Below are 121,032 nucleotides of genomic sequence, written 5' to 3'. Positions count from 1 at the left end.
GCTGAACATACCAACAACTATTCTCTCCCTCCACTGTTGTTGTTTTAAAAAAAGATTATGTAAATGCAGCCCATCTTCTAAGGCTCCAGCACCTCCCCTGCGCTTCTTGGGGCATTCTGCTGAACCATGTAAACTCTTCAAATTGAGATGGAAAATAACTCTTTTGATGCTCCCGAGAAGCAATACCCGGTCCCGGGCTTTGTAATGCAAAGTTTCTCCCATTGTTTTCTCTTTGTGGCGAGGAGGAGGAGGGGAGTGGCTTTCCGATGGAGCACAATTCTCCAGAGGTAAATGTGTGCTGCAAAGATTAACTATACTGAATTTAAAAAAAAAAAAAGATGGGAGGCACATTGACATTGAAATGAAAGAGAATAGCAGGGCATTCAGTGGGATGGGATTATGAATAAGGACAAGCCTGAGCACACAATTTATTTGCAACAGGGATGGCCCATGCATAAAACATGGCTCTTTGGAGCATCATCCCTTAAAATAGTTTTGAGCTTCTCTGTGTGTCCTAAAGCAGGATCAGGGGGGACTTTTTGGGAGCCCAGGGGCTGCATTCCCTCTGCCAATTCTGTTCTTGCAGCTACACCTGGAAGCCAGCTCTTGCACATAACACTAAACTATCGCCCGGGGATTTTGGGGCCCGTTTCAGACTGACTGCACAATTTCAATTCAACTTGTGGGTGCCCAAAAACATTGAATGTTGGAAGAATGGGAATAGATAAAATGCAGTACTTCACACAATCCATAGTTAAACTGGGGAACTCTCTGCCACAGGAATCAGTGGTGGCCACCAACTTGGGTGTTTTAAAAGAGGATTGGGCATTCATGTAGGAGAGGGCTATTGATGGCTACCTTGCTTTGCCTTCGCAGCTGGAGGCAGCACTGCTTCTGAATACCCCTCGCTAGAAACCACAGGAAGGGAGTGGGTTCTTGTCCTTGGGTCCTGCTTGCTGGCTTCCCAGAGGCATCTGGGTGGCCACTGGAGGATCAGGTTGCTGCACTAGACGGTCTGATCCAGCAGGTTTTCCTGAGGTTCTTTTGTTCTCAGAGTGATCCTGTGCAGCAAAGCTGACCCTGTGAGGCTGATATGAAGCAGCTGCCTCCAGCAACAGATTTCGGATGTCATTGAAAGGTGGCAAAATGATCCATTATTTCCATGTCAAATGTGTGCGGGTGGGCTTGCATAAGCTGCTAAAGAGGGAAAGGGAGGAGTCAGAGGTGGATTAAAAATTATGCTAAATGCTTATTTATCATTTTTGGGAGGAGATTTGCAGCCAAATGGCAGGGATGCTTGTAAATCTGCAACAAGGGCACAACCTGCCATTGAAAGCTCTGAATTTTCGAGTCTGCAGACACAGCAAAGGATAAAAGGATAAGATTGGTCTGCTGGCTGCTGATGTCACTATGGGATGCAATTCTGCATTAGAGAGCTGCTTCCCGGCTGCTGTCCTTAGAGAGTTGGGGTTGGGGTGTGGGAAATTTCTAAGGCAAAAGGTCATAGGTTCCCCCAAATGCAGCCAATTGCCTTCCCCTCCTTCTCAGCCTTTTCTGCCTGGACTGTTGAAGCGGTTTGGGAATAACAGGTGGGCTCACTTGCTCAGGGAAATCTGGAATACTATTAGGAACATAAACAGCTGTCTTATACCAAGTCAGACCTCTGGTCCATGTAGCTCAGTACTGTCTACACTGACTGGCAGCAGCTCTCCAGGGTTTCAGGAAAGGAGTCTCTGCCAGCCGTGCCTGGTTATGCACTGTGGACTGAACCTGTGACCTTCTGCATGCCAAGCAGATACTCTACCACTGAGCTACAGCCATTATAATCCGTTGCATATTTAAATGCTTCTTTTTCTTTTATCCCGGTCCCTCTTTCTTCACCTCCTTTATGTTGCCTTATTTTGAGATAGGGTAGCCAGAAATGCACATTCTCTACTTCAGATATGGGTTGCAGGCCTGGCCCTATCATTAGGTAGAGGAAGGCGATGGCCTCAGGCTCTGGATGCTGCTGCGAGGTGGGGAAGGCAGGGCCAGCAGCCATGCTGGATATTCTTCCTGAGCTCCCCTATTGTAGGGGGACAGAGCTGTGTGTATCATACAGCCTGCCCTACACCTGCTAAGCAAGTCTGCTGCCTTCAAGTGCAGATAGGGTTGCCAGGTCAGGAGCATCCCAGACCCTGAAATTTCAGAGCCTGAACCCAAGATCTAGTAGGGACCCCTGGTGATGGAATGGGAGCATCCCTCAGTGATGTCACAGACCTGGAGATGGAGGTTAATTGGGAGAGAGGAATGAAAGAAGGCAGACTCCCCACCCCCAAGTGTCTATGCTATAATTTGCAGCCAGCTTCTGCCAGACTGAAAGATTGCAAGCTGCATATCCAATCTTTTTAATGGCTAATAATAATAGATAACTCTCGGCAACCTGGAGATTCAAGCCCTCCAGCTGTCACCTGGAAGGGGCCAGGCAAACCTGGAGACTTCAGGTGAGAACTGGAGGTCTAGTTGCAGAGGATGAGGAAGATGCTCTGCTGCCATTGATGAAGTAAGATTCAAGTACCACCTCCTGTATGAGGCATGGGGAAGGTGCCAACTTGGCTAGTCTTGTGAGTACCCCTCAAATTTACCCAATGGCATTGCAATTTGTCATTTTAGTTTTGATCCCCATCTTAACTTCCTAAGTATCGGAGCTGATATAGCCCCACGACTGCCTCTTATGACCCCGATATCTCTTTCCAAAGTTGCTCACAGTCACTTTTTCTGTGTGGAGTTAAGGATTGTGGTGTTCCTTCTTTTTCACCCCAACGTTCACAATTCCCCCCCCCCCACACACACACATGGCACAAAAGTCCCCCCTCGAACAATGGCTTGATTCTAATTTACCTCATTCCTTGATGTAACATCTAATTAGGACATCTGTTAAATGCCTATCATATTAATTTAATAGGGGGAGGCTAATAGAACTTTATTGGCACAGTCCAGTTAATTAACATTATGGGCCTTTAATGGATGTCTTAAATCGACATCGTTAGCAAAGATGCTACACAAATTAAAGTGAGCCCTAACTGTGTTTCATTGGACTGTGAAGGACACACAAGCTGTTGTGTGTGTGCACACAACTCAATTCATTACCAACAGTCACTCTTCTTTAAATATATATCCCTTTCAAATGAGTCACCCGGGTTGCTAAATTTCTGTCACTTTATACCCTGCCAAGAGTCCCAATTTTCCAACGGCAGCCTCTCCATGGCCTCTGCTAAATCTACCAAAGAACAAAATGATATAAAATCAGGATTAAGGGGTTTTCTCAGGGTTGTGGAGGGTGTGTGCGCTGTGCCCCATTGGTGAAATGATGGTGGCATTTGCCCTTCTGATATGAAATGATCTGTGCTGTGTTTATTGAAAATATGGGGGGAAATTGTGTTCGCTTGAAAACGTTGGCAGCATTAAGATAAATTCAACTGTGTAAATAAGTTTTGATGGATGTAATAATGGAATACCGAATGGTTTAGTTTATGTAAAATATGCAGGGATTTTTGATATGCAAAATGAACCATGGAAAGAGAAGGAGGGAAGTCATTGATATTTTAAGGTTGTTTAAATGAGTATTCTAAATTGTAAAATAGAAAATGTAATAAAAATTATATATATATACATGTATCTAAAATGGAATGTTCTGTGTGGAGGGTCTAGGAGGGTCAGCTGGGGAGAGTGAGAAATGTCCCTATTTTCATCTGAGGAATGTTTAAGGGTATGTGACCTGTATATTTGGCCTGCATCCTCTAGATTGAGACAAAACCTGTCTTATTGGTGCTGGCGCTGGGTGGAAAAGGAAGACATATTTCATGAACATTTTCTCCCTCAGTGACGTGTTCAGTTGGCGATTCTCCACACTCTTTTTCGAAGGGTAAAATGGCCGCTTACGAATCTCCTAAATTTGAGGAATGTAAGAATGTAAGATGAGACTGTCAGAATGTAAGATGAGAGAGCAATCAGCAGAGTTGACTCCAAGCAAAAGCATTGGCCCTCCTGCATCATTCACAAAAGTTCAACAGCTGATGCTGTTCGTATTTAAGTCCATTTACAGTACCACTAATAACATATCTGCTGATTCCCCCGTGTGTGTGTGTGTGTGTGTGTGTGTGTGTGTGTGTATGCATAATTATTCAAAATACAGCTGTAGGGATTTTGATTAAATGTATTTGCTCTGCAGGCCATTAGAAATTCAGCATTCAAAAGCCTGCTGTAACGGAAGTGTTTTCCTCAGCCTGGAATCGGCAAGAGCATAACTGGGATTTGATGGCAACTTCTGCTCCATGACAGTTAACAAAGAGATACCTTTCGTGATTCTAATTCCACCTCCCATTCATGCTTCAATCCAGGAAAGTCCTCGCACTTAGATCCTGGAAGCTGCACTTTTGAGAAATGCTTGCATCCAGTGATTTATTTTAATAGGAAAATAAGGTGCCGTTCTTACCATGAAGTTGTTACAGTACATGCCACACTTTTAACCTTTGAAGGGGGGGAAGGTGTTGTTCCTGTGTACCCTCGAGTATCCCCACTAAAAAAAAGCATTGGTTGTATCTGATTATTTGGACTCCGGTCCATGAAACCTCTGATAATTGTTTGTCTTTAAAATGCCCACCGACAGACCCTCTGTTATTGTTTTCCTGGAGGAAACTAGCAATGCATAAGTGCATCCCATCCTACAAACTCAACACATGGAATCATAGACTTGTAGAATTGGAAGGGACCCCAAGGTTCATCTAGTCCAATCCCTGGCAATGCATAATGGACACATAACCAAGTGTCCACTGGCCTGGGCACAGGGCATCTTTGGAAACACCTTTGCTCGTATGAATTCAGCTATGATTCTATGATTCTAACAAGCAAGGGTCATGTGGCTCTGTGTCCCATCTTTCGCATGATAGACTGACAGATGGCACGTGTGACCCGGAGCATTTTCTGTTGTTGTTTCGATCGATTTCCTGCCTTCTCTTTTTCAGGAGAAAAACACAAGAAATGTGTCAAAACAGGCCTCCCACTTCTCAAGGAGAATGTCTGGTTGCAGTTTTAAGTTAGTTTCTTGGCTCTTTATTAATAAACAACTTTCATTCTTTGCTGTTTTTTGGGAATTGTGGTTCCTTGCTTTGTGGCTACCTTCTGCTATGTTTTTGACTTTTATTGTGCTTTGCCTTGGGCAGTGATGTCGCTAGAAAGGCAGCTGATAAGCTTTAAAGACAGATTTTTAATTCTCTACCTGTCTGCGGGGGTGAAAATAGGAGAACAGGATCCTGAACTTGATGGCCCTTGGCCTGATCCAGAAGACTCTTCTTGTGTTCTTCCTTTTCTTCCTGCTTTGGGGAAGAAAACCTTTCGGCTTTGTGTGGCAGGCTCGAGATATAGACGATTCCCCTTGTAAAGTGGTCAGAAATGAGACTTCCCTTTGGCTAGCTTGCAGCCCCCACCACCAGGCACACCGGCAGCCTAAAGGATTATTTCAAAATTATGGGTTTGGAACGGTTCAGCTGGGTGGCTGGGGCTGCTCACGAAAGAATTCCAGTGATGTAGCAGCTCTTGAACACCCCATTAGGTGGCTGCCTAATTAATGTAAATGATCGTTATGTCTCACTCACCAAGGATTATTTTACTCCAAGGGAAATCTACTTGCTGCCACAGTGGCCATTTGAGGGGGTTTTATAGGAACTCTTGCATTATGGCTACCCATTCAGTAAAAGGTAAGTAGCCATCCTAAATAATGGAGATGGAAGGCTTAATTGGCTGAATAACAGATTCTGCTGTATTTTATTCCAGGAATTAGAGCTTTATTGCAACCCTATGATAATGAGGGGGGAAGAGCCATTGGCAAATGGAAGGCTTCCGAGATCCAAGCCCGTGAGGAAGGCAAGAGCAAGATTTCAGCGTTTCGCCGCAAAAGTCGCTTCAGTCTGACTCCTTCTCCCCTTTCATAAGAACTTGTATGGAAGTGGCCTCCCAATTTTTCTCACAGGCTCATAAAAGTTCAGCACAAACAGTTGGGCCTGGTGAGCATTTAAGGTCCCCAACCCTAATCTGTGGGTTGCCATCTGCTTGGATTTTATTCCGATCCTGATTTGATTTTAGGATGTATTTTAATTGATTGTCTGATTTTATGTTAATGTGTTATACATTTTATGTTAGCTGCTCTGAGCCCGGTTTTGGCCCGGGAGGGCGAGGTATAAATAAAAATTATTTATCATCATCATCATCATCATGAAAGATAAGGTGAGGGGGGGATGTCGCACACCTGAAAATTAAGAGCACCTCCTAAAAAGCCAGTTTTTCGAACAGCCACCAGAGGAAGACTACATGACGATATGACAGCCATCTTCAAAAATCTGAAGTGATGTCACATGGAAGATGGATCAAGCTTGTTTTCTGCTGCTCCAGAGGGGAGGAGCCAAACCAATAAATTCAAATTACGAGAAAGGAGATTGCAACTAAACCTTAGGAAGAATTTTCTGCCAGTAAGACTGCTTGATAGTGGAAAGGATTCCTTCAAAACGCGGTGGACTTCCGTTGGAAGTTTTTAAACATAGGGTGTTTTTTCTCTCATTATTAATATTTTTACAACAATTTCAGTTATAGAAAAGAAAATGACGAAAGGAAAAAGAAAAAAGAAAAAAGAAAAAGAGAGGGAGGAAAGTACAAAAAATACAATAGGAAAGAAACATATAATACAATGACTATAATAAGTTATATATTATTATAGAGATATACAGTTGTAGCTTGGATCCCAAACGCCTTGCAAGTCGAACGTTTTGGCTCCCGAACGCCTCAAACCTGGAAGTGGGTGTTCCAGTTTGCAACGTTCTTTGGAACCTGAATATCCAATGAGGCTTCCGCAGCTCCCGATTGGCTGCAGGAGCTTCCTGCAGCCAATCGGAAGCCGCGCTTTGGTTTCCAAACATTTTGGAAGTAGAACGGACTTCCGGAACGGATTCCATTCGACTTCCAAGGTACAACTGTATAATTAATATTATTGTCCTAATACATATATGATTATTAGTAACCTACTATATTCTGTTTGAACTCATTCCAAATGTCAATATATTTATCCAAACCAGATCCACGTCTATAAGCAATACGTTCGTATGTTGCAAGTGTTGTCATGTCATCAATCCATTGATTAAAGGGGATCTTTACTCTTTCAATTCATCATAGTCAGGACTCGTAGAATCCATTCTCGTCATCCAGTTGTCAACTTCAGTACAGTAAATATATAATTCAAAAGAATATTTTCCTCTAAATTTTTTTAGCTTTTCCTGCACTGTCATATTTATATAATCCAGCACTTTCCCCAAAAAAACTTGGTGAGTATAGGGCACTGTAAGAACACGTGTTTCAACAAGGCATTGTCCTTATTACATCTCCAGCAGTTTTTGAGCATAGGATGTAAACCAATCTATCAGGGATTTTTCAACTGCATTTCCTGCATTGTGGCGGGGGGGGGCAGGATTTGAACTAAATAACCGTTGGGGGGTCTCTTCCAACTGTATGATTCTATGACTTGCTTAGTGGCTATAGGACTGGCTTGCACGGAGGAAAGCAAATTAAAAAGTGCCAAATGGATTGTGGCAGCACACAGTTGTATTCCTACCACAAGGTGGCACAACTTACCCGCAAAGTCATGCTTTCCTTCCAATAATAATAATAATAATCCAGTAATTCTGGAGCAATATTACAAAGCAATTTTACGTGCCATTGAACAAGTCAGCCAAATATGTCTAGGAGAAACTATGACAATAAAGAGGGGGGGAGACACACACACAGTATATCCATCTGCTAAAAACACACCTCTTTACCATGTCCTTTGACACCTGAGATGTTTTAGGACCCATCTTATTTTTGTGATTTTCGGTTGTTTTGAACTGTTTTTTAAAATTGTGGTTGAATGATTGTAACTGCCTTTGGGAGCTTAGAGTGAAGGGCATGTTAATATTAATTATTATTATTATTATTATTATTATTATTATTATTATTTACACTTGACACTTCTGAGTATTATCTGCCACCCATGCCAGAATCCCTAAAAGACACTGAATCATATCTCCATCCATTTACTGGGGAGAAATCTGTGAATACCACCTCAGGTCTTCCCAGTTATAACCATTACAGTGGTACCTCTGGATGCGAACGGGATCCGTTCTGGAGCCCAGTTCGCATCCTGAAGCAAACGCAACCTGCGTCCACGCATCTGCGCGTGTGCGGGTCGCAATTCATCGCTTCCGCGCATGCATGTTACGTCATTTTGACTGTGCATGCACAAGCAGCAAAACCCGGAAGTAACGCGCTCCCTCAAAGAGTTCTGGGCAGTGTAGTTTACCCTTCACAAAGTTACAGTTTCTGGCAACCCTGAACAAACTACAGTACCCAGGATTCTTTGAGAGGGGAAATGTGTTCTGAATGTACTTTTAAAAGGTGTATCCACAGTTTATGTCACATCAGCTTTTATCAGAAGTAGTGGGCCCCCTGCCAACTTTTAACGTCCTTCTCAAACCTGCTTAACCCTGCCTAAAAGTAGGGAAGGTTTAGCTGAGTTTACCACCTTTTTCTCCATGGGGCTCAAGGAAGCTGACATGGTTCTCCCCCTCCTGATTTAATCCCCACAACAACCTTGTGAGGTAGGTTAGGCTGAGAGACAGTGACTGGCCCCCAGTGAGCTTCATGGCTGAGCGGGGGATTTGAACCCGGGTCTCCCAGGTCCTAGTGCGACACTCTAACCCCTGCACTACCACGGGCTCACAGTTACTCTGCACCCATGTTCCACCCCTACAGTTCCATGGTTCTATAACAAGGAGCCACATTGCTCTGTCTCTTCCCTCTGCTAACTCCATTCCTTTCGAACACAAAAGCTACTTAGCTTCTGTGCTGTGAATCCTTTTTAGTTATAAGCTATAAGACAACTCTTGGGAGGGCCATCTAATCTTAACTCCAGGGAGTCATCATCCGATCGCAATCTGGGGGTGATTTGAAGCAGCTCATCTGAAGCAAATGCCTTCCTACCCTTCTCTGGGAGTGGTTTTTATTGCATGACGGGAGTAGCCCATTGAGCCTTATTGCTTAATTAAAAACAAATTCCCAGGCAATTCCCCCCTCCCTCCCTGCGTTTCTATACAACGCCAGCAGTGTGGAGCTCGCCTAAGCCCATCCATTAACGGATGGTAAGTGCAAATTTACTAGGAGAGCTGCAAACCCATTTCTTTACCACTTGGGGTTAAATGGAAAACTGTTTCCTATAATCTGCCCGCTGCTGTGCACCAAGAGGAATAAATATGGGAAAGAGAGATTCATTGTTTAGCGATTGGGCTCGGCTCGCTTGCAGAGAGTCTATGCAATACGGTCGCATCTTGTGCCGGGGTTACGTTCCAGGGCTGTCGCATATACACAAAACCGTGTTTACGTGAACCTCCCCATCGGAACTGCTCCTGCATGAGCAATCTTGCCCTCTGGAGCCAGCACACCAAATGGGTCTTTCCCCACAAGGAAGGCAGAGCGCTTTTCAACTCTCCAGGCTCTGGGAGGCCACCTGAGATCTTGTGAGCCTGGTAAGCAAAACAGAAAGCTTGAAATCTCTTTCTGCACCAGGAAAACCTGGTGCTTTCAAGCTCTCTGCCTTGCATACAATTAATTTGTGGGATTTCAAACTGGCTGCCTTTGAACTGTATGCAAGTTAAGGTCAGGGAGTCAGCCAGCAATAAATCACATGGAGTACATGAAGTTAATTCTTTATTAGACGAAACAAGGCCTGCTCAGGGGAGCCAGGCCTAATAAGCACAGCAGTTCTTCTCACTAGGTCTTGTCCCAATAAGGCAGTTGTGGAGGCTGCCCCCACCTTCCCGCAGCTGCCTAAATCTCCCCCTCCTCTGGGCCCTCTCAAAGAAACCTGAGACTCTGCTGACACACCTTTCTCTGCTCTTCCCTCTTCACACCTCTTCTGGTCCTTGGAGACCAGGGGGAGGGTAGTTTGTTGCAGCAGGAGTGGGAGGGCAGTCTAACTTCTTCAGCAGCTTGACTCATCTCTGCCTCTTGGCCACCCTCCTCTCCTGCTTCTGCACTTCTCTCTGCCAGAGGCTCCCCCGGCTCACTAAACCCTGGACTCAACTACATTGGCAAAGAAAAAGCATTTTATATGCGTTGTATGTGCAGTGAGAGATTTTACTTTCTTGGGCTCCGTGATCACTGCAGATGGTGACAGCAGCCACGAAATTAAAAGACGCCTGCTTCTTGGGAGAAAAGCAATGACAAACCTAGACAGCATCTTAAAAAGCAGAGACATCACCTTGCCAACAAAGGTCCGTATAGTTAAAGCCATGGTTTTCCCAGTAGTGATGTATGGAAGTGAGAGCTGGACCATAAAGAAGACTGATCGCCGAAGAATTGATGCTTTTGAATTATCGTGCTGGAGGAGACTCTTGAGAGTCCCATGGACTGCAAGAAGATCAAACCTATCCATTCTAAAGGAAATCAGCCCTGAGTGCTCACTGGAAGGACAGATTGTGAAGCTGAGGCTCCAATACTTTGGCCTCCTCATGAGAAGAGAAGACTCCCTGGGAAAGATCCTGATATTGGGACAGATTGAGGGCACAAGGAGAAGCAGACGACAGAGGATGAGGTGGTTGGATAGTGTTCTCGAAGCTACCAGCATGAGTTTGACCAAACTGTGGGAGGCAGTGGAAGACAGGAGTGCCTGGCGTGCTCTGGTCCATGGGGTCACGAAGAGTCGGACACGACTAAACAACAACAACATGTGCATTATAACACTGACACAAGATGGTGCTGTGGAGTTCCGTTTTTGCCAACCCGATTGCCCATACAAAGTTTACAGCACGTTTAACTGAAACACTTCTTTGATGTGTCTAGATCCAGTCCCTGTTACCTCTTCAGCTTCCGACACCTCTTCCTCCCTAGTTTCTTCCTCTTCTCTTTCTGACCTCTCATTGTCCCCTGCCTGGGACCTTGGAGAGCCATTACTGATCAGAGCAGACAAGATTGGGGTTGATGAACCAATAGCTGACTTGGTAGAAGACAGCTTCCTATGCCCCATCATCTTTCATGGCAGCCTCTCCTTCGCAGGCCTAAAACTGCTGTATTTTTTATTCCATCTAGCTCTTTTATGTACCTCTGTGAGGAATCTGTCTATCATGGTGCACACATTTACAACTTTTTAAATTAACTGATTATTATCATGCACTTGTCCTCTGGAATATTTTTTCACTTCTAATATTTGAAGTAGCTAATCTACCTAAGTTTTAGTGTTTGAAATACCTAATCATTCATCACGATTTCCCGTGTTATAATAAAAGAACACACAGTGAATACAAGATTGCTGTTTAAATAAAAAGGGAGCTAGGGAAGAATGAGAATTGAAAAGAGGAGCATGCACAGATTTTTCTTCTCCAGTAAAGTCAGAAAACACAGAAGAACTTCAGCTTCCAGGCATGGGAAAATAAACAGATCAAAAAGAACATTGTCAGAAGCGAAACAATGTTGAATATTGCTTCCAAACTTGCAAATTACTGAGATAATGTCAAGTGTTCAAATTCAAAAGATGAATCGTAAAAAAAAAAAAAATTCAGCACTAACATAAAAAGGTAATATGATACTGCTGTCTTTGATTGGCAGGGAAGACGGCCAGCTGTCATGTGACAAAGGTATTTTAGACTCTGCCTACCAAAGAGTTATGTATTACTTTATACTTTAAAGCCCTTTCCTTGTCATAAGATAGTACTTTAAAACGCTGCATTTCATTCTGAGAAGGTATAGAAAAATGAAATTTAGCATTATAACACTCTAACAGTCATGGCTTCCATCAAATATTCCTGGAGATTGCAGTTTAGCAAGACTGCTGAGAATCATCATTCTCTTATATTATTTCTATTGTAGACACCCATGTTTATATTAATACAAAAGTAGTATACGAATGTTTTACATTAGGGATTGGGAACATGTGGCAGTACTGAAATTATTTGACTCCAGTTTCCTATAGCTCCAGACAGCTAGCAGGGCCAACAAAGAAGGAGATTTGAGAATAACCCACACCAGACAAACCCACACCAGATTGCCCATTGCACAAATTCAGAGGCCACAAAACCAGAAGACTGTGCCAAGAATTATAGACACACGCCAGCAGTCAGGATAACTGCTTCAAAACACAAGGAGAGCTACCATGTTATTAGTTCCAAAGAACACGAAAGCTTAGAAAAAGAAACAGTTCAATTTAAAAGGCAGCCCCCATCAGTTGCCATGAAGCATTTAACACAGGAACTATTGTGGTCCAAAAGAGCGGGTGGAGACAAACGTCCTTTAATAAAAAGACTTGCCATGAGTCTTTTCTCCCAAAGGGCAAATCTGGTTCTTCCCGCCTTTCTAATAAATTTAATAGGCTTATTTGCCAGCAAATCAAACAGTGCTTCAGTAGCTGGTCTTGCAACTTCTTCCCCATGCTTGGGAATATTGTTTTGAAGAAGAAGAAGAAGAAGAAGAAGAAGAAGAAGAAGAAGAAGAAGAAGAAGAAGAAGCCACTTTATTGAATTTATTGAGTTTATTAAATTGAAAGTTTGCCCACTGCCTACTTTTTAAAGAGGATTGAAAGATAGATAGCTAGATGATAGATTAGATGATAGATAGATAGATAGATAGATAGATAGATAGATAGATACCCAGATGACTGCTGGGTGGGGGAGTAGGTTTGTGCCTTCATAAGCACCAGCCAGTCATAGGAATACAGAAAGTTTCCTCATGCCAAGTCAGACTCTGGGGTCAATCTAGCTCAGTATTGTCTGCATGGGCTGGCAGAAGCTCTCTAGCTTTCAGATAGGGGACACCCCAGCCCTACCTGGAGATGCTGACGATTGTACCTGGGACCTTCTGAATGCAAAGGAAATGCTCTATTGCTGAGCCACGGCCCTTCCCCACCAGCGTCTGCACTGTTTGCTTCTGCCACACAAAAAATGCAGAATTGGTCTCCTCTTGTTCCTGGAGAGAAGCTGGTTTGTTACCACAAAATACATCCTGTTCGCAACCAGAGGTACCACTGTACTTCCTCCCACAGCAATCCGATCACTCAAAAGGTGTGTGTTTTACTGCATCCGGCTGTCTACAGCCCTCCAAATGCTATAATGCTCATCTTTGACTATTGCTGGCTAGGAGTGGATGGGCTCTGCTCCAAATACACAGCTGTTGACTGGGAAGTTGGTTTTGGCCAAAGTCTTCCCAGGCTCTGCTCTGGCTCTAAGACACCATCTGCTCCCAGGTGGCTTTCCCACTCCCTTCCTATCTATTTCCTCCCTTCCCAGGGAGGATATGTCAGCATTTGTTACTCTCCAAGTACGGTCTGACAAAGGTACTATTATTTCCCTCGAACTGGACATCAGCAGAAGTATAGTGTCCAGATCAAAGGAAGTGATAGTATCATTCTATTCTGCCTTTGTCAGACCACACCTGGAGTCATGTGCACAGTTCTGGGCACCGCAATTTAAGAAGGGCATTGGCAAGCTGGAATGTGTGCAATCGAGGGTCAACAAGATGTTCAAAGGTCTGGAAACCAAGCCTTATGAGGAAAGGTTGAGGGAGCTGGATATGTTTAGCCTGAAGAAGAGATGACTGAGGCGAGATATGATAGCCATCTTCAAACATCTAAAGGGCTGTCACGTGGAAGATGAAGCAAGTTGTTTTCTTCTGCTCCGGAGGGTAGGACCCAAACCAATGGCTTCAAGTTACAAGAAAGGAGGTTTCAACCATTAGAAAGCATTTACTGAAGGTAAGAGCTGTTTGGCAGTGGAATGGATTCCCTTGGAAGGTGCTGGAGTCTCTTTCACTGCAAGTTTTTAAACAGAGCTTAAATCTGTCATGGATGCTTTAGTTGTGACTCCTGCACTGCAGGGGGTTGGACTAGATGACCCTTGAGGTTCCTCCCAACGCTAAAATTCTATGATTCTTCGATTTTCCGTTACTAGCAGAATGCAAAGTTTCCATGCACCGCCCCGCCGCTTTAAGTCACCCTTGTTCTTTTTTCTTCCTTCCCCTCTTTTCTTCTTGTTCCCCCCCTCTCTTCTTCACCCGCCCAGCCAACCTCAGCAGGCTCCGACTGCGCCATCTGATTGGCCGCCGTTGTTTTCTGGGGCGTGGCTACGCGTGGAATGCTGAGACTGAGCGTCCCAGAACCGGACGGTCCTGCTTCGGAGGCGGCCTGTTGATTGGCTCGTGACACTTACGGAAAGAGGGGAGAATGGAATGTTGGGGACTCTGAGCGTTCCAGAGATACTTTGCTGTTGTTGTTTCATTCATTTTTTACGCAGCCGCGGATGCGAAAAAGGAAAGAAAGAAAAAAGTAGGGTGAGATTTTTCAGGCGCAAGTCGCCTACTTAGAAGTAGGCTCCATTAAATTCAATGGGACTTGCTTCCAGGGAAGGGTAGCGTTGCAGCCTCAACCTAGAGCCTTCTGCGGAGTCCCTTCTGGATTAAAAACGAGGGAAATCTTTGGAATTGCACTTTCTGCTGCGAGAGGATCCCAGGCGTCTCTTGGCGGAATCGACGGACCCGGGGACCCGGTTGGGACAGGAACCAGGAAAAGTCACGAGGAGGTACATTCATGTTTCTTGGCTCGATCGCACTCTCCGCCTTGCACGACCGTAGGCGGGAGAGAAGCGCTGCATGGGGGTGGGGTCTGTGCGAAGGGTCTGTGTACTGTAGCGTCTTTCTACGGGGCTTTGAATTCACCGATCCTTTAAAGTTCCACATACTTTGCAAAACTGTTGCGGTGCCGGCGCCGGACCTGAGAGCGAAGAGCCAGTGCGCTGTTGTAATCTGAAAGGGGCTCTTTTAAAATGCGATTTCCGCCCATGGAAGCGGCTTTCAAACTTCCATCACGCCAACTCTCTGTGTCCGCTGGCAGTCGAAATACACATAAAGTGACGCTTTTCTTCTTTCAAGAATGTACTTGAAATGGACCTAAATGATCTCTTCGGCATGCCTCATGGGAAGCGATTTATAAATGAAATTAATATTATTATCATCCATAATGATGATGATGTTGCTTACTTTGTTTTTAAATTTATTTATTTATTTATTTATTTATTTAAGTGTGATGGCAGGGACAGCTGCCAGATTATAGGAAGGGGATGAGATTCTGTAAGGTGGAGTGGTGTGTGTGTGTGTGTGGAGAACCTGTGACTTTCCAGATGTTGATGAACTCCACCTCCCCTGAGCTCCATCCAGCCTGGCCAAAGGTCATGGTTGATGGGAGTGGTAGTCCCAGCAGCAGCAGCATATGGAAGCTTCCGCAGCCCAGCTCTTAGGTTTGGGTGTGTATTTAGTGGCGATGGCAGGAATCCTTCAAAGCATGTAGCTGGTGCGTTAAGAAACAGTGAAACCAAGAAGTGCTCCTGTCAGTGTCGAAACAGCCAGGTGACTGTCAAATGTGAGTCAACAGCAGGAGGCTCTGAAAAGGAGGTGAGGCAAGTGAAACAGCTGAGGATCTTGACGCAACTCTACATTATTTGCTCTCACTGTAGCATGACGGTAAAGCCCTCTCTGTTGGTGTCATAGAGAGGATTGATAAGGAACTTCTACACAGGGCCTGCTTGACCTTGTTTCTCATTCTGTAGCACTCCTAGGTCTTGACCCGTAGGTGGCAACTCTACCTATAACCATGCATTTATAGCTGGCTGCTGACACTGTCCCCTCTGCTTCCTATATTTCATCTGTCACCCTTTCCCCCAGCCTACTAAAGCAAGAGGGACTTCACCGTCACCCACCCCACAAGTGAGATTGGAGGCAGGTAAATGACAGGGACCACAATGGCTTTAAAAGAGGATTGGGCAAAGTTGGAAAAGGTTCAGAAAAGGGCAGCCAAAATGATCAAGGGGAAGGAGCGAGTTCCCTATGAAAACAGGTTGCAGCATTTGGGGACTTTTCAGCTGAAGAGCAAAGGCTTGCAAGAGGCAGCATGATAGAATTTTATAAAATTATGCATGGCATGGAGAAAGTGGATAGAGTGAGGTTTTTCTTCCCTTTCTCATAACACTGGAACTTTTGGACATCGAATGAAGCTGCATGTTGGATGAACATGAAGTAAAGGACTTGGTCACGCAGCACGTGGTTAAATTAAGGAACTCGATCCCACAGGAGACAGTGATGGCCACCAATTTGGGTGGCTTTAAAAGAGAATTGAGACAAACTCATGGAGGAGAGGGCTATCGGTGGCTATGATCTGCCTGCACAACTGGAGGCAGCAATGCTTCTGAATACCAGTTGCTGGAAGCCACAGGAGGGGAGAGAGCTCATGTGCTCCAATCCTGCTTGCTGGTTTCCCACAGGCATCCGGTTAGCCACTGGGAGAACAGGATGCTGGACTAGATGGGCCATTGGCATGAACCAGAAGGTTCTTCTGGTGTTCTTATGGACCCCTTTTCCTCTCCCGCCCCCATCTTCTTTTCTCTAGGCTAAACCAACCCTAGCAGAGTTGAGGCGGGGTGGAGAGGAGAGGAGGATGGAGGCAGCATAATAATCAGAGCCTTCTGTTGCTGCTGAAAATGAAGATTTGTTGTGGCAGGTGTTTCTCGTGGACTTGAGAGTCCACTTTGTCAGGTGTGTTTTGCTTTCCTTGGCAAAGAGGTGGAGGAAGAATGGTACTGAACGCTGGCCAAATTGGCCAGGAAATGTAAAGCTTAGTCTGCAGAGATCAAAGGTGGGTGAAGATAAGCACAGCAATGCAACCAGTTGATGCTCTGTTCTCTGTCTCTGCTCATGTGGGAGTGAGTCAGTGCTCACTCTTTTTAAAAATAAACAATTAGCCACCAATCAGGGTTTTCGGAACAACAACAGCATTTGACACAGATGGATCTCACTAGGAAAATGGCTCCAGAGGGCTTGGGCCACAGACAGAGAAGGTTTTGTGCCACAGTCCCAGCCTCTAACATCTGTGCAATCATGAGGCAGGAGGTCTGGAGACAGCCTGCTCCCATTTGCTGTAAGCAGATGGGCACCAGTGGGGTAACTGTTTGGGGGCTTTGCAACCAGCCTGTCAGGCTCACCCTCCCAAGCACGACTCTGTTTCAGTCCTCTGCAACTTCCACAGAGTTTCTTCTGAAACCAATGGCATCCCAGGCAACAGTTTACTCTCCCCAAAGGTGGCCAACATCAGATGCTATTAGTCATTGTCTCAACTGCAGCACAAGAAATGTTTGTGTCAGGGCTTCGCTTCTTGAGTCACTAGATCTCTATAAACCAATGCCTGGCTGCCCTTTCTTTGGAAGTAGCGTCTCCACTAGTTTCTACAAGTGAGACCTGCAACAAAATGTTGCAGCACGGAGTATGCTCTGTTCAGCATACCAACCATCTCCATTCCCTGTCTTCCTCTCCATCAGCAGTCAAGGTAGCGTTTCATGGCCATTGAGCATGCCCAGTTGGAATGGTGTATCCTAAAATATAGGAAGCTACCTTATACTGAATCAAACCATTGAACCATCTATCTCAGTACTGTCTGCACTGATAGGCAGCAGTTCCCCAGGGTTTCAGGCAGGGAACTTGCACTGCCTGGATATGCCAGGGATTGAACCTGGGACCTTCTGCATTCAAAGCATATGCTCTGCCACTGAGCTACGGCCCTTCCCTAACATTACTGGGATGAACACTAGGAGACTGTGCACCTTCCCATGTCCTAAGAGTAACAGCTATCAGTGGGAAGAATGCTCCCAATTTTGCTAAAACGACCGAATATTTTGTGTTCAGTTCTTGCGACAAGAAGGTATGTTTTACTCTTCAAGCATTTCAAAAGTTTTTATTCCATGTGACAGGATAGCGGCCCATGGAAGCAAAGTTGTTTGAATCCCCGCCCCATTTAAATCCATGTAACAAGGCTGTACGCTTACTTTGGCCCCATTGAGCTCAGTAGGGTTACCTTTAAGTCAGCATGCAACGGAATTGTACTATTAAAGTGCTTAACTTTGGCAGCAGGGGGTTCAAGATGTGCTCTGCAGCAGTTAAGGCCCATGACTCCAACTAAGCCATACTACCAACTAAGTAGACCGACTGAAATTAGCCATGTCCATTGACTTCAATGGGCCTACTCTGAGTAGGTCTAGCAGTGGATACCATCCCCAGTTTTCCTGTGTGTGTGTGTGTGTGTGTGTGTGTGTGTGTGTGTGTTAACTAAGATTCTTGGAGCTTTAAATCACAGCTGCAGCCTTGAGGAAAGACTGTGCCTATCACCTAACAGCTGCAAATGATTGCTAAAAGCCAGTGTGAAGGAGCTAAACTTGCTCTCTGAACTGGTCAGCTGTCTGCTCTGAAAATTTGCTGAGTCACAATATTGTTTTGCTTCAGAGTTCAGATTCCTCTCATTCCGATCTTGTTCTTTTCTGCATCTGCATTATTTCCCAGCCTTGTTATTGAATTTGTTCCAGGTTTTTTTCTTCTTTGAAACTGGCAATGGGTTGTTTTGTGGAGGACAACAACCTCTCCACATTTTGCTGTTATCCATGAACTGATCCTGCCGCCTTTCCTGGGTGAATCACTTCAGTTCTACCTTTCACCCAGTTCTTTCCCCTAGAAATTGCACAATGTAGGACAGTCATGAATTTATTGGGTGCCTCCCAGTGGATTCCTTAACCAGGATCACTTCTGTCGCTGCAGGCTTTGAGATCAAATCACTTCTGAAGAGCTCTGCAATGGTTTCATTTTCATGTTATGTTACACCTGTGTCGCTCGTGAAACTATTACTTGTGAAACTATTTGGCTGTTGTGGCTTCTAAAGAACCCTGGGAGCTACAGATGTTATTATTATTGTCATCTACATCTATTTGCCCCTTTTTACAAAAATAAAAGCCTCCAAGTGACTTAACAATACAGCAGAATTTTTTTTAAAAAAACAACCAATGCATCATAGAAGACACCAGAAATGTTCATCTGATATAATATTAAAGAAAGCCCTTCCCATACCCACCTAAATATGAACCCTGCTGCAGGGGCCAGCTTGGTTACCAAAGGCCAAAAGTCAATGAAAAGTGCCTAGTGCCTAAACACTGATAATGACGGTGTTTTTCCTGTGGAGAGTGTTCCACAGATATAGGGGGCCACCACTGAAAAGATCCCCTCCATGGTGGATTAAGCCAGGAGAATTACAGATAACTAAATCCAGGGGCTTTTAGTGGGTGAAGTCAAAGGGATTAACTTTCCTTCCTAATCTCTTCTGGAGTGGGGGGTGGAGATGGTCACTTCCCTACCATAAAATAATTAAGAGGTGGTCAAGTGGGTGCATCACTCCTCATACATTGATACTCCAAGAAGCTCAGGGTGGCATACACAGTTCTTTCTGTTTTATCCTCACAACAACCCTGCAAGGTGGGGGGGGGGGAGAGAGAGAGAGAGAGAGAGAGAGAGAGACTGGCCCACTGTCACCCAGTGGGGCTTCATGCCCGAGTGGGGTGGGGAGTTTGATGCTCATAAAACCATAGAAATGTAGAGCTGGAAGGGACCTCAAGGATCGTCTAGTAGTCCCACCGCCTGCAATGCAGGAATCGCAATGAAAGCATCCATGGCAGATAGCTGTCCAGCTTCTGCTTAAAAGCCTCCCATGAAGTCTTCAAGTTCTTAGTCCAGAGCTGAGTCTAACCTCTACTCCACACTGGCTCCTTATAGGTGACAAAACACGTGAGAGGAGAGCTGTTGCCTGTGTAAGCTTTCCAGACACTGACTGGCTGGCTGGGGCCAGTGGATTAGGTGACCCCTTGGCCTGACCCAGCAGAGCTGCTCTTTACATTTATGGGGGAAAGGTTGGTTTTGATGGAACAGAGAAAGAGGGAGGTTTGCACCTCATTGCCACCCTGGTGTGGAGTTCCAAGTGGCTTAGTGCTTTCCTGCTAAGAACCCTTTTGCTTTTCATCCTTGGTCTCCACCAAGGGGTACAATTAATGCCGCCCTGTGCAAAGCTCGGGAACGTTTTGCATTACAAGACAGAAGTCCACAGAAGAGTCCTGTGAAACTAATCAGCCCGGCGGATTCTGTGATGAAAGGTTACTAGAGGCCTCCTGCCAAGAGCTCTCATGAAAACAACCTCTCGCTAATAGCTATGAAAGGTTGGCTCCAACGGTCCTTTTTATATATATAATTGGAGTTTGCCGATCTCTGCTGTGTGTTCCCACTTCAAATGGGCACCGAGATCAGAGGTACTGTAGTTTTTAGTTTTCTTTCCTTTTCATGCTTCTCCCTCCCCTCCTGTTCTGTAGTGTGCAAAAGTCATTATGTTCATAATAGCAGAAGCAAAGCGACTCCGTGGTGGCTTTTAGTTTTGTCTTTTAAATATAAAACGATCACGCTGGCTGATGGTGGGGCAGTCGGTCCTTCACTATTACAGACTGATCCTCAAAGCAACTCGGCAGTGCATTTGTTCCTTTTCTTTAAAAAAAATAAATGCTGAAGAAGCTTCCATGGTCCTTAAGCTGAACAGCTCTTATGCGCACTTATAAATCGCTGCTGTTTCTAATCACCTACAGTGAGCGCAAAATTGCCTCCAGGTGAAAAGGCGTTTTTTGTGTGAAATAAAAGTGGTTCTTAATCATAGAATTGTAGAGTCAGAAGGGACCCTGAGGATCACGTGGCCCAGCCCCCTGCAATTCAGGGATCTGCATCTGATGCCCCATGGCATCGCGGATTCCTTCTTGCAGGCTGTTGGGGAAATAAAACATGGCTGTAGTCGTGTGGGGGCTAGTAACTTTTGTAGGCTTAAGAAGAAGAGTTTGGATTCGATATCCCGCTTTATCACTACCCTAAGGAGTCTCAAAGCGACTAACATTCTCCTTTCCCTTCCTCCCCCACAACAAACACTCTGTGAGGTGAACGGGGCTGAGAGACTTCAGAGAAGTGTGACTGGCCCAAGGTCACCCAGCAGCTGCATGTGGAGGAGCGGGGAAGTGAACCCGGTTCACCAGATTACGAGTCTACCGCTCTTAACGACTACACCACACTGGCTGTTGGATCATCTAGTCCAGCATCTTGTTCTCACAGTGGCCAACCAGATGTGTGTGGGGAAATCCATAAGGAGGATTCAAGTGCAAGAGCACCCTCCCCTCTGGCTGTTTTCTGGGAACTGGTATTCAGAAGCAGTGCTGCTGCTTCCAGCTGTGGAGGTGGAGCATAGTCATCATGGCTGGTAGCCATCCATAGCCCTCTCCTCCTCCATGAATTTGTTGAATCCTCTATGAAAGCCATCTAAGTTGGCAGCCATCACCGCCTCCTGTGGGAGGGAGTTCCATAGTTTATGTGCTGGGCTTGTCTGGATGGGCTGCTGTTGCATAAGAGGTATGCAATAAACCTTCTTTGGAATAAATTGGCAGGTGGGTATAGGCCATATGGTTCTTGGGAAGCGAAGATTTCCACAAGTGAAATTAGATTGGGATAGACAGGGGTTGCCTTCTCCTATAGCACACAATGCGGCTCATGAGCATTGGGGAGCATTTCAGGGGGGAATTGACTTTCTCTCTCTCCCTGTAGGGGAGAGGTGGGGGACCTGTGGCTCTTCAGGTGTTGCTGAACAGCTCCCATCATCTCTGACCATTGGCCATTTGGGCTGCGGATGACGGGAGTTGAAGTCCAACAACATTCACTGTCCCTTCCTATAGCATGTTGCGGTCCATGGGGGCTGACTTCGTGGCGAGCCCCTGAGTTGGGTTAGGCTTTCTTTTTTGGCTCCTTCTCGTTTCTTGGCCCTGCTTGGCTGTTCAGTTGGACCAAAATACGATTTTAGTTAATTTTTATAGAAAGTTTAACAAAGTGAAAAGAAACAACTGCCCCACCACCAGCTCATATTAATAATACAATGACCATCAATACACCCATCTCAGTTTAAGCACGCGAGTCAAGATATGTCATATAAATGTCCTGATAGATATCCAAGCCAAATCGACATTCACAAGAAATGAGTTCAAATGTGGCAAGGGCAGTGTGGTCCTCAAGATCATTGCATAACAAATTGTGGGTGTTTCATTTTTTTCCAGGCTGGAAGAATAAGGGAGTTCTGGAACAGTCATGAAACTTTCACAAAACGTAAAACAAGCCTCCTAGCTTAATTCCTGGGAATGTTGATGCAAACACAGTTTCACTGAGTTTTGTGGGCCCTCCTTGAGAAATGTAGGGGAAATCTCTTCCCATCAATAGTGACTGGTACATTCTTGAGCAACATCTAACAGACTGCATTGTCAACATGATCATTCTAGCGGTTTTTAAAGCAATTGTCATTTCTAGCACTTTCTCCCTTGCTGTTGTTTCCTCTCTACAAAGCTCTTGTGTGGTGTAGCTGTTGCACATTTTGTGAAGGGAGGTTTCTTGGATATTGAATTTTCAGGGTTATTTTTTATGCTTATTTACAAAGTCATTGTAGAAAAGGAACCTGGCTATGGCAAGACCTTCAGTGCTTTGGAGCTGTGTGTTCCTTGGTGAATGATCTCTTAGGTTACCCATTGTGTGTACGTGCAAGAAAAAGCATGTGCTCTCTGTGAACTTCATTTTATATGATGCCTTTGGGAAATGACTCAGTTTCTTCATAAATGTGAATGTTTGGCTTGCCACTAGGGTTGCAAAATCTTATTTACCGTATTTTTCGCCCTATAAGACACACTTTTTCCCCTCCAAAAATGAAGGGGAAATGTGTGTGCGTCTTATGGGGCGAATGCAGGCATTCGCTGAAGCCTGGAGAGCGAGGGGGGTCGGTATGCACCGACCCCTCTCGCTCTCCAGGCTTCAGGAAGCTATCCGCTAGCTGTGGGAGACCCAGCTCTCCCAGGGCTAGCGGAGAGCTTGCCTGCAACCAGAAGCTTGGGGCGCGCTGAGCTCTGCACGCCCCAAGCTTCGGGATTAGCGCAGTGCTCCGCTAGCCCTGGGAGAGCCGCTCGGCTCTCCCACGGCTAGCGGAGACCTTGCCTGCACCCAGAAGCTTGGGGCGCGCTGAGCTCAGCACGCCCCAAGCTTCTGGATTAGCGCCGCGGTCCGCTAGCCCTGGGAGAGCTGCGCGGCTCTCCTAGGGCTAGCGGACTGTTTGCCGGCACCCAGAAGCTTGGGGCGCGCTGAGCGCCGCACGCCCCAAGCTTCAGGATTAGCGCAGCTGTCCGCTAGCCCTGGGAGAGGCGCCCGGCTCTCCCACGGCTAGCGGAGACCTTGCCGGCACCCAGAAGCTTGGGGCGTGCTGAGCTCTGCACGCCCCAAGCTTCGGGATTAGCGCAGCGCACCTGGGGGGAAAATAAATTTTCCCCCCTTTATTTCCCCCCAAAAAAACTAGGTGCGAAAAATGGGGCGAAAAATACGGTAGTTCGACACAAGGCAGAACAGTGTGGGTGCACCCTGCACTGCTCATGAACATTTGCAGAGATGTTGCAGAGATATTCACAAAACCATGCAGCTATGATCCTTCCTAGACTGTACCACTTCAGACTGCTGCTAGGGGGACACATTTGAATCCTTCCCCCTTTCAAAAGCATTTTTTTTTCTCCCACTAGGATAACGGGAAAACTAGAGTCTTCTTCCCTGACATGCTAGATTTCTATGTGTGTGGTGTCCTTGACATGTGGGAATGTCCAAACATGTAAGACACACACACAAACATTCTGCAGTCATATAGTCCTGAAAGGATGGTACCTTCTGATACTGATTACCATGTTTCGCTCGGTGTTTTGGTATCAGGTGTTTGTACATATGTGATCATGCAAGCATAGAATTATGATGGGGGTTGCTGTAGACAAGTAATTCTGGTTTTGTCTTATTACATGGGCAAAGGCACTTTTCAGAGTCTTGACATTTTGAATTCAGCCACTGGGATGTTAAGTGGGGGGAGCATAAGGTCATGGCACTGACGAGGGAAGATACATAAGCATAGGCAGTGGCCAAATGAACCTAGGCACAGCTACATATGAAGGCAGCCCTGTTTAGAGAAGTTTTTAATGTCTGATGTTTTAATGTATTTTTAGTATTTTGTTGGAAGCCGTCCAGAGCGGCTGGGGAATCCCAGCCAGATGAGCAGGGTATAAATAATAATAAACTATTATTATTATTATTATTATTATTATTATTATTATTATTATTATTATTGTTATTATTATTATTATTATTATTATTATTATTATTATTATTCCAGTTCTGCAGTTTCCAGCAACTGGTATTCAGAAGCATAGCTGCCTCTGCCAGTGAAGGTAGAGCATAGCTATTGGGCTTAGTAGCCAGTTATAGCCATATCCTCCTTTTGTATAATGTTTTAAAGCCATCCAGGTTGGTGGCCATCACTGCCTCTTGTGGTAGTGAATTATATAGCCTAGCTGTGCACCATGCGAAGAAGTTTCTTTTGCCTGTCCTGAATATTCCAACATTCAGCTTCATTAGATGTCCCCAAGTTCTCACATTATGAGAAGGGGAAAACAGCTTTTCTCTGTCCACTTTCTCCACACCCTGCATCATTTTATATGCCTCGATCGTGTTGTCTCTTGCTTGCCTTTTCTCCAAAACAGGGTTTCCCAAACTTGGGTCTCCAGCTGTACTTGGACTACAACTCCCATCATCCCTAGCTAGCAGGATCGGTGGTCAGGGATGATGGGAATTGTAGTCCAGCTGGAGACTCAAATGTGGGAAACTCTGCTCTAAACAAAAAAAAACCCTGATTGTCGCAACCTTTCCTCTTAGGGGAGTTACTCCCACTTCCTTGATCCTTTTGGTCTCAGATTCAGCAGTCACAGCTTCTGTTTTCCTTCCTTGCTTCCAGGTGACCTGTCAAGATGGTAGACCATCTGGCCAACACTGAGATCAACAGCCAACGCATTGCGACTGTGGAGAGCTGCTTTGGAGCATCTGGCCAGCCGTTGGCCATACCTGGAAGGGTCCTCTTGGGCGAAGGGATTTTGACCAAAGAATGCCGGAAGAAAGCCAAACCGCGGATCTTCTTCCTTTTCAACGACATCCTTGTGTATGGAAGCATTGTGATCAACAGGAGGAAGTACAGCTCCCAACACATCATACCGCTTGACGAAGTCACCCTGGAGACTTTGCCGGATACCCTGCAGATGAAGAACCGTTGGATGATCAAAACGGCCAAGAAGTCCTTCGTCGTTTCCGCCGCTTCCCTGACCGAGAGGAAAGAATGGATCAGCCACCTGGAGGAATGCATCCGCCACTTGCTGTCCAAGATGGGCCAGCAGCCCCCCACGGAACACGCCGCCCCCTGGATCCCAGACAAGGCCACCGACATCTGCATGCGCTGCACGCAAACCAAGTTCTCCACTCTCACGCGCAGGCACCACTGTCGGAAGTGTGGCTTTGTGGTGTGCGGAGACTGCTCTCGGCAAAGGTTCCTGATGCCCCGGCTGTCCCCGAAGCCTTTAAGGGTGTGCAACCTTTGCTACAAACAGCTGGTGGCAGCGAAAAAGGAGAGTGAGGAACAGTCGAAGACAGCCCATTCTCCTCTGGCTGGCTATGAGCCTTCCAGCGGAGATGACAGCGACAGGTCCGACGAGGACAGAGTGGAACAGTGGTCAGCGGAGGCAGAGTTTTACACGTCCAACACAGCTTGGTCATCTTTCCATAGCTGACCCCTGCATGGCCTTGTTAATTTTAGGGGCCACACACTTATTTCCAAGGAGTACAGGGAACACATACTTTCCAAAGTGCACTTTTCAGAGGAGTAGCTTTCATCGTGTCTTTTGGTCCCATGTGTTTTCCTCCTCTGTGGTTAAGGAAGACGATGCTGAATCAAACTAAAATATGCAAGAGCCTGCTTGTCTCCTCTAAGGCCTGGCCTGCTCTATATATTTGAAGCAGTATCATTCCGCTTCAAGTAGTCATGGCTATGGGGAAGGGCTGTAGCTCAGCGGTAGAGCATCTGCCTTGTCTGCTGAAGGTCTCAGGTTCAATCCCCAATAGCATCTCCATCTAGGGCTAGGTGAGACTCCTGTCTGAAACTCTGGGAAGCCACTGCCAATCAGTGGAGACCATTCTGAACTAGGTGGACCCAATGGTCTGATTCAGGAAGCTTCCTATGATTCCCTTCATGAATCCTGACAGCTGTCATTTGTTAAGTGTGCTGAGTGTTGGGAGGAGACCCCTTATTCTGTCCACAGAGCTACAGTTTCCAGAACAATCCGTTCCTCTTCCCAGGGAACTCTGGGAATTGTAGAGGTCTCTGCACCCTGAACAAATCACAGTTCCTAGGATTCTTTGTGGAAAGCCATGACTTTTAAAGTGGTACGATACTGCTTTAAATGTATAGTGCAGATGGGGCCTAACAGCGAGTTGTTTTTATTGGCATATGTGGCAGAGCTGAATTGGACCCCCAACACATCAGGTGTTGAGCGTTGCTGAAAGTTTTGGTCCCTTTGATAGATTTGGGGGCACCTGAAATGTTGACTTTCAGCTTGGGCATTTTGCAGGCTTGGGCATCAGAACGGCACCCACCCCATCTTGTAGTCTCTGTCTTTCTTACACCCAGGAGTCAAATTCTGGATCCATAAATCATAAGTTATGAAACCAGAGGAAGATCTCCTTCACAGTTTTTAAACTGACAGCACCATGCAGAAATTAATCAAGGCCTTATAATATGATTGTATATCAAGAATCTAGTCTTTTTTTTTTAGGCTCTTCACAGAAGGATGCAGTTTTTTGAATCTGCTTGATGCAGAAGGAGGGTAGGACCTTCTTGACTGAGTAGGGATTGAAATGAACAGAAAAAGTTTTGGAGATGCGCATTTCGAAATGAAGGTTTTTGGAGCAGCTTTATCATGTGAGCAGATGGCTTCTTAACGGTGGTATTGTATTACGAGTGCTGGCTTGTGTGTGTGTGTGTGCGCACGTGTGTGTGTGTGTACACACACACACACACACACACACACTAAGTTTAGCTTTGCTTCCTGGCCCCCATTTTTTATTACTAATGTTTTTATTTTTCAAAACAACAAGACGGACAAATGTTACAGTGCTTTGTTTGTGGGAGGCACAGGCCTTTTGCAACCAACTGTCATGTTTTCCACATGCAGTAAATCATACAAATAACTGAAAACACTATATATGTGAAACGCTAAAAATAGTTTGTAGACAAAAGGTGGTGGTGTGGCTTTTCCTGGAGGTGGGGGAAGGATCCGGTTGTTTCCGCCTGCAAAGTTTTTTGAAGACTCTGCACTTAACAGTTGCTCCCACCTGATGCAACACCAGTCATTGACAGCAGAAAAGCCTTGTTAACATTAATTTAAAAGAAAATAACTCATTCCTTACTCTAGTAGAATGTAGGTTAACTCTTTTCTCTCGGCGACCGTTAGACAGCAGCAACTTGGTTGCCACAGCAAATGTTATATTGGACCTTAATGTCAACCACAGTGTTGTTAGCTTGTTCAGTTACCTTGTTTTTTATACTCCTCTGGTTTTTTTGGAGCAAATATGTTGACTGGCATTTTTATACTTACCGTTTTCTAATCTGTGGGTTTTTATTTTCATTGGTCAATGTGTTTACATCAGAGCTGTTGGTCAACAAGCTTTTTAAGTTAATTAACCAGGCTTTTCTCTCTCCCTTTAATGGATGCACAGAGTTCTGATTTAATACTACACTGCCGTAATGCAATTTTCAGGTCTCTTCTTGAAGATTAGTGCATGCTGATGGAAAATAACACAAAAACACTAGGGCCCCGTTTGACTGCCATGGCATGCTGTATGGTGCAGTGGTTAGAGTGACGGACTAAGACCTGGGAGAGGCCAGAGTTGAAATCCTCACTCGACCGTGAAGCTCACGGCCCAGTGACCTTGGGCCCAGCACTGCCGCTCAGCCTCACAGGGTTGTTGTGGGGATTAAATGAGGAATGGGAGAAGAACCAGGTACGCCAGCTTGAGCTCCTTGCAGAAAAAGATGGGGTAAAAATGCAATGAATTAAAAATTGCCGCAGAGGGCAGATATTGCAGCCTAGTCATACTTGCTCAGATGAGATCAGTTTTGTCTACACCAGGAGAAATCTCCAGATGTTGCTGGACGACAAATAAATTCTGGTTATTGTCTACGATGACTTCGACTGATGGGAGTTGCAGTACAGCTACATCTGGAAGGCAGTGCCAGCTGGCACTGGCTTTCCAAGGTTTCAGGCAGAGGACATGCTAAGCTAACCTGAAGATGCTGGGGACTGAACCAAGAACCTTCTGTGTGCAAAGTAGATGCACTGTATCAGGACTTGAGAACCAAATCTGGCCAGTGGACCAGACTGTTACCTCCCCCACCCCTTGCACACCAGATCTGACAGGTGGATGTAGAGAATCCCTTGAGGTCACTATGACGTCAGGTGGCCCTTTTCACCAGCCCCTTCCAAAGGGCTAGGCTATGCATCGCCTTGAAGAGGGCTTCTCAAGATCTGACAGCCAGCTGATCGTTGGGTCTTCAGGTGACCCTTTCAAGGCGCCATCTTTCCCAGAGCTTTGCATAGGGCTCAGCCAATCAATGGATAGCCGGTACCTGCAAATCCCCTTTTGACTGAGGAGGGGCTTGGCTGAAACGACCTTGTGGGCCAGCTGGAGAAGTCTAGTGGGCTGAAAGAGGCCCATGAGCTAGAGGTACTCCACCCTGCTCTGTTGCTCTCCTGCCCATTCCATGGGAATTCTTGTAACATTTGTTGAGAGGGGCAGCCTACGCATAGATGGCTTTACAGTTTGGTAGCAAAGCCCGTGCTCTGCCTGCAGATGGTCGTTGGTCTGAACTGAACCGAAGGCCACCTACTGAAAGCTGTGTAGAACTAATTCAACACCCTATTTTCCGTATGTGCCTAAATCCATTACTGGATTGTGGTGGAGGCTTTTTGCCTTTATAATCTGCTTCCATTAGGATATGCACACTATTTAATGGAGCGTGTAATCTTCAAGATACGGACTAATGGCAGGAAGCCACAGTCATGGCTACTTTGTCACTTAAAAAGAAAAACCGTCCAAAATGAGTAGCTGACCATGTGATTTTTATTTTAAATGCCGTCCGGCCTGCTGTGAACTGAATGGACTCTCCGGGTGCTAGGTGGATGTTTCCAAGTTGCAAAGAAAGAGCTGGAAAAGCGAAGATTAATGAGAAGGAGCTTGGCCTGCTCCCCACCCCCTCCATGGAGTTCATTCTTTTCCGACTGACTACATTCCCCCAAGTCCTGTGTCAGCTGAAACAGTACCTCGCCTGCCCTCGCCCATGGAAAACAGTGTAGAAATTGGCCAGCAAAAGCCATAACCGAAACAGATGTTTCTGGTTTTAAGGAGCATTTAAAAAGGGAAAAAAAAAACCTTCTTTTGTCTTGTTTTCCTCCCTCATCTGACTCAAATAAATAGCAATAACAATGGCGTGTTTATGGAGTGTTGTTCCCATGATGCTTTGCAAGGCATTGTACTTAAGCTAAGTGAGGGATATAGACAGCTGGAAGCTAGTTGCTTGAATCTAGGCCCTCTTCCCAAGAACTCTCACACAAACCGGCCATGTTCTCCACAGAGGAGACACAAAAGGCACATTGGCACCATACATATAAAGTGCTTTGACGCCACACTCTTCTTTCAAAGCGTTCTGGGAGCTGTAGTTTGCTCAGGGTGTTGAGATGGTTGTTGGGACACCACTTTTCCCCTCCCAGAGCTCTCCATGAAGAGGGACTAATGGTTAAACCACTCTTGGAATTGGAGGCCTGTGAGGCGAATACGCAGCCTCAGAACAACTCTCTGCTATTCTTAACTAAATTTTATTCATAAAAATATTTGTATACCGCTGTGTCATGTGTGTGTGTGTGTGTGTGTACACACACACACATGGTGCTGCAGTATGTATATATGCAGTTTGCAGCAGTAAAACCACACAATAAAAACCATATTTTAAAAGTTAAACACAGACATCAGTGAACCATTGTGGAAGGATGTATTCCACCTGCAATAGGCCTGGTGGAACAGAAAAGTTTTCAGCAGGTGCTTAAAAGTTGGCTCAGAAGGTGCCTGCTAAATCTCTAATGGCAGAGGTTCCAGGTGACTCTTTGTCCACAGTGAACGAGGATTGTATTCACTGCACACCCTCACCCCAACTTGCTTTTTAGCTTGTGTTCTGGTGAGCTGCAAGTGAAGAACACTGGGCTGAGCTGTGTGTGTGTGTGTAGATTTCAGTGTGTCGCCGAGGGAATTTTTGCTGTTTCTGCTCCAAAAAACACAAAAACACGACACGTCTGCATTCTTGCCACCACAGTAGACGCTTCTGCATTCTAGTCCTCGACTGCCTTCCATTCTAGAAGTCTAGAAAGCCATAGAAAACAAAAAGTGTTCCTACTTGTAGTTGGTTCGACAGCTACAACCATTTCTGGACCGAGAAAGCTTGGACACAGTGGTTCCTGCACTGGTTGCTTCAAGGCTGGATTGCTGCAGTGCGCTCTGTATGGGACTCCCCTTGCACTTGGTCCAGAAGCTGTGAGGTAGGTTAGGCTGAGAGACAGATACTGGCCCAAGTCCACCCGGTCAACTTCAGGGCTGATTGGGGGGTTTGAATCCTGGTCTCCTGTGTTCTAGTCTGACACTAACCTACTACACCACATTGACAAGATTTTCCAAATAATTTTATATATTTCTATTAATGCAATTAAATGGCTTTGAAAACGCATGAGGCTGCCTATATTAGGTGCTAGGTGCTCTGCAATAACCTTTCCCTCACAGCGCTCTACTGCTTTGCTGTAAGGGCCCCACCACACAAAAATTGTGGTTGGCTTTTGCAGCATGAAGATCAGGAGGGGTGGTTTGGCAGAGACATCTCCTTATTACTCATCTCACCTGCTCACACTCACATTCAAACAAAGCCGCAGGAAAATGGCCACAGAAAAGAATGAAACAAAAGATGGTGTTGTGGTTTGTAGGGGGGGTGCAGCATTAAAAATGTTGTTGTTTAGTCGTTTAGTCATGTCCGACTCTTTGTGACCCCATGGACCAGAGCACATCAGGAACTCATATGCCTGTTGTCTTCGTCCATGGAGTTTTCGTGGCAGGGATACTGGAGTGGCTTGCCGGTTCCTCCTCCAGGTGGATCACGTTTGGTCAAAACTCTCCACTATGATCTGTCCATCTTGGGTGGCCCTGCATGGCATAGCTCATAGCTTCTCTGAGTTATTCAAGCCCCTTCGCCACGGCAAGGCAGTGATCCATGAAGGGGCATTAAAAATACTTTGTATATGCCACATACAGAGGTGAGGTTTAACAAACAGGTCAAAAGGTTAAGTGCTTCCTGTTAAATGCTGATTGAAAGTAGTTTGTTAAGGGTGCTGAGAATTGTTAGGAGGCCCCTAACCATAGCTGTCAACTTTTTCCCTTTTCTTGCAAGGAATCCTATTTGGAATAAGGGAATTTCCCTTAAAAAAAGGGAAATGTTGACAGCTATGCCCCTAACAGAGCTACAATTCCCAGAGTGGTTTAATAGTCAGTCCCTCTTCTCAGGGAATATGGTGGCCCTCAACACCCATCACAACACTACAGTTCCCATAATTCCTTGGGGGGAGCCATGGCTGTTTAAAGTGGCATCACAGCTCTTTAAATGGTGCGAATGTAGACCTCATCTCTGTTGAAAGCGTGTTTACACCAAGGGACCTGCAACCTTAAATGGTTAGATCAGTTGGTCCTCTATAACACTGCAGACAACCAATAAGATTCCTCCAAATGAGCTCAGTGAGTGAGCTGGGATATAGCGGCTCAGATGATCCTTACGGCATCCTGGACACAAGTTGTTCAGGGCTTTGTATATCAACGCAACATCAGGGGGGACAGAGAATCTGGCCTTGCAGATACTGTTGGACTTCCATCATTCATGACACTTGGCTTTCCTGGCTGGGATTGGTGTGACCAGGAGTCCTCCCAACATCTGGCAGCAGGGCCAGTCCAAACATGAGAAGGGAGTGAAGCAGCCCGCCTCGGGCAGCAGAATCCCATGGGCAATGCCCCAAAGGGTACCTCGCCCACTTCTGCTGCTGCTGCCAAGGTTGTGCAGTGGCAGCTTCCATCAAGATCTCACACAATCTTGCAGAACTCTAGTGGGATATTGCGAAGCTTTCACAAGACCTCACTGAGCTCTGCACAATCTCACGAGGTCTCACTGAAAGCTGTGTGATCCTGGTAAGCGAGGCTTGGCAAGGCGGCAGCACTTTCCTGTTTCACCTCTGGCAGTGAAATGGGATGGATTGCCCCTGCCTTGAGAGTCACCGATTCTTCATCCCTGGTAGACATGAAAGGGGGGGGAGGCCATGTTATAAACATAGAACTTCTTGACTCTGGAAACTCAACCTTAAAATGCATTTAGTTATCAAAACCAGACTGGAGTCAGCTCTGGGATATTTTCTTCTGAAGTGGTGAGGCATGACTGTTCTTCAAAGCTAGGAAAGTAACAAGGCACAGTTTTGTTTGAGAGAGAAAGAGCTGAGTGCAGTTTCAGAACTATCCTTTGTTGTATTCTTCCCAGTGACAGTGTTGGAGGCGCTCGAGCCACAAATGACAGGAAAACGAGGCTCCCTTGCCTACGGAGCGATGAAACCCAAAGCTTCGGCCTTCCAAAGTCAACAGAAAGGCATTGCAGAAGAAAAACAGCCACTGTAAGAGCAGCAGAAGCAAAAGCTCCGCAGCAGGAGATTAGATGCTTTGACAAGTGGTTATTGTAAAATCATTGTATTGCACGATTTTGCACTTTTTGCAATCTTCACACTTTTCCAAATTTGGCAACATTTGTGATTACTGCAAAATGGATTTAAAAATAAAAATGGGGGTGGGGAGCTTTTGATCTTCCTTAAACATCTGTGCCCAGATATTTCTTCCATGTATAAGTTCACATATGCAGACAATTTGCTATAGGCTCTGTTGGGTGCCACAATCAGAGCAGGGGGCCCTCTCGGTAGTTTCTCCACCTTCATCAAACTCAAGGGTGTGAGTGGTAGCTCCTTGAGCTGTGAAATTCCCTCAACACACAAGTGTGTTGGACACCTTCACTATACAAGTTTCATCATATGCTGAAGGCATTATGTCTTTACCCTGACCTTTGGCATTTGAGATTTATAGTTTTAGGACTCGCCCTATTATTGTGATCATCATTTGTTTTAAAATGTTTTTAATGCTGTAATTTATGTCATTGCAGTAAAACCTTAGGGTGGAGGATGGCTAAATAATAATGATAATAATAATTCTCTCATACACATAGTAGCCACTGCATAAAAATTGAATAAATGCAACGTTAGGCTTCATGAGTAGGACCACAGTTTCCATCCAAGTGGTGGGAAGTAATAGTTCCGCTTTGTTCTTCATTGGTCAAACCTCATCTTCGGCATCATGTCCAGTTATAGGTCCTGCTCTTTTAAGAAGGATAGAGATAAACTGGAACATGTTCAGGTAGGGCAAGAAGGATGACCAGAGGTATGGAAAACAAGCTGTGGGAGAAGAGGTTGAAAGGACTGGGTTGATTTAGCCTAGATAAAAGAAGATGGAGAAGAGCGAGAACTATGAGGTATATAAGAACATCAGAAGCACATGCTGGATCAGGCCAATGGCTCATCTAGTCCAGCATCATGTTCTCACTTGGACCAGCCAGATGCCTGTGGGAAACCAGCAAGCAGGATTCAAGCTTATGATCACTTTCCTGGGTTTTATGGCAACTGGTATTCAGGAACTATTGCTGCATCTGACTGTGGGGGCAGAGCATATCAATTGTGGCTAGTAGCCATTGATAGTCCTCTCCTCCACGAGTCTCCTAACAACCTTCAGCACGCTTAACAAACTACACTTACCAGAATCCTTTGGGGGGAATGCATGGCTGTTTAAAGCATACTACTGCTTTAAATGTATGGTATGGATGTGGGCTATGTCACATAAGCTCTTGTACCTGTGCAGAGACGGCATGTGCCTGTGTTTGTTGTGAACAAGCTGTCTCTCATCGCCACCCAAGTTTCAAATGGAAATCAGAAGTAAGGGCTATGTTTTACTGTCGGCTTCTTCCTCAGCCTATGATCTCTCTGTCTCTCTCTTTGAGCAACACATTGTTTCTTCCAACCACAGTGAAGTGAAAGAAAGCTGCTTTCTGTAGCTTGGCTGGGGTAAAATTATTTTGAGCCTCCCAGTGGCTTTGGAATCCCACAGTTCTCTCTTGCAAAGTTTAGGATGAATTAAAATTTTATCTTCCCTGAGTTTTTTTTATGCAGCTCTCATAAATCACACTTAATGGGGGGTATTAGCAGAGAGTTAACGGCAATTAAGCGATGAAATGTGTGTATTCTGGCTCGGAAATGTGGAGAAACACATTGATTTTTATGATCTCTTGAAATGCAGAGATGAAAGCTTCCTTCCTAATTATAGACAAAATAGATTCAAGCTGCCAAAGCAAAGACCACTTCCTCTCCTCCCTATCCTTTTGGATTCTTGCATTCCTGATAGCAGAAGCTTGATGAAGGCAAAAGCTTTCAGTAAGCCTAAGGAATGGAACTGCCATGGATAAAGGCACTCTACCTCAGAATACCAAGTCATGCGGACACACAGATAATGGCCATAGTATCTGCATCCTGCTTGCAAGCTTTCTAATAGCATTTGGGCTCCCTTGTAAGTTGGTGGATTCTCCATCATTGGAGGTCTTTAAGCAAAGGTTGGATGGTCATCTGTCAGGGGTCTCTTCTAGCCCAATAGCTGTATGATTCTGTGATTCATTCTTCAACAGGCTACCTTCCCGCTGCTTGATAAGCCTGAGAGCAATGTGAGAGGAGCAGAGAGAAGGGATTTCTGCTGGAACAGAAGCAAGCAGCAGCAGCAGCCACTCTATCCATCTGCCTGCTAAAGTTCGGCTTGACTCCGTCATACTCAAAGCACCAGCAGGTTAATAACTGTCACTGGAACAGATGGTTTCTCAGTAGAAATGTGCACCTCTCCACCGCCCGCGACATACGCACAGTTCTTCAGCTGTTTGCTAGAACTGCTGGCACAGCGTATCTTGGGTTTCCAAGGCAACACCTGTGTTTTTGGCACTTGGCACTGACATTATGCAGCTGATAAGAGGCACCGTCTTAAGAGCCTCAAGGCAGACTGCTGGGGTGGCAGGTGGCTGCTCTTCCACTCTTGCCTCCCAACACACACACACACACACAGCCCTAAATCCCAACAAATACTGCTGGTGGGATTATGGGGAAAGGGTAAGAAGTAAAATGCAGCTTATACAGCAATGCAACTACAAGGCCGAGACACCACAGAATGCTGCATTTGAGCTGGATCTTGGTTGGAATCCACATTTTCACACACACATTTGCAGTTGAAGTTCTTCTTCTTGTTCTCCTCCTTTATTGCAGTTTTGTCCCACCTTTTCCTCCAAGGAGCTCAAAGTGGCATGCATGGTTCTTCCCCCTCTCATTTAATCCCCACAACAACCCTGTAAGGTTGATCAAGCCAAGAGGCGGTGACTGGTCCTAGGTCAACCAGTGAGCTTCATGGCTGACCTGGTCTCCCAGGTCCTAGTCACACATTATAACCCCTCCCATCAAGGTTGCTTATACAATATTTATGTCAAGCGTACAATTTCCTGGAAACTGCAGTTTGTTCAGGGTGCTGGGAACTGCAACTTCATGAGCGGTAAACCACAGTTACCAGAATTATTTGGGGGAAACCATATGCTTTTTAAATGTATGTTGCATCCACAACCAAAATATAAGACAGGAGACACCTGACTTGCCATTAATACATGTGAAAAGGTTCTATGGGTCTTAGTAAACCACAAGCTAAACAGGAATCACAGACTCCTAGAATTGTAGAGCTGGATGGGACCCCCAGGGCCATCTGGTCCAACCTCCTGCAGTGCAGGAATATCAACATGTGGTCCCCCATCCAATCTGCAACCAGACCAGATCCTGCGTAGAAAACATGGTGGTGTAGCAGCAAAACAAAAGCTAATGCTATTCTAGGCTGCATTGGCAGAAGTGTAACGTCCAGATCAAGGGAAGTAATAGTACAACTCTTATTCTGGGTACCACAATTTAAGGAGGATATTGACAAGCTGGAACATGTGCAGAGGAGGATGACCAAGATGATAATGTGTCTGGAAACCAAGCCTGATGAGGAACAGTTGAGGGAGTTGGGCATGTTCAGCCTGGAGTAGGGGAGGCCGAGAGGAGATATGGCAGCCATTTTCAAATATCAGAAGGGCTGTCACATGGAACAAGCTTGTTTTCTCCAGCTCTGGAGGGTAGGACTCAAAGCAATGGCTTCAAGTTACAAGAAAGGAGATTCTGACTAAACATTGGGAAGAACTTTCTGACAGTAAGAGCTGTTTGATGGTGGAATGGACTCTTCAGAAAGTGGTGGACTCTCCTTCATTGTAGGTTTTAAAGCAGAGATTGGATTGTCATCTGCCATGGATGCTTTACTTGATATTCCTGCATTGTAGGGAGTTGGACTTGTTCCCACTCCCACCAGTGAGTGCTCCCTTTTGTCTTTGTCCCCACCTCGCAATTTGTTGATTTGTGTGTATTCATTTTGCACAAACTGAGCATGTGCAGGAATCAGCTGAACTGTGTGTGCGAACAGTAACACACAACCAGGCATTCCCAATTTAATACAAGCTTGCATGGGCACTCTTATGTTCAATCCTAAAATGGCACTCATTTCACATTCCAAAACAGGAAAGTGCTTTGATAAGCAGTATCTGAATGAATAGAGTACAGCCAGCCAACCGACCAATTTCCTTAAAAATGGATATGAAACATTTGCATTGTGAATAAACTGAAGCGGCTCTTCCACACGTGCAGGCTATTGCTTTTTCAATTGCAGTGGTGCCGGCCCTACCATTAGGAAGAGTATAGTAGCTGCCTCTGGCAGCAGACACTGTGGGTCAGGCAGCAGTGGTCAAACGCTTATGAAAAGAAATCCATGTGGCCTGCCATACACTGCCTAAGTGCAGGTGCATTGTCCCATCCACTGACATCTGGATGACCACATGTTCCCCATCCCTGGCCTTGAGTCAGACAAAACATCCTGTATAAAATCAATGAGTTCTGCTCTTGCAGACAGCATTTGAGAGAGACTGGTTTGTGAAAATGTCCACGGGCTGTATTCAGTGTTCTCTGACCACTAGTTCAAGGGCTCTTGCACCAATGGGCAGCTGAATTTTAATGTTGGAAACAGAAGAATCCCACCCAACAGGTTATGTAATCTATTGCACGAAAAGTTACCAGCTTTTGCATGCCCTTGCACAGGAGCATTCTGCTGGTGCAAGACATCTCGCCTACTTAGTGACTTTAACTTTACGCTACATTGGATACAAAGGCTGACAATTTGCTGCCTGGAATAAACTTTCTCTGTGTCCATTGTGCAGAAGCCAGCTACTATTAAACTAGCAACTGAATCTTCAGACTGGTGGGTTCTGGGTTGGTTTGTTTTTTGCAGGTGTGTTCTGTAACCCAACATTGCCACAGAAATACAGTGGTACCTCGGGTTAAGTACTTAATTCATTCTGGAAGTCCATTAACCTGAAACTGTTCTTAACCTGAAGCACCACTTTAGCTAATGGGGCCTCCCGCTGCCGCCACACCACCGGAGCATGATTTCTGTTCTCATCCTGAAGCAAAGTTCTTAACCTGAAGCACTATTTCTGGGTTAGCGGAGTCTGTAACCTGAAGCGTATGTAACCTGAAGCGTATGTAACCTGAAGCATATGTAACCCAAGGTAGTGCATTAGTGGTGGATTTGTACTGGTGCTGTGCAAAACTCTCTGCATCCTTAACAAATAGTTCCTAATGACTCTTAAAGTGGTATTGTGGTCCTTTAATTGTGTCATCTCTGCAAAGCCTAGGACTTGCACCGAACATCCACAGTATAGTTGACGGGATCTTCAGGCAGCATTGACTTCTCTATGTTGCTCTTCACAGATTGCTGCTCTTATGGTTTTTACTCTCCATACTTGATTGTAGCGCCAAGCTCCTTGGTGATGTAGTTTGTCACCACCATGAGCAATTTCTCTTGAACAGATGAGCTTCCCATGACCAGTGCTGTGAGCTGTGCCACATCCATCCAATCCATGTTCCTAACAATGGCCCGGACATCTTCATAAAGCCGTTTTTGCTCTCTTGGAGGCAGTTCCAGAATAATCTGAGGGACGGGCTTAAATTGTCCACTGGCCATTGAGGCTGCAATCAAGCCACCAAGTGCCCCACCTAGAAAAACAACACAGAGGTGTTTTAAGCCACCCTGCTCTCAAAGCATTACACCTCTATCTAGAAAGCCTTTTTGCAGATTCAATCCTTCTGCTGCATTCATTCACTCACTCATGCACCCACACACCCCTTGTCTTCTGTTGTGGAGATAGATTAGAGCAGGGGCCAGCAACCTTTTTCAGCCATGGGCCGGTCCACCGTCCCTCAGACCATGTGGTGGGCCAGACTATATTTTTTTGGGGGGGAGGGAAATGAACGAATTCGCATTCCCCACAAATAACCCAGAGATGCATTTTAAATAAAAGCACTCGTTCTACTTGTGTAAAAACACCAGGCAGGCCCCACAAATAACCCAGAGATGCATTTTAAATAAAAGCACTCGTTCTACTAGTGTAAAAACATGCTGATTCTCAGACCGTCTGCGGGTCGGATTGAGAAGGCGACTGGGCCGCATCCGGCCCACAGACCTTAGGTTGCCTACTCCTGGATTTGAGCTCATAAACTTGAAAACCCAGCCAGTAGGCCCACTGAATTTACTGAACATGTGTTAGCCATGTCCTTTGACTACAAATATGGTCACGCTGAGTAGGATTAGCATTTGATACAACCTAAGTAACGAACCAGCTCTTGGGGGCTGCTTTTGGAAAGGAGAAATCCCTCAGAGTAAGGAAAGTTAGGAGCAAGCTAGAGCAGGGAGATGAAAAACACATGGGGTGGCATTTGGGAGGTGTAGACATTTTGCCCATTGACAGTGTAAGGCGGAAATGGAACAGGGTGGAAGATAGAGGGGAAATAGCTCACTGGATTGAGAGGATTTCTGGTTCTGATCACATCCATCCCAAACTGCAATTTAGTGTTAGTTCAATGTGTTTGTTCACCTCTGCCACCTCAAAAAATCCACTCTAGCTGTACTTGCACATAATACTACTCCAAACCGTGGTCTGCCACAAATGTGCTGTCTCCCAAGGAGCAGATTGCAGAGTCCTTTTAGCTCTGCGCGGCACAACAAGTAAGCCAGCCAGGATCATGATTTAGTGACGCTGCCTTAGATTGACACCCTCTTTACTGCTTCCACTGACTAGCAGCGGCTCTCCAGGGTTTCAGGCAGAAGTCTCTCCTAGTCCTACCCTGGCAGGTGCTGGCAGTGGAACCTGGTACCTTCTGCTTTCCAGGCAGGTGCTCCTTCCACTGAGCCACAGCCTTTTCCCTTCCCTTCACCAGCCTGTGTTTCCGTATTCATTCACTAATGTCTTAGTTCAATGGCAAGATCATTTTGCACTGAGGTTTCCCTTTGATAAGGCAGCATGTTCTCACCGACTGCAAGTCCAACCGGTCCAGCCATCAAGCCTCCAGTGAAGGCACCCAAACCTGCCATAAGTGCTCCTCGTCCAGAATGTTTGAGGGCCGCCTTCATTCCCCGCACTTCAGGTAGTCGGCACAGAAGTTGAATCACATCATTCACATGAATCGGCATTGTTTAGACCTTGAATTTTTTTTTAAAAAAAAATGTACAGTGGTCACAACACATGCATGCACAATTCAACAACTTGTTTTAAAATTATACAGACAGAAAACACACACATAAGTGTGCTGGGCAGCTAGCTGCCTTCCACTTTGAGTCAGGCCACTGGTCCATATAGCTCAGGGTTGCCTACACTGATTGGCAGTAGCCCTTCTGGATTACAGGCAGGGAGTTTTTGTTGGGAATTCCATTCCACCTTTTGCTGTAGATATGTGGGATTTCTCAGCGGCAAGGCTGAGAAGGGAGACTCTTCAGCTGGGGCCAAGCCAGCTGGCTTTCCTTCCCACGGTTCTGACAGTTTTCTCTTCCACACCTGAAGATGCAGGAGATTGAATGTGGGACCTTCTCCTTGCAAGGCAAATGTTCTACCACTGAGCCGCTTCCCCTCCCAGCTTCCCACAATATCTTAAGCTTGACAAGCCTCATGATTCATCTGTTGGTTTTGAACTGCAATGCTTTGGGCAAACCTTTTTGGGTCTTAGTTGCTGTTCTTTTCTCATATGCAGCCAGAGACCAAAGATCTACTCCCTGTTTTGATTGGAATGCAAGAAGATACAGTGGCACCTCGGTTGTCGAATGTAATCCATTCTGGAAGACCGTTCGACTTACGAAACGTTTGACAACCAAGGTGCAATGGGCGGTCGGCAATTTCAATGGAGAAAATTGAGAAATGCGCCTCAGAAGCAATTCGACTTCCATGGTACATTCGAAAATGGAAGCAATTACCTCTGGGTTTTCGGCATTCGAAAACCAAAACATTTGGCTTCTGAGATGCTCGGAAACCAAGGTTCCACTGTACAAGGTTGCAATCAACAATCTTCTTCCACAGCTGCAAAGAAGAAGAATAGGAGGAGGAGTTTGAATTTGACATCCCGCTTTATCACTACCCAAAGGAGTCTCAAAGCAGCTAACATTCTCCTTTCCCTTCTTCCCCCACAACAAACACTCTGGTGAGTGGAGCTGACAGACTTCAGAGAAGTGTGACTAGCCCAAGATCACCCAGCAGCTGCATGTGGAGGAGCGGAGACCCGAACCCGGTTCACCAGATTACGAGTCTACCGCTCTTAACCACTACACCACACTGGCTCTCTTTGGTCTTGTTTTATGACCCATATTTTAGGCCTTCTGGCACCCCCATACTTCCATTTAATTTCTTGTTATCTTACAATACATTTCTGTGTGTGCTTAATAACCTCATTTATTATTGTTTTTGTTATTATTATTTGAACCTATTAATAGTGGGGGGGTTTTAAAAACATAAGTCAGAGTCACTTGTAATCATACATTAAAACAAATATGAAATTAAAACAGAATAAAAACAAAAGGCAAAAAACGCATTCTTTTTTTTAAAAATGTAAACAGCAAGACCAAGGCAACCCACCCACTGAAGCGGCCACAGACAATTAAAAACAAAGGTCTGGCAGAAAATAAACATTATTATTATTTTTTAGTTCACCTTTAGAATAAGGTGTAATACAAACCCTATGGGTGGTATTCGGTGTTAGCACTACTCTCGAGTTGACCCACTGAAATTACTGAGCATAAGTTAATCATGCATATTAACTTCAAAGGCTCTGCTCTGAGTAGAATTAGCATTGAATGCCATCCACAGAAAATTGAAAAAGGAATATAATGTGAAAAGTGAAATATTGCATTGCAACTAATTTTTTTAAAAAACACCCTACTCCTCTCCTTTTTCATAGCTCAATGATTTTACAATATCACTCACTCAACAGCTTCTCTCCTAGAGGAACCTCTTCAGATAGAATAAGACAGCAAAATGGACCTCTTCAAGAGATAGTTCTTCTGGTTCAGGAAGCAGGCAAATTAATAAATGAAAGTAAGCAACTTTGAATAAAACCTGACTTTCAGTTTAACAAAAACCCACTGCTCACAGTTTATTGCTAACCCAATCAAGCCTCAGACACGCCTCCTTTAATCAATTGGCTGCCTGTCTGCTCCTGTGTCTCACACAATCTTGTCAAAATAAAAAATTCCTTCCAGTAGCACCTTAAAGACCAACTAAGTTAGTTCTTGGTATGAGCTTTCGTGTGCAAGCACACTTCTTCAGATACACAGTGTGCATGCACATGAAAGCTCATACCAAGAACTAACTTAGTTGGTCTTTAAGGTGCTACTGGAAGGAATTTTTTATTTTGACTATAGCAGACCAACACGGCTACCTATCTGTAACAATCTTGTCAGTTTTAACTTCAAGGCTCTCTGTTATCTCTCAGGTTGAATGTCCACATAAGAGTCACCTTTGCTCCTTCAGTTTCACCACACCCTAGAGTACAAAGGTTCTCCCCTTCTCAAATAATGCCTGGAATTCTCTCCCAGAATACCTAAGTCACCCCCCCCCCGTGCTGTCAAATTCTTCTTGAAACCCACCTGGTCCAAGGTACCTTTTGCTTATCCTCCTAATCCTGGACTCCTGTGTCCTCTTCTGGGCACCACAAGTTAAGAAGGATATTGGCAAGCTGGAATGTGTGCTGAGAAGGTGGAGCAAGATGATAAAGGGCCTGGAAGCCAAGCCTTATGAGGAACTGTTGAGTTGCGTATGCTTAGTGTGGAGAGGAGGAGGCTGAGAGGTGATAAGATTGCATCTTCAAATATCTAAAGGGATGTCACTTAGAAGATGGAGCAAGGTTGTGGGGTGGTTTCTAGCTGGGATAGTTGAATCTGCATTTCCTCCCTTCTAACCCTGTGAGTAGACACGGGTTAAGAGAAGAAGGTGTCTGGACCAGGGATGAAGGAGGGGAAAGGACCTTCCATGCAAGCAATGGCAGGGAGTGGGAGGTCTGGAGGTGGGTGAAGGTATCCATTGGGGAGGAGGAGAGCTAGTTACATCAAAGCACTGGCTTCCTCTGTTTGCCCACCATATATCAGAATCGGTGAATGTTGACCAAGCAAATCCCTTGTCTGTCCAGAATAAAGCATCTATCATAAAATTAGAAAGTTGGACGGGGCCTTGATCATTGTCTAGGCCAACTCCCTTCATAGCAGAAATCACAGCTAAAGCATTCCTGACAGAGGACCATCCAAGCGCCAGTGAAGGAGAGTCTACCAACTTCCTAGGTAGTCTGTCGAACAACTCTTGCTGTTAGGAAGTTATTCCTAACATTTCATGGGAATCTTTTTTCTTGTCATTTGAATCCATTGGTTTGGGTCCTAGCCTCCGGAGCAAGAGAAAACAAGCTCACTCCATCTTCCATGTGACAGTCCTTTAGATATTTGAAGATGGCTATCACATCTTCTATCGGTCTCCTCCATGCTAAACATCCCCAACTCTCTCAACCATTCCTCATAAGGCTTGGTTGCCAGACCCTTGAGCATCTTGATCGCTGTCCTCTGCACGTGTTCCAGCTAGTGCCCTCATGATTTGATTGTCAGTGAGAGGGACAACCTGACATGTGTAACTGAGACCTGGGCAGATGTGCTCAGAAACGCTGTGCCATCAGCTCCATCATGGAGGAAGCTTTGGAGTTGATGCAAGGTGTCTTCCTTGGACGTACAAAAAGGTCTCACCAAGGAGCTCAGAGTGGTGTACATGGTTCTCCCCCTCCCCATTTAATCCACACAACCTGCCCCCCTGCCCTGTGAGGTAAGATTAGGTGAAGAACGGCAGTGACTGGCCCAAGGTCACCCAGTGAACTTCATGGCTGAGTGATTTGAACCCTGGTCTCTGCCAGGTCCTAGCCCAGCACTCTATTCCACTACATCACTCTTGCATATGTGCAATGCCTGCACTAAAGCCTGGAAGGCTCTGCTTTCCCTTTAGCCCATACTGGGCTTCAGAAATTGAGTCAGTAAAGTCATACCACCTTATACATAAGTTAATGGAAAAGGGGGGGGGGGCTCTCCTATCTCTCTGCCTTAACATCTTCATAAGTCTTGCCTTTGCTCCTCTAGCTTCACCCCACTCCTCAGTTCAATGGTTTCCTCTCTCCTCAACTACTTCCTAGAAGTCTCTCCTTGAAATCCCCCAACCACTGCTTTATCAAATTCTTCCTCAAAGCCACCTTGGTCCATGAAGCATTCGGCTTCACCTCCAAACCCTCATCCCGATGTCGTGAGTTTCATGGCCAAGTGGGGAATTCAGACCCTGCACTCTGTCCACTATGTCTCTCTGGCATATGTGTGATGCCAAAGGGAGCTTTGCTCCCATGCAAGCAACAGCTTCACAGGAGCCATTCTTATCATGACCACAGCAGGGAAGAAAATGGTTAAAATCCGTCCTCTGCACCACCAGCAGCAATTGTTGGCTTCATTCCCACCCCAACTCACAACCCAGTGACTGCAATTTGCATGCAACATGCAGATTTAAAAATAATAACAATGATGCCGACACTTTTATCACCATGTCTACTTTGGTTCAGAGACAAATGACCATAGCTCATCTCCTGAAGGGTTCTCTGCTCTGGTTGAAAGCAGCTTTTAGAAGTGTTTCGTAGCCTAGATAACAGGACCCTTGTACCTGGAGATGAGAGCAATCAAACACTGGAGCTACAGTCACTCCCCCAGTCTACAACCAGACCCATATTTACATCACAGGAGGCTGTCCAATGTGCCTTGCCTGCATTTGCAAGCATTTTAGTGTGGATTTCCCCTAATAAATATTTTGCTATGCAATTTTGACTTATATATGCATTTTTGCATACATTGGCTGGCTGGCTAGAGCAGTGTTTCCCAACCTTTTTTGGGCAAAGGCACACTTGTTTCATGAAAAAAATCTCGAGGCACACCACCATTACAGCCCCGTGACGTCAGCGCGCAGCGTCACGCCAGGAGGGACATGAATTGCTAGCAAATTACATAATCACCTCCTTGAGGGCTGGCTCATCTTCTCCGAAGGCAGAACCCCATTAATTAACAGCACAGACTCACACCATAGCCAAGACGAGGGGGGAAAACCTCAGTCATGCACAGTCATGCACATGTGGGGGCTAAATGAGGACGAAGACCAGGCAGAGAGCAGGGTTCAAATCACCCCACCTGGCCAGGACAATCCCTGGGTGCTCCCTTGGGCCACTCGCCTGACCCACCTCGCAGGGCTGTTGTTGCGAGGATAACACGGGGAGAACCACGCGCGCCCCCGGGAGCTCCTTGGAGGAGAAAGTGGGCGATGAATGCAATGCACGAAATATATGAGAGGCGACCAGGTTTTGCAGGTGAGGGGACAACCGCCAGCCTCCGCTTCCAACACCCGGCACAACGACGCCGAAGTTTCCCCCCGGGCTCGGCTCGGGGAGCAGCGCTGCTCCCCCCCCCGGCTCCCCTTCGCCCTCCCGGCTCTCTCTGCCGCCCACTGGGGACCCCCCTCACCTGCCAAGTCTGGAGCACCAGTGGAAGTTGCATGCATGCATGCATGCAGGGTGCCGCATTGCCATTGCACTGCACTGCACTCCATGCAACGCCTGCACACATGCATTGCCTTGCACGCCCACCAAGGGGTCTCCCCGCAGTCCGATGCGTCCCCTCCGGCGTGGATGCAGCATTGCAAAAATACCCCCCCCCGACGCAGCCCTACCTGGGGGGCAGCCTCCGCCTCCGCCGCTCCACCTCCGCGGGGATCCCCGGGCTCCATCCTGCCGCCCGATCTCCGCGGGGGCGCAGGCAGGCTGCGCGGGGTCTGCGCGGAAGAGCCCCTGCCCGCCCGGCCGCCGCCGCTGCGCTCATTCCATGGCCGGGAGAAGAGCGCTTCAAACAAAACGCCCGGCCCGCCAGGCCACGCTGGGAAACGTAGTTTGCGCACCCCGCGCGGGCGCGGAGCCCAAGGGCGAGGGGACTGCGGATCCCGGCAGCCCCCGCGCCGGGGACGGAGGGGGAGAGGCCGGGTGCAGGGATGGAGGGACGGGTGGGTGAGCGAGTGAGTGGCAGCCGCCAAGCCTTGGCCGAGAGCCAGGAAGGGCCTCCCCGGAGGAGGAGGAGGAGGGAGGCGCAGGGAGGGAGGGAGGGAACCCCAGGGGTCATCTAGTGACGGCGCCCCAATCGAAAATTTGACTTTAAAAAAAAATCTTTCGAATTTTTTAATTTTCCCCGCGGCACACCAGGCAACATCTCGCGGCACACTAGTGTGCCGCGGAACAGTGGTTGGGAAACACTGGGCTAGAGAACTTCATCACAAAATTTTGAGAAGCAAATTTCGAAGGACAGCTCACATATTAGTTCTGGAACGCAAATTAAAATGTGAATTCTATTAAAATGAAAACAAACTCGATTTCCCCCCTCATCCCTACACAGGAGATTTGTAAACAGTTTTTAAAACGCAATCACACCAAAGCTCACAAGGGGCAGATTTATTTGAATTCAGCTGCTAAGGAGGGGTGGAAACAGAAACTTTGTTTTTTCTATGTTCTTGGCACTCTGTTTCAAAAAGGCACGTTCCAACTCTGAACTTTTCTTTTTCTAATCAAGATTAGTGGGGAAATGGAAGAAAACAAGCATATAAGGATAAAAATGGGAGACAAAAGGCACCCCGCACCAATGGATCTAGAGCTATGCGTGCGCCATACATTTAAAGGACACCGCTTTCTCCCAAAATAATCCTAGGAACTGTAGTTTACTCCTCACAGAGCTATAATTCCCCAGCAACCTTTTAAAAGCTACAGTTCCCAGGATTATTTTGGGGAAAGTCAAATGCTTTAAATGTTTGGTGTCTGCTTAGCCTAGGACCTGCACCACACATCCCCAGTGAGGCTGGTGGTATCTTCATCTGGCATCCGCTTCTGAATGCACACACATTGGTTTCGTCAAGGTTTCGTTTTGTCGAACTTGATTTCGGCTTTGAGTTCATTGGCGAGATAGTCCATCACCACCCCAATCAGTTGCTCTTGTAAGGCTACATCCTCCATGATCAGGTTCATGAGCTGCACCACGTTCGGCCACTCCATGTCCCGGATGACTCGAAAGGCTATCTTGTACAGTTGCTGCTGCTTCGCAGGAGGCATTTCCCGAATAATCTGACGGGCAGGCTTAAATTGTCCAGCTGTCATCTGGGAGCCGACCAAGCCACCAACTGTACCCCCTAGAAAAGCCACACAGAGAAAAGTATTGTTTTGTAAGCCATCCTGCTTTGAAAGCTTTGCAGCCCAATCCAGAAAATCTTTTGCAGATTCAAGAGTTCTGGTACATCTATGCATTAATAATAATAATAATAAATATTCTGCCCATCTGGCTGGGTTGCCCCAGCTGCACATGCACATGCACATGCACAGGTACACACAACACACACCCCTTTGTCTTCTGGTATAGGTGAAGATCAGAACCCAGAGGACCCTGCCTTGGAATGTTTCATTTCATACAAGGATTCTGTCCTGGTTCCCAGTTGCTGAGGAACAAGGAGTTGAAGGAGGAGCCTTCCAATAGGATTTAATGTTTAGATCACCACAATATACATGCTAATCGCTAGCTTAACCTAATACAGGGCAATACACATAATTAATTCTGCATGCATCTACAACATGGATTCGAACTGCCAACCTTCTGATCGGCAAGTCCTAAGCTCTTTGGTTTAACCCGCGTCCCTCACTCTTAGGCTGCCCCAATTCCAGCAGGGACCTACACATCCCACTGGCCCAGGTCATAGAAGCATAGAATTGCAGAGTTGGAAGGGACCCAGGGTGTCATCTATTCCAACCCCCTGCAATTCAGGAATAACAGCTATCTGGTCCTCAGCAGTCCATCCATTTGCAAAGTTTGTTCCTTAAAAGTGAAGGAGACATTAGCATATTTAACACTGATCTCCTTGAGGGTCTATATACCCCAAACTTGACTCTTAAGAGTTAACCCCTCATTAAAAAAAAGAAATTAGCAAGATTTATATATACTGCTTAATTAGAAAGAGAAAAGATTCTCTAAGCGGTCTACATGACTAGGACTCTACTGTAGCCAGTCTATTAGGCTATTAACAGAAGGGGATCAGTGGAGGCTGGCCCGTTAGGGAGAATGGGGCACTGCCCCACCAGCAAATATCCACCTTTCTTTCAACCAGTCCTGCTATGGCTCTACATTTCATTGTCTCCACCTGCTGTTGATTGCCTTGCATTCTGCTCTACCAGTCCCAACAGACTTCAACCACCAATGTTAGATATTGCACATGGGACGTCTCTGCCTCTCTGTCTGTCAACCACTGAGCTACAGCTCTCGCTCTGTAGAGCCTCAGAAGGACAAGACATTGCACCAAAGGTTCCCTGGCCCTAGCGTAGCATGTTGTCCAAACCCAGAATCATGGTGGCACACTCTCCTTCTGAACCACGGGCAGCTACAGATTGTGGGTAAGGAAGAGAGAGATGAACTATGATCCTGGGTTAGGACAACACACTGAGCAGGGCTTAGCTGCCAAGCTAAAAGGACCAGGGAGAAACCAAGCAGCACTCGGAGTAGATAATCGTTTGGGCTCACTGTGATGTGTGAACCAGGTCTTTGACTGCCATTAATTCTGGGTGATTGTCCATGAAAGGAGTTAAGACTCCTTCCTGGACAGGAACACAGGAAACTGCCTTATACTAAGTCAAACCATGAGTCCATCTTGCTCAGTATCATCTTCTGCATTGATTGGCATCAGTTCTCCAGGGCTTCGGGCAGCCCTAACTGGAGTTTCCAGGGATTGAACCAAGAACCTTCTGCCTGCAAGGCAGATGCTCTACCACTGAGCCACGGCCCTTCCCCAGCGCTAACCATAACATGTATGCCTCCATACCCATTCACTACCGCTTTAATTAAATAGGCAAGGCAATTTTGCGCTGAGATTTCCGGTTCATAAGGAAGCACATACATACCTACTGGAATGCCAACTGGTCCGGTCAACAAGCCCCCAAACAGGGCCCCCAAACCTGCCGCAAGGGCAACTCGTTTGGGTTGCTTGGTGGCAGCCTTCATTCCCCATATATCAGATAGTCGGCCCAGAAGCTGCATCATCTCATTCACGGCAATTGGCGACATGTCTGGCTTATACCTTGAAAGCAGAAAGGAAGATCCACTTCAATGAGCATGCCCACAAGATGCTGCCATATACAGAGTCAGGCGATTTGGCGCATCTAGGAATGACTTGACATAGTATATGGCAGAATAGAGCTCCTAATGGAAGCAGCTCTGCACAGTTTCAGGCAGGGAGCCTCTCCCAGCCCTGCTTGGAGATGCTGGGAGCTGAATCTGGGACCTTCTGCATGCAAAGCAAGCCCTCTAAAATGAGAGCCTTTTTCTTCTAGACACCCCACAGTATCTGCTGCTGAACAAGTCTCATGACTCTTCCCTCGGTATTGAACCACATTGCTTGGGATGAATATAGTTGGTCATATTTGCCATGCTTTTCTCTCTCACAACCACAGACCTAGAAATCTGCTTCTTGCATTGTACTCAGCTAAGTCCTACTTGGAGAAGGCCCACTGAAATTCATGAATGAAGTGAGGCATGTCTATTAACTTCAATGATTCTCCTCTGAGCAGGACAAGCACTGAATACCACCCCTTGTTTAGACTGGCATACAAAACCCAACATTGCAGACAATAACCCATTTATACTGGTGCCAAAAAAGGTGTATATTGCCTTATGGTCCTCATATTTTCGAGGCTTCTCACACCCCATGCCTCCATTTAATTTACAGTCTTACAACACAGTTCATGGGGGCTTACGCCCAACTGCAGGTAAGACTGCAACCTTTGCAATTTAGTAAGATAATTAGTTGTCAGGGTATGGGCGTGTCTTTATTTGCTATAATCAAGAACTCTCAAAAAGAAATATAATCTGAAAAGGTGAAACTAAGCCAAACAAATCTCCCTTCCCCCTTTGTGTCTCAATAACTAGCAAATCCTATCTTGTTTCCTTTAACAAAAAGCCCATTAAAGAGGTTAAGGTCAATAGCTAAGACAGCAGCACATTTACAGGGGAGAAACCCTCATTGAAGTCAGAGGTCCTCACTTCCAAGTAAATGTGTTTAGGAAACATATAAGTAATATTAATAGCTTAAGAGAGTTGCAATATCACTTACCCAATTGCCTGACTCCTAAAGAAAACTTCTTTGGCTACAATATTTCCACAAACTGGACCACTTCAGGAGATGGTTCTTCTAATTCAGGATGCAAATGAGGAAATGAACCTGAGCAGCTTTGTAGAAAACCCCACTTTCAGTTTTTCAAAAACAGGTGCTCCTCTTTGCTGACCCAATCAAGGTTGTGCCTGAGCAGCTTTGTAGAAAACCCCGCCTCCTCAAACCCTGCATTGGCTTCCTGCCTGTTCCTGTATCCAGCACAAAGTCTTCAGCCTTACCTTGGAGCCACTCAGTCCTCAGCCATGCTGCTGTTAGCTCCCCCACTTCTAATATCTTCACTGGTCTCTAGAGTCTTACCTTTGCTCCTTAGACTTCACCAGGTTCCTCAGTCCAGAGGTTTCTTCCGTCCTCAAGCAATCCCACCAGCCCTGTCTTGCCAATTTGGAATTATCTTGCAGAAGACCTTGATGGTGCCACCCCTTTCCCACCTGCCTAATCAAATAATTCCTCAGACTCACCTGACCTATGGAGCCTTTTGCTTAACTGCCCAATCTCCATCCTTCTGGTGTGATTAATTTTACCCATTGTTTTGTTTTGTTTTTTGTTTAATCAAAACTGTAACCCCGGAAGCTGCCTTTAGAAGCCCTAAGCGCTGAAAAGATCATGGCGCCTCCCCGCTCTCTATATGCAATTCAAAATAAAAACAATAAACAAAACAACTTACACAGCGTATTCTGTTTTTCTGCATATATAGATTAGAAAGGGGAAAGAAACAAAGTTTGTATAACTCATAAGAATAAATAAAAAAAATCCTTCCAGTAGCACCTTAAAGACCAACTAAGTTAGTTCTTGGTATGAGCTTTCGTGTGCATGCACACTTCTTCATATACACTGAAACAGAAGTTGCCAGATCCTTCTATATAGTGAGAAGGTGGGGAGGGGTATTACTCAGAAGGGTGGTGGGAATGGGAGATTGGCAGATAGCTGAGATGAGCCTGTTGACGACTCTAAAGAGAAAGAGAAGCTGCTGAATTGCAACTCATTACCAAACTTAAAACCATGGAGAGACCTGGTCTGAACAGAGACATTGGATTCTTATCTCATTATACATGACCAAGCCATTTTTTCACCTTCTCACCCCTTGCCTTTTCCTGTAAGACCTATTGCAGTCGTTAAGAGTCGTCAACAGGCTCATCTCAGCTATCTGCCAATCTCCCATTCCCACCACCCTTCTGAGTAATACCCTTCCCCACCTTCTCACTATATAGAAGGATCTGGCAACTTCTGTTTCAGTGTATCTGAAGAAGTGTGCATGCACACGAAAGCTCATACCAAGAACTAACTTAGTTGGTCTTTAAGGTGCTACTGGAAGGATTTTTTTTATTTTGACTATGGCAGACCAACACGGCTACCTATCTGTCGTAAGAATAAATCTTTAATAATAAAACATCAATTTATTACTAAGCTTGATGGGATCTGATTTCTTTCCATTATTTCCATCTATGTTGACAGGATGGTCCCTGGTACAGGTGGGATAAGTAATAAAAAGAGAACAGAAAAATCTAGTGCCGTGTAAGTAGGTGTAATAAATCTTTCCCAATGACTACTTTGATGCTTTCCCCCCTTTGAAATATCACATGCCAAATTCTTTCAGAATTTTGTGGGGGTTTTTTGTGGGGTCAGGGAGCCCCTGCTTTGCTGGTACAATAAGCATATGGTTGGTCTGTCTGTTGAGTAACCCAGCACCACTTATTCCAGTCAGACCACTGGTCCATCTAGCTCAGTATTGCCTAAATTAGGTAGTTCTCTCCCTCCCCCTCTTCCCAGTCCATTACAGCCTCGTGATTTCACATCAGCCACTCACATAATTGCAGGCCCAGATGATCAGTCGTCAAAACATTTCATTTTATGGATAGGCTGGTGAAATAAGGTGCTTCGAAAGAAGGACCTGATATATGTGTTAGAATTAGAAAGGCTTACAGTGTAATCCTAAAGCATGTTTGCTCAGAGGAAGGGATGGGAGAATATGTCAGTTTTCTCAGTTCATTGCTTTCCCCGTCTTAAATTCAGCTGTCCACATTTCCACAACAGTTTGCAAAAATAAAGCCCACCTCAAAACACACACACATCAGCAACTGAGTGCCAGTTTCTCCAAAACATACACATTTTAGCATGCAATTTTGCCTAGCACAACACATATTGGGGTGTTATTTCCACTAACTGTAAAGCACACTTTACCCCAGCATAAGTATTTTTGTGCACATTACAGTGGTACCTCAGTTTACGAACTTAACCCATTCTGAAAGTCCATTCTTAAACCAAAACCATTCTTAAACTGAGGCGCACTTTCCCTGAGGCCTGCCGGTGCCCTTCAGCCGTTCAGATTCTGTTCTTAGACCGAGGTAAAGTTCTCAAACCAAGACACGATTTCCGGTTTTGCAGAGTTTGTAAACCAAATCATTCTTAAACTGAGGTACCACTGTATTTGGATAGAGAACTGCACTGGAAAATTTGGAGAAGTGTGAATGTCAAATGATGGCTGCATTTCTGTTCACATCTTGTTCTGGGAAAAGTGTGAATGAAGCAACTGTACCTTTCAAAGCAAAGTGAATTGAATTTCTCCCCCAACTCCCTACTCAGAAATTCCAGTGTTTTCAGTGGGGCTTACTACCAGGTAAATGAACCCAGAATTTCAGCTTTACTTAAAGGAGCCCCTGCAAACACCAGCAGCTTGGTGCTGACTGCATGTTGGTGGAGCCATTATCCAGGAGTGTGATGTTAAAAACAATTGACTCAACAGGTTGTTTTGGGCCTTTGATCCTCTGCCAAATATGGCCACCACAAATAGACAAGGAAAGGACCTGAATCCAGTCTAATCCTATGCACTGGATGGGTGCTTGTTGACTCAACGATGGGAGGATGACTGCCACTCCCTGGCTGTTCTGCCATGCCCCATACCCCAACTGTCCATTAGCTGGGGATAAAGTACTGTAATGCCACTGCTAACTGAGTCTGCTCAGAACTCAATCAGAGCATCTGGCTCCAGGTTTAGGAGGGCCTTTGGAAAAGGCACCCTCCATGATGACAAGATTCAGTAAGTCAGCTTTCTATGTTCCTATGCAATCAGAATTGAAAGTGAGGCTGTGCGCATTCTACCCAAATTTCGAGCCAGGGCAAACTCAAACAGATCGGTATCACACGTGGCTTTTAATTGTGTGTTTTTTGTCTCCAAAGGCAGGTGAATCAACTGTCATGCAAACACACGCTATATAATAGTTTAAAAAAACAGATCTACCTCTGAGTTTCAGTATAATTTATTTATTTCCAACACACAAAACTAAGATAATGCTACATTATTGGCTCTGTATGTTGCATCTTCAAAAAAGGCACCTTGAGGCTTCAAAGTTTTATTTTTCTCCGACAGCAAAAGGAAACATGATTGATTTTTAAAGTAGCAAAAGTCCCTAATGGCACAGTCCTAGGATTCCTGGGTGATTGCACCAGGGGCCATGCAATATTTCAGACCTCCACCTTGGAGAAGATTGATAGAAAGGAGGAGAGGGCTGTCAATGGCTATTAGCCATGATTGCTCCGCCTCCATTGCCAGAGGCAACAATGCATCTGGGTACCAGTTGCTGGAAACCACAGGAGGGGAGAAGGCCCTAGTGGTCGGGTCCTGCTTGTGGGTTTTCCCCTTGAGGCATCTGGTTGGCAACTGTGAGAGCAGGACGCAGGACTAGATGGGCCACTGGCCTGATCCAGGAGGCTCTTCTTATGTTCTTCGAGAAGTTTTTTCTGTTTCTCTTATACTAGAACCAGGGAACCATCCGATAAAGTTGAACATATACCTACTGGATCACCTTATCCCATGTGCCCCATCGTCAACTTCAATCAGCGGAACTGGCACGATAGGTGCCACGTAATACCCATTCCGTATTTGCAAGAACTTTATCATTTAGTGTGGCAGCACCTATACTTTGGAACTCCCTGCCTCTTGATATCAAGCAGGCGCCTTCACTGTACTCTGTTTGGTGCCTGCTTAAAAAATAATTATTTATTTAGACACCCCTACCCACATGCTTAGAAAGCAGAGGTGAATATTAGTAAACTACTGTTGTAATTTTTACTTGGTTTTTCAAAATATTTTTGTAAACCACTTTGAGGTTTTACAATCAAGCGGTGTATAAATTTTATGAAATACATATATGAACATTGGAAGATTCAGGGTAGACAAAAGAAAATGGGTCCCCCACCCCTCCAGATAGCAACTAGTTAATCTGTGGAACTCACTTCCATGAGATGTAACAATGACCATAAAAAAAAGAATTAGATAAATTAATGGAGGGGTATCAATAGCTACTACTCATAGTGGCAGAGTAGCACCTTCAGCATCAATGCGAGATGTCCATCTCTATATATGTTGTTGTGGGTATAGGGTGGGGTGGGGTCACTCTGGATGATGCCCTGAGCCCCTTCCAGTTCTTAGGATCCTGCATCTGTGTGGGTTGAAGATATAAGGGAGCAAGCTTGCCGAAACCCTATATTAAGGTAATGGCCTTGGCTAGCTAGTTACCAAAGAAGCATTACCAAAGAAGGTGCTCTGTGTCATAGAACAAATGGGAGGGTTGCCAGTTTTCCCCCCATGTGTGGGTGTGTCCATGGATTCAGATTTCTGGGGATGTCTCTGATGCACCCAGCTTACACGGCAAAGTGTTTCATTGTGCAGTGTGAATGGCCTATCCCATAATAATAGTGAGCTTCATTCATGCCAACAGAATTCTGTTGTGAGCTCCATTTAACCAGAGACATCTAAACCAGGATGATCCCTTTGTCAGCATTATTCAGTTAGGATGCCAGATAGATAAGCACTACACCGCCACACACATACACACACACACACACACACACACACACACACAACCAGCTACCGCAGGACTGCCGCAGGCACTTGCCGGTCCTAGTAGCCACAAGTGATCAACTTCCAGTGAACATAATTCTCTATGTGCGTACACATGTGCTCTCACGAGTCGACATGAGGCCTGAAACTGAGGTATCCACAGCAGCCAGAGCGATGATAACGATATAGAAAGGCAGAGGCTCATCAAACCACTGGAAACACTATTCTGAGATTGGTTTGAAGAACAGAAGTTAAGAGTGTCACAATCTCCAGTTGCAATGGGAAAATCATTGATCCAAACAAATTTAGATATTCTCCACGTTACCAAAAAAGAAGGGGGGGGGAGAGAAGTCTACTTAAGCACGCTCAATTTCACATCAGACCCTAGTTTTCATACTTGATTTCGGCTCTAAGCTCGTTGCTGATGTAGCTCGTCAGCATGCAAATCAGCTGGTCTTGGATGGCTCTGTTGCCCATGACCAGGGCTATGAGCCGCGCTGTATCGGTCCAGTCTAAATTCCCAATGATGGCGTAGGCGTTGTCGTACAGCCGCTGCTGCTCCGTGGGAGGCAGTTCCAGGATGATCTGAGGGATGGGCTGAAACTGCCCAGAGGTCATCCAGGCGCCAAGCAAGCCCCCAACAGCGCCCCCTAGGAAAGCAGCACAAAAATGTATTTTAAGCCACACGTCGCTCACCAATGCCAAACACCCCCATGTGGCAAATCATGTGCAGATGCACAGAATCCAGGGTGCAAACCTCCTGATGGGGATGAAGACCAGAATTTGGCTTTAGGGTATTTTGTTTCACATACTGGTTGCTGTTTCATTTTGATGGCATATTATTAAGGCTGCAACTCTAACCTTGGAGTCAGCCCCTTTGACCTTGGCAGGCCTTATTTTTGAGTAGACATGGTTAGGCTTGTGCTATGAATTTATTGTTGCCACCCCATCTTGCAGGGCTGGTTTTTTGTTTCCTGTTTTTGAGCAAAATCAGGATATTAACATTCTAATTCGCTTGTTCCCCAAATTGGGAAGTACTATCCCCTCCCCTGGGAATTGTTAAGAGGCAAGTGCAGGGCAACGCTGGAAGAGTAAAAGACTATCAGACGTTTGAAAAGCTGGTATCACTGGACCAAGGGCATGAACTTTGTTCAAAACAAATAGTTTGGATTTGGAATAAATGTGCAATTCGTTGTTGCTATTTTAAATTTTATAGTGCCATGCAAACCACTATGGAGCCAAGTTGGGTTGCGGGGTCCGAAAAAGTTTGGGAATCGCTAGCTCTAAAGCAAAAAGGCAAGGTAGTTTCTACAGACCCTCTGCAAAAAGAGAGCCTCACTTACCGACGGCTATGCCAGGAGGGCCACCCACCAAGCCTCCCAAGAAAGCAGTTGCCCCAGCCACGATTGCTCCTCGCCCCGAATGCTTGAAGGCTGCCCTCATTTTCCGCTCTTCAGACACATGACATAGGAGCTGCATGACATCGTTCACGCTGACCGGCATCTTGCGTAGCTCACACCTTGAAAGCAGATGGAAAGGTAAAGGTACCCATGACCGTTAGGCCCAGTCGCAGACGACTCTGGAGTTGCACGCTCATCTCGCTTTACTGGCCGAGGGAGCCGGCGTTTGTCCGCAGACAGTTTTTCCGGGTCATGTGGCCAGCATGACTAAGCCACTTCTGGCGAACCAGAGAAGCGCACGGAAATGCCATTTACCTTCCCGCCGGAGTGGTACATATTTATCTACTTGCACTGGTGTGCTTTCGAACTGCTAGGTGGGCAAGAGCTGGGACTGACCATTGTGGGGATTTGAACCGCCGACCTTCTGATCGGCAAGTCCTAGGCTCTGTGGTTTAGACCACAGCGCCACCCATGCCCATTATGGAAAGCTACAACACCTTAATAGAAATGCGAGAGAACCTAACTTAGGCTCAAGGGCCACATTCCACCATGAGCAACTTTCTTCTGGGTGGGGGTGCACCCCAATGGTGGGCGGGGTGTAGCGGATGTGACTCAGACAGCAGGCAACTGTGAAAAAGTATGCACATGCTTCCATCCAAGCAAGCAAAGAGGCGCTGTCGAAGTTCAAAGGCACATTCCAACCAGGCAAAAAGGCCCAGAGATGGACCACTGAGAGAACCCCGAGGACCAGCCAGAGAGGTCTGGAGGGGCAGAATTGGTCCCTGGGCCTGAGGTTCCCAACCCCTAACCTAAGAGCTCTTTTATACCCCATGTAGCTGCTGCCCATCTCTATTTACAAAAATATTTGTATAGCGCTTTATCATTAAAAAATATCAAAGCAGTTTACAGCACCAGATATCAATTAATCAGTGTGAAAGGATGTTTTCTTAATTGCTTCATTGCCACGCTTGCTGGGGCTGAGGGGAACTATAGTTCTGCAATATCTGGAGGGCCAAAGGTTTCCTATACTCAATGTAGGAGGTCGCATGTTCAATCCACCACACCTCTAATTAAAAGCAATCTTGGGTAACAAGATTATTATTATTTTGCCTTTTCCCCAGACAGGGACCCAAGACACATTACAGAGAAAAATGCACATACACAGATAAAATAGAAAAGATAATCATTAATAGTAATTAAACATCAAGACAATCAAAATACTATCAAAACAAAGATCTATTAAAAATACAGGTAACAATAAAAACATAACAGCACCAGACCTTTCTAAAAACAGTCAGTTCCTAAAGTCCTGTTGCAATAAATCCACCTTCACCTGCCAGTGAAAGGGCAACAAGGATGGAAGCGGTCTAACATCTTTAGGAAGGGAGTCCCAAAGTCTGGGAGCAGCCACCAAGAAGGCCCTCTCCCATGTCCTCTAAGACCTCAGAGAGAGATTCTCTGTCGGAAAAGGAACAGTCTGCACAAAACACTTGGCCATGGTTGAGTTGTCCCACAGATGTTCAGACAAACCATGGCTAGTGTCTCCCAAATTTGCCTTGCTTCCCAGCTGCTCTTGTCTTGTGCCTTTGTGGTTTTGGGTGGCGTTTGGTGGTCAAATTAAGGAAAGCTCCTAGGTTTACGTGCATTACCGAACCACAGTTAAAACAAACCAAGGTTCCTAAGTCAACAACAAACCATGGCTCCAGATCACCATTTGTTAGAAGTAAAGAAACCATCATTAAGCCACTGGGCAGGATTCACATATAGCATCACGCCATGATTTAGTGTTGTGGGGAAACCAGGCCAGCGTATACAGCACTGGAGTAGGTAAACCAATGGTCTGCGAGATCAAGCAGATTTACTTGCAAGCACGTCAATGGGCTTTACTTCCTGGGGGGGAAAGGCTTCATTGTCATCTTAAATTTCCAGCTCTCATGACTGCAGAAGTGGTGGTGGTAGGGGAATTAAAAATTCTCAGAATAAGTTTTTTTTTTTGTGGTTGCAAAATAGGAGTTCTGATCTGTTCCTGGTTTTGCAGACAGAGCAAACCTTCCATGGTTTCATCATTCTCATTGCAATCCAGAAACTCCCAGCTTTGCAAAAAAAAACACACACACAAAAACACCTTAGAGTTCGTGGGATTGATGCCCTTACACAAAAAGATTGCTTCACGGGCATGATCACAGAAGTGATCTCACTCCCAAACCACAGGAGACTATTGCGATTCGAACATCTGCTCTGAAACCCAGCCACACTTGAGGTCCTTCATAGCGGATTCAGATTCCTTTGATTTTTGCAGGGATTACGAACCCACCAGTTGCCTGCATATTGGGGGGTTTCCCCTCTCGTTTGATAGAAACCGCTCTGGCTTCCTTCTTATTCGCCCCGCCAGAGATTTTGCATTAGCCACGCTGCCTGTCAAAACAACCACGCCTGGGGCTTCTGTCGTTCAGCCCCCGCCCTCCCCTTCCAAGTATCAGGAAAAGTCCCTCCCTGCATTTCAGTCCACAGCCTCCAGCAGCGGACAGACAAGTGGCCACGCATTGCTAGCTACGGTCTTTCTGTTGTCATCAGCGGGGCCAAAGCAAGAGAAATCCGTAGTGTTTAGCCGTGATTTTCAGAGCAGCAGAGCTGATCGTTCAGAATCGCTGCGCGCTTCCTGCAAAGGAGGGTCCCAGTCCACGCAAGCTGCTAGTCCGCAAGCCTAAACTCTCACTTACCTGAGAGGAAGCCCTTTTAACCAGCCTGGAAAGGCTTGTCCTGGAAACCCGTTAGTCCTTGCGAATGTGCTTCTTTAATTTTTGGACTACAATTCCCAACACGCAAAGCCGTGAGCAAGGGGTGATGGGAGATGTAGTCGGCGCCTTTGCAAAGCGGCCCCTTCCGTCCAGCCCCGGCAGGCAAACAGGGCGCTTTCCTCGAGTCTCTCCCCAACCCCCTTTGCAAACTCCTACTCTCCGCCCCGGGGCCATGCAATTCGCCCCCGGATCCGGAAGCCTTCCTCCCTCGGCCCGGGTCTGCGCGCACAACTCCGTCTCGGCCCAGCCGGGTCTCCGAGGTCGCTCCCGCCCAGCCGCGGGTCCCGTGGGGGATCACAGAGGGCGGATCTGGGCCTCGCTTTGCGTCCCGACGCACAGCCACGGTTGCAACTGCACCGAGCTTGCTCACGTTTCCGAAATGTCGGCGGGTCTGGGGCACCGAAGCCCCAGCTGCAAACTATAGGGCTAGCGTGTCTTTCTCCTGCGCCGCTGTCAGGGCTCCTGTGCTTGCAACAGCTGCTTTTTAACAGGCAGGCGTTCTGCAGGTGAAGAGCTTTGCGGCTGCGCCTCCTGAGTCTCGGTGTGCCAGAGGCGCCGGAAGAAGCGGAAAGCTTTTGCGGAGAAGGATTAAATCTGTCCGCTTTCCACGCGCGCCTCCTTCCTCGTTTTGCCTTGGAAATGCTTAGGGTGGACGTCTCCCCTCCCCTTTGGAAAATAATAATACTTTATTATAGATAGGCAATACATATTTATTCAATAAATATATTAGCTTTAAATATGTTAAGTATATTAACACACACATGTGATAAGTGTTGTTGTTTTTAATGTCTTGCCCACCCTTTATCAGCAAACCCAGGGGAAGTTTACGACAATTTAAATTCCAGTATGAATAAACGTGTTTCCATTTGTTTTCTTCCTTTAAAGCTGTCTCTCCTGTCTTCCCAAGCAACTCGAATTTCATGCTAAACTCTTTCTGCTTATGCTTATATATACTGTAGTATCTTGCAGCCTTCCACATACATGATCTTATTGAACCTTAAAACGGCCCTGCAAGGTACGCACATATTAGCATTATTATATCACAAGGATCAGGAGTTGCTGAGAGAGAAGATTTAGGGTGCTTGGAGGTCTGTGGTCCTGGGCGTCGGATGACTCCAGGGGGTCGTACACTCGGTGGGGTGGGGCCAGCAAAGTGGAGTTTTTTAGCTGCCTCAATTGCAACTTTTAGCTACCTCAATTGCAACATTAGTATTGTCCACTGCCTTGAGGGCATTTATCTTGCGGATTTCTTGCAGACTGTTTGCTTGTCCACTTCACCTGATTCTGAATTCTTCATTCTCCATACCACCTTCCTCTTCTCTTTTCTCCTGTCTTTTCTTCCTCAGTCTCTTTGCTTTGGGGGTTGGGTAGGGGAAACCTCATTTAGCCCTGGTGCAGTTGCTGCATAGGGTGGAGGGGGGCTAAGTATTCCTCCCTCCTTGTCCTGGGTCTGGCAAGACTGCTGGGTTTTTTTTTCTAACTTGTACCTGCTGCCATACTGGGCACAGTTTGGCATGGCACGGGTAATCAAACCCCTAATTATTTTGGCCGGGTCCTCTTCGAAAGAAGGATTCTGATTTAAGGTGCTTGGAGGTCTGTGGTCCTGGGCGTCGGATGACTCCAGGGGGTCGTACACTCAGTGGGGTGGGGCCATCAAAGTGGAGTTTTAGCTGCCTCAATTGCAACATCAGTATTGTCCGCTGCCCTGAGGGCATTTATCTTGTCCACTTTCTAAATTAATTCTGAATTCTTCATTCTCCATATCACCTTCTTCCTCACTTTCCTCTTCTCTTTCTTTTCTCCCTCAGTCTCTTTGCGTGGGGGTTGGGTAGGGGGAACCTCATTTAGCCCTGGTGAAGTTGCTGCATAGGGTGGAGGGGGGCTAATTATTCCTCCTTTGTCTTCAGGGTCTGGCAAGACTGCTGGTTTTTTCCCCTAACTTGTACTTGCTGCTATACTGGGCACAGTTTGGCATGGCACGGGTAATCACAGTTCTACTTTTCCTAAGCCATGGGGGACGGTCAGGAACTTCACATAAGTGTTGAAGTCTATTTTTTTTCTTCAGGTTTTTGATACTGGGATACTGGGACACTCCCTCCTCCTAAGGTCATTTCTCTCACTCAGTCACAGACCACACGTTGCTTCCAACGTCTCACACACTCAAAACATTCACTGGAGTGTCCCCACATGCACATTCAGAAAAACCCATGCACCTCCCCCAATCCCCTTTTTACCAAAACCAAACAACCAACCGGCAGCACTTCACGACTTCGACCGGGGCCCAAGAGCACCTTTTTTTTTTACTGCTTCTTCTGGGCACAAAACCAACAACCAACCACAACCGGCAGTGCTTAGACTTAGACCGGGGCCCAGCAACACCCTTTTTGCTGCTTTTTTGGGCAAAACCAAAACCAGTGGCACCTTTTACTGCCCTACTGGTGGAGCTGATCAAACTCTCTTTGCTCCCACCTATCCCTGTGGAGCTTACCTTTTTCCTCGAGGTACCTTCTTTCTGCACGGCCGTTGCTTTTTCTCCGGTCCTTGCAGTATGTCCACTCAGGAACGGGCGGCAATTCCTCCCACGAACTTGGCAGGATGTGCACTGGAACTGCTGACACGAACCGAGCTGTTCACCGCAGGGACGCCTTGAACCCACATCCCTTATCCTCAGGGAATCTGTTTTTACCGGCCAAACGGACCAAGAAATGTAGCCTTATGAGGCTTTGCCCTCGGGTGGGAAAAATATTGCGCCCGGGAAAGGGAAGTGGGAGTCAACAGACACTCAAGGAATAGTTTCAGAGAAAAGGCTTTTATTTCTACCATCCATGAACTGGTAGAAGGAGCAAGTGTGATAAGTCACAAAAAGCATGCACGAGTTCACAATCGTGCACAAGCATATATACCCCTTTCTAGTTCCCTCCCCCTTTCTCCTCCCTCAGGAGTCCTGCCCCATGTTGAGGTTCCTGAGCATGTACAGAAAGCTGTCTTGGGACTATTGTGGACTCTTGGCGCCCTTCCCAGGAAAGGGGGGGGGGAGTGTCAGAGTGTTCAGATATGTTTCAATCTCTTGTTCTGGCATGGTTCCCAGACAGAACAAGTTGCAATGTGCTTCTTTAGCAAGGCCAGAAGGCATGAGAAAGGCCTGAGAAACAATGGACTGTTCTCTACCTTTGTTACAGCAGAGCGGAATATTTCTGATGCTAAGCTGCTGAGAAAATGATTTTGAAAAGCTTTGAGAAGCTTTGAGGCTGCTTTGGGGGGGGGGGTGACTTCGTGCCTAGGTGAGGTCATCTGTCCTCACCTTCATTCCTTCAATAGAACTGGAGGGTTGTTGGAAGGGACCTTGAGGAGTCATCAAGTCCAACTCCTGCTGCTTAAATGCAGGCTCTATTATGCAGGATGTGACCTGGAGTCTTTGCTGGCCTGATGCGCCCCCCCCCCAACAGATGTAGTTGGGTCACTTCGCATACAAAAAAATGGAGGGCGGGGAGCACACCAGGAAACCAAGGATGTTGATGAATTTTGTTGGGGGGGGGGTCAGAACAGCAGGAGGTGAGAGGTTGCCTCTGAAATTGCTTTTATTACATAAACAGCCCCATCTGGCGGTTGCATTAAAATTTCACCCTGTAACATGCCCAGCAGTGTTTGGCTAGTAGAAACTCTCTTAAGGACACTTGAAGATCAATCTGCATGTGGTCATGGGAAACTTGTATCTCCAAATGCAGCTGTCCTCCAGGAACGACAAGGATGTGATGGAAAGTACAAAGTCTTCCTTCCTCTTGGTGCTCTTACACTTCACTGTCCCAGAGCCAGGTTCCCTTCGAAGAGAAGAAGAGTTTGGATTTGATATCCCGCTTTATCACTACCCGAAGGAGTCTCAAAGCGGCTAACATTCTCCTTTCTCTTCCTCCCCCACAACAAACACTCTGTGAGGTGAGTGAGGCTGAGAGACTTCAAAGAAGTGTGACTAGCCCAAGGTCACCCAGCAGCTGCATGTGGAGGAGCGGAGACCGAACCCGGTTCCCCAGATTACGAGTCTACTGCTCTTAACCACCACACCACACTGGCTCTCTGATGCCGCATCAGAGCATCCCTAGGGCATCACCCACAGTGCAGTTTAATGAGCATAGGAAACTTCCCGTGCCTTCATTGTCCATACGATGCTCTCCTCCAAAAAGCTGCCTTCCCACACTTTTTACGTCCTCAGTCAAGATTTTCGGGCTACCCCTGATATAAGAAAACCTGGATTGCGGGAGGGGGGAGTGTAGCAAGGAGGAGAGCATCGTATGAACCACAGAGAATGAATGGAGGTACAGGAAACTCCCTAGCCATATTAAGTGGCATTATGGATGAGCTCTGGGAGAGTGATGGAGGGAAGAATCATAGAGTTGGAAGAGACCACAAGGGCCATCGAGTCCAACCCCCTGCCAAGCAGGAAACACCATCAGAGCACTCCTGACATATGGTTGTCAAGCCTCTGCTTAAAGACCTCCAAAGTAGGAGACTCCACCACACTCCTTGGCAGCAAATTCCACTGTCGAACAGCTCTTACTGTCAGGAAGTTCTTCCTAATGTTTAGGTGGAATCTTCTTTCTTGTAGTTTGGATCCATTGCTCCGTGTCCGCTTCTCTGGAGCAGCAGAAAACAACCTTTCTCCCTCCTCTATGTGACATCCCTTTATATATTTGAACATGGCTATCATATCACCCCTTAACCTCCTCACTCCAGGAAGAGTGGTGGAGGGATAGATGGCAGGTGAGAAAAGTACATGCCTGTGAACCTCTTTTGTGCTTTAGGATTGCATCCACTGCCTGCCTATCCTGGTTTATGCTTGATTGGGGCATTTGAAGGCATAAGTATCCCATCCTATATATGAATTTCAGGATTTTTATTCCCCCCCCCTTTCTAACCTACCAGGATACTGAAGTTTTAAATTATATTTGTATAAATATTTATTGATTGCTTTTAACTTTATTGTATTTTACATTGTAAGCCACCTGCATATATTTTATGAATGTGTAGCTCATAAATATTCAAATAAACAAAAAAATTAAAATAAATGGGCTACGTACACATTAGCGACTTAAACCCTAGCAAGGTTGTCTGACCTTCCCAGCTGCATTTCAAGTCATATTTGCACATCACTGGAGGGGTGGGGATATCTTCATCGGATGTGCATTATCTGTTTGGTTTATGTGTGACTGCAGCTTCCCCCTGCAACATGTGCAATGACTGTCTCACATGTGCCCTGCTCAGCTTAACTGCACAGTGAGTATGGCTTACGTTTTTCAACTGGAGGAAGACTGGTTTCTCAAGAAACTGCAGGATAGATATGGACTGTGGCTAATGGCATGTGCACTAGGCTTCAATCACCAGCAGTGGGAGCACACTGGCGCCAAAGCAAATGGTAACAGCCCTCAAGTGCAGTTGAAGAACCTGCCCCATTTCTTGTGCTGACGTGAGATTCAGTTCCCCCCTTTTTTTACATGGAACAGGCAGCAAAATGTTGGGCCAGCCAAGTGCAGCAGAATGATGGGATACAGCCATCGGAGACTGGTTCATTAGGGCAAATGGGGCAATGCCCCACCAACCCAACCACGCTCTGTCTTCAGCCAGCCCCCACCCACCCAGCCTGCCTGCCTACTTCCACTCAGTCCAGTGGCGGATGGCACTGCCCATCACCTTCCTCATCTCAGTATTCCCCTTGTGGAGCTCAGCAGGGAGAAGGCAGATGGGAGAAGGCAGCAGGGAGAATGAGTTGGCTCCGCTGGTCATTGGCTCTGGTGCCCTCTACTGTCAGTCTCCCTGCTTTCTGCCCTACCAATCCCAGGGTGTAGGTAGGATATCACATTTTGCATGAGTTCCCCCATGAAAAACTTTGCTATGGTTAAGCCATCCATCAACAACCCCCACTCCACCCCAGTTATTTCAGCTTTTTCCTCACAGATTTTGCTTTCCCAACCATGATCGCCTCTGCAAACTTTCTCACTTTTATACAAAGCCTGCCTTACGACAGAATTCCCAAACGTGGTATTCAGCATTGGACAAATTGCCTACCAAGCCTGCAGTGCTGCCATGTGCCTCCTTTACTCTCTCTCAAACGGTAGATGTCTCCCTTTGCTTGTGGCTGTGTGATCTGCCTTGCATGTGTGCTAGGCAAACATTGCCAGCCCGTATTAATTTTCCTTTCCCATGCTAACATTCCCATCATGCTTTGTAGAGAAATCCACAGGGGAGAGCAGATAACGTTGAGTACAAGCACAGAGAACAGAGCACCATGAAAGCAACAAATTATAAACTCCACCAAAGAGAGATTCGCGGCGTTTATTTTATTTCATTTTTTTGCTGTCTCACTCTGCCCCTTCTTCCCCATCAGTAGGATCACAGGCCTGGTACTTTAGTCAAAGCCTGCATCCTTGCCAGCAGGTTCAAGAGAAGCATCTGTAAGCACTAAGTGATTCTTTTCAAGCGGAGATTCTCAGGACGGCAGCAGCAACCGAACGGATTACAGGGGACAAACAGCAGGAGAGAAAAGCCGCTTCACAATAATGCGGCGGAAGACAATGGGGTCGCCGTTCCGGTAGCAAAGCAGTGCACGGGAGGGGATTGCAGTGAAAAGGGAGCCTGGAACTTGTGCACCTTGGGGGGCTGCAAAATTTGGCAGGACGCGTGTTCCTCTTGCTTGTTGCTCTACCAGTCAAACAATGAGGCCAAACCCCACATGTGTAAGGGCTGGTAGTACGCTGGCATCTATATATATAACTAAAACAAAAAAATAAATAAATCTGCTACCTAATCACACTGCATGCAAAATCAGGAGAACAAAAGGAGTCTGCGATGCTTCTCTTACCAGTGGGGAGATAATTAAGGATGAATGAAATATTGTTCTGTGGATTTGAAATGAAATTGTTCTTAGGAACAATTCGGTTTGTTTTGTTCGGGGTGAAGCTCCTTCCCCCGCCGCTGCCCCCCTTAGGGTTGTCTGCCTATGTGGAGGGGAAGAATTGCATGGCATTTAAATAAATACCCGATGCGATGGCAAACTTTATTTGCATAAACACACAAAACAGGTCCTTCCATTATGATTGCAGGAAAGATTTTTGTCTCTGTCCCAATTCAAAATATTGCAGTCAGTCACTGGAATAGGAAGGGAGAATGCATTGGGGATATCCTACGAGACTACTCAACACCGTCTCACCACCAATCCCCACCTGGGCTCTGAGCCTTTATCCCTTGGGGGTTCCCCTGCTGTTGCCTCACCCCGCCCCCCAGCATCCAGCCAGTCCATGACATTTAGGCTGCAAGCACTGAACCAATGAAGTGGTAAGGATGCCACTTTGGGAATTTAGAGGGCAACAGGTGAGGCAAACAACCACTTTGAAAATGTACCTAAATATTCCATACTTTTAAAAAACAACAACATGAATTAATATGAATATGAAAACTGTGACTATTATTATGTGACCTTTCAGGCCTGTTTTGCGATCCTGTTTGTGGTAGAGTGGGCCCACAAACTGACGTTTTGGGTTCCCCTTTCCTTGCAGTATCTGATGATGAGATGAATGCAGCTGTGCTGCAACAATTTTACAGCTCTTACAATACCCACCCCCTTTTAAAAAATGGAAATCAAACACATTTCCCCAAGGTACTCAAAGGAATTTTGCCAGCTCGCAATAACTCTTTAGTGTGTCAGCTTCTGTGAGGCACCTAAACCACCTGGTTCTGTTTTCTAATTTCTTGATATCACTAGGGTGTGCTATAGCTCATGAAATCTCACAGAGGTAGCGTTCTTAATAAGCCATTTTGCCACGTTACCCTATGCATTAAATTAGTGAACAAATACCCACATATGACATGACACATGTTATCTGGAAAAGGAGGAGATCTGTATTTAGTAGTCTACACAGCATTTGTTTTGGAGTTTTCTAAAAATTAAAGCAATTATATATAGCTATAGCATGTTTAAGTGTTCAAAGCACTTTACATACATTATTCTTCCCAGTGCTCCCCCCCCCAAAAAATATTTAGGGATACTCTCATTTTCCTACTCATATTGAAATAGTGCCCCTCAATGAGGCCAAACTTAGATTCACAAAATGTTTAGGGGTATACGTCCCCCCATAAGAAAACACTGGTTCTTCCTCTCATAGGCCTTTGACTTTGAAAGAACAGTAGCTCACCTAAGACCTAGTTCTGACTGAGGGGTATAAGATTATGATTATGATTTACTATGATATGTATGTCCCACTCCAAGCAGCTCAAACACATATGCTTCTTTTATCCTCTCAACAGCCCTGTGAGGTAGGATAGGCTGAGAGACAGTGGCTATTGAGCTTTGTGGCTAAGTGGGGGATTCGAACCCTGGTTTCCCAGGTTCTAGTCCAGCACTCCAACTGGACTACTGCAACTTTGAACTGTAGGTGGGGACCCATATGCTCTTCCACAGATTTTCCCATCTCTTTAAAGTATTCTTTATGCCCATTTAAATGATTCATCAATTATAAACTTTTCTTCATTTGGGTGGCAGCCCTACTCTACAGACACCCAAGTTCTCTTCTCACAAAGAACAAATTTCTGGACTTAATATTCATGGGAGAAAGCGCAGAAACCTGCGGACAGTGATGCCAAAACCAAGAGTAAAAGTGTCAAGGGATTATGGGAAAGGAGGAGAACGGCTCCACACCGTCCCTGAGCACAATATTTTTAGCTCGCCGCTTGATTGCTCTGGTATTGTTCCTCCTTGTTCTGTTTTTATTAAGACGCTGCCTTTCAATCTTAATTTATTGGAAAGCTAAAGATGTTTTCTAAAAATAACTTCGGAGCTGCTAAAAAATTCAGCCTTTCACTTGCAAGTTTCTGCCAGCTGGGCCTGTCTTGCTTTAGAACTGACACCCTTGAGATTTACAAATAGGATTTAAGAAGAAAGGGCGGGGGGAGGAATGAGATGGCTTGTGAGCATGACAAACATACATATATATCCCTAAAAAAAAACACAACCACACATCCGACTTCAATTTATAAAAATATTGTGCAGAACCCTCTTTGTGAAAGACAATTATTTTAATTGTTTCACTGCTGATTATATTTCCCTAACATTTTCTTTGACTGGGTAAAGGAAAAGGGGGGCGGGGGCAGGGAGAGGCATGTCACAGAATTATAGTTGATTTCAGACTACCCATATTAGGCTTTACATTAATATGGTTTTGCGTATTCAGCAGGCCTTTTCCTTGTTCTGTTACAGTGGAACCTCGGTTTTTGAGCGTCTCGGAACTCAAACATTTCGGTTTTCGAATGCCGAAAACCCAGAAGTAATTGCTTCGGTTTTCAAACACTTTTTGGAAGCTGAAGGTGCCACACAGCTTCCGTATTGAGTTTTCCCTACGTACATGCTTCCGGAAATACATACTTTGGGTTTTGAATGTTTTGGGAGTCGAATGGTCTTCCAGAATGGATTACGTTGAAAAACCGAGGTCCCACTGTATACGAATGAAGAAACAGGGCTTAATTTGAGTCCAGGCTTAACGTCCAAAGATGTTTACTGGACTACAGTTCCCATCATCCCTGACCGCCAGCTGCACTGGCTGGGGCTGATGGAAGCTGGGGTCTCAACATTGTCCAGAGGCCCACAGGTTCCCCATCCTGGGTATAACACTGACAACTTCTCTCCAGGGATTCAGGCAGGAGTCTCAGCCCCACATGGAAATATGAAAGACTGAATCAGAGATCTTTGGCAGCCAAGAGCATGCTCTAGCAAGGAGCTTCAAGGCCTTCTCCTTAGCCTGAATCTAACCACTGTTTTCAAACCTGCACTGGTGCGTTTTGGTTTCTTAAGATTTCCAGAGCAGTGCTGAGTACAGTGCTACTTGCAGCAACATAAAGGAAGCGGAAGAGGAAGAAAGCCGTCCAATAAATCTGGCAGTGATGCAGCAACCGTGAAAAAATTGGTTCTCTCACTCCAGCCACCTCTGATTACTGGGCAATGGTTCAAGTACAGTGGTACCTCGGGTTAAGTACTTAATTCATTCTGGAGGTCAGTTTTTAACCTGAAACTGTTCTTAACCTGAAGCACCACTTTAGCTAATGGGACCTCCTGGTACCGCCGGGGCACGATTTCTGTTCTCATCCTGAAGCAAAGTTCTTAACCTGAAGCACTATTTCTGGGTTAGCAGAGTCTGTAACCTGAAGCATATATAACCTGAGGCGTATGTAGCCCGAGGTACCACTGTACGCCGGAATGCAGCCCCAGCTTTCATCTCACGGCGTGATCCACAAAACCAGCAAAAAATAAATAAAACAAGGGAAAGCTCCCCCGATTTTCTAGGTCAGGGGTCAGCAAGCTTTTTCAGCTGTGGGCTGGTCCACCGTCCTTCAGACCAAGTGGTGGGCTGGACTATATTGGGGGGGGGGGAATGAACGAATTCCTATGTCCCACAAATAACCCAGAGATGCATTTTAAATAAAAGGACACATTCTACTCATGTAAAAACACACTGATTCCTGGACCGTCCACGGGCCGGATTGAGAAGGCAATTGGGCCGCATCCAGCCCATGGGCCTTAGGTTGCATACTCCTATTCTAGGTTAATGGGGTTGCAGTAGGATTTTTCCCTGGAAGCAATTAACATGGAAATGAGCACTAAAACATCTGCTGGATTCCACTAGATTTCCACAAGTGGCTTTTACGTCGTGTGAAAGATCACATAAAACATGGAAATTATCAGGCAAGGAAAAGTTGGGGAAATGGAACAAAGCGATCTCTGAATTCAGCCATATTCTCTTCAGCTTCCCTTCTTGCTACTTGTTAAGCTACTTAATTTCTCAGAAATCTGCTGTAGAGACAATGAAGGTCCCCTGAACACCAGTTAAGTACAGGCGAGTAATGAGAATAAATCATAACCACATACCAATTTCCACCACTCTTAGATGGAGTTAGACCTTCGTACATAAATATCCGCTGCAGAAATAAATCAGAGACATTAGCAAGAGCCCTGCCATATGAAGCAGCAGCAGAAGTCTTAACAGTTATCAGGCCAGTTAACAGAATAAACCTATTAAATAAATAAATTTGCTCTCCACCAATTTATGTCACCGCTGTACTTAAAAGTGAAACCTTTTAAATGAACAGATTTACTGTGTATGGAGGTCTCCACTGGGCCTGGGTAATTACACAAAGGCAAGGCGTTACTTTTTAAAGTGGATGAATGGGCTGATACTTTTTTGATTTACTGCTAGAAACAGAAAAATGGTAATGGCATGAAATAAGCTTTTGCAAAACCCTTTTGGCAGACGGAAAACGTTTGATTTACCTAGGGCATCCATCAGGTTCTGTATTTTAGATCAAAGCAGATAGATGGCAAGGCAAATGAGTATTATTTTGCATGTGGGGTGGAGAGGCATGTGTGCTACTGCTTCTCTTGCTTCCTGACTGCTTCCTAGACAACAGACACGAATGTGAATGAAGGGAGAGCAGCAGCAAAGTGGGAGGCAGACCCTTGACTGTTGCATCCACTATAGTTGGCATCACCACCACCACCACCACCATCATATTAATTATAATGCAATGTACCAGGTTGAAAGCTCTAGTTTTCAGTGCAAATATCAGCCACCAACAAGAAGGCTCATGCATTCAAAATAGTTTTCTGGGTGCAAACCTGGTGGTGACTTTACGGTGACTCTGTAAACTGCTTAGAGGCAAGACTACTGTAGTTAATCAGTATATAAGGTCCTTAAGGTCCATATATAGCAACACCCTAGAGATCCAGGGCCCTAAGGAAGTTAGATTAGCCTCAACCAGAGCCAGGGCCTTCTCAACACTGGCTCCGGCCTGGTGGAATGCTCTGTCTCATGAGACCAGGGCCTTGCGGGATCTGATTTCTTTCTGCACGGCCTGTAAGACAGAGTTGTTCCACCTGGCCTTTGGCTTAGAATCAGTTTGATGCCCTCCCCCTCTTTATTTTTCCTTTCTCCTCCTGTGAAGAGGCTGAATCCTAATGTTTTAATGTTTTTATTATTGGTTGTTAGCCACCCTGAGCCTGGTCTTGGCTGGGGAGAGCGGGGTATAAATAAAAATTTATTATTATTATTATTAATGGTTTAAATCAATAAACACAAGTATCAGTGTTGGATGGGAGGAAAACACCCACACACCTATTTGTCTTTTTGTAGCAATATTTTTGCACTTCTACAGATCTAGAAGCAAAACCCTTTGAGATATGGAGGCATGCGGATTTCTGTACTGTACCAGACAGATTTATGTAGTTGAACATACTAATGTCCTTTGACCTGCTTAAAAATAAGCATGACCTACCAAATTGTCCTTTTTACGAGTATTTATGGCAGGGGCACTTTGTAAACTTAAGAACTAATTTCCCCCAAAGGAAATCTGCACTCTCAAACCTTGATAAACTGTTGAAAATGCAAAGTGCTACAAAATGTCGTAGTTTCTCTCTCCAGCAGCACCAATCTCTAGCAACATACGAATCTTTTACAGACTGCATTATCTTTACAGTCAGGTCTTACTAGAAATAGTTATCTGTTGCTTCCAATTAAAAGAAGTAACCAGCAATATACTGGCAAAAAAACTGCATTCTGCATCTGTAAATCCTAAGTGGCAATACACAAACTACAGGACAAATGAAGGCTGCCCCGTCTGTCATTTTATCGTAGCTCAGAAACCTGCAGTCCTGTAACTTTCATCTCTTAGGTTTCTAGTCCTCATGACTAACGTGGCAATAAGGTTAAGAAACCGAGGACAATATGCTTGAAAAAGCCAAGATAACGAAGCAGTAAATATCAAGAACCCCACAACTCAGTGCTGTTGTCTTAGTCCAGGAGAGCAGGGGTCATGTTGATACAAGGATCTAGCCTCTGCCTAATGCAAAGGGTGACATCACCACCATAATCCCTTACCTGAGTCCCCCAGATTCAAGTGAGCTGTGTCGTTAGAGATCCTGAACAGCTCAATAGAAAAGCAATTTCAGAATGTAAGGACTAAAATAGAATAATGCAATTATAGTGGGAGCATAAGTAAATTCTGATACATGGAATTGTCCAATTGTGGACCATTAATGATTGAAACAAGAAGATTCCTCATTTCTACTACAGTGGTACCTTGGGTTAAGTACTTAATTCATTCCGGAGGTCCGTTCTTAACGTGAAACTGTTCTTAACCTGCAGCACCACTTTAGCTAATGGGGCCTCCCGTTGCCACTGTGCTGCCGGTGCACGATTTCTGTTCTCATCCTGAAGCAAAGTTCTTAACCCAAGGTACTATTTCTGGGTTAGCGGAGTCTGTAACCTGAAGCGTCTGTAACCCGAGGTACCAGTGTACTGCTTTGCCTTCAGGTGCAGATATGCCTAAGGCTGTATAGGAAGGAAGGAAGGAAGGAAGGAAGGAAGGAAGGAAGGAAGGAAGGAATCTAAATAAATAAATAAATAAATAAATAAATAAATAAATAAATATTGTCCAGTAGCACCTTAGAGACCAAATAAGTTTGTTCTGGGTACTGTATAAGCTTTCGTGTGCATGCACACTTCTTCAGATACACTGTAAAGGAATACATAGTTACTTGGGCACAAATTCCATTAAGCTCAACAGAGTTGACACATAAAAGATTGGGCTGTAAAGTCTGCATTGCAAAGCAGAGGGAGAACTTTAAAGATCCTGCTGCAACAGGTTTCCACTCATAAGTAATGACAGGGATGACGATGACAACAACAAACAACAAACAACAACTAGCTTCCAACAAAAAATAGTAAAAACACAATACAACATCAAACACTAAAGACTTCTCTGAACATGGACTATCCTGCTACCATTTTCAGAGACTGGACAATGAAATGTAGTCTTAAGTCTAGCTATGGAAGCCCCACCCTGGATAAAAAAGAACAAGATTTCATACACTGGCTACAATCAATTCAGAATAAGGAATCTGGGGATCCCTTTAACCACACGTTCAGGACTGGGGACTCCTCAGTCAACAAGACCTGTGGTTCTGACCCTTTTCTGTGGAGTGTTAAGTCTAACCCCTCCTTTACCTGGTCCTTTCTCTTTACAGTCTAAGCCCATGTTGCTCTTGATAGAAACTGGAGTAACTTTAGAAGCCTGAAATGTGTGCATAAGGACAGATCCGACCAGACAAGAGGCAGCTATCTGACATTTTTAAAAGGGCAAATCGAAAGCAATCAACACCCAACAAAATGCTGTTGCGTAGGCTGGAGTGATAGCTTAGGATACTATAACGAACCTGGCAAGTGCTGTAGTGTTTTAATGTAAATTAACGCAAGATAATCTCTTTGCATATTTAAGCGATGCACTTCAAATTAATTAATACATATTTAAGAGATGTCTCCTTGAACAGCTGTTATTTACTTCCAGAGTTTCCTCCACATTAACATGGCTTGCTTTGTTCTCCTCCGAAGTTATTCATGCTTCTTATGGTTACTTTGAGAACCCGCATGGTGTAAAATTGAGCATTCCTTTCTCCCAAAGAGATGAGCTGCTCTGATAACTTAATATTTTAACATTAAACATTCAAGCAATTTTCCAAAACAGAAAGGTCAAATCCTACTTACAGCATCTGCTTGCAACAGACAAGCAGATGCTTAACGCTACTACACAAATACTTGCAGCGGTGAACATGATAAAGGGGAGGCAATCAATCTTCCCCTGTGGATTTTAAAATCAGATTTACTTTGATGCTAGCCCACTAAATCCCAGAGTTAGTTCCTTTTTTTTTTTGGTGCCTCATAATTTAAGGCCAAATTATGGGCTTTTCTGCAGCTTCTAAAGTGCTTGGACTTGGTACGTGGAGCTGCAGTAATTAAACAGAGACGCCATGAAGCTTTTGATGCATGTTCTAAATACTGTGCACATTCAGGAAATGGATGTTTCCCCCCAGGTGCATTGCATTCTTCCTCTTTTGCAGCTCATTGGGACATAGTTGCAGCATGCGACTGCTTGTTTTTTCTACAGATCTGTGTAAAAAACCATACTCTTAAATTTGCATATTTATTCATCCAGTCATTCATTTATTTATATACCACCTTTCTGCCAAGGTGATTTTATTATTTTAAAGGACTAAACCAAACGATGTTGAAGAAAATAATAATTTCCTAAAACTATCATTTTGATAGTTCCATTTTTTATTTTATTTTTTGGGAGCCTATGGCCTAGCTAAACTGAAAAGGCCTGTGCCTAAACTTTCATAGTACAGAACTGTAGGTAGTGAATGTTCACTCCAAAACCCTGACATCTATGGTGGCCATTGTATGCATGAAAAGAGAATCGGTTAGGCATGGCAACTGTGATTAATCTTGAACTGTTTCGCAGGTAGGTGAAATAGGATATTGGGAGACATTTAATGAATAGGAAAATTAGTCAAAGTCTTAAGAAAGAAAGACACTGATAAATGGTTATATGGAATCACATGATATTATGGTGAAGGCTGATCTGGAGAGTTAAATGTTTTTGACTGGTTCAGGATGGTGACATTGGGGACTCATCTTTGTTGTTGTTTAGTCGTCTTAGTTGTGTTCGACTCTCCGTGACCCAATGAACTAGAGCATGCCTTGGAAACTCTTTCTTCTCAAAGCTTCTCCTTTTTTATGTCCACGGAGTTTTCTTGGCAAAATACTGGAGTAGACTGCCAGTCCCTTCTCCAGGTGGATCACATTTAGTCTAAACTCTCAGCTATGACCTGTCCGTCTTGGGTGGCCATGCACAACGTAGCTCAGAGCTTCTTGGAGTTATTCAAGCCACTTCGCCACAACAAGGCAGCGATCCATGAAGGGAGGGGACTCATCTACACAGCTGCAAATAAGCATTTTATAAAGAGCAATATACAAACATGACACTAGATGGCAACCGTGAGCTATGCAAAATTCAATGTATTTTTCAAAACATTTTTTAAAAAAGTTTTTTCACAGCATTTTTAAAAATGTGTGTGTAGATTCCACCTGGGTTGCAACTGCAAAGGCTGATGCGATCCTTTGATGGTTGAATAGAAGTCATGTGTATAATCTGGAAGTATATAAGAAACATTGCTTTGGATGTGGTTCTTTGCTACTCCCCCCCCCCCCATGTTGTCCCTATGAGCATTTGTATTTCCTCAGGCAGTGGAAGCCCCCAAGGCAGTGCTCCACTGGTGGAGAAGCGGTGCTGGCATTGACGCTGATTTATGGAGAGATCTTGCTGAAATCTCATGGAGTGCAAAACCTCACAAGAGCTCTCACCATAAATTGGTGCTGGTGCTGCTTGTCTGCCAGTGGCGGAGGTGGCAGACAGCGCAGTGGCAGGCGGCATGGCAGAGCCAAGTGGCAATTTCTGTTTCCCCTTAAGTGGCAAAACAGGCCACATGCCTTCAGACTTGTGCCCTGGGATTCCAAGGAGTTTGTGCTTCAGACCCTGAAATGCCCATTGAGCTCAAGGCAGCATATAAATTCAATACATTAATACATAAGCAAAACAAGTGAATAAGTAAATCTGTGTCAGGTTGATCCTGTGCCGGGATAAGTGACTACTGTCACTTATCACTGAGCCTCAAGGAACATACCAGATTGTAGAATGGCCCGTCTTGAAAACACTCTGAAAGACTGAGCTTAGACATGCATGCATTTATTACACAAGGCTTGCCATATCTCGTGTTGAGCTGTGCATGTGAAACAGCAACCATACAGGGAGGAAAAATATATATGAGACAACATCTCAAGCACACTTTTCACCAAAGACAGTTCACAAATGATTATTTAGCATCTTATTTATTTATTTATATATTAAAGTATATACTGCCTATATGCCATCCAAGCAGTTTACGAGTATAAACTCAATTGTAAAATCCGTAAGCAATTAAAATTCACAATAAACCAATTCAATCAAAGCAACAAAAGCTTCCATGATTTAGAAAGGCAAGAAAACAAGCCAGTTAAAATTTCTAATAATTAGAACAGTTAAAAAACACATAATTAGATCTCAAGTTCAGGGGAATACCTGCCTAAACAGGTGTGCTCTTCAAGAGCTGGAAGAATGCCAATAATGATGGGGTCTCTTCGCATTTCAACAGGGAGGTCATTCTACAAGACTGGTGCTATCGGTGATAAAGCCCACATCAGTGCTGCACATTCAGCAGAGAGTCATCAAGCGATGAACAATTTAGCTGCACTTCGTATGTTGCAGCTGCAGTATGGGCACAACGCTGGGACCCTGGCACAGTTGGCAGTAATTACTGCAAATAACCAGCAATGGTTAAGATGCTGGGCTTCCACACGAGCAGTTTTGTCTGGACACAGCTCCAACGGCACCAGCAATGATTACAGTTTGAATTAGATGAGTATAAAGGAGCGAATCAAGTAATCTTATCCCCCCCCCCCTTGTTAACGTGCGTCACTGCAGTAACACATTATAGCTTCACCTTCCCAGTAATGAATGAATGTGACTTCTAGCAAGTCAGTATTTGTAAAAAGAAACACACACACACATATACAAAACCCACCTCACAACTATCACCACTCCTAAACAGTCATTATCGGTGTCTCTTAATGCAGTTTCTAAATGGCTTCCTAGAATTGTGTTTATAACACTTGAAAAACATTATGCTGTTTTATTAGCTGACGTCTTGGGTTCTAATGGCAGGGAGATCTAAAAGTGTGCCTTTGAAGCTAGTGTTGATTTCATTAAGGGGAAAATGTAGCATGACAAAGGAAACATTTGGACTGCTTTGGGGCAGCAGGGGTGGGATGGGGAGAGACTTCAGACTTAGAACTTCTTTCTGGTCTTACAGCAAAGGTGGCTAACTTGTGGCCCTCAAGATATTGTTAAGACTCTCCCACCAGCCCTAAGCCAGCACAGTCAATGGTCAGGAATGATGGGATTTGGAGTCCAACACAGGATCCCCTTAGAACAAGGTAACCAGTGCTTCAAAAAATTCTGCAACATTCTGTCACATGGAAGATGGAGCAGAACCCAAACCAAAGGCTTCAAGTTACAAGATAAGGTGTTGGGACTAAAGGATACATAGTGGCATAAGGGCTGTGTATGATTACCATAGGATCCAACAATGTCACACTCTCAGTTCAGCAGCGTAATCCATGAACCGCTTCACACGATCCGGGTCAATGTTATTTGCCCAATAGCTTTCTTTCTTGAAATAAGAACCAACAATCAAGGCATTTGCACCCAAGTAGTTCTTCAAGTTTTCCAGAGTCACTCCAGATCCAACCAGCACTGGTATCTTCACAGCACATCCAACTTCTGGAGAAAATTAAGTAGGGAAACGGATTTAAAAATCCCTATAAATGAAGGCAAGTTGTGGCAATGGCCACATACGGTGGAGGCTGGGTATTACATACTTATTTAAAGTGTGTATTTCAATTCACAGCTTCACATACTTCTAAGGTTTAAGAGACATAGGTCCAGTTCAAATGTATTTATCATACATCTTCTTAAGAAATACATGAGGCTTTTGCCCACATGCTACATCCTGCTGCCATTCCATCCTTCCTTGGACCTTTGGAGCAATCAATCACAATTGCCTATGACTTCCAAACCACTAAACTGTGGTTCCTGGGACAAACAAAAACAAAAGCCAAACAGAATCTTAAACCAACTTCACTCCGTGGTTTAAGGTTCTGACTTTTTGGTTTCCTGACCACTATGTTGTGATTAACCCAGAAAATCTTCATATGGCCATGGTTTCCTGTAACATCCAAATTGGGGAATGGGAAGCACAAGGGTTTGTGGCAGGCACAGTTTATTAAGCGGAATATGTACATTCAAACCAGGAAATAGAAGTGCGTTCTAAGGAAAGTCCTTCTCTATTATGAACTCAGAACACAAGGAATAAAGCACTAGGGGGAGCTTTTGAATGAACAACACCTATCCACCATCCATGACTCACAGTGTCCTCACTTCAGCTGCTCTGATAGCAAACAACATTTGGTTTCTCTAGGCATAAATACCAGGAGGCGCTAGAGCTTTTGACCTTGCTTCATCAACAGCAAAAACTTTGCTGAAGTTGGTCTCAAGTAGCCCAGTGCTAGAGAAAGGGATCCAGTCCAAGGGCCAGACCCAGAAATGGCCAACCCTCCATAGGCTCCATTGAGTGGATGGCAAGGCTGTCCACCTGCCATGTCATGGGATGCAAAGCTCAAGCTTCTTCCTCAGCATACTCTGAGTTCATAGGCGCCGACTCCATGGGGCTTGAGGGGGCCCGAGCCCCCTCAAAAATTTGTTTGGGGGGGCTCCGCCCCCCCAATAATCTCCGGCGCCCCTCCAGCAGAGCGCCGGAGATTATTGAAGGCTTGTAAACCCTTCAATAGAGTCCCGAAACCCCTCAATGAAACATCAGAATTTCTCAAAGAACCATCGCTGACCAATGGGCATCGTCCAAGGTGAGAGGCAGCCAATCCGAAGTCAGGAAGCAGCAGCCCCGTGTCTGGAGCGCGCGATCCGCCAGGAGAGCGCAAGAAACCGAGAGCAGAAAGCGGGGAAGAAGCGCGCTACAAAATGTAGCAACAGCGGATACAATGTTTCCTCCTGTTTCCTTGTTTCTTGCAAGACAGAAACAGAGGGCGATCCAGGGCTCCCCTCCCTCCCTCCCTCCCTCCCTAGCAGAAGGTCCTTGGAGCTGATTAATAGGCGCAGCACGCTCTCCCCTATTCGCTCACGAGGAGGCGGCGCCACTTTATTTGCATATTCATGAGCTTATTTATTATTCATGAGCTTTCCCGGGCCCCCCCAATATTTTTTATAAGTCCGCGTCCCTGTCTGAGTTCAAGCTATGGCTGCAAAGAAATAATCTGGACTACACTCTAAAGTGTACTCCAATTTATTCCTTTGCAGCCAGGTGGTTGTTTTTTTCAGGCACCTTTTTCTGTTGCCACGCAGGACGGCAGAGAAGTGTGCCAAATAAAAACAAAAACATCAGATTGGGAGCATACATAAGAGTCTTTCTGTGCAGCCTCAGGGTGAACTTGCCAGCACCCAACGTTACATGATGTCAAGCATGCGAAAGATGGCTGTAGTTCACTCAAAACAGCCAGGGAGATCAACCTACAAGGCCTGGTGGACCTAATTATGCCCATGGGTTGAAGATTACTCCTCACTCCTATGAGCAGTCTTTAGCTGAGCTAAGAGTCCCTCTGCAATCTGCCTCTTGCTCAGGCATAGCAAACTTGGCCTTCCAGATGTTTTGAGACTACAATTCCCATCATCCCTGACCACTGGTCCTGTTAGCTAGGGATGATGAGAGTTGTAGTCCCAAAACATCTGGAGGGCTGAGTTTACCTATGCCTGCTCTTGCTGGTCTGCTCCATAACTTCCGCCTTTCTCTATTCCTGGGCTGACTTGTTAAGTGTTAACATTCCTCTTTATATCAAGATGTATTCAGTAACCACTGCACCATACGAAATGCTGTCATTAAACTGCCGTGTAGCACACTGTGTTGTTTTTTTTTTAATTGCTCCATTAATTCGAAAGAGCCGGCAAACACAGCAACAAGGCATACAACTCCCACCTCCTATGACCAACATCAAAAAAAGAGAAGCATAGCAATGCTGGAAGCAAATGTGATATAATCTCACTCTCCTCCCTTTTCAGTTCAGCTTTCAAAGAGACAAGTGATCAGATCAAAACACAAATTGGCTTAAGCTGTCAATGGGTTTATTTTGTAATATGATGAAAGGAATCCAATTGTGTCTACACTTAAGCAGCAGCAGGGTTCCAGTGGCAGAGACAGGCTCAATTTGCTGTCATAGATCTCCATTAGAAGATAGACAAGCACTCTCTCCTTCTATCTGTCTGTCTGTCTCTCTCTCACACACAAACACAAAGCTTGTTTGCTTCGTTTTCACCATTCAGAATTGCTGCACTAGAATGAGCTATGCTAGCTACCTGTGAGGCCACAAGTGCCACTGAGTAAACACTCAGGAGCAATTACAGCAAAGAATCCACACCCCATGTAGGTGTGTCGCAGAAACCTTTGATGTATTGTTTTCTTGGAATCACGGAATTGTAGAGTTGGAAGGTACCCCAAGGGTCATCTAGTCCAACCCCCTGCAACGCATGAATCCTGTCCACAGCTGTTCTTGGGCGGGCTCGAAATACCAGCCTTCTGGCTAACAGCCAGACACATTGATCCATTGTGCCACCTGGGTCATCCCTTCCATTAACCCCCCTCAAAAGGGAAGTAAGAAACTGTCGGCATTGATTATATTCCGTGCTTGAAACATCTGAACTCTACACCAAGGAAATAGCAATAACAACAACAACAACAACAACCCCCCATTTGAAGAAATCGTGCCTGTTAGACATATTACAGATGACATTCCTTGAATGCCACCCTGCAGAATTTCACAGCATTTCTAACACTTTAAAATGGTAAAAGGGAATTAGGTTAAGAAAGTAGACAGTAAGTTGGCCAAGACTACATTTCTGTAGCTACTGCAAGTCCCAAAAAACTTTGGTTTTGGAGACATCAGGCTATTTTGCACCACTTTTAACAGTCATGGCTTCCACCAAAGGGTCCTGGTGACTGTAGCTTGTAAAGCAGGCATCCCCAAACTCAGCCCTCCAGATGTTTTGGGACAACTCCCATCATCCCTGACCACTGGTCCTGTTAGCTAGGGATGATGGGAGTTGTAGTCCCAAAACATTTGAAGGGCCGAGTTTGAGGGTGCCTGTTGTAAAGGGTGCTGACCACACAAAGCTTCAGTCCCCAGGATTCTCTGTGGTGGTTAAAGTGGCATAAGAGTTACTTAAATGTATGGTGTAGATATAAACTTATTAAAGCGGAAAGTGGCTTAAACTGAAGCTGAGAAGATTTGAGCTATATAGAAGGAAGAATGTGGCAGAGCACTGGAGCACTAGAATGTATTGCCTAAAGTGGTGGCAGTATGACTCTGAACACCAGCTGCTGGGAATGAACCGCAGGTGAGCACAACACTATCATCCTCATGCGCAGCTTGCAGGCTTCTCAATAGGGCATCTGGTTGGCCACTGTGAGAACAGGATGCTCGACCAGATGGGCCATTAGCCTGATCCAGAAGGCTCTTCTGATGTTGATGTTTTTAAATCAGTGGGAGTCTTGAAGAGCAGATTGGATAAATGGCTGGATTAGTTAGGTTGGATCTTGCCCTTGGTGGCAGAGTTGGCTAGACAGCCTTCTTAAAGGAACAAGTGCCCATTTCAGAAGACGGGAGACCTTTGACAAGGAATGATATATATAGGACTCTTCCTTATTTCAAGAGGTTGTCATTGCTGACTCATGAATCAGTGAACTAATCGGAGATCCAAACAGACTATTTTGCCTATTTGAAGTAAAGACATCAGGGATAGCATCTTTGCCCCCAAACCTATCAGGCACTTAATTGCTCCAGCTACTTTCTCCTAGGACATACACCAAGCATTTGGGAACCAGCTAGCAAAATCAAACTCCCACTGGTGTCCAGTCACTATTATTTATACTCCACTCTGTCAGATGTTGTTCTTCCTGCTGGAATGTCAGACCCAAGTGCAATCTCCTATTTCTTGCCATGTTAAGAGTTATGTTTTTAATTTACCTTCATTAGAAATAACCTTTTAAGAAAGGTTATGAAGAATGTCATCATTCATGAGCAACAGCTATCAAAAAGCAAGACTTTCCGTCTTTTCTTTTTTTTTAATTAAGAGAAATGAGAAATATGTATGTACATATCCACTTTCCTGGCTAGCTGCTTAAAATGACAGCTACTTATACCTGACAGGAACTGAAACATTTGCCACAAGTGGTTAGAGAAAGGATACTACTGGTAACATATACCCTTTACATTGGAGAAAATGATGTCCAATTGCATTATACTGTGTAAGAGCAAAAACAATGGACACGTCATGACTGAAACAAACAAATCTGCACGCACTGATGTAAAAAAATAACAATACAATGTATGTAAGCAAGCAATATCTCAATAGAATTTTGAGCCATGTTTGGTTTTCCAGGGTTCATCCAAGTTCATAATCGAGCAAAGGGAACACTCTCTAGCAATAGTGAATCTGTATACTTCATGTGCCTTTGCAGGCTTCTTGGCGGCTGATCCCAGATTTTGGGACTCCCTTTCCAGAGAAGCTAGACTGGGCTCCCTTCATCTCGTTCTTCCACTGACAGTTAAAGATTGTTTTATTCCAACAGGCCTTCTGAAACTAACTTTTCCTCCTCTTCTTCCAGGAAAGGGCTTTTAATAGCACTGTGATGTTTTTATTCTTTTCATTATCTATATTTTAATAATTTGTTTTTACAATGTTTTAATTCCATTGTAGTTTAATTACTTTTTAATGATGCTCTTTCGTGTGCTTTTTCACCTTTTTGCATTTTGAATGCTCTATTTTATCTGTAAGCTGCCTTGAGTCTGGGGGAAAGGCAGGACATAAGTAAATACAAGAAATATAATCGTCATAATCATACCACCTTCCAGTTCTTTGGGATCTGCCTCCAATCCAGTGGCAGCTCCAGTCAATATGACCCCGTCAGCCAGAAAGAATTCAGCAGCCTTAGCCGTCTCTGCTACACTGACATCAGCTGTCAGAGCGTGAGAACTGCCAACAACAGAAACCCAACCTGTTTACTTTTGGCAGCCATACCAAGTTATTGAAGCTTCCCTTCCCCCCCACCCCCCCCCCACCACCATGAAGTGGAGGGCCAGCTTTCCAGCACCATCATAATGTAATAAATCAAGGAAGTGAACAAATCACTCTCAAGTGACATTCCACGCTCACATCAGTGTAGCTGGTGTTCAGACATTCAATCTCTCCAGTTGTAATTATATAGTAAATATTTGTAGTCCACACATTCCCAGATTATATCCCAGAATGCTTAAGGATTTAAGAAGAGTCTGCTGGATCAAGCATTAATTTTTAATGCAAGTTGCATCAGGGTCACTCTGTGAGAAATACAATTATTCAACAAGTAACAAATGCAATTACTATTGTTAATCATAATAGTGGCCCATCTACTCCAGCATCGTGGAAAGCCTGAAAGCACAACCCGAGCACTGTGCATTCCTCCAAGTGGTAAAATCCCCCAAATTCTCACTACTTTAAAAGGCTAAGTTGGGAGCGAGAATATTTGTAGCTGAAGTAACAGAGCCATTGGTCTATTGGTGGAAGGGTCTGTTGTAAAACTTAGGTCTTCTGTCACTTGTGAGTGGTAACCATACAAATTCAATGCAAGCAAAAGCCCTGACAGCGCATGTTTGGCAAGTATAGGTTTCTAACACATTTTGGCGTGAACCCTAATTACCTGTGTTTCTTTTTAACGTCAGCAAAAACCTGAATGTGTTCTGCTCCAATTTGCTTCCGGTATCTGAGCAAGTTGCCAGCACAGGCATTCAGAATCCCTTCATCTGCCACGTGAGAAAAAACAAAGCCTTCCGCTCGAATGAAGTCAAGACCTGCAAATGACAAGAATACTGTGATAAAGCTGACTGAGGGCCAGGCAGGAACTGTAAATCACGGTCACTTACCAGATGTATCCCAGCACGAAATGGGATACATTACGAAAGGTCAGTGGTCCATTAGCGCACAGAGTGTGTACACAGGAGATCCAAAATTAAATCACCGCTCGGCTGTGATGTTTGCTAGGTGACTGTTTGCAAGTCGCTGTGTCTTGGAACATTGATGCCCTGATTTGATCCCCCATTACAATTCATTGATTCGTAAGTCATCAAGTACAGTACCTTGGAAAAAGCAAGAACCTTAATCAAAGGTCTCTTCATCAAGGGGCTGTGCATTTTGGGTCTTCTGGGATGGACCCCAGTTCCCTTAAGAGAAGGGTGCTCAACATCAGGTCTAGGACTAAAATGCAGCCTTCCAGGACCCCTTTTTTTGCCTCTCAGAACTGTCTCCAGGCCACACCCCTCAGCAGTCCTGCTTTTGTGTGGCAGGAATGTGTCACTGAATTCTGATCATGCCCCCTTTCTTGCCTGAATGGAGGGCAGAGAGGCATGTAAAGGGAAAAATTTACATCTCTTGCTTCTACCAACTTTTGCCTTTGGCCCTACCAAATATGCGACACAGGTCTGTGGTCCCTGAAAGGTGATCTAGATTCTAGAAGGAAATGTGGCCCTTGGGCTGGAAAGGGTTTCCCGCTCTTGCCTAGTCAATTCTGCCTCCCAGAACTAGATGTGATTAAATTAATCCAACCATTTAGCCGATGCACTCCTCTAACAGTGTGTACTAAGGATAATATGGGTGCTAGTTCTGCAGCTGTTTCTGCCTCTAGAAAAGACAATTCCACCATCAGTCACTGTGATGCCAGGTTCTCCCTTAAAGTCATGGATTTTGCCCTGAAATCTAAGGAACTATTTTAAAGAAGAATCGAAACTATTGGTTCCTTTGCCCAGTATCAACCAATCTGATTGGCAGTGCCCCTCCAAGGTTTCAGACAAATGACTTTTCCCAGTCTTGTTACCAGATCTTTAACTGAACATAAAATCTGGGACACACACACACACACACACACACACACACAGCTTTACCTGTCCAGAGTAAAGCAATAATGTTTGCAATAAGTTACAAGAACCAGAAGGGGTCGATGAAGGCAACATGTTGTTCCCTTCTTCAGTAAAAACTTGCTACTTCCTTCCTGCTTCTTCAGTGTTACGACATTTTGTTTTTGTCATTAACCTCATGACTCTGTGATGGCCACATGTAAGCTTGTAAATGAAAATGGCTTTGCTTGCCTTAAAGGTAAAGGTACCCTTGACCATTAGGTCCAGTTGTGGCCGACTCTGGGGTTGCAGCACTCATCTCGCTTTATTGGCCGAGGGAGCCGGCATACAGCTTCTGGGTCATGTGGCCAGCATGACTAAACCGCTTCTGGTGAACCAGAGCAGCGCACGGAAATGCCGTTTACCTTCCTGCCGGAGCGGTACCTATTTATCTACTTGCACTTTGACATGCTTTCAAACTGCTTGCTTGCCTTAGGCTTCCTTAATTCTTTCAGCCCATATATATTTCTGCACTCCACTGCAATATATAGACAGAACTCCTACAATACCACTAAAGAAATAGAAATCCTGGCTTACGGGGATCAAATCCGTGATTTTTTTGGGTATTATTAGCACCACGCTGCAGTCAGGTGTGCAGAATTGTAGCAGGGAAGCTAGGACGGCACAGAAAGCAAAGGACCAAGGTTTAACTTTCATGTAATGAATGCTAATTATTACATCAGATACTAAAAAAATACAATGAGGTCTCAGGTGGGGTCAATCTAACCCAGACTTGTGGACTGAGTGTTCCCAAATGTTATCAAGAGGATGGGAAAATGATAGCTGCAGTGTAGGCAGCGCCTGTATCTTTATCGCCACCATAAATGTTCCAGAGACCCAATAATATGCATCATTCTGTGCAGCCTCAAACAGATGTAGTTAATTAAATCAGGATCTACGCACAGGAAATTAGGCACTACTGAAGAACACATGGTACACCTGTTAATAATGAAGCAGTTGTGAACAAAGCTTGGTGAGCCGTTTCAGACATGGGAGAACTCTTGCCATTCCCCCTCAGAAAGAAGGAATAATCAAGATGGCATGCAGCTTTTGCCAAGACAATGACATAAATTGCTTTTTGATGTTACAAAAAAGAAAGATGTTCTGCTGTAAAGCAATGCCTCAAATAAAAAAGCCCCAGACAGTAATGCTGAACTCTTTACAAAGTTAACCTTACATCTCTGCTAGAGTCGGTAGGTGAGGATAAGTAAGAGTCAGGGCCTTTTCTGTGCCGCCCCCCGAACTGTGGAACTCACGCCCCCTAGGGGTGCATTTGGCCCACCACTGCAAACCTGAGGCCATTAAAACTAAAAAACACACCATATATTTGGGGCTTTTGTTCTTGGAGATCTATATGATGACAGATAGCTTCATGATTGCAGGATTTTTGTATTGTTTTATTTAATTGCCCTTTTAAAAAATGATTGCTAATGCTGCTGTTGTTTTGTTTTGGGGGGTGTGTGTGTGGTGTGTGTGTGTGTTGTGTTTCTACACTATGAAAACTGCCTTGAGTGGCCTAAGTCCCAAAAGGCAGCCTTTAAGTAACTGTATAAATGAGTAAAATAAACATTGATCCCTCAAAGTGGATGCTGGCTCTTAGATGTTAATTTTGTGTGAAGTATCCATTCTTATTTCTTCACAGCATCCTTACACCCTTATTTTTCTTCCATCAACCTCCTTCAGATCAGCTTTTGCACAGATTTCATTTCATTTTATTTTTTTAGGAGCAGGAGTACAATGTATTTGTATGTCTAGGATCACCATCAGCAGCCCTAGAAGAATCCAATAGTTGAGAAACAGAATGTGTGTGTAATCTAGAAATACTCTGTATTGCTTTTAAATGTTCATGGTGTTTTTACATAGCTCTGACCTTTTAAGAGGGCTGCATGTGAATAATTTTAAAAATAAAAAAATTAAAGCACATGAAGACTAGATGCAACTATGGTAAGGCACTGGGAGTCTGTTTCGCACCAAACAAAAGCACCAAACTACACTACTGGTTTTACATTGAACCTTCAGTATAGCAATGAAGATGAGCTTTGCTCTCCACTTAAAACAGCCTTTAAACTGGCAGTTTTGCATATAGGAACAAATTACAGTTCAGTAAAGATCTACTTACAAAAAAAACTGTTGTCTTAAAAAATATAAAAGCCTTGGGCAAAGATGACTGAAGTACCATTTGAGATGCCACCCTGAGAAGTAAAGGACCCCTGGATGGTTAAGTCCAGTCAAAGGCGACTATGGGGTTGCAGTGCTCATCTCGCTTTCAGGCCGAGGGAGCCGGCATTTGTCCATAGACAGCTTTCCAGGTCATGTGGCCAGCATAACTAAACCACTTCTGGTGCAACGGGACACCGTGACGGAAACCAGAGCACACGGAAACGCCGTTTACCTTCCTGCCACAGTGGTACCTATTTATCTACTTACATTGGCATGTTTTCGTACTGCTAGGTTGGCAGGAGCTGGGACAGAGCAACGGAAGCTCACCCCGTCATGGGGATTTGAACCGCCAACCTTCCGACTGGCAAACCCAAGAGGCTCAGTGGTTTAGAATAAACAAAGTGTTTATTCACTGCATTTCAGTCTAAAGGCAGAAGGAGAAACATATGAAGCTGCTTACACTGAGTCTGACCACTGGATTGTTAGAATTGTCAAAACTGACTGGCAGTGGCTCTCCAGGACTTCTCCTTCCCAAGCCCTGTTTGGAGGCGCTGGCAATAGAACCCAGGACCTTCTACATGCAAAGCATTGAGCTGTGGCTCTTCCTGCCAACCCACAGGGGACATGCCACCACAGGTGACACCACAGTGGGTACGTCTCCTGTGGGTTGGCAGGAAAGGCCGTAATTCACAGATGTGCATTATCCCACTATTTGGGTAAATCATCCAAACCAGCATTACTGACTGATTTCTGTATATTTGTCACGGCCTCAGTCCCTGCCTAGGTCTGCTTGCAAATATAGCATTGGGCTCCTGCGGAGAAGAAGCCAGGCCTCAGAATGCACGCTCCCCTCAACTTCAACCCAAATTCCACTCTTTCTTCCTTGTCATCTTTAACCATGGTTTTGTGTTACATCCATGTGGTGTTTGCCTCCTAGGTGGGTCATAAGGAACGGGTCAAAATGAGTGTGATGTGATTGGCCAGTGAGAATGCAAGGGGGGAGTAAAAGTTACAGAGTGGGAGGTTTTGAAAGTCAGTTGAGGTTTGGGAGTTGAGGTTTGGGAGTTGGAGAAGGAAGAGGAAGAGGGAGGAATAGGCAGTGGGTTGGTCCAGCTGTATTGTGAGAGAGAGAGAGGAATTGTTAGGTTGAGTCAGATAGATAGTTGGAATAATCAGTTTGGAGTTGTTAGGAACTAAGATTAAGAAACTGACAAGAGAAAAATAAACTGAAACCATACGCTTGTTCCTGCATTTAGAAATAAACTTGATTATTTGTTAATGTTAACAACTGTCTGGACTCCGTGTGTCCCCATGAGAAGCGGGGTGGTGGCAGCGAAGAAAGCAATCGCACAGTAGTGACACAGGGTCAATAGACTGTCAAAGGTCCGGGGTCCCTGTGTGATTGCCACAATCCACAACCGATGCTAGCCAGTCAACATGAACCAGCTGACTTGTAAGCCTTAGTTGCTTACAAACCCTGGTTAAGAAGGGTGCCTTTTAAAGTATTAAATGGTAACATCAATGCAGATATAATGAAAATAAGGAAAGGGGATAAGTCTTTTTGCCAGAATCGAAGTGTATGGCCCCAAAGCTGGCCCCTGATTAGCAAACCATGGCTTCCAGGGAACAGCATTTGCACTGGGCCTTAGTGACTGTGCTAAATTGAGTTTGTGGTAAGCTGTGTGAAGAGAACTGATAATTATGTTTGTCAGCTTATGCATGCCTAACAGCTGCCAGAGCCTATCCATGCTTACTCAGAGGTAAGTCCCTTGGGTTCAGTTGTATTTACTTCTAGCTAAATATGCATAGAGTCAGGATCCAAGGGTGATGTGAATTGCTAGAAATCTGTATATAATTCTAAGTTCTAGGAAACTGTTCTGAATGAAGTTGAAAAGATACGGTAATTCAGCGGCCAATTTAATTCAATATAAATGAAGATTAGAGTGTTATGCCTAAGCAGAAAAGGGGCAAAATTGTTCCAAGTAGCCTTTTCTAAAATCATAGGAAGAATGTGAAAGAGAGAGGAGAAGAAATAGTTAAAATTATTGAGTGCACCTGAATATGAAGACATATCTGCTGTCTAATCAATTCTGCATATTGACTGAGGATCCTAGTAGTTTAAGTAAACTAAAGCATTCATCTGCAACAGTGAACTAGAAAAAATGGCATTATCATTTTTTTGAAAATAAAATGCAATATGTAAAAGTAGTGCCAATCTAGGAAACAGATGTTAGATATAATAGACTATTCATCTGTCACAGTTTGCATCAAGATACATTAAAGGGATTGTGTAAAAGTAATGTATGTTTTTAGCATTAATCACCTATCATTCCTGAATCAGACATATCATAAATGAAATGCTAAAACTTTTATATGAGCATTCCAGCAGGCAAAAACAAGGCTGCATTAGAGCAAATTGTATTATTAATGCTTGTGCCATAAACAAAATTGACTTTTTGCTTAAATATATTTTCTGTGCTTTTGTCTGAAACTTACTCATAAACCAAGTTTCCTCAAAGCCCACAATGATTCTTACTGTACACAAGCACAACATTTGCTAAGTGTGTAACTGTGCAGGTTTCCATCATCTCCACAACAAGCCTGTGAATGGAGGTGGCCAGCATTTGAAACTCCCATTGTTCTAGGTGCGTTGTGCGACAGGGAATTTCATTAGCGCTAGCGGTTCCTGAGCTCTGGGCGCAGTTCTGCACCTAAGATTTCAGATCAAAACTGCAGAGTGGAAGGAAAGGAGGGCCTTTTTCTGCCTCTTCCAGCTATTCTCTGAAGACCGGATAAGAGACCCTCTTAAGAATATTAGGGGGATGTGCAGGGGAAGGACTAGACCATGTGGAAAATGAACATAATATTTTAGCTGAAGTTCATTCATTTTCAGGTTTGTATTCTTGTTATAAAAAAGCATGCCTAGACATTCCATTGTTGCGCCCACAACCTAGGTTTAAGGTGCCATTTAGCTCCTAGCTTTCATCTCTCGGTTTCTAATACTGGAGGCAGCCGCTACTGTTCCCATTTCAGAGGAAGGTGACCAAAGGTGAGCTATAAGAACACCTAATGGTTGCATAGATGAGCTAAAATTTGAATCCAAAACCTAGGGTGGGCACTAGCCATTGGCCTACAGTTATTCTCCTTAAATTCAGGTTAATTTAATTTATTCTTAAGTGAATTTCATTAATTCAACAGAGGTATAATAGTTCATTACAGCAGATTACCGTGATATCCTGAGGTGTAACTGGAATTTGATGAGCAATGATAATGATTTAAATTAATCCCTTATACCATTTTATAGAACTAAATGGAAGGAAGCCATCAATGGATATTTATCACGAAGAGGCATAAAGCAGGTGTTAACACGGTTATGGCGAACAAGAACTTATAATGTGCTTTACTCTACCAGCACAGAAAATATCCACCTGAACAACACAGTTTCATACTGTCGCCTAACCATGGCTAGCTGCAGTTTACAAAGAGGGTAGAAGCCAATTTGCACACCCTGGCCAAAGCTAACCAAGCTTAGCACCAGCACTGGTGCATGCATAATGCCATACCTTTGTTAGCTCTGAAAAAGTGTGTGTGTGTGTGTGTGTGTGTGTGTGTGTGTGCAATTCATGTGTGAGAAGGAAGGAGGTTTGGGGAAATGAGAACATTATGCCTGCTTAGGGCTTGTGAATAGGACACACATACTTGAGGGGTGTACAGCCTAAACCTCACTCTCTTGGATTTGAAAAAGTTGATAGGTAAGCTTATACCAGTTGAGAATGGAAGAAGGTACACCACTAAAAAGAGGTACGCTTCAAGTGATTTATTTTATGAAGAATATCCAGTGTGTTCAACCATTGGTCTTCCTCGTGGGCAAAGGGTAAGAATACTTGGATGTGCTATAGGAAGGCACAGTAAGAGCTGTTCGACAGTGGAATTTGCTGCCAAGGAGTGTGGTGGAGTCTCCTTCTTTGGAGGTCTTTAAGCAGAGGCTTGACAACCATATGTCAGGAGTGCTCTGATGGTGTTTCCTGCTTGGCAGGGGGTTGGACTCGATGGCCCTTGTGGTCTATTCCAACTCTATGATTCTATGATTCTAAGGCACATGAAATCCTTTTATACAGAGGAAGGCTCAGACGTACAACTGAATTCAGTGGGGCATACTTCCAGGTAAATGGGTTAGGAATGCCGTTTTAGGCATCCTGTATAAAATGAAGCTCTACTACTAGTACCCTTTGCAATCAGCTTGAGGTCCACCTATTCCTTCACTCCGCAGGTATACTAACGTCAACTCCCATCTCCTGACTGTGGAAATACCACGCTGCTGAGGGAATAAAATAGTCATGGTGGCTTTGCAGGAAAGTGTGGTGAGCTGGAGCAAGCACGTGAAACCCCGTGTGGTGTCGGGCTGGGACCTGGGAGACCAGGGTTCAAATCCCCACTCAGCTGTGAAGCTCACTGGGTGACCCTGGGCTAGTCAATGTGTCTCAGCCTGGCCTACCTCACTGTTGCTGGGGATTAAATGAGGAGAGGGCAGAAAAGATGTACACTACCTTCAGTCCGTTGGATAAAAAGGTGGGATATAAATGCAATTAGAAATGATAATATACCGTACATAAAATCTGGTAAGCGGCCTGTGTTTAGGTCTCAGAATGCCAAAACAAAAAGCAATCCCAAATCAGTTCACTTACCAGAAGCAAGAGCGACTGCTATAGCATCTTGGTTTGCAGCACTTAGGATCTGAACACCCACTGGGAGACGGGGGCACGTCTGTTTCACAGTGGCACAAATGACTGCCATGGCTGCAGTGATTTCTGCACCCACACCAACTGTGTACGGCCGATCATGCATATTTTCTACAATCAAGCCATCCTGTTGGAATTAATACAGAGCTATTAAAAATCAGAAGAGCTGCTCAGAAATAAACAGAGGGATCTGCACACAGTGGATAGACTGGCAGATAACACTCAAGGAATTTGCATTGCGGTCATGCACAACAGCGCAGAATCTGCCTTCCTAGCGCAGAATCTGGAGCCTTATACAGTATTCTAAGACTTCTCAGTTTTCACTGCCAGAAAAGTGCTTAAGTTACAGGAGAAAAGACTGGTGAGCTTTTATGAAATCTGCAAGCCACAAACTTTGCTTGAGCCAAATCCCATCTTTGTCATATCCTCCTAAAAAAATTAGCTAAGAAGAGGAGGAGGAGTTTGGATTTGATATCCCGCTTTATTACTACCCTAAGGAGTCTCAAAGCAGCTAACATTCTCCTTTCCCTTCCTCTACCACAACAAACACTCTGTGAGGTGAGTGGGGCTGAGAGACTTCAAAGAAGTGTGACTGGCCCAAGGTCACCCAGCAGCTGCATGTGGAGGAGCGGAGACACGAACCTGGTTCACCAGATTACGAGTCTACCGCTCTTAACCACTACACCACACTGTGATGGGAGCCATCACAAGAGGTAAGGTAGCTGGGACCCTCCTATGCCCCGGCCCCCAGTAATTCATGCAGGGATAAGAAGGAATACTACTTTACCAATGCCAATAAAAATTCCCAGTATATGTAGCCAAGCTCATTAAAGAGTTTTAGGGGCGCCCCGCAGATAATAACAACAAACAAACTAAGGTGTAAAAAAACCTGCACACCTTCAAATACTTCTGCAGAAGATAATTTTAAGTGAGAATGACTCCGCTTGTACAAACCCCCGCTTGCTAAATGCTGACCCAACAGCATGATTTTTGTAAAACAATCATAAAAAATTAACGTTGTGCTCAATTACAGTATATCCCTTTCAAATGAATCTGAAGTGCAAAAGCCATTAAATTGTAACTTTCATTTTCACCAAGTCAAGCCTTAATTTCCCCAAGAGAACAGGGGGCCTTGGCTCAACTGCAATAACTGAGGGATCTGATAATCAAAAGGAATTAAATGAAGACAGTAGAGGAGATGCTTGTTGAGAAGAGCTGGTGGTTCTGTTTTTTGACCTGTTTTTCTACTGAGAGATTAAGAAAAGAAGCAAGTCACTATTTTCTCAGCCAAACCAAACTCACAGGCCTCTTGTGAGGATTAATGGGGTTAGGGGTGGAAATACCATGCGATCCACCACAAGTTCATGATGTTACCAGGGTGGTCTTTCAGTACCATTTGTGCATGTGGAAGCTTCGAGGCAGTCTTACTGCTTCACTTCCAACCAGTACCTATCCTGTAACTTCCTGATCAACTCCCGTAACTTTTCATACCATAAATTCAAAATTCAAATCATACGGGGTGGGGTGGAGTGGGGACATTGTTCCACTTTTGTTGTGCTGTCGCCCCTCCAAACAGCAAAAACTTGGTAGCATTGTGGAAGCATCACAGAACAACCAATAACGCAGAAGAAACCTACCACAAATTCACTCTGTGTCAAGAACATGCTGCAGAAGGGGGTCCTAGTTTTTTTACAGGGGCAAGCTGAAGCTGCCCACTTGGACCATATTTAAATTATGAAGCCGAGGGCCTTCTGGCGGTTCCCTCGCTGAGAGAAGCCAAGTTACAGGGAACCAGGCAGAGGGCCTTCTCGGTAGTGGAACACCCTCCCACCAGATGTCAAAGAGAACAACAACTACCAGACTTTTAGAAGACATCTGAAGGCAGCCCTGTTTAGGGAAGCTTTTAATGTTGGATGCATTACTTCTCTTAAAACAGCATCACACTTCTCTTAAAACAGCCAAATAAGTACTGAGCATGTTCAGTAGCCAGAATTCTAGTATGGGGGGGGGGGTTTACTTCTCTCTGTACCATTCATAATTTTTGTTTGAAAAATTTAGAAGAGAATGGAAGATACGTAGGAGAAAAGGCATAATCAAAATCTAGAGGGTGCAGCCTCTCCAGTGACACTGACGTTTTACAAAAGGCCACGCATGAGGCAAGAAGTTCAGTGATCTAGTAAAAGCAATAATGTTGGTATATTTCCTGTCCTCTGTAAAAAGGAAAGCCGAACATGGCAAAATTGAGAGGGTTCTAAACTCCTTGGAATCTGTCACTGCATATAATCTTGTCATGGCAATTTTGATTGTGTTTGGCAAAACAAGCATATCGCAGCTACAATTTTTCAGCACAGATGGCATCATGTCTGAGCATTCACTTGTTTTCATTAATATGCTCCAACATTATAAATCTTCCATATTTATTATGTTCTTTTAAAAAAGCACTAATGCATCAAACAAGCCACCTTCTATATAGAAAAAAACCCTGCGGATCTGCTTTCATCAGTCATGTCTGCATACCACTTTGAGACAGGAAGATGTACTTGTAATCCTCTCTATTCTACTCCACTGTTTCAGCAAAAAAAAAATTTTAAGGGGCTAGGGAAGAGTTATAGCTACAAGAAAGGCAGCAATGGATAGAACAATCACATTAGCATAGATCCCCTCAAATCAGTGGTAATGCATGAGCGTTAAAATGCTACAGTCTATAATGGTTTGGTGAAATCCAAAATGCACAGTAAGTCAAAAATTGTAATGGCAAGCCAGCTTTTGAATTCTCCAGAACTTTTCATCAGAAAGGCTGTTAAACAAAACAAAGGAGAAAGGAGAGGAGACTGTGGTGTTGCTGTTCCCCAAATCTACAACTTATAATAATAACCTTACGGAAGGCAGACGTTTGCAGACCTAATTGGATTCATATCTCAAGGTGCAAGAAATTGTTGCACCCAGGCTATTGAGAAAAATTAGGTCATCCAAGTTGTTGGCCATTAAAACATCTTGGATTGGGGCAGGGAGAATCCATTTTTAAACTATGCACTATGTGAAGAAGTAACTCCCTTTGTCTGTTCTGAGACTTCCAACATTCAGCTTCACTGGATGACCTCAGCCTGTAGTATCAAGAGGAAGGTAGAAAAACTTCTCTAGGATTTCTTCCCCCATATCATGCATAATTTTATACATCTCTCTCATGTCCCACACTTACTCACCTCTTTTACTAAACTAAAAAGGCCCCCAAACAGGGAGGTTGTTCAGTATCATGATCAACTGGGTCAGCCTCTTTGGAATCTGTTCCTGCTGTAACAATAGTGTTTCTGAGGTTTTGCCACCAGCACTGTGCACAGTGCTTGAGGTAAGCCACTACAGTGGTGCCCCGCAAGACGAAATTAATTCGTTCCGCAATTTTTGTCGTCTAGCGAATTTTTCGTCTTGCGAAGCACGAAATCCCATAGGAATGCATTGAAAATCAATTAATGTGTTCCTATGGTCAAAAAAAGTCCAAACAAAGCCAAATTTGGTACAACAACAGTTTATTAACTGCTCTTTAAAGTCACACATACTGTAAAGAGCAGTTCAAAAATTGAAGGGAAAATAAATTAACTTTATAAACAAAACATGTCTTTGTTTTTAGACAAAGAAAACAAAGTCGCGAGACGTTTTCGTCTTGCGAAGCAAGCCCATAGGGAAATTCGTCTTGCGAGGGAAATCGAAAACGGAAAAACCTTTCGTCTAGCGAGTTTTTTGTCTTGCGAGGCATTCATCTTGCGAGGTACCACTGTACTGTATTATCTATGCATATAACCCTTTCTCCACCTGTACTTCAAGGCCACATGTAAATCTACTGCATTCCCATCTTTGACTTATCCTGCATTTCCCCCATCCTTCCTTATACGCCATTTCTGTCACCCACCTGTCCCAAAAATCTTTCCTGTTACATATCTTCATCAACTCTTATCAATACACCCATCAATACACCCATTGAACTTTCTTCCATTTTTTTGGCCTTCGGTCCTTTTGTCTTTTGACGGACTAAATTTAGAACCCTCGCTTGACTCTGGCTGTAAAGAGGTGCGACTTTATGAATGCTTACTGTAAAAAAACCACAAACCCCAATCTTTTCTAATTAAAAAAAAGAAATCAGTCGAGAAATAACACCAGACCCAAAACTATGGTTCATTTAAGTTCTGCTTGAAGGCTGGTTACCAGGGCATCACATCACCACCATGCCAGGAATTTATATATTCACTGCAGGCAGGTTGATGGAGAAGTGTGAAGCAGCACAGGAATACAGGGTGCAATGGAATGTGTAAAGCATACCCTGACCTTTTCAAAGGACATGCACCCCGTTAAAAATCTGCTGACCTATGGAAATTACTGCAACACCTGAGGACCAATGGAAATTCATTGGTACCTGACTGTTGTTGCCTCTGGCTCAAAGTGGCCTTTCAGGTCTTGCCTTCTAAATACACACAGCAAAGACTGCTTTCCATCGACAGATGTATCAGAGTGACGTTGTGGGTGGGCAACAGTACAGACAAGTGCACGCTGCATTTGCTGTATTGCCTTTTAATAAGTTAGGCTATGCTGCTCTGCAAAAATCTTAACTACAACAGCCAGGAAGTGAGCACCAGAATGATAAAACGACGACGGCTTGAACATATATGATATGTATTGAATAAACACCTGCAGTGCTGTAGAGAGTGCATGACCATTGGTCCATGGAGCTCAATTTGTTGGCTCTTGACCAAAAGTAGATCTCCAAGGTCCCAGACAGAGGAATTTTCCTCCCATTTCTCAAGGTTCTTTAACTAGACAAACCTGGAGCATTACATATGCAAAAGCAGAGCTCTGCCACTGAAATATGGGCCCTCCTTTTGTACCTGCTTCATCTTAAACTCCTTGATACCATGAGAAAAGGGGATTGGCAGACTGTAACCAACTTGAAAACAGAGTGCTGTGTAATTTTTGTATAATGCTACATTTTTTCTGTATGTTTTTATTATTGTCTAGTGTCATTGTTCCCCACTCTGGAAAATATTGAAGAGTGCATTATAAGTACTCAAAACAAATAAATAAGCATCAAAAGAATGAAATTGGAACCTAAATATATATTTAAAAATGTACACTCCAGTTAAGTTGATGGATTGCTATTTCAGACTATTTACAAAACATTATTTTTTGTTTGAATTTCAAATGCACCACCACCACTTTTTATTTTGATCCAGAATTTTGCACAACATTCAACGATGTAAAACATTAACTAGGAAGTTTCAATAAACAAAAGAGAAAGGAAGAGATAGCTCTTACAACTCCTGCAGCCTTGTAAATCTCAGCTTCCTGACAGGCTTCTTCAATGATCTGAGGCAATGGCAAGGTATTCCTTGGGGTTCCTGCAAATATAAAGTTGTCACCACACTTACACAAATACATACACACACTCTAGCTTTTAATGCCATCAAGGTTATGGCTATTCTGTACTGTGGTGAGTGACAAATTAACTTCCCTTGTCATATGATCAACCAGTGACAAGAACAAATTTCACATATTGGCTATCAGCCCTTCCAGAATCCCCTTGTAATGCTTTCTTACAAATTAATACCATTTAAGTACCATAACTGAAAAATGAACAATAAGGCACTTATATAAATGGCAGGACTTCATATGGACTGTAATAGGTAATATTAAAAATTAATAATAATAATACATGTATAGGATTTATTCAGATGCAATGATAAAATACAGTTACAGGAACAGGCCACAGTGATGCTGCCTTCCTCTTTTGAAAAGATCATAAGTTTTAGCTTCCATTTTTTTTATTAACTGCAGGTCATATTACATCCAAACTCAGAAGAATTGTGGTTGATCTTACCTATGGTTTATTGAAAAAAGCCAACTTCAGACCTTGCTTTAGGAAGCTGGTTTATTTCAACAGACCACAGTTAAGATGTACCACAGTTTAGGGTTACTAAACTGTGTTTAATTAAAAATGGAAGCAAATACCTCTGATCTCACCAGAATCATGCCTATGAAGGGAAGGTCCAAAACCTGTTCTTATTATGAAGCTATAGAAAGGTTCACTAAACTTAAAAGTCAGGCAAAGTATCCTAGTTTTGTATATTCCTTTATATTAGTGTCTGGATAATTTAACAAGATACTGTCTTGGGAACAAGTCCTACATGGTCTTGGGCTAACCCAGTAAAATGCAGGTTAAAAAGAACATTGTCGATACAACTATTCATTCATAAAATCACATTAATATACAGTATATGATTTTCTGACAGCAATATTTTAGGACGTATGAAATCCATAAAGACATTTCATTTGGATAACTGAACTAACTAAGCATCAGTTAGCCATGCCTCCCTTTTACATATTTCCAAGGTACCTGGCAGTGCCTGGCTTTTTTTGAAGCGCAGAACATCTTTGCCATAATAAATTTCCCCCTAGCACCTGTTAATATTCTCTCCTATCCTGTTGTTTCAAATAACAATTAAAAAATGAGGCATTCACCTGGCAGTGCTTTCACATGGACCATCCCAATGATGACTGATCGTAATCGCCCGAAAAGCTGCAAAAACTTCATCATCTAGAGAGATGGAAAGATCCTCATAAGCATATGACTAATTGGTTTCTTTAATCAAGTAAAAGGCCCCAAAAGCAACATCTTGCAAATGAGAACAGTCTGCTTTTGTTTCTTTACTTTCTTTCAAGATATTCACAACCTTCTTAACTCTGTGGGCCCTCATTTTATACAGAATAGGAATTTTATCTATAGAATATCTTACCAGGTTTTCCATCACTTGGGCAGTCCCGTTTTCTAACAGCAGCATCAGTCAATTTACACATATTTAAAACTACTTAACAGAAAAAGTAAGTTGTAATGATGGATAATTTCTTTATAATGTCCTCTGCCAGTGGGAGAGATGGGAAGCAGGGCTCATTTCATCAGCTTTGCTGGAGGCCCAGTTCCATCAGACACCTCCTACTCCTGAACAATGCAAGCTGGTCATTACAAGAACAACAGTTTTAAGAATTTGTTCCGAAGTTTGACTCCCCACCCTCCACTTCCCTCCCTGTCCCTTTCCCCATGTGTGCCTTGCTTTTGTAAACTGTTAGTGTTGGCAGGAACTGCTTTCCTTTAACTGACTGTATGTAAGCCACTCTGGGAGCCTTTTTAGCAGCAGAGCGGAGTACAAATGATGTAAACAGAAAATACAAACTTACGCCAAGGCTCTCGTGTCCTCTAGAACAGTGGTTTTCAACCAGTGTGCAGTGCCATGAATGATGGTCAGGGGTGCTGTGGGCAACACTGACCTCTGTCCCTCCTTCCTCTGATGCCCTCTGCCATTTCGGCCTCCCAAAGGCTTGCACAACTGTTACAGCAGCCCTGGCCACAAACTCTGCAGGTGAATATTGCCTCTGGGGCTGGTCAGGTGTTCCTGTTTGCCAGGAGCTGAGGCGGCCTTGAAGTAAGCAAACAAGCAAGTGTTTGAGGGAGCCCAGCCAACTAGTCCACCAGCCCTTGCTAACCAGAATGGACAGACAAGTCCCTGGGCCCTGTGGGGCAGTGTGAGGAGGCACCTCTCTTTGGGACAAGCAGCTCAGAGACCAGGGCCATCATCAGTGGCTGCCCAGAGGATTCCCAATGAGAGGGGAGAGGAGAGGAGGCTGAGGGAACACTCCACAAGGGATGGTGAGGGGCTGCCAGCACTGCAGGCAAGGGGAGACATAACTGGGCTCCTGAGCCCTACAGGGGTGAGGCAGAAAGAATGCAATTGGTCAAGGGAACCATGGGCTCAAAAAGGTTGAAAACCTCTGCTCTAGAGAAACCTTATTCATTGAACTCAAGACATGTTGTGCTGTAACCACTGCTACCAGCAAAAGGCACTCTGCACATGCTCTGGTGCGTTTTCCCTGAGGAGACTCCTCCCAGTCTTTCCCATACTCAACAAAGTATTAGAAAGCAATAGAAACACTTAAACTTGCAAAAGCTTGGCCCCCAGGTTTGTATGTATGTATGTTTGTTTACATATTAAAAGCAACTCATTGCACCATCTCCCAAAGAAAGCTCAATAACTTATTGCGCCATCTCCCCCATCAAAAACCCTGCTGGTCTTTCCTCTCAATATCCCCACTCAATGAATCAGCCGCATTCTTTATATGCTCAGAGGCACCGAGACCCAGGGAAGTTGGAGTGGAGAAGGGGGGGGGGAGTAGCCGACCGTATAGAGAAGCGCTTCCTCGCCCTCTTCCCGCCCCCAGCAGAGGAAGGAAGCGACCGCCCTTTCTCCTTCCCGCTCAGCAGCTGCAACAGCCCCGCCTCTCCTCGCAGAAGCCCCGCCCCTGCCCCGCCCACCCGCAAGCCCCGCCCCCGGGACCCCCAAGCCAACCTGGGCCGGGGCCTCGCGCTCACCTGGAGGGCCCCCCTCTGCCCCCCCCCCCCGCGGAGGCGCCTCCACCTGCCCGAGCCTGGCCTTAGCCTGGCTGCAGGGCGGAGGGGAATGGGGCAAGCCGGCGGCGGCGGCGGCGACCCTGAGGCAGCAGAAATGCCCGCGCTCGGGGCCTGGGCCCGCCCTGTGCGCGCAGAGAAAAGGCCGCGCTGGCCTGACACGGGAGCCGGCGCGCCGTGAGGAGGCGAGAGGAGGACGGCGGCAGCAGCAGCAGCAGCAGCAGCGAGGAGGAGCCCGCCTTCCTGTATCCCGCCGGCCCGCCCACGAAGCCGCCAGCCACACTGCCAACGCCGGCCGGCTGGCCGACCTCTGCTCCTGGTAAAGTGGGGGGGTGGAAAGAGGAGCCCCTCACCCTTGCCCACAGTTGGGGGATCCGGATTCAGAGGGGTTTCCCAGGCATTTCTCCAGGGACACTGGTGGGGTGGGGGGTGGGGTGAAATGACAGCCTCTCCTTCTACTCTCGGGCACCTTGAAATGAGGCGAGAGGGGTGCATTTTCTCTCCATTCTTGCATTTTCTTTGTCTTGGGGTGTGATTTTTTTTGGGGGGTTAACCCCGTTATAAATATGGGGTGGGGGAATTAGCGTGCTGCCTTGTATGTAGGCGGTTATTTTGTTTATATTATTTTGTATTTATTGGTTTTTTGGGGGGGTATTGAGAGGTGGCTGGGTCAAGTTTTCCCTTAATTGCTTTCACATGGAGTAACTTGGATGGGTGCAGTTAATAGGGTGTTAAGAGGGATACCCCCTTTTCCCTACCCGGTGCCTCTCTTTCTGGGTGAAAAGACACATGCACACTCCCCAATGAAACTTACCAAAATGTGGGTTTGCATGTAGTTTCTTAATCCCCCAGATGTGCAACTGTTTCATCTCCATGCTGTTGCTGCAGAAGGCTTATTTGGGCCTGCAACATTTTTTGGAGGCTTTTCTGTTCCTTTTTTGTGTTTGAGATGCATATCAATGTTTTTTCCTCTCTTGCCTTTCTAAGCCTTTATCAATCCTAAATTTCATCCTTTCTTCCTATACATTTTCCTCCATCTTACCTTTTTTCTTTAAAAGTAAGCCACACTGAGATATTTATATGAACTGAAAGTGTTTGCAGATTCATCACTGCACTTCTCTCTTTTCAACCCCCCAGGGTTGAAGTCTTGATCTCTCCAGACCACCATGTCCAAATCCAGGTGAGTTGTATTCACCTCTGTAGTCTAGGGGTTCCCAAACTGCAGGCCATGGAGCGCTTCGTTTAGGTGGTCCTTGGCATGTCTGTTAAAATGCAATTTAAAATCACGTAGCACCTAGCTCACTGCTTTACAGGCAGAAAAATTCGGGTCTAGGCCACCAGCAATTTCCAAGTGGTCTGGGGAATGAAAAGAGTTTGGGAACCACTGCTCTAACCTTTAGCAAGGCCTGTTTTAAAGGCAGCTTGTAGACCTGGAATGCCCCCTTGCAAATCCTGTTTCAGGAGGAACTTGTAAGCCTGGAACTCCCTGTATAGCAAATACAAAAGAAACTCTCAACACCATGTATGAACAAGCATAACACCATGTATGGATAAGTGGGTGAAAGGGTGCACTCATGTGCACTTCATAAATGTTTTCTTCAGTGAAAACATGTTTTTATAATGCATGGCATGATAGGACTGAATCTTCCACTCTCTGCAGTGATCGCAAGGACAAGAACACTCCCACTGAAGATGAAGCTCCCACCGACTTCACTGTTCGAACCCGCAAGAGAAAAGCTGATGTCGCCACAGTAAGTGCCTGTATTTGTGGGGGAACAACCCCAGTCATCGAAGAGCACTGCCCAAATCAGATCATGTAACTAGCAACTGTATCCGTTTGAAAGGAAAAACAGTGTTATGACTCACACTCACCCAAAACCTTTTTCATGACATTATCTACTCCTGAAGATAGGATTAGCATACCGGTCAGTTGATTGCCTATTTCAGTTTGGTTAAATAGTCTGTAAAGCGAAGAATGTCACTCTGCATGGTAAGTCCCAGGCAGGTTAGGAGCAAAGGAAGCTGCCTTATCCTTTTTCTTTATTAATAATTTTTATTAATTTTTAGCATACAAAAATTTTAAAGACATACCACACAAATTATTATACATATGTCCTTGTTTGGACTTCCTTCAGCATCTCTGATAGTCTTGATTATTTCTCCTGCTATTCTTAACTTAATATTGCCTTTACATTTTCTAGCAAATCATTTCTCCCTTTCCATTTTTACAATATTTCTTAAATTACTCCTCACAGAACTTCTTGTAGTCCTACAAACGTAATCTGATCATCACAAATACTTTTCAGATACTCAGTAAATTTAGTCCAGTCTTTGGTAAACCTTTGGTCCCGCCGGTCTCGGATCCTTCCTGTTAGCTTATCTAATACTGCGTAGTCCATCAATTTCATCCTCCATTCTTCTAATGTTGGTAGTTCTTCTTGCTTCCATTTTTGGGCCAATAATATTCTTGCTGCCTTATCCTGAGGCTAATTTGCTCGCCATAGTAAGCCAAGCTGTGGCTTACGAAGCCCACACAAACGGGCGTGTTCTCAAAGAGTCCTTTTTACTGCTGCACCACACTGTGCTAAGCCAAGGTTTCGTTTAGCATGTTATCTTCATTGACCATGTTACACGAACCAGGTCTGTGTCAGACTACTGGTCCATTTAGCTCAGTAACTTTCAGTGGTTTAGACAGAACATGTCCCCAGGTCTACCTGGATTGAACCTGCATGAAATGCATGTACTCTACTACAGAACATATATTCTCCTACGGGCCATCTCCTAATAACAGCAGGTATCTCTGAACAGGTACACAAACAGTTGTTTGGGGCAAGGGCCGCTGCCCAGCACCACCTACGGCTCCATCTTTCTGGCTGCAAGAACCAGGAAGTACCCTCTCCACATCAAGTCATCTGCTCTGAGAAGAGTTGAACACTAGTTTGGAAACTTAGTAACTTCTAAAAACTTCCTTGTTTCATAATGGTGGTTATTTTTATTTTATTTTATTGTAGCTAGCAAAAGTATCAAGCACAGTGATAAAAGTATCTATTTTCATTCTTAATGCATTCAAAATACTTGACTGTTACTCGACTGATTAGCTGCTCAATTCTCATTTGAGTGATTCTATGCTCAATCCCATCTAAATAAATCCCTTGCCTAACTTTCAGTAGAAAATTGAATTGCTGACTTTTAGCAAGCACACTGCCCCCCCCCCCCCGCAACCTCCACATAAGTAAAAGGGTTGCAATGTGCATGGTGGAAACTACGAATTCCTTAAGGTTTTTCCATTTACATTTAGGTTTAACCTTGACTAAAGGCAAAAGGCAAAACATAATTATGTAGACATGTGCTAGCTGGTAGATCTTGGTGGATTCTATCTTCGCAGAATAGATGGTAGTACAGTGGTACCTCGGTTTAAGAACTTAATTCGTTCTGGAGGTCCATTCTTAACCTGAAACTGTTCTTAACCTGAAGCACCACTTTAGCTAATGGGGCCTTCTGCTCCTGCCGTGCCGCCGGAGCACGATTTCTGTTCTGATCCTGAAGCAAAGTTCTTAACCCGAGGTACTATTTCTGGGTTAGCGGAATCTGTAACCTGAAACGTCTGTAACCGTACATGAGTACATTTGTGCTCATGTAACCATATCCAAAATGAGTTGTGAAACCCATGTGAACAGCCATCGCATATGTAAAGCCTGTATTTTAACTTCCTTGTTATGATAGCTAATGTTCATGAACTGCCTTAAGACTATAGCATAGGGAGACCTCGGCTGAATCAGGCCAAAAGCCCATCTAGTCACTGTTCTCGCAGTGGCCAACCAGATGCCTGTGGAAAGCTCACAAGCAGGGCCAGAGTCATATAATCCCAGAGCCACTTCTCTCTATTCACCCCGCCCCCTGTTTACTGCAGACTGGTAAACCTCACTTCATTCTTTTCCATGTAGTTTTTACAGGATCCAGATGAAGAAGTTGCCAAAACAGAAATGACCAAGAAGAAACAGAATGAGAGCCAGGTAATTACTTGGGCGTTCAACTGGTATTCAGTGATACTGTTTTAATTTGTATAGCTCTGTTGGGGCCTAAAGCATTAAGACAGGTGTGGAGAACCTGTGGACCTCCAGTTCTTGCTGGGCTTCCATCAAAACTGATCACTGGCCATGCTGGTTGAGGCATGATGGGAGTTTGAGTCCAGCAACATCTGGATGGTCACAGGTTCCCCATCCCTGCATCACATCTATGAGTCTTAGAGGATATGATCAGTTCCAACTTTCTCTAGTTCCCAGGCATAGGCATATTTGTTGTTATTTGTCCCATGTACCTGTGGTAGGATAAAATAGGGACTGTGAAGTTGTTGGGAATTCTCACTTTTCAGGGTTTCAGCTTCTGCCCAGAGCCTGTAGATCTTCATTTCTGAGCAGTGAGAAGTGGGAGATGCTGCCTACATCTGATGCATATTCACTCGAACACTAAGGCATCATGCCATGAATAGGGTGCCTTTTCATACGCTTCAAATACAGTATTTTTAGACTATGTTTTCCCCAGTAATACGTTTAACCAAACTGAAATAAACACAATGGGTTACATTCAACTAAATCCTAACCAGAGGAAACCCTTGAAATTAATGAACCTAAGTGTGTAATGCCCATTAACTTCAATGGGTCCACTCAGAGTAGGACTAATGTTGAATATCACCCATTGTCCAGGCTTTTCCACTTGAAGAGGACAGGCTGTTGCCAAGTAAATGTAACCCAGTAGAACCCAGTAGGTGGCATGTCCCTATCTTTAAACTGTGAAATGTTGGGAGGGTGCAATATATTGCAATGTAGTGACCAAGTGTTTTGAGTTCTGGTATGGATGTCTTAGCTCAGCTTTACCTATGAATGTACTAATTGCTCTTATTCAAGCCGCAATCTTAATTAGAAGGTTTGAGACAAAATTTGTGAATTCTCGTATCACTAGATGCCCTGGACTCCCAGATTTGTCAGTGAGCAGTAGGGTCCCTTGAAAAGGAAACTAAAAATATTTGGGCTTTGCATCTTTTTTAGAAAAAGTCCCACTTTTCATTTCCATCTCTTTGCTATGCACAGATACATAGGACTATGAAGAGCTCCATTTTTGTTGAAATGAGCCTGCATAATCTTTGTGTACAGAGATGAAATTGGCTGGAGCTGAAAAGAATGCATCAGCTTCCTTTGTCTATTGTGACAGTTTTCAGGGTGGTAGTTAAACTGCGGAAAGAGTGATCAGGAAATGTTGCTGTTGGGTTTTTTTTTGGGTTTTTTTGTCCACAGGCTAATCCAAAATGTGGTACACCTTCCCAATTAAGGCAGCTGGAGATCTAGAGGCTAATGCTACCGTAGCAGATGGGCTTTGTTTGCTGTGGACTCTGCTTCCTACAACTCCCTATTCCAGTTGTTGGTCAGCCTGTTCAGCATTCACTTTCTGGACCTTTCCCTATGAGCAGGGAGTTTCCTTCCCTTTTGTCATCATAGGGAAGATACAATATTAACTAATCAGGTTTGACCAGGGAGGGTTAACTGGCTTTCACCACACTGTCTGGTCTTTTTTCCCATTTTGCAGAGGTGAGATCCATCAACTGACCTGGCAAAGTTTTGATGGAAATAAGTGACCAACTTGTTTCTTAAGATTCCTTAAATACTAAATTTAAGTTTACAAATCAAACCATGCATATTTCTAAAAGAAGATGGTTGAGAAAACATGATGTCTAATTAGGTCCACTACTCAGAACTAGATCATGGCTCCTTCATGAGTGCTTTTGTGGTTGCTAACCCAATTATGCCACATCACAGTAGGGCTGTGTGATAGATCGCCATATTGTTGAACATAAACAAAGAACTGGAAAATGCTTCTTCTCTCACACTCACCCCAACCGGTGGAAAAACAGAGGGGGAAGAGTTATTATTTTCTGGTGGTGTTTATGTTGTTGGATCGCCCTAAATAACTTTCCGCTATATAAAAAAGGAAAGTTATTTATTTATTTATTTGAGACTGGTGGGATGAGGACCCTTCGGGGTGGGTAATGGAGAGAAGAAGATTTAGGTGGTTGCCTTATGCTGAAATGGGAGGTTGGATACTATGTGAGATTGATGGGGAGGGTGTTTTTCGGTAAGCAGGGCAAGCAAGTGCATGTCTGCTCACAAGCAAGCCATACTGAATTCAAAGGCCCTCCACCGTCATACGGAGCCATGTCAAAGCCTTCAGCTGCTGCGGGGAAGCACGGTGCACCCTCCACTGCCATGAGGAGGCATGGCAAGGCCCTATGCTGCGCGGAATCGCAGCAGGGAGGTATGGTGGGACTCTCTGCCACCATGGGGAGGTGTAGCAAAGCCCTTTGCTGCTGCAGGGAAGTGCGGTACACCCTCCGCTGCCATGGAGAGGTATGGCAGGAAATTCTGCCACTGCGGGGAGGCGCAAGGCCCTCTGGTGCTGCAGGGAACCGTGGCACATCCTCTGCCGCCGCAGGGAGATATGGCGGGACCCTCTGCCACTGCAGGGAGGCATGGCAAGGCCATCTGCTGCTGTGGGGAAGTGCAGTCTTCGCTACCATGGAGAGATACGGCAGGACCCTCTGCTGCTGCAGGGAGGCGCAACAAAGCCCTCTGCTACTGCAGATATATATAGAGATATTGTGATACTTAACTGGTGAGGTATCGTGATTTTGAAAACCAGATCTCTCCCAGCCCTTCATCACAGTGTGTTTAATAGCCTTAGGTGTGTCGTTCCACATGGTGTTGCCTTGCATCATGTACAACTGCAATATTCTGCCTGCACTTGCAGAATATTTTAAATATTGTGGAGATTGTAGGAATAATTTACATTAACTGTTTTACCTACCCTTTTCCTTTTCAATAGTGTGTAGAAGAAAGCTCAAACGGCTGCGTGGTTACATTTCCAAAGCAAAAGTTTGCATAAAATGCATTGGCCTTGCAGCTCTTGCTCAGCAATAAAGCTGTTGGCACAGCATCTGTTCCTATATGGAGAAAGTGCTTTGCTGTAACAATATGTTGTGCTGGCTATCTTGAAGGCTTATGAAGCCATCATCTGACAGCTCAACAGCAGCTCTGTAGTCTATGGTGTAGCATTCATAGAATCATAGAGTTATAGAGTTGGAAAGACCCTGAGCATTATCTAGTCCAACCCCCTACAGTGTAGGAATCTCAACTAAAGCACCCATGACAGATGGCCATACAACCTCTGCTTTAAAACCTTCAAGGAAGGAGACTACACCACTTTCAGAGGAAGTCCATTCCGCTGTTGAGCAGCTCTTACCATCAAAAAGTTCTTCCTGATGCTTAGTCATAACCTCTTTTCTTGTAACTTGACGCTATTGGCTTGGGTCCTAACCTCTGGAGCAGGAGAAAACAGTCTTGTTCCACCTTCCATGTGACAGCCCTTTAGATATTTGAAGATAGCTATCATATCTCCTCTCAGTCATCTCTTTTTCAGGCTAAACATACCCAACTCCCTCAACTGTTCCTTGTAAGGCCTGGATTTCCAGAACCTTGATATTCTTGGTCACCCTTCTCTGCACACCTATCTTGTCAATATCCTTAACTTGTGGCATCAAGAACTAGACACAGCTGCATAAGTTACTTCTTGGTATGAATTGGTTTCTGTCACTAATGAGAATGGATCTTTTATCAACACCATATACCCAGCTATTGGAAAAACAAGAGAAGCTTTAAAAAAAGAAACCCAGTGAATTATGACTTGAAATATGCTTGACTGTTCCATTGACTGGATGGTCAGTCCCACTTAAAGTGTGCAGAGTTCATTGGTACTATCAGCCTAACATAAAGTTAGAGCTTTTAATTGCAACACAGCTCCCTTTTTACATTAAGAAAGTGTGGTTATATTGCCCAGTTGGCAAAAGCAGATTTTTTCAGCATGTGGTTCTCAAGACGATTGTGCCATAGCTAAAAATGCTCGCTATTTCTCAAACTAGCCCTCTTTCTTTTAACTCATGCACAGGTAGCTTGATTAAGAAGCAGCTTGTGATAAATTGTGGTATGTTAGCTGAAATCAACATAGTTTTTATGGGCCTATGCAGGTAAGCTGAGCTAGAAAAAGAGCTGTAATTTTGTTCCCTTCAACATGCTTTTTCACCTGCTGAATACCAGTTATCTTGTTTTGTCCCCATACCCTTACCTGGTGATGGTGCTTTTTGTAGAAGTGATGTGTTGCTTTCCATGTTGCACCTTCATTTGAGCAGGGGATGATAAAGAAACTCTTCTTGCTTTCCAAAGATGGAAAAAATCAAAGAGCAGCATTTTGTGTGCTGTGATTGCTGCAGAACTAGCCATTTTGTTTCTTTGGCACTTGCTGTGTTGTGAGACCTGGTACTTTCAGAATAAGGAAGGAGTGTGTTCATCTCCCAGCCTAAGTAGGACAAAGAATAATTTAGAGCTGATTTGCGAAAATGGACAATGTTTAAAACAGGTATGGGGATCCCTTGGCCCTAAGAAGTAACATGCATTTACTTGTGGCTTTCTTCTCAAAAGGCTTTGAGACAGTGAGATCTGTACCCACAAGGTTTTGCTTATGCTGTACTGTTGTAGTGTAGGTTTTGGATGTGAATCCAGATTCTAGGTTGCTAAATGACTTCTAAGCATTAGGCATCTAGTCTTGTTCCAAGCTGCCTTCTGGGTTTGTTGCTTCCTGCCAGTCATATGTCCACTGTAACTTCAGTATAGATGATTTAGGGGCATAAATGTCAAACAAACATGTTGAGGAGGAGAAAGCAAAGCAAGGAGCAAGAGCAGGAAAGCAGCACAACTTTCTGAAGGAATTTCTTGTGGGCCCAGGTCAGAATACAAATGGAACTTTTGCTGGATATAGTACCATTCTGCTTCATCTGACATCCTTTGGGTTTTTGCTCGAAAACTAATTGATACATATAGAGTCCAGAAACACGGTCTGGTAAAGATGTTGGTTTCATGTTGAGTCACCATTTACATTCATCCCAGTGGTGACTTTCAGTGATCTAGTTATAACAGACCAGCAGTTTTGAGCTGTTTCTCATGTAAGCCCTTGCACATGCAATTTTCACTATGATTAAACAGAGAGCTGTGGTTTTTAAAGGTGTTAAAGAAGAGGCAACTGTTCAGAAAAGTTGGGTTGTGTGCGTGTGTAAAAGAATTTTGAAGCCTAGAAATCACTTTTGGGGTTTGGAGTAAAGTGTTCTGGTGCGCCTAATGCTACCCTGTCTGCAAAATATCTGCAACATCAGTTATCAGCTTGAAGATTCCATATACTGCTGGGAGTTTGTCTTCCTTCCCTTGTACATAGCTAACATACTTCAGTTTCTCCTTGATGCGCTATTTTCACATGAGTATAATTTTCCAAAGCATACAATTCCAGAATGAGAGGAATGCTGTGTGTGCTAATTTGCGTTTGGCATCCAAAGTTTTCTGTTAAGATTAGTTGTATTGTAATCCCAAAAGAGCTAAATTCATACACTTTTAGTTATTCTTGTGCATGCATTGCGGGGGCAACAACCTTTTTTGTTTTTTAAAAAGCAGCCAGCATTGTTTTTCTTTTTGTGTTCATTACCACAGGAACTCAGAGAAAACAGGATAACTGTTTGGGACTTCCATCTGTTTCCTCCCCACCTGAAGTCCTAATCCCTCTGTTTCTTGATTTCTACTATCAAGGATATTGCCATCAGGTGGAAAATAAACAGATGGGATTCTGAAACTGAAAGCCTGTTTTCCTTCATGCAGAATATTTTTGTGCCTGGCAGAGCAAGTGCAGTGTCACAAGTGCTCTTTTAAAAAGACCGCTTGCTGAGTTGGTGACCATTTGTCTCTTCTCTTGAAGCAACAATAGCTTTTTTCAGAGGCGAACATATGAAAGGTAAATTGCCATATATTCGAGCGCGGTGACTAAAAACACTTGCCTTTTAACTCTTTCTGAATTTGTTGTGGGGAGGACTAATCAACTGTTCAATGAACTTTATAACTGTGAGATTTAATGGCTCCCCCTTTTTATTTTTTCTTCAATAGCCGTTTTCAAACTATGATGTGCGCGCACATCCCCATATGCTGATCCCAACACCAGAGAAAGATGATGAGCTGGGAAGCCCAAACTTCTCTCCTTTCATGCACCAAAGCCTTGCTTCATCTAGAGATTCGCCGTTGCCTGTTTTGGGGTAATTTTTCCTAATTTCATGGCCTCCTGTTCCATTATTGCCTGTTACACTTTTTTTTTCACATTTCCTCTTGTTCTTTCTCTCTCTCCTGCAGCTGGGCAAATAGGGATGAAGTGTGGAAAAACATGATAATAAAAGAACAGGCATATGTGAGGGATAAACTATATCTGCAAAGGCATCCACTCTTGCAACCTAAAATGCGGGTGATTCTTCTAGACTGGCTAATGGAGGTGAGACTGTCTTCTTGTGCTAATATTTGAAACAATGAACACATCGATGTGAGATTGTTATCATAGTCTGCCTGGAGTTTCCTTGGGAGCAAAGGGTTTTTTGGAACTACTACCCTGGTAGTAGGAGAACTACCTCCTTCAGTTGCTCCTAGTTCTATTCCTAGCATAGGATAGATTGCTGCCTGTCTGCTAGAGCTGGTTCATAATGGACTAGAGATCCAGGTGAGGAATATCAAGAGTTGCTAATAGGGAAGGAAGGTGTCGGGGAGAGTTCGGAGATGGACATGCACACAACAGCTTAAAAAAGGCACACTGGTAAAAGTGGCTGCTCGGAAGGTTGTTCTCAGAAGCATTGGGATTTTTAGAAAACTAAAGCACTAGGATGCCATGGGAAATGAAAGAGGACACAGGTGTCGGGACTCTTCATAGCTAAGCAGATAGCAGTTGGGTAGCCAGAACAGTGCCCAGGGCTCTCAGTATTGCCAGTCAGTGTGTGCATTTGGGCGTAGTAGGGATTGGATCTCCCAAGCAGGATAAGCAATTTTCATGCCAATACAAGTCCTAGGTTGCTCATTTCCATTTCAATGGATGGATCCTAAGGGTAGGTCCTGGCCCCTACAATCAGGCCTCAGTTTTTTGGAGCTGTTTGCCTTGTACAACAGCCATAGGCAAGGCAAAAAGGAGTCCCCATCACAAATCATGAATTGACTCTCCTTGTCATAGGCTGGAAGTCAGGCAGTTGTTCTTTACAGGAAAACAAACACTCTCTCTGCAAAGAGAAAACATTCTTCTAGTTTCAGCAATTTTTTCTTCATTGTAGGCTTTATGCTTTGGTGAAGAAACAAATGTTTACCTCACTTTGGTTCACTTCTATGTTTCTCTGCCAAAATTTTAGAGAGGGGCAACGAGGGGAAATATTTCCAGTCCCTATCCCATCTTTTTATTGTGGCAAACATTGCTGTATCCTTTCTTCCCTCTAACAGGCGTTTTTCTGCACTCCAGTCCGTTTTTTGCATTTATCAGTGCAGGGAGACTTTTTATTTATTTTTGCTGGTGCCACAGGGGCTTCCCTTCAGTTTTCATGTCATGGGCATTCAACATGTATTCATATTGTCAGACCAACGCCTCCAAAACAAAGGCCCCACTCCAGATCCTAGGAAAACTTTGTGATGTTCTGCTAGCAAGTAGTTCATTCCGTTTGCAGTTGCAGCTGGCCCAGTGCAAAGTGAGGTGGCTGCTGAAGTAAGATTCAACTTCCAGTTAGGTTGGGTTTTGTACTTCTTTTGCAGGGTGGGGAGCAGCATGTAGTCCTTTGCTTGGGGCAGCAAAATGTCTTGAATCAGCTCTGCTTATAGTACAAAAAATGAACATATTTTGGGGTAGCAAAGCATAGCTATGTCATAGACTAAATCAACTCATCTTTAGGAAACACTAAACAGTTGTACCTTTGTTCTCGAATGGAATCCATTCCGGAAGTCCGTTTGACTTCCAAAATGTTCAGAAACCAAGGCATGGCTTCTAGTTGACTGCAGGAAGCTTCTGCAGCCAATTGGAAGCCACGTTGGACGTTTGGCTTCAAAAAAAAGTTCGCAAAACGTTCAGGAGCCAAAACATTCAAGAACTAAGTTGTTTTAAAACCAAGGTACAACTGTAGTTCCACTGAGCGTCACATTAAGAAGGTGCATCATGGAATTATGCAGCTGAGAAGCAGAATGACACCCTTCTGTCTCCTGCAGGTTTGCGAAGTCTACAAGCTTCATAGAGAGACATTTTATTTGGCACAGGATTTTTTCGATCGGTTCATGGCCACGCAACAGAACATTGTAAAGACACTTCTGCAACTTATTGGAATTTCATCCTTATTCATAGCCGCAAAGCTTGAGGTAAAATGAGTCTTGCCTTCAAACCTAAATGCATTTTCTGTGGTGCAATCTCCACTTAACATGGTGAGACTTGCTTTGAAGTAAATATGCATAGGATCACACTCTTAAAGTAAAAGAAGCTGGATGTCTATTCATTTGTGAGCCATCTTTTGATGGAATGCAATCTGGGATTGAAAATAGTTTGGGCTTTGTTGTTCTGCTCCTACAATACTATTTTTATGTAAAATATAATCTTTTAAGTTTGGAGGAATCATTAATAGTCTGCCAGATGTTGGAGTACTATTCCCATCATCCTTGGTGATGTTGGCTGGGGCTGATGGAAGTTGGAGCACAAAACCTTCTGATTGAAACAGCTGGGGAAAGCTGCCTTAAGAGGTTAACACATCTGTTTTAAAGCATGGGTTACTTTAGTAACAATCCATGTTATCAGAAGTACATTCTGCCTCCTTCCAGTCCAGTCCTGACCTCTGGTCTAAATCCTACAGTGAAATGCCACATTTAAACATTTTTACTCTTCCAAGAATTATTTACCTTTTATGGTACTTGTAGGTTGCCTCTCTGCCTGAAAGCACCCAAGCTACTATTTAACATTAATAACTAAAATGGGTGTGTGTGTGCATGTTCATCATTAAAGTTCAATAAAACCAAATTGAAGTTGCCTTTCACTTGCCTCACTGTTTTAAGATGAATCAGACACACACCAGTGACGTTGACATACTGGCAGATGTGTGATAAGCCTTAAGCACTTTTTTGTAGAAGACATCTTTGTAAATTCGATAAGAACACCAACTCTTGTGTACAAATTCTGGTTCCTCAAAGTCCTTTGTATTTCCTTCCCTACTGCAGCTGGTAATATGATAGAAATGAACAGATATGGGGCTGCAAAGTGCAGGAAGAGAGCAAGGCTGTGTTTTCACACACATTTCAAAATAAAGGCTCTGTCACCTGCTGTCTTGGCCATTTTGATTGAAGAGGCTATGATCCTTGATAGATCTTGTGCTCTTAACAGCAGCCATAAAGTTGCTATTACATTTGCTGCTGGGCCTAATTGATCTGAGCTCAGGAAGTATCCCTGTACATCAGAATAGTGCTGTTACCCCCCAAATTAGGCATTGATAGCTGTCAGTGTCTGGAACCATCTGGCTTTGCCATTTACCACTGTTGACAATGCATTGATGTCCCGTCTTCCATGTTTCAGGAAATCTATCCTCCAAAGCTGCAGCAGTTTGCATATGTTACAGATGGGGCTTGTACTGAAGAAGAAATTCTTAGTATGGAACTCATCATTATGAAGGTAAATGTGATTCTCTCTGTGTGTGTTTGGAATGGATTGTAGGGAAAATTGCATTCTGCTTTTTTTAAAGTCGCATCCTCAGTACCTTGAACAAAGCCTTTCCCAAGCCACTCCGTGCAGTCAGCCATGGTGAAAAGGCAGCACTTTTTGTTGCCAAAAGCATGTTAGTTAATCAGTGGCATGTCTGTCTTTCAGTTCTTTATCTTCCATTATCAGTGATTCTTTTATAGCTGTGTAGATAGAAATCTCCTGTCCATTTTGAGACATCTGAAACAGCTTGGCTCAGCATGAAAGACTGCTGGTGCATTTTGACATAGAGTATATTTTGTAAGTCCATGGTGAAAGTGACCCAAATTCCATCTGTGTACTAATTCTGTAACTTGCAGTATGTTCTTGTTAGTAGTTGTAGTAGTAGTAGTAGTACTTACAAGTAGATGTAAGTGCACCCTCAGGGTAATAATGCATGGGATTTCTTTCTCTTTCTAACCCAGCCCTCTCTCTAATCATCTTAACAGCCCAGTGTAAGGTTAATCCAAGAGTGACTGGCACAAAATCACCTGGGGAAGTTCATAGTTGAGAGTTGAGTAGGGATTTTAACTCCAGTTGCCTTGGGCAAAGACCCTGTCCTCTACATCACACTGGCTCTCGTATTTATTTTTTCAAAAGTGTGTACAGTGGTACCTCGGTTTACTAACTTAATCCATTCTGGAAGTCCGTTCTTAAACTGAAACCATTCTTAAACTGAGGCGCGCTTTCCCTAATGAGGCCTCCCGTCGCTGGTGCCCTTCCACCATTTGGATTCCATTCTTAGTCCGAGGTAAAGTTCGCAAACCGGGACACTACTTCCAGTTTTGCGGAGTTCGTAAATCGAATCGTTCATAAACAGGACTATTCTTAAACTGAGGTACCACTGTATATGAATGTGCAGCGTGGCAGCAGGATTGCACTTGCCACGTGTGCATTCTGGATTAGGCCAAAGGTCCAGTATTCTCACACTGGTCATCAGGTTCCCAAAGGAAGCCCGCAAGCAGGACTCAAGTGCAACAAGACTCTAATTCATATCTGTCCAAGTGGGTGGCCATTACTGTCTCTTGAGTGAGTGAATTTCATAGTTTAACTATGTGTTGTGTGAAGAAGTACACCAGAGATGCCCTGCCTCTGCACTCTGATGTAAAAGTGAATGTCGGATACCGGCATTGCAGGGGGTTGGACTTGGGAATCCCTTCTGACTGTGATTCTATGCTAAGCATAATTGTAGCATCAGTGCATTGGAATGAATGCACATGTGTCTCCTGCGCGTACTACCATTAGTATGTGGAATCAAGGCCTGATCTGCTCCTCTGTTACATGTTTGGCATAGACTCTTGCCCCATAGGTTATTTATTTAGCCTCCATTTTGGTGCCCACCAAGGAGATAGCTTTCTAGGCTTGCTGTGATGAGCCCCATTGCGGGTTTTGTGTCAAAGCTGTTACAAAAGTCGACGACTGTTGTCAGTCCGTAACCACATTCAGTTGTGTTTGCAAAGAAGAGCAGGCAAATGCCCTGTGGGTGCTAAAGAAACTCACTTTACCTCCTGACGTGCATGCTCTCTTCTAGGCACTCAATTGGAATCTGAGTCCCCTCACGGTTGTGTCCTGGCTAAACATATACATGCAGGTCGCTTATCTAAATGAAATCTGTGAGATGCTGCTACCGCAATACCCCCAGGAGATATTTGTGCAGATAGCTGAGGTAAGGACGAATTCTGCCCTTAAACATTTCACCCGCCCCTTTCATTAGAAACGTTTCCTTTCAAGCTCTCTGTCCCCTCTCTACAGCTTTTGGATCTCTGCGTGCTGGATGTTGGCTGTTTGGACTACTCCTATGGCACTTTAGCTGCTTCTGCATTATATCACTTCTCCTCTTGTGAGCTGATGCAGAAGGTTTCGGGTAAGCTGCGTTTTAACGAAAGAGAAGAAATCCAGCGTTCTAAGTCCAGCAGAGGCATGACTTACAAAGGCGGGTGTCTTCTTGATTTTCTAGGTTATCAATTATGGGAAATACAGGACTGTGTGAAGTGGATGGTTCCCTTTGCTGTGGCCATCAAGGAGGTGGGGAGCTCGCCGCTCAAACACTTCAGAGGCGTTCCTTTGGAAGATTTGCACAATATACAGATGCACATTAACACCTTTAACTTGCTGGTAAGTGTTCTCATAGATACATCTTAGTGGCCAAAGGCCTCCTTGCTTTTGTAAGGTAACGGTAAAGGGACCCCTCATTGTTAAGTCCAGTTGCGGATGACTCTGGGGTTGCAGCGCTCATCTCGCTTTACTGGCCGAGGGAGCTGGTGTACAGCTTCCGGGTCATGTGGCCAGCATGACTAAGCCACTTCTGGCGAACCAGAGCAGCGCACGGAAACGCCGTTTACCTTCCCGCCAGAGCGGTACCTATTTATCTACTTGCACTTTGACATGCTTTCGAACTGCTATGTTGGCGGGAGCTGGGACCGAGCAACGGGAGCTCACCCCGTTGCGGGGATTCAAACTGCTGATCGGCAAGCCCTAGGCTCAGTGGTTTCAACCACAGCGCCACACTTTGCTTTCGTAGAGCATGAGAATAAAATGTGAAATGTGTGTGTGTGAGAGAGAGAAGGTTGTATTCAACTAACTTTTAGAGTCTGCCCAGTGAAATTAATAGATCCAAGTTAGTCCCGGCCATTAATTTCACTGGGTCTAACTCATGAGTAAAAGTTAGTTGAATGCAACACTAAATGTTCAGAAACTCCCTCAAAAGTGTTAATGCAAGAGGACAGCAGTGTGGCATGGTGGGTACCTTCCCAACCCCTGGCCCTCAAGCATATACAGCAGGGCTGTGATGAAGTGAGACCTGGAAAGTCTCATCACTTCATCTCTCCCTCTTTGTCTACATCAGATGTGGGGAACCTTTAGCCCCTCTTAGTGAACTACAGCTGCCAACATTCCTGGCCATTGGCCATGCTTGCTAGGGCATATGGGAGCTGTTGTTCAGCAATATCTGGAGGGCCAAAGGCCCCCCACTCCTGGTCTAAAGTGTTGGACTTAAACCTGAGAGACTGACTTTGATAACAGACTTGATCTGTGTGATTTAGTGATTAGATCAGGAGAGCATATTTAAAATTTAATTCCATTTTTGAATCTCTCTGAGTCGTCTCAAAGCGATAAGCAGAAACATCAACAATAAAACCAATTTAATATATAAAAACCATTCAGAGCCAGTGCAGATGCAGGAAGCTTTGCAATCTTGTCCCATTAGCCTATATAACTTAGAACCTAGTGACTTGCCTTTCCCGTTAACGGGAAAGGGTTGTAATGCACTCTTGCCAGTTTTGCAACTTAAATTGCATTCCCGATGCAGCAAATGTTAGTGATTTCTGGAAATAATGTTTGAGCTGTAGCAACGGGGAGTAATATTCCTTCATTGTAATGTTGAATTCTTAAGCCTGCTCATTTACAGATTTGACTTTTCATAACTAATTCTCAGTTTTGTGCTGGAATGCCCACCACATATGATATATATGTATGCTTTGGCACTCGTCATTTTAAAACATGGTCACGCAGCAGAGGATTGGGGTCCTTCTCATGTATTTTAAAGTTGTAAATACACAAACACATAGACTAGGTCTCTGTGTCCAGATGCAGCTTTCTGTATATTTTCCTCTCTGAGTATGTGACATGAGTTTGCTCTTGAAACCTAAAAACAACACAAGGATTCTGGACACATGAATGAGCAGTCGATCATTCACTCTCGGCGTTCTTCTTTTCTAGGACAAAGTTCAAGAAAAACAAGCTGCGTTGGCCAAGAAGAGGAGGAGTTCTCCTCTACCCCTGGGTGTCCTCACCCCACCTCAGAGCAGTAAGAAATTGTCTCTGACACCCAAACAGCTGTAACTTTTTCACAAGCTACTCAACCTGAAGACCTCTTGGCCAAAACGCCTTTATAATTCTTGATTCTTTACTGTGAGATGCTGCCAATGACTTACCCAAATGTCTTATGTATTCTAAAGAGGAAAGTCTTCACTTTTTTATGATGGAGGAAACCTGCATTATTTTTATGGGACACTTTGATTTTTAAATGAACTGATGGGGTACGCCAGCCACCCAAAAACAACAAGCATTTGCTTGGATTGCTGCTAAGGAGGGCGATACTCGTCGTGCTGACTCGAAAAGGGGGTGGGAAGAGAAAAAGGGGTTCTGCCTTCTGCACTTCTGGGGCATTAACCATACTCTGGATTTTGCTAGCTGTGGATGGCAAGCTCCTTCTCAGACCTTCCTAGTTTACAACTTGATCCTTTTTTAACTAAACACTTTGTATAAATGGTCTTATGTGTCTTAATTTTTAAATAAAATGCTATCAGCTGCGTCCTAGGCAGTCTTGGTTTTATATGTCATAACTCTGGAAGGTGAAAGACAGCTAAAACTTTTATTTCCAATTACAGTTAAGGAAAATACTTGGTGCTGTCGTTGGGCATGCTGCCATACAGAATACAGGAGGTTGTAGGTTTCTCCCATTCACAGCTAAATAGCAGCTCTAGGGGAGGGGAATGTTTGGATCAGGGCTGTGATGGAGAATTGGACTCCCCCCCCCACACACACACCGCCCCCATCCATATTTGTTGGGGGCCTGGCCTGTTTTTTTGTCTCAGATATCTTTTGGCAATCTGTGTTTTGGAGATGCCCTGGAGGTTATGTTGCAGAAAATATGCGTTTTCCTAATTCAGACAGCTTTTTGAAACAGTAGAAGGTCTATTCTGTTTGTCTCTTACGAATATCAGACTTTCAGAAGGCGGCTGTAAATTGGACAGTAACAGAATGAGTGTAAATATCAACTTTGATGGTGTAAAGCTGACAGCTTGATTGTTTTGTTACAGATTAGTAGCAGCTATGCATTCAAAAGACTGGTCTTGTATTATCCTTGGATTCATATCTGATTAGATTCAAATCTATTAGGCTGTAGTGCAGAAGATGCTACCATAATTGACAGTGGCCTCTTTTGGGGAAGGGCAGGGGGAGGTGTTTACACATCCCTAATTTAATTCAAATGACCCCAAGGCATTGAATTACTTCTTGGTGCTCCAGAAACAGGCCACTCGCCCTTCAAAATTTTATTGGACAATAGTATTTATTTATGTCATAAAATGTATACCAATTGAGTGTAAAAAAGACAAAAGTGGTTGACAAAAAGAATAATATCACAATGTTATCGTTTGAAACAACTATTTAAAACAATGGGTCAGTTGTGTCTGGCTGTTAACCCGAAGGTTGGTGGTTTGAGCCCACCCAGGGACGGCTGTGGGCAAGGCCTTGGACTAGATAACCCATGGGGTCCCTTCCAACTCTATGATTCTATGGAAAAGTGATTTAATAGTTGATTTGGTATCTTCCTCTCCAAAGAAGGCAGCCTCATAGCCCCAACCAGCACCCTGGTCTGAGCACAGTTCCTACTATTCTTCACTTAATATGCAAGAGTAGAATTCCCACCGTGGGCGTGGCCAGGATTTATTGGAGGGGGCTGGCTTTATGTTGGGGGTGAGGCAGAACAGAGTTATCTGCAACGCAATTGGTCAGTTGGTTACAATTATTATTTTTTCCTTTATGGGGGCCAGCTGCACCCCCCTGGCTACACCCATGCTTCCCACTGGGTAAATGTGAGAAAAGCATCTCTAGCCACCTCTCCCCACAAAAGAACTTATACAGCCCGGCTTGATTTGGCAGATTAGGAAAGATGCTGGTGGCAGGCAGTTGTGAAAACAGGGGCTGTAGCTTGCACCATGAGAGAGGGATGAAAGCAAACGTGCCATACCAACTCTTGCTTTTTCCTTTTCACCACCGTCGCCACCATGTGGATCCCCTCCCCTCCAATCTCCACTAAACAGCCCTTAAACCTTTTGGACTTTTAACAAGCCTGGCCTAATATCCTACACGGGTAGGGCAGGACGCCACTTAGGCACGGCGTGAATGAAGATGTCCTCCAACCAAACTTAAGTAAGCCAACAAGTTAATCGGTTTTTGATTTACAAATAATTTTGAGATGGCAAATAAGAATAAGCAAGAGAGAAGTGGGTCCCGCTATGCCTATTTTGGCCAGTTTCCATCGCCAAAGCCGGTACTTTCCAGTTTGCACATCAGCTCACAATGTTGTGTGTCCTGGGTGACCTCCCATCTAAATAGCTTACAGGGCCAGACCTTCCCTAATACAACCACATCATGCATCTTTAAACTATTTTCTTTGCAGTGGGATAAGTAGTAAGGTGTGTCTTTGAGGTCTGTTTTGTTCTAGCCCTTTCACTGCCATCTTTGTGGCGGTTCAGTCCTGAACTTACATTTCTATTTGGCACACTATGAGGGTTGTAGGCTGAGGCTCAGTTGCTTTTCTCAGCCGAAGCAGCTGGAGCCTCTAAAATGTGTGTGAGAAGGCTGGCATAAAACTAAGTATAGCCTTGGCTGGGAATTAGATATTCACTCACCGCCGCACTGGTGGCAGCCAAAGCACTTCTACGTCTTCAAAAATGGAGAGGCAGCAACAGCTGCACTCTGCAAGGTTTGCAGAACAATCCGTGGCCTGGCTATAAAAGTTTAGGTAATGCGGATGTTTTCACGCATCTCCTGGCATGGGTTAAACACAAAGCAAAGGTGTTTTAATCCTTCTGGAAGGATCGCCTACTGAACCTGTAAACTTTGCAGAAATTGGTTAAAAATCCTTATATTTCTTATTAACCTTTTCCCAAACACCGCAGCAAGAAAATAGAAAGTTGGCATGTAAAAATGGTTGGGTCTTACTTTACTGGCGTTATTAAGAAAAGGGACACAAGCACCACCTTTGCTTGGCTACATGTGAAGGTGCAAACCTCCTATACTAGGAATTTAGAAAACTGGAATGTCCCTTAAGAGTGAGCTGGCTTCAGCCTTACACTTGTGGCCTCCCTCAGCCCTCCAGCATGACTATGAAGAGGAATTTGGAAGCTTTGGGTTCTGTCTTTATTAACCACTGGCAAACCATGGTTAATCTTAACTACGGTTAGTGGGAACAATAATATAAAAAAAGTCCTGATGGATCAGACCAAATGCCCACTTCATCCAGCATCCTTCTTGCAGTGATGCCTTGCTAGATGCCTATGGGAAGCCCTAAACTCCCCCCCCCTCACACCCTTAAGATTCTCTACAACCGGTTACCTTGGGCATGCTGCCTCTAGCAAATGAAGGAGGGGCAGTGTGGATGCCATTTTTTGTTTTGCCTTGTGCAGCATAATGTATTGGGCTGCCCCTGGATTCCGGATTGAGAAAAACTACAAACTTTTGTGCTACAAATGGGTCGGTGCATATGCAGCCTGTGTTGCACGGCTGGGGGGTCGTCCCTTCACCAGGCCGCCTTCCTGCACACATTGTGCCAGGTTTAATTAAACTCAGTTGCTTACTGTGGATTAGTGCACTTTAACCCCATTAAAATTAAAAGACGCCTGCTTCTTGGGAGAAAAGCAATGACAAACCTAGACAGCATCTTAAAAAGCAGAGACATCACCTTGCCAACAAAGGTCCATATAGTTAAAGCTATGGTTTTCCCAGTAGTAATGTATGGAAGTGAGAGCAGGACCATAAAGAAGGCTGATCGCCGAAGAATTGATGCTTTTGAATTATGGTGCTGGAGGAGACTCTTGAGAGTCCCATGAACTGCAAGAAGATCAAACCTCTCCATTCTTAAGGAAATCAGCCCTGAGTGCTCACTGGAAGGACAGATCCTGAAGCTGAGGCTCCAATACTTTGGCCACCTCATGAGAAGAGAAGACTCCCT

At 44.7% G+C, this 121,032-nt stretch overlaps 6 protein-coding genes across 21 annotated transcripts; 2 read left to right on the top strand and 4 right to left on the bottom strand.

The window, feature by feature from the left end:
- The first annotated feature begins 13,457 nt into the window (after positions 1–13,457).
- PLEKHF1 (pleckstrin homology and FYVE domain containing 1) lies at positions 13,458–32,805 on the top strand. Of its 2 annotated transcripts, XM_083513830.1 has the most exons (3): positions 13,461–13,798; positions 14,106–14,621; positions 24,779–32,805. In XM_083513830.1, the coding sequence occupies exon 3, from the start codon at positions 24,792–24,794 to the stop codon at positions 25,599–25,601; it is 810 nt and encodes a 269-aa protein (XP_083369956.1). In that variant the 5' UTR covers positions 13,461–13,798; positions 14,106–14,621; positions 24,779–24,791; the 3' UTR covers positions 25,602–32,805. The 2 variants fall into 2 exon arrangements, with proteins under 2 accessions (XP_083369957.1, XP_083369956.1); XM_083513831.1 differs by lacking the exon at positions 14,106–14,621 and having other exon boundaries at positions 13,458–13,798.
- Positions 32,806–37,787: 4,982 nt separating this feature from the next.
- Positions 37,788–63,492, bottom strand: LOC310711661 (protein C19orf12 homolog). 5 transcript variants are annotated; one of them, XM_083513875.1, is made up of 4 exons: positions 63,347–63,492; positions 41,441–41,517; positions 39,504–39,672; positions 37,788–38,189 (listed from the first exon to the last, which is right to left on the bottom strand). In XM_083513875.1, the coding sequence occupies exons 3-4, from the start codon at positions 39,661–39,663 to the stop codon at positions 37,924–37,926; spliced, it is 426 nt and encodes a 141-aa protein (XP_083370001.1). In that variant the 5' UTR covers positions 39,664–39,672; positions 41,441–41,517; positions 63,347–63,492; the 3' UTR covers positions 37,788–37,923. The 5 variants fall into 5 exon arrangements, with proteins under 5 accessions (XP_083370001.1, XP_083370000.1, XP_083369999.1 ...); XM_083513874.1 differs by lacking the exon at positions 63,347–63,492 and adding an exon at positions 42,103–42,785; XM_083513873.1 differs by lacking the exon at positions 63,347–63,492 and adding an exon at positions 41,607–41,695.
- Positions 45,996–55,246, bottom strand: LOC310711658 (protein C19orf12 homolog). Of its 5 annotated transcripts, none has more exons than XR_014528558.1 (4): positions 51,112–55,246; positions 48,492–50,486; positions 46,380–46,738; positions 45,996–46,259 (listed from the first exon to the last, which is right to left on the bottom strand). XR_014528558.1 is itself a non-coding variant. In XM_083513866.1 (4 exons), the coding sequence occupies exons 3-4, from the start codon at positions 48,652–48,654 to the stop codon at positions 46,464–46,466; spliced, it is 438 nt and encodes a 145-aa protein (XP_083369992.1). In that variant the 5' UTR covers positions 48,655–48,667; positions 49,700–49,777; positions 50,218–50,495; the 3' UTR covers positions 45,996–46,463. The 5 variants fall into 5 exon arrangements, 4 of the variants coding, with proteins under 4 accessions (XP_083369992.1, XP_083369990.1, XP_083369991.1 ...); XM_083513866.1 differs by lacking the exon at positions 51,112–55,246 and having other exon boundaries at positions 45,996–46,738; positions 48,492–48,667; positions 49,700–49,777; positions 50,218–50,495; XM_083513864.1 differs by having other exon boundaries at positions 45,996–46,738.
- Positions 53,009–59,298, bottom strand: LOC310711660 (protein C19orf12 homolog). The gene is made up of 3 exons (XM_083513871.1): positions 58,717–59,298; positions 55,940–56,115; positions 53,009–55,246 (listed from the first exon to the last, which is right to left on the bottom strand). Exons 2-3 carry the CDS (start codon positions 56,097–56,099, stop codon positions 54,981–54,983), a joined length of 426 nt encoding a protein of 141 aa, XP_083369997.1. The 5' UTR covers positions 56,100–56,115; positions 58,717–59,298; the 3' UTR covers positions 53,009–54,980.
- Positions 63,493–75,392: 11,900 nt separating the features above from the next.
- LOC310711633 (uncharacterized protein F13E9.13, mitochondrial-like) lies at positions 75,393–99,710 on the bottom strand. 7 transcript variants are annotated; one of them, XM_083513825.1, is made up of 8 exons: positions 98,516–99,435; positions 97,712–97,787; positions 97,202–97,263; positions 96,509–96,591; positions 91,154–91,334; positions 83,060–83,210; positions 82,229–82,356; positions 75,393–77,040 (listed from the first exon to the last, which is right to left on the bottom strand). In XM_083513825.1, the coding sequence occupies exons 1-8, from the start codon at positions 98,547–98,549 to the stop codon at positions 76,850–76,852; spliced, it is 906 nt and encodes a 301-aa protein (XP_083369951.1). In that variant the 5' UTR covers positions 98,550–99,435; the 3' UTR covers positions 75,393–76,849. The 7 variants fall into 7 exon arrangements, with proteins under 7 accessions (XP_083369951.1, XP_083369948.1, XP_083369946.1 ...); XM_083513822.1 differs by lacking the exons at positions 97,202–97,263; positions 98,516–99,435 and adding an exon at positions 99,615–99,710; XM_083513820.1 differs by lacking the exon at positions 97,202–97,263 and having other exon boundaries at positions 99,424–99,515.
- A 116-nt stretch (positions 99,711–99,826) lies between these two features.
- On the top strand, positions 99,827–117,606 carry CCNE1 (cyclin E1). The gene is made up of 12 exons (XM_083513758.1): positions 99,827–99,969; positions 100,788–100,830; positions 101,311–101,401; positions 103,595–103,663; positions 109,676–109,821; positions 109,916–110,051; positions 111,788–111,934; positions 113,133–113,228; positions 114,826–114,960; positions 115,047–115,158; positions 115,252–115,409; positions 117,012–117,606. Exons 2-12 carry the CDS (start codon positions 100,817–100,819, stop codon positions 117,132–117,134), a joined length of 1,227 nt encoding a protein of 408 aa, XP_083369884.1. The 5' UTR covers positions 99,827–99,969; positions 100,788–100,816; the 3' UTR covers positions 117,135–117,606.
- The last annotated feature ends 3,426 nt before the right edge of the window (positions 117,607–121,032 follow it).

The sequence above is a fragment of the Podarcis liolepis genome, assembly GCF_965112155.1.
Source record: "Podarcis liolepis genome assembly, chromosome: 7".
Taxonomy (NCBI): Eukaryota; Metazoa; Chordata; class Lepidosauria; order Squamata; family Lacertidae; genus Podarcis; species Podarcis liolepis.
Note: the sequence above shows the minus strand (reverse complement) of the source record. Positions and strands in the feature narration are given on the sequence as shown.

Coding starts and splice junctions, on each gene's coding strand:
- PLEKHF1 (XM_083513831.1), top strand. CDS start 24,792: ATGGTAGACCATCTGGCCAACACTGAGATCAACAGCCAACGCATTGCG.
- LOC310711661 (XM_083513875.1), bottom strand. CDS start 39,663: ATGCCGATTCATGTGAATGATGTGATTCAACTTCTGTGCCGACTACCT. Junction 38,190..39,503: donor ACCGGTTGGACTTGCAGTCG/GTGAGAACATGC, acceptor TTGTTTTTCTAG/GTGGGGCACTTGGTGGCTTG.
- LOC310711658 (XM_083513864.1), bottom strand. CDS start 48,654: ATGTCGCCAATTGCCGTGAATGAGATGATGCAGCTTCTGGGCCGACTA. Junction 46,739..48,491: donor ACCAGTTGGCATTCCAGTAG/GTATGTATGTGC, acceptor TGGCTTTTCTAG/GGGGTACAGTTGGTGGCTTG.
- LOC310711660 (XM_083513871.1), bottom strand. CDS start 56,099: ATGCCGGTCAGCGTGAACGATGTCATGCAGCTCCTATGTCATGTGTCT. Junction 55,247..55,939: donor CCCTCCTGGCATAGCCGTCG/GTAAGTGAGGCT, acceptor CTGCTTTCCTAG/GGGGCGCTGTTGGGGGCTTG.
- LOC310711633 (XM_083513825.1), bottom strand. CDS start 98,549: ATGGCAGAGGGCATCAGAGGAAGGAGGGACAGAG. Junction 96,592..97,201: donor TGATTCTGGTGAGATCAGAG/GTATTTGCTTCC, acceptor TTATATTTGCAG/GAACCCCAAGGAATACCTTG. Junction 77,041..82,228: donor AGATCCCAAAGAACTGGAAG/GTGGTATGATTA, acceptor AATTTTCTCCAG/AAGTTGGATGTGCTGTGAAG.
- CCNE1 (XM_083513758.1), top strand. Junction 101,402..103,594: donor GAAAAGCTGATGTCGCCACA/GTAAGTGCCTGT, acceptor TTTTCCATGTAG/TTTTTACAGGATCCAGATGA. Junction 109,822..109,915: donor TCGCCGTTGCCTGTTTTGGG/GTAATTTTTCCT, acceptor TCTCTCCTGCAG/CTGGGCAAATAGGGATGAAG.